The sequence below is a fragment of the Rhinichthys klamathensis genome, unplaced genomic scaffold (assembly GCF_029890125.1).
Source record: "Rhinichthys klamathensis goyatoka isolate OS25496 unplaced genomic scaffold, OSU_Roscu_1.1 h1tg000004l_1, whole genome shotgun sequence".
NCBI classification, from domain to species: domain Eukaryota; kingdom Metazoa; phylum Chordata; class Actinopteri; order Cypriniformes; family Leuciscidae; genus Rhinichthys; species Rhinichthys klamathensis.
Window position 1 is genome coordinate 1,653,683 of NW_026606557.1, and position 141,318 is coordinate 1,795,000.

The window sequence follows — 141,318 nt, forward strand, 5'->3', positions numbered from 1 at the left end:
CAATGGACTTGTGCACCTTTCTCTCTTTGGGCACCAGACGTTTCTTCCTCACCCGAAACAAAGGACTTATTCGATTAGCTTGCGTTGATATAAGGACTGGTCTTCCTTCTCTGCTGTAAAACAAGAAAGTCTCTACTTACTCTATGTGCAATTACTATTGTTCTTGAAACATAAATTAAGAGAGTTATAATTAAGTTAATTTACCATACGATTCAGTTGAGCATTTGATGAGTAAATATTAGGGGTGGAACGGTACACAGAAGCGTCACAATCCCGGGCTCAGCAACTCCTCTCTCTGGCCAGCAGAGGTCGCCCTCGCCCGAATATTGATTCTCTCTTACACTACATTTCCCATAAGCCTCTCTAATGACTCAATCACTGTGCTCTGCTGCAGCCTATCTACCAGGCTATTTATCTCCACTTCGCACAGCTCCCAGTGCGAAGTTTTGTCTTGCTACTTGTGAACACTCCTGAGCATTATACCTATTGACTGCCTAACCGTTTCTCGACCCTTTTCGTCTAGACCTTCCTTGCCTGCTGCCTGCCTACGTTACCTCTGCCTGGTTATCGGACTCTGCTTGTTCTCTGCCTGCCCTGACCATTCAGCCTGGTAATCGACCTTGAGTTTGCCTCGTCTTCAGTGCTGTGTTTGCTGTCATCGAACCTTGCCTGTCTTACTATTCTGTCAATAAACTTTTATGCTGCGAATGGATCTCTCTGAGACTGGTGATTCACAACAGAAAACTTCGCCACACCCAGATCCAGCAGCTATGTCAAGTTTGTCTGCTGCTTATTCAGCCCAGGCTGATCTGATCGCCGCTCATCATCATCAGCTGAACCACCTCACTGATGGACGAGCTGGTTAAAGCCGTTCGAGGTCTCCAAGCTTCGGCATCGGATCAGGCACCTCCACAACCCGCCGCCGCAGCTGCCAGTCCCGCACCGGCCCCGCCCCCCGCGACGCCTCATCTCGCGCTCCCGGAGAAGTTTGACAGGGATCCCGATAAATGTAAGGGCTTTATTCTGCAATGCTCTCTATACATCGATCAACAACCGTCTTTGTATTCTACTGACACGGGGAAGATAGCCTTTGTGAGTTCATAGCTCACGGGGAGAGCATTGGAGTGGTTTACAGCTGTATGGAGAGTCGATGGTTCAGCATTCCCGTCCTTCCTAGTTTTCCTCCAACGCTTCAGAGAGGTCTTCGAGCATTCTAGGGAGGGAAAGAGTGCGGGCGATCGCTTGTTGGAGCTCACTCAGGGAAGGTCTATTGCTGCTGAGTATGCTCTCACGCATCGCACCCTAGCCGCACAGACTTCTTGGAATGACGACACGCTCAAGGTAATTTTCCGAAGAGGCCTGAACCATGATCTACAGTCGGAACTAGCCTGTCGTGACGAGGGCAGGGACCTCGGCCAGTTCATCAACCTCACGATCCAGATAGATAACCTCATGAGATCACGCCGAGTCTGTCACCGTGCCATTCCTGCTCCTCGCGTGTCCCAGGTTACTCGAGCCTCAACCCCTGTTCGTGCTGAAGAACCCGAACCCATGCAAATTAATGCCTACCATCTGCCCACGGAGGAGAGAGATCGACGAATCCGGCTTCACCTCTGTCTATACTGCGGCGAGGCAGGCCACCTTCGTTCCTCCTGCCCATCCAGACCCCGTTCAACCACCTCTCGTCCGGTGAGCACAGACCTTGAAGCACTACACCACACTTCGTCTGTGTTCGTGCCTGTCGTGTTAACGACAAATGGCAAGCGGGTTCCCACCAGAGCACTGATTGACTCTGGTGCAGCAGGGAACTTTATCTCGGCAGACTTTGCCCGTCAACACAACATTTCACTAACCCGCTGCCCTTCTTCCCTTGCAGTCGAGGCCATCGATGGAAGACCATTAGGCTCCGGTCGCATCTCTCACCTCACTCAAGAACTCCAGCTGCTGACAGGGGCGCTCCACTCTGAAGTAATCCAGTTCTATGTCTTCCACGCTCCACGCACCCCTGTGATCCTAGGCTTACCATGGCTCCGTAAACACAATCCCCAGATTCACTGGAGAACCAACCAGATTACCCGCTGGGGTGCCTCCTGTCATTCCAAGTGCCTCTCACCTGTTGCTCCATCTACCATTCAAGTAATCTCCGTGCCCGTGGCGAGGGCCAACCTGAACGACCTCCCTACCGAATACCATGATCTGGTAGAGGCCTTCAGCAAAGTTGGCGCTTCTCAGCTCCCGCCTCATCGCGACAGCGACTGTGCCATCGATTTGTTGCCCGGTTCGGTGCCTCCCAAGGGTCGTATATTCCCTCTCTCTCAACCAGAGTCCGAAGCTATGAGGAAATATATAGAGGAGGAATTGGCAAAGGGTTTCATTCGGCCCTCCACGTCTCCTGCGTCCGCCGGATTCTTCTTCGTCCAGAAGAAGGATGGGGGCCTCCGACCCTGCATTGATTACCGTGCTCTGAACGACATCACAGTAAAGTTCCGTTATCCGCTCCCGTTGGTTCCAGCCGCCTTGGAATTACTTCGTACTGCCCAGTATTACACTAAGCTCGATCTTCGCTGTGCATACAATCTTATCCGCATCAGGAGGGGGGACGAGTGGAAGACAGCATTTTCCACCAACACGGGGCACTATGAGTACTTGGTTATGCCGTTCGGCCTGGCGAACAGTCCGTCTGTCTTCCAGTCGTTTATCAATGACGTCTTCAGAGACATGCTCCATCGTACAGTCATAGTGTACATCGACGACATCCTGATTTACTCTGACACCTTCACAGACCATGTGCAGCATGTGCGAACCGTCCTCCAGAGACTCATTCACCACCATCTGTATGCCAAACTGGAAAAGTGTGAGTTCCATCAAACCTCCATTTCGTTCTTGGGTTACGTCATCAGCCCGGAGGGAGTTGCTATGGACGAGGGAAAGGTCAAAGCAGTCCGTGATTGGCCATGTCCTACAACCCTGAAAGAGCTACAACGCTTCCTCGGGTTTGCTAACTTTTACCGACGATTCATAAGAAACTTCAGTGCCGTGGTCAACCCACTCACCTCTCTAGTGAAGAAGGGCACACATCGTCTTCAGTGGAAGGAGTCTGCCACCCAGGCTTTTAATATGCTCAAACAACGCTTTACCACAGCTCCTATACTGCACCATCCTGATCCCAGTCTTCCATTCATAGTCGAAGTAGATGCCTCGAACACCGCCTTGGGGGCCATCCTCTCACAACGCCAGGGCTCGCCGCCCAAGTTGTATCCCTGTGCATTCTACTCCCGTAAGTTGAATGCCACCGAAAGAAACTATGATGTGGGTGATCGGGAGTTGCTGGCCATGAAGGCCGCCTTTGAAGAGTGGCGGCATTGGCTCGAGGGCTCTCTCCATCCTTTCATCGTTCTTACTGACCATAAGAACCTAGAATATCTTCGCACCGCTAAGAGGCTAAACCCCAGGCAGGCACGTTGGTCACTCTTCTTTGCCCGGTTCCTCTTCACTGTCACTTATCGCCCTGGTTCCAAGAATGTCAAGGCAGACACCCTCTCACGCCAAACCGATCTCGAACTCACACCACAGGACCCCAAGACGGTGCTGGCTCCCAACCTCATTGTCGCTCCCATCCAGTGGGACATCGACACGGAAATCGAGCAGCTCAACTCTCGCGCTGAAGTCCCACCCGGCTGTCCGCCCAACCGAATCTTTGTCCCTGAGACCTCTCGGCATCAGGTCCTGGAACTCGTTCATGCACATCCCAGCTCGGGGCATCCAGGGATCACAGCCACTATCCAACTGCTCCAAAACCGTTATTGGTGGCCCTCTTTAGCCTCTGATGCCACAACCCACGTACAACACTGCCGTATCTGTAACACTCAGAAGTCATCCCACCAATTACCTGCGGGCCTGTTACAACCTCTCCCCATTCCGCAACGTCCTTGGTCACACATTGCCATCGACTTCATCACCGATCTTCCTGCTTCTGAAGGTCACACCACCATCCTCACCGTGATCGATCGTTTTTCCAAGGCCTGTCGTCTTATTCCTCTTGCAAAGCTCCCCACGGCATTACAAACCGCTGAACACCTCTGCAATCAGGTGTTCCGTTTCTATGGCCTACCTGAAGACATAGTGTCCGACCGAGGACCCCAGTTTACCTCTCAAGTATGGTCGGCCTTCTTCAAGACCCTACAGGTCAATATCAGTCTAACGTCGGGGTACCACCCACAATCCAACGGGCAGGCCGAACGCTTAAATCAAGAGATAATCCGTTTCCTGCGCTCCTACTGCCATCAGCACCAGCAGGATTGGAGTCGTTTCCTAATCTGGGCCGAGTACGCCCAGAATTCCATCCGGAAGCACTCCACCGGCCTAACCCCCTTTCAGTGTGTCCTAGGTTTTCAACCGTCTCTTTTCCCGTGGTCAGGAGAACCCACAAATGTACCTGCCGTGAACGACTGGCTCCAACGCAGCGAGGAGACCTGGAACTAGAGCCCGACCGATATATCGGCGAGCCGATATTATCGGCCGATATTAGGCATTTTCCAAACTATCGGTATCGGCCTTTATAATGGCCGATAAATGAATATTTTTAAAAATGCGGTGCGGTGATTCATGTAAGGGTGGCGCTGCCAATAAAGCACCTAAAAGGTGTCACAAAGAACTGGCAAAAGTAATGATTATGAATACAACAAATATAGCAAGGAGACATTTTAATTGTTTATTAATAAACAAGTGTTTTCAGTCAGTGTCAGCCAAAGATGAAGTTGACGATGCTGACTCGCGATCTTCAGTGAACGCGCGCCAGAGAGAAATGCACATTTCATTCGATTACATAAGTCTGTCTGTCTTTCGTTTTGAATTGTTCTGTTTAAAAGTAGACATTTCAATATAGATATATTTCAATTCTCAGGTCTATACGCTGAGTTTCGGTTCATGAGACGAGCTCCAGTTCACCCGCAGGCGCCTCCGTGTCGAGATTATCTATTGTCTGCTATATTTACTTCTTAAATTCAGGCAATTGGTTGATGAAACATTGATTAAAATTAAGATACAATTAATACAAAACGAAATTCACTTTGAAACGAAAGGTTTTGTGCTTTCTGTTTGATGTCTATGTGAAAGTTTCAAAGCATATTTTAGTGCCGCTTTCAGAGCGCTCACGTCCGTAGTGCTGAACTGTCACGTCTGTAACATTGTTTTTTCCTCATAAATGCGAACACGAAAAATAAAATAAAATAAAATGAATATTTTATGTAGCCTGTGGAGACTGAGAGCCAACCCTTCTTCATCCGGTGGGTAGTAGCCTACTTGTGATTTGCGCAGTGTCATTCACAGAATTGATTTCTCTTCTACTAGCCTCTGTCACGTATTGCGTGAGCTTGTTGTGACTATTGCAAGCGCGCAGCTGAGAAGTCCTGATTATATTGTCTGCTATATTTACTTCTTATTTATTAAAATCCAGGCAATTGGTTGATGAAACATTGATTAAAGGAGTCATAATGTAGTATTAACTTTGATACCCACGCTCTATTATAGTCATTTCATGCCCTTCTAAAAAAGAAAAATTGGAAAAAAATAAACACAGAGCTCGTTTGACCCTTATTTCTGAATGCATTATTGTCTCGCGAGATCTGATGCGAGGTTTTGGCTGTCGTGGACGGTCATTTTAATAATGCAAATGAGGGGCGCGTTGATTGGTGGCAGGAAGGAGGGGGCTTGACACCGCAGGTAACTTCAGCATATCATTCCAAAAAGAGATCATGGCGCAAGTTGTGAATGAACCCGACCCGGCCGCGACCTACGGGATTCAACCGTATATGTTTGAGCCAGACTCTGAACCAGAGCTGGAAACGGAAGAGGAACAACAGTCAATTGAAGGACGTCTACATCAACATGTCTCTGAATGGTAAAGACAATTTTTTTGACTGAGACATACATTAACATCAGTAACGAGCTAAAACGTTTTTTTGCTATTTTCTCCCACATAAGTTTAGCTTTAATTTAATGTAGATTACATTAACGGAGATGTAGTCTACTTTATTTTCAGTTTACAGTGGTCATAGAGATTAACGTTTGCTATAATGTGTTGTTTTTGCCTTTTTTGACGTTGTGGTTTTTTAGATATTTAATAATTTTGATCTGCAGACATGTAACGTTATGTTTTTCTTTATGTTTATTAATTCTTGACTGTTTTTTAAATGTATCTATCCTTATCTATTATATAAAAAAATCAATACAATGATATGTTGTCATTGTTATATTGTATACGATTATATTAAATAATAGCTGTATCATTTTCTAGTCTGTTTAAAGTGGAAAGATGTGGCTAGCATTCGTAGAGTCCATTCCCCGTTTTTACATCACATACACTAACGCATTAGTAGTTAGCTGCTATTTACACAAAATATAGTAATAAAAACAGTCTTACCGTTTCAAATTCAGGCAAGTCCCTGATTGTTGGAATGGCACCTTTTTCCAAACGTAGCTTCGATGCCAACTTCGCCTGATATTGCCCCAAATTTGTAAAAGATTCTTTTGTGAAATGTTTAGCGCAGACACCTAACGTTGAGCAAGTTGAGATGGTTGTTGGAACAGCGTCATTAAAAATAAATTTCATCCACTTGTCCCTTGTAGTTTGGTCAGTTTTGGGTAAAGAAAAAAGATTAGAATGTGGATTATGACAGTCAACACAGAGCAACTCACGTGTGCACTACGTTTCTGCATCTTTCTTGACTGAATATGATGGGGAGAGGGGCAGGGCGGGCCTCCTCTGCGGTGTCCATATATGGTATATCCGGCCCCGTCTTGACGTCATGTCGGGGGAGAAATTGAAATCTCGTATTTGAGTGCGCGTGCACGTTGGCTAGTTTAAGAACCCTGGGGTAAACAAACGCTTCACTTTTGAATATCGGCATCCCGGCCAATGTATAATCGTTAGTCAATCATAACATACATTGATTCTCATGGAAAAGTGAAAATTGCACATTATGACTCCTTTAAAATGCGTGGCGCGAGCGACAAATCTCCGACAGTAAACTGATTCTGCTTTGTCTCGGGCGCTTTCTCGCATCTATGGTAAACAGCTGTTGCGACGCGAGCAGTAACGGCCGCGTCCGGTGTAGACACAGTGTTAAAGCTCATTCTGCCTATAACGCTATGTTACAACATCAAGCAATATTCCAATAATTTATATAATTATAACACTTTATATAGGGCTATTTTGCATTAAGAGTAGCCTAGTTTCACGTTTAGTACATTTTGCTTACTAATTATTTAAAATAGTATAAAAGTACTGTACATATGTAATTAAAAACGTTTTCATTATGATATTATTAATTTTACTTTAGTAAAAAGATCTGAGTTCTTCCTCCACTGGTAGAGATTAGAGGAATTAAGACTAAAAATAGAAGATAATAAGGTTTTGTCAGTGACACTTTTTATATACAGTATTCATTGATACAAGTTATGACTAAATTAAAAGACAAAGTCGTTAGTGAAGATTATGCAACAGTATTTAGAATATAATATAATATAATATAATATAATATAACATGCAATGCAAACTAGTTTGGTTACAGCTCAACTGTATAATTCTCATTCTATCATTCCCCCTGCCTCCATTACATATCTGTGTCACACAAGAGTTTGATCACCACATTTGAGTGATCATTGCAAAACGTGTTTATAAAATATATTTATTCTGTTTATACTGTGTAAAGTACCCATCAAAAGTTTGTACACACCAATAGGAAAGTGTCCAAACTTTTGACTGGTATACTGTACTATAATACACATAAATAATATTGCTACTGTATTATAATATACACATAAATGTAAGGCTGGCTAATTTGATCCAATGCCGGCATTCAAATTAGCGGTGAAGGTCACATGCGCGTTCCGTCTCTTCCAATGGCAAAGGGATATTTAATTAAATGCAATACTTTTTATCTAATGTATTAACTCGTTTCATCTGACTCCATAAATGAAAGTGTTTTTCAATATCTGTGCATCATGAGATATACGTTAATGTTTGACTATTCCTTTTAACTCCAATGAAAATAAAGTCAAAGTCTGTTAGAATAATCAAATATAACAATTTATTATGTCAGGTAAATGTATTTTAACAATTCCATAATCAATTGAAAGATAATCAATGCAAATCATCAAATGTTTTAGGATTAGAGAAATAGATGCGAACCCAACATGAACTACATGAGCTACCTCACGGGCTATCTGAAATACAGAAAAAGCCACGATCCCTTGCTGCCTTCCATTAAATAGCCAGAACTTCTTTTCAATGGTAATTTGCATTCAGGTTACACCTTATTTGGGGGGTAGGGGAGAAAAGCCATTTGTCCACCTTATTTGTGTGCCTGTTTCTCTAAACTTCTAAAAAACCTTATTACCTTTTGTTTTACTTATTTGGAATGAGACATTTGTACCACTCATTCCTGAGACATTTCAAATGATACCAAACATAATACTCAATGATAATCATTCACATCAAACCATACATATATTCTTATGTGTGTTTTAGGTGATCTGTATGAAGGGGAAGGAGTGGGGGATGAGGGGAAGAAATGTAGATTAGGATGATTCAGAGGTGAGACCTTTGTCTCTGGGGAAGAGGGGGGAAGCCAAATGTTAATTTGCCAAGGTCCTTTGTCTCAATAGACCATGTGGTCAGATATTTTCTCTTCAACAAGTTTTACGGTCTTACAGTTCCCTCCTTGATCCCGTGGGTCACATTCAGACACTTAAGGGGTCATAGTAAGACGTTTGTCGTAATCCTTGAAACTCAAAAATTGTCTTTGCAATGTCAGCATCTGTAGAAGCTCAGAGGGCTGTGTTCACCTGCAGAACACCTGTTCTCACCAGGTGTATGTAGCATGAGTCCAGCAGGTGGATGAGGCGTTCAGGCTTTCTGCCAGTGATCCTGTGATGTGAGCAAAGTTCATATAGTCAATCTGGACCTTTTGACTTGTTCAGTTGATGTGTCATTCCTTCATGGAGAAACTTCCGCTTCCCTGGCACCTTCCCCATAACGATAATCTGTCCCTTCTTGACCAATCCTGTCACCTCCCAACGGTGCGGCTGTCTGGACAGACCTCAGTGGATGAAGGTGTTCTCCTTGGCTTCACACTGCCTTGTGTGAGACACCTGAAAAGCATCTTAAATGTCCGCTTCACGATTGAACACATATGAACCTGAACTCGCGAAGAAATCCATAGAAACGCATAATGCAACAAAACAAAATCATGTCATGTTCAATGTCAAATACCATGTTCTTGTCAGCAGGTGTGAATGGTACATTTGTCTCATATTAAATGTCCAATTCTTAAATATATATATATTTTTTGGTCTGAATTATTCAAAGGAAATGCAGCAAGAGGTCAGTGTAATCAAAGCAATCAAATAAATGGTATGCATCAATACGTCTTGTAATAACAATAATAATATTCAAAAATAAAAAAAATATGAAGAATCAGTGTTTGTTCAGGAATCTTCCAATGTAAGCCACTTATGCAATCTAAGAAGTGACTTGGAACATGAATGGAGATTGTTCATTCCTTGTAACAGGTTTGAGATTGTGTGTTTGTGTGAGGGTGTGTGTGTGTGTGTGTGTGTGTGTGTGTGCGTCTGTGTGTGAGTGTGATAGTTTGTGTGAGAGAAAGAGAGGGAGAGAGAGTGTGTGTGTGTGTGTGTGTGTGTGTGTGTGTTGTTGTTGGCTAAGTCACAGTCAATGACAGGGTTGAATTGTAAATTCTGTAATTGTTTGAAGCGCTCACACTTCAGATCTATTTAGTTATGATGTTGCTGTTATTAGTGGTTGTTGAGAAATCAGGGGCCCTCTGACCTTCCAACCACCCTAATAACAATTAGAAAGTTTAAACATTCTTAAATTTAATAGCAGGTCTGCCTCTGCTTTAATTTTGTTTTTGCATCATTGATTTGTGACTGTAGCCATTCATATGTATTTACAGTGTTTTTCCATGAGTTGGCAGAGTGTTGTGAATAGCGTATGCTATGTGTGCCTCGGTCATCATGGGATCAGCATCTGGATCTGTTAGTGTGAAGATGCACAATAGATCTTTAGTGAAGTGACACTTTTGGACTCTATGTCATCTTTATCTTCTCATGATGTGTAGTGTTCAGTCTGAATAGACTTGATCTATTCCAGGTGATGATGCTGTGAGGGTGTAGTGATGGAGGAGTGTGTTCAGTGTTCATGTCTAGGAGATGGGTGGAATCTACTGGATATCAATTGTGTTGCAAATTTTAGTTCCAGTTCTAAACTGGGAGGCCATGCTAATTTAGTGATGTGCTATTGTGAGATGTAAATGGCCTTTGAAGTGTCTTTTCACCCATCTCCCGAATCTCAGGTTATGTTCTAACAATCGTGAGGTCCGGCCGTCCTGGCATCCGTCCCCTGAGGAATTGCAGAAGTAGCTAAACCTGACAGAAACAAGTGCAGAGAGAACCACAGTTAATTCTGATGTTTTCAACAGTTTCAAATTCAGACATGTGGAATTCTTTTGCTTGCTCCATTATCATGTCCATTGCAATTTTAATTCCAGCTGTCACATGAAACCGAGTTTCATTGACCAGGTCTGAATTATTGCTGTTGTTTCAGTGCAGTGTGCGACACCTTAAAGCTGCTCTTGTAGTCGAGCCTTCACAGTCTGCTGTGTCACAGCATTAAGGTCCCAGTTCTGCTGGGGACATTCTCTGGCTTTACCTCAAGTTGCTTTCATTACAGTCAGATCTGTGGTCATGGTGTCGTTCACACATTTGGTTAGTGCAGGTCTCTAGTTACCTTTAAAAGGCTGTGGTCTGTCTGATGTTTAGTTCACACCCTCCTTCTAAATTTGCTTCCTTGATCAGTTGGCTATTACCTGTGCCACACTTCTGGGAGTGTTTTTTAAAGGCAAAAAATTAAAACACACCTCCGCCCTTTTGGCACTGGATAGCAGGTCAACGAAATCGAACTGTAAGGATTAATGTCACACTTCTCCAATTAATGCCTGCTTGGCGATTACAATATAATGTATATTAGAATTTAAGAATATAAATGAAATTATGTAAGGATTAATGTCACACTTCTCCAATTAATGCCTGCTTGGCGATTACAATATAATGTATATTAGAATTTAAGAATATAAATGAAATTATATTGTTTCTGGTCTCTGACGAGTCTCTGCTTGTTCTCGTCTCAATACCTTTGAGGGAAAAATGTGACAGATTCAATGAATTTTGATGTTAAACTATTGAGCCATTTGCTATTGGGCTGCTACCCGACTAGCAAATGACGCTAATAGCTGAAGGCCTTGAGTGACCAAAGTTGTTAGCTCAGTGAGGGTTTTAGGTGCATTTGAGCTTTGGTCACTTGCAGAGCGCTGGTTTGTGTCATCAGAGTGTGGCTGTCTGCGTTTTTTGAAATAGGGTGGAGGTCTGCCTCTGCTCAATGACCAGCACTTCTCCTCTGTATGGCCTGTTTTGTGACAGGAATTACAGAGTCTGCTCAGTTTTTCACCGTGTGGCTTTCTGAATTCTCCTGCAAATGGAGGATTTTCATGACATTCTAACACAGCTACCTCACCATGCATCTGTTTTCGTGACTCAATTCTTGTTGCCCAGCTAACAATACCTTCGAATGTATTTTTTGCTGGAGAAGCACCATACATGAGCGATTGTTGTACACGCGGTCCTGTATTTGTAAGTAGTAAGTGAAGGAGAGTTACATTGTTGTGGTTAACACCTTCAATTCCAGAATACTCCTCAAACAGTTCAAACATTTTTTCTGCATATGTCTCGAACGATTCTTCAGTATTCTGTTTCCGATTGAAAATCAATTCCCATCCAACAGGACTACAACCGCGCAGATCGCGAAGACATCGTTTTAGTCTATTAAAGATTTCACCCTCAGGCTCATCTTGATACACTGACTGCACAATGTTGCCTGTCATCAACGCCTGTGGTATCTTATAGTTCAGAACCTCTGGAATTGAGCTGATAACAATTTGCCAAATATCTTTTGGTTCAAGCTGAAATGCATGTTTTAGACTAACAATGCGTCTCCACCATGGTTCGAATGGCTCTTTCAAGGGCAATGGTCCGATCTCTGCTTTAAACAAGCTACATTCAGTTACCGTTAGAGGACGCCGAATGGTTGACTCTGTGCCATTTGGGTGCCGTATCACCTTAAAGGCTGAAACAGGCACTCTGTTCAAAACTCTATCACATGCTTCACCTGTCTGAAAAGATACAGGATTGTTAGGGCAGGCGGGCTCATTTAAGAAGTGCACATTTTTAGTCCCATCGCTGTTGAGCTTTTTGGGAGACATGGACTTTTTAGCATTTAGTTTAGTCTTAAGATCTGCAATGGTGTATTTGTGATTTTTACACTTTTCAGTCAGGGCTAACTGCTCAGCTAGTAATTTATCTAGCTGTGTTTGGAGATCTTGAATCTTTGCCTCAGACATTTTTGCCTCTGCATTTTTAGAACGCACTTCTTCACATTTAACATCCATAAGCGAAGATAGAAATGTGGTTGACTTATCTAGCCGTTTATAACTCATGAAGTTTAAAGCCTCAATTATTTCACCATGTTTTGATTTCTTCTGTTTACTACCCACGGTTTTCCACCAAGTGACAATTTCATTGTTAATAGCGTCCGTGTTAAGACCCTTTTTACTGAGTTTGTACAGTGTAGGCTCGACCTTTTCGGCCCACAATGTAAACAGGGCAGGATCATTATACATGTTCCAATTTATATTTGGGGAAATTTCGTTCCCTGAAGCTTTGAATATTTATCTTTTCTGTTTGCTAGGTTTTGAATACCTTTTCTTCTCATTTAGTCTTTTTAAATGGCCATTTTAACGTTTGATTATTCTTTTGAACTCTTAATTTTAGTTTTATCCGATTAAATGGTAATGGTAAATGGACTGCATTTATATAGCGCTTTCACAGACCCAATGGCCACCAAAGCGCTTTACATTTGCCTCACATTCACCCATTCACACACTCATTCATACACCGACGGGCGACGGCAGCCATGCAAGGCGCCATCCAGCTCGTCGGGAGCAGCTGGGGTTAGGTGTCTTGCTCATGGACACCTCGACACTTGGTCAGGTGGAACCGAGGATTGAACCACCAACCTTCCGGTTTGTAGACAACCCACATGAACCACTGAGCCACTGCCACCCTCTAGAATCAGCTAATGCTGTTTGATCTAGATCTAGATGCTGATTAGATCAGGGAATCTATATCGCTCAGCGTTCCTTCTCCCAAGGTCGCACGGCACACTCCCGTCAGTTCCAATAACCAATTCAGAGGTAATTTTGGCTAAATATCTGGGATCTGCCATCCAGCTCGTCGGGAGCAGCTGGGGTTAGGTGTCTTGCTCATGGACACCTCGACACTTGGTCAGGTGGAACCGAGGATTGAACCACCAACCTTCCGGTTTGTAGACAACCCACATGAACCACTGAGCCACTGCCGCCCTCTAGAATCAGCTAATGCTGTTTGATCTTGATCTAGATGCTGATTAGATCAGGGAATCTATATCGCTCAGCGTTCCTTCTCCCAAGGTCGCACGGCACACTCCCGTCAGTTCCAATAACCAATTCAGAGGTAATTTTGGCTAAATATCTGGGATCTGCCGTAATTCACACGTACACAATCGAAGACATCTACATAGCCCCCTTGAATGCCACCTCAGGAACTTAATTCAATAATTTACTTTAGTAGCGTGCACTTATCTAAAGTAACATTAAATTAGAACAGAGGTATTTAGACGTACCCAAATCTAGATCAAACAGCATTAGCTGATTCTAGACGGAAACTACCCGTCTCCTCATTCAAGTACACTTAAAATGGTATCGGATATTAGCCGTCGCTAATCTGACGCGAAAGATTTGGAAATATACGAATCCAATAATCTATGGAAAAAACAGTCTTTCAGAGTCATTCAGAATTAATTCAAACGTAACCATTTACAAATTTGGTATGCGAAACAGCTCCCATAGAGTGGAGAGGTAAAGTCTACGTTCTCTAAAGCTTTGAATATGAAAAGGTTATTTGTTTCAGGATTAATGAGATGCGCGTTCGTGGTTTCTGACTTTCAAATTCATTGTGAATCACATTATAACCACATTCAGCATAGAGACACACGCGTTTAATTCAGTTCACACAGGATACGCGGCCTAGAATACAACATCAACAGCCTTTACCTAAGTGTTCCAAATACACAAACAGTAAAGCAATCCTGTGTTTAAAGAATAAACTTACAATTAGCCTATGTGCACATATGGTGGCACAAACAACTATGAAGTGTGTTCTAGGAGTGCATTACAATGTTTAAAGCACAACTCCAAATTTGAAAATACAAATTATTGCATTATTGCTTTTTAATCCCATCTGTGTTAAAGTGGAAGCTTTCAAATGCAATATAGAGTTTGTCAAGATTAGTTTAGGTTTAGTGTAGAATATTATTCAATGTGGCTTTTGTGCCCACCGGTGGGCTGGTCACACAAAGAGTTAAGCGTTTTTTTAATGCAGCATGGCTTTAGCATTTAGCATTAGCTTAGTTTTTAAGTAGCATGGGCAATACTAGCATTTAGCCTAGCCTCGTTTTGGAGGCAGCATGGCTTTATCATTTAGCATTAGCTTCGTTTTTTAAGTAGCATGGGCAATACTAGCATTTAGCCTAGCCTCGTTTTGGAAGCAGCATGGCTTTAGCATTTAGCATTAGCTTCGTTTTTTAAGTAGCATGGGCAATACTAGCATTTAGCCTAGCTTCGTTTTGGAAGCAGCATGGACAATAACATTTAGCTTAGCCTTGAGATCCGATTTTAGCCTGTTAATAATACCATCCTGTTTTCCAAATTTAGCTTTTTATAAACAATGCATCGATCTGCCTTTTTATTTATAAAATCACGTGTTCTCCGATTTTCTCCATTTACAAACTTAGATTTTTCTTTCTGTTGTTTTCCGATTCTCTTCATGTGTTGCTAGTTCGTTTCAACAAAGCCAATACCACAATGGCGACAAACATGCGGCTGATTTGAAAACTTTTAGGCTGTTTTACAGCTCCTCATCAAGTAACGTTACACGAAAAACATTTGGAAGATGTTATTCCGATTTTAGGTTTCGTTTTTTGTTGCTTAGGCAAACAATGATATCTTTAATCTATTAACAAGGGTTTTCATTCTTCATCTGCGCTGTCGCTTATCACGTCCTCACGTATTTCAGTTCTGGACTAAACAAAGGGATTTCCTATAGCTACCCATAACAATACCAAACAACATTTTCTCAACACTTCACAAGAGGAAAGAAAAAAAAAATGACTTACCACAGCGGCAGAAGAAAGTGAAGATGTTCAAACCTCATGCTGATTTTAAAATCCCCATACTTTGCTGGAAAAGACGTTGCTCGCGAATTCATCTGTTGCGATCACGTCGGGGTCACCAATTTGTAAGGCCTGCTAATTTGATCCAATGCCGGCATTCAAATTAGCGGTGAAGGTCTCAACGCGCGTTCCGTCTCTTCCAATGGCAGAGGGATTTATAATTAAATGTAATACTTTTTATCTAATGTATTAACTCGTTTCATCTGACTCCATAGAATGAAAGTGTTTCAATGATATCTGTGCATCATTAAATATACGTTAATGTTCGACTATTCCTTTTAACTCCAATGAAAATAAAGTCAAAGTCTGTTAGAATAATCAAATATAACAATTTATTATGTCAGGTAAATGTATTATAATAATTCCATAATCAATTGAAAGATAATCAATGCAAATCATCAAATGTTCTAGAATAAAGAGGAAAATCTTTTACCCGACATGAAATACATGAATGCTGAGTCTCGGCGACTCAGCATTCACGGGCTATCTGAGATACAGAAAGAGCCACGACTCCTTGCTGCATTCCATTAAATAGCCAGAACTTCTTTTCAATGGTAATTTGCATTCAGGTTACACCTTATTTGGGGGGTAGGGGAGAAAGGCCATTTGTTCACCTTCTTTGTGCCAGTTTCTCTAAACTTCTAAAAAACCTTATTACCTTTTGTTTTACTTATTTGGAATGAGACATTTGTACCACTCATTCCTGAGACATTTCAAATGATACCAAACATAATACTCAATGATAATCATTCACATCAAACCATACATATATTCTTATGTGTGTTTTAGGTGATCTGTATGAAGGGGAAGGAGTGGGGGATGAGGGGAAGAAATGTAGATTAGGATGATTCAGAGGTGAGACCTTTGTCTCCGGGGAAGAGGGGGGAAGCCAAATGTTAATTTGCCAAGGTCCTTTGTCTCAATAGACCATGTGGTCAGATATTTTCTCTTCAACAAGTTTTACGGTCTTACATGTCGAAACATAAGATGTTTTGTGGATCAGTTTCTTTTGAAGAACTCATAAAAGTTCATTTTTCCCTGCCAGCTGCAAAAAGTTCTGATATAGAGATCTCATATAGCATTTACAGCTCATGAACAATAAGTTCAGGGAGCAAATATGCCAACATCCAAATCACATTGGGATGAATAATGGGAATGTGCATGGATAACTAACTAATAAATTACCCCTCATTATTAGATGTTGGGTAAATATGTACCAGAAAGAGCAGATGTGCTTTCCATTGCTGCCACTGAAACTGTCTGGTTTCCTTTAGCCATCAGAAAATTCACAAAAATAGTCTCCAGAACACTGATGCCCATGACAGCGAAGATGACAACACAATAAATCCCTGAAAAACATTTTTTTTTTTTTTATAATTATAATACAAATACAAAGTTGAATTTTTTTTAAAGCAGTAGCAGTTCACCACACTAAAAAGCAGTAATATTGTGAAATATTACAATTTAAAAGAACTGTTTTCAATTTTATTCTGAAATAGATAGTCTACAGTGTCACATGATCCTTCAGAAATAATCAGAATATGCTGATTTGCTACACATACAGTAGATAAGAGTAAAGTAACTCACCAATCAGTGGGATGCAACTGGCAGTGGAGGGCAGCATGTCTTTAAGAAGCAGCAGTAACACAGAAATAGACAGAAGCAAAGTTACTTTAAACCCAAGCTTCTCTCCTCCACTTGAATCGATGAAGAAGGAGGCCACATCCAGCACAAGGAAGCAAAATACTGGCATCAGGAAAATAATGACATACAGTAAAGGTCTTCTCCTTATGGTGATCTGCAAGAACAGAAACTTCTTTAAATGCTTTATCAGAGCAGCTTTACATTAACATTGGAGACTGGAGACAGTTGTTACAAGGTCTGTATCTTTTCTGTCAAAAGTTCTGTTACTAAAAAACTTGTTTTCTCTAGCAGTGGTTTTCGTATTTTGCAATAGCTGTTAAATGAATGCTATGAAGTTACACTGAGATCTGAAAGGTGAAAAAGTATACTTTAGCACACTTTTAAAGATCGAAATAATATACTTTGAAAGAATATACTTAAGTGTGATCTGAATGTAATGATTTTGGAAACCTAACTGCGTGTTATTTACCAGTTAAATGACAATGTTGTCAGGGAATATACCAGACTCAAAGGCAGTTATCAGGAGAAAAGACAACACAGGTTTATTGAGCATCAGCGCTGTACAAGCCGGTGTACAAGTGTCATCGTGTCCAAGTGTCTTTATCATGTCTTTAATAACTTTTGGGCCGGCCAGTTTCGATCCCTTAAGAAGCCTATGGAGGAGTGATCCAGCTCTCAGATTTAATCTAAAATATCTTAATTTGTGTTCCGAAGATGAATGAAAGTCTTACGGGGTTGGAACAACATGAGGGAGAGTAATTACTGACAGAATCTTCATTTTGGGGTGAACTAACCCTTTAAAGAAGGAAGACCAGGAAAAGGCCCTTCTTAAACTTGATCAGGTGGAAATGAAGGATGATCTAGAAAGGCGCCTCGGGATTAACTCCATGTGTATGGAGTTTTGATTTATTTGTCATTTGAGAATTATTGTTTTATGTGTGCCTGCATAACTTTTATAAAATTTATTTTCTTTGGTTTGATTTTGTTTTATATAATTTATTTATTTTATTTCGATTTTTGTATTTTTATTTAATTACTATTATTTATTTGGAGCAGGTACAGATAGTGTGTGATGCTTTTGCGATTTCAGAGGGAAAAACACATTTGATTTAAATTAATCATTTTTGTTTTTTTTCAGTCCATCATAGAATTATGTTGTGTTTGGTCTATGAAAAAAAACTGTTAGCTGTGCAATGGTTGAGTATTACAAATGCTTTTCAATTGAATCAAATGTTCAAACGCTCAAGCTTTGTTTTCATTGTATTATTTTTTTTTGTTTTAAGCTTTGTTCAATTTATATTGTTAATCATTTCACACAACAAAACAAATGGTATAATTTTAACTTTTAAAAAACTATTAACATGCATTTATAGTAGTATATTGTCTTTTGTTAGGACAAAACATAATTCTTATCTTTTATAATATTTGATATATATATATATATAGGTGTAAATCGGACAGTTAATCACAATATTATACGATATCGATTTTTTCAGCCAGCGATACGATATTTGCCAATACCTCAAAACATTTGACGATACAATTACGATTGAATTCAATTCAGGGCTATATCGATCGATTAATCAATATTTAGATTTTATGTGCCAAGTGTACACAACCAGTTACGTTTATTAACTCACAATACATCCAAATATATAACTGTGGAGTAATGGGTTTTATTATGAAAGGGGGTTTTATTATGAAGCGTCTAAGAGGAAGTACCAGAACTACTAGGTGCTCGGGGGTTCATGTGGGGAATGTGAGTTTGGAATGATGCATGAATAAATGCTGTTCAGTTGCTCTACAATGTGTCGCTTGAATCTATGCCCAATAATACGACATGGTGTCAGAAGTCGGGCGGCAGTAAGAGCTTAATCGCCGGGGAGTGAAAGTAAGCTGTTCTGGGAGTGAAAAAGACTTTATCTGGAGAAAAAGATGTCGGATACAGAGGAAGTGGGAGCTAGCGCACCGCATACGCAGCCTCGCATGCTACAGCCCCAGCTACAAGTAAACAGCGGCAATAATGCTAACGCTAATCCAACCCCGAACGCCACATTCACCATTCAGCCTCCCGAAGCGTTTGATTTTTCTAAGCCTCAGCAATGGGAGAAGTGGATACGGAGATTTGAAAGATTCCGTCTAGCCAGCAATCTGCAACTTAGCTCTGAGGCTAACCAGGTAAACACGCTCATCTACTGTATGGGGGATGAAGCGGACGACATTCTTCGAGGTCAAGCTTTATCGGACCCCAGCCAGCACAGCCATGTGGGGCCCACATGGGTTTGACGTGGGCTATCTAACTGGGACCCAGACAGTTTTGCTCCCGGTTTCCATGTAGGCCCCACATGGGTTTGCCCAGATAAAATGAACACTGCTCAGTGTGCACACTACAGGCTGTTAAATGTAACACTGATCAGTGTTGGAGTTAATGAGATAATTAAGTGATTGAATATGATTGAGCATTATTGAACACACCTAAAGCAGAATCACTGAAGGAGAAAATTGTTAGCCACCGTTATGGCGATCATTGTTTGCTTTAGTTGGGCTCTTGACCCTTATATTATTAACTTTAGATTTTGTTTGGCTGTTGTTTCTGACTTATAACTGCCAGATGAACAAAAAAAAAAGTCATGTAATGGTGTTGGTTATATTATGACAGTCATGGTTTGAACATAATCATGCTGTGATCTGAAAAATGAAACTTATTGAGATGATCTGGTTTAACTTGTTAGCAACAGCTTTGTGATTATACAGCAAATGATTATCAGTATTTTTTTTATCCAAAATATTTCATTCAACATTGTTCTGATCAAAACACTTTCAAATAAAATTATTTAGAAACACATCAATAATCAGTCTGTGAATCTCAACAATGGTAACAATAATAATGCATGTTGCAGTGGCTGCCACCAATCACAACTCATTAATGGCTCCCATCATGCATTGCGGTATGAATAAATTATGATCTGAATTGTCTATGTAATTTACTTTTCCTAGTTGAATATTCTGCTCGTCACCATTGTTGAGATGCATTGACTGAATCTTGACGTCTGTGTGTGCCTAAAAGAAAGATTTTTTTAAAAATAACTTTTAAGAAATCCTTTATATTATATCTAAAATTCTGGAAATTTATGCAGAATCACAGTTACGCTATAACCAACAGCATAAATCACTAAACATAAGGTTCAAACGATGACTGTCATAATATAACCAACACCATTACATCACTTTTTTTTTTTTTTTTTTTCATCTGGCAGTTATAAGTCAGAAACAACAGCCAAACAAAATCTAAAGTTAATAATATAAGGGTCAAGAGCCCAACTAAAGCAAACAATGATCGCCATAACGGTGGCTTACAATTTTCTCCTTCAGTGATTCTGCTTTAGGTGTGTTCAATAATGCTCAATCATATTCAATCACTTAATGATCTCATTAACTCCAACACTGATCAGTGTTACATTTAACAGCCTGTAGTGTGCACACTGAGCAGTGTTCATTTCATCTGGGCAAACCCATGTGGGGCCTACATGGAAACCGGGAGCAAAACTGGCTGGGTCCCAGTTAGATAGCCCACGTCAAACCCATGTGGGCCCCACATGGCTGTGCTGGCTGGGACGTGCAGAGACAACAGTACCAAGCGGTAAGAGACACTTTGGACATATATTTCGTGCCCAGGAAAAACATTATCTACGAAAGAGCCCGGTTTAATCAAAGAGCGCAGCTAGCTAATGAGATTGTTGACTCGTTTGCTTTATGCTTTGGCGGAAAACTGCAACTACGGGGCACTGCACGATGAGTTAATAAGAGATTGCCTCGTCGTGGGACTCAGAGACACTAGCTTAGCTGAGAGATTACAAATGGACAAGGATTTGACGCTGGAGAAGGCAGTAAATCAAGCCCGGCAGTCAGAAGTCATAAAAAGGCAACAAAATGACATCAGCGGTGAAAGCAACACGGAAATAGATGCTGTGTCAGTGAAATATAGAAAACAACAGCATCCAAAACAACAGTATCCAAAATACAAGTCTCCAAGTCAACCAAAATACTCAACAAAGTCCAAAACACCAAATGAGAGATCCTGCTACAGATGTGGTAAAACACCTGCACATGCTAAAGTTCAATGTCCAGCAAAAGATGAGACCTGTCACACTTGTGGTAAAAGAGGACATTACAGTAAGGTGTGTAAGCCTGTTAAATCCATGCATGTGATAGAAACAGAGGAATATAATGACACACCCATGTTCCTTGGTTCTGTGGACGCAGGTTCAGATCCTTGGTATGCAGATCTTACCATCAGAAACCACAAAGTCAGATTTAAGATAGACACTGGAGCGGATGTTTCAGTTATCCCAGCCCAGATGTACTACAGTATAAATCACAATGTGGCAGAGTTATGCAAACCAAACAGACCATTGTTTGGACCTGGGCGCACTCCTCTCAATGTATTGGGTATGTGCAGAGAAACATTGTGCAAAGGTGCGTATATGCACCTTTGCGTATATGTATATGTATATGTATAAAACGTATGTATAAAACGTATATGTATATGTTATCAAAGATTTGCACATAGCGCTGTTGAGCAGGCCAGCAAGTGTCAAGCTAAACCTTGTGTCTAGAGCAGATAGCATAGACATGAAAGTGTTAAATGAGAAATACCCAAAGCTGTGTCAGGGTTTGGGGTTAATGCAGCAACCTTATACTATTAAGCTAAAACCTGACGCTGTTCCCTTTTCCCTGGCCACACCAAGACGTGTCCCCATTCCTTTGTTGGGAAAAGTGAAACAGGAACTGGAAAAAATGGAGTCCATGGGAGTAATCAGTAGAGTTGAAGAGCCAACTAAATGGTGCTCAGGTATGGTCCCAGTGCCAACCAAAAATGACTCAGTGCGCATTTGTGTGGACCTCACTCAGGTCCATTTGCAACGTTTATTAAAGGAGAGTAGTCAAATAGGAAAAGGGGTCAGGCACTGGCAAGATCAACAACAGAACAGGCTCACACTTGTCAAATCCAGGCGGAGGGTCAGGGCTGGCAGCGAGAAGAAGTAAATCCAGGGATGAAGCAGAGGGTCGAGAGGCAGGCAGCAGAAAATGGGAGAATCAAGTCAGGGGAGGTCAAACACAGGCAGTCAGAATACAGGAATAACGCTCAGAATGTTCACAGAGGAAACGAGACTTCGCACTGTTTGTGATGTGAGTGAGGCTTATATGATGGTAGGTAACAAGGGCCGTTTCTCAATATGCGTTCTTGTCTGTACTTGTGTTCTTATGGACTTGTGAAACGTCATCAGTCACTGCCCAAGTACTGTTCCAATTCAAAGTTCACATCTAGCCAAGTCCAGTTCAAATCCCCGGATGTGTTCTTGATCCGCCCCGTTTACCGAGGATGCATCGAGAGGTGACTTGTGCGGACTTGAGACCATCGACATAATAAATACATAGACGCCCTATTGGCCGCTGGAGCGTACGTCATCGGCGCCGCCATATTGGGGATGGCAACTTTCCCATACCTCTCATACCGGGAATTGAGAAAAATGCATGTTTTGTGCGCTGCTTAGGGCTGTTCACATCGCCACACAATTGAAAACAGCTTTCGAGGAATTACCTTTCACAAGCAAGACTGAACGTTTGTTTTTGGTTGTATTTGGTCATGATTTAATTAGTAATAGTAACGTTCAGAGGTTAAATTTAAAAATACTACTGTTATTGTGTCACGAAATGTAGTTTAAATAGTTTTTCAGTCGACAATGTAGTTGTTTAAAGCTCAAATATGTGGTTTGTTTATAAAGATAGCGCCTATTTAAAAATTTGATCTGACGTTTTCGGAGTTGTAAGATACTATCACCAGGGCTCAGCGCTCGTCTACCCCGCCTGGAACAGCCGTACCTCGGCCAGTGCTTCCGACGTTTGCCGCTGGCTCTGATGTCTCTAGTCTAGTGGTTAAACATGAGATATAATTCGTCTTGTGTATATCTAACGGCCGATTTTTGGTCTCATTGATCTATAAATGGTTCCCTGGTAAATCGTTTTGGCTGAGGGCAAAGTGAAGTTTCATAACTTTATATTTAGGCTATTTTAATGTTGTATCCTGCTGTATGTTTGACTGAAGCTACTTCTGTTATAATGGCTATTACTGATCAATAAAACTGAAATTTAACAAAAAGAGTTAAATATTAAAGTCACTATTTAACTTATTTTTTATTGTGTATATTCTGTAATTGATATTTCTTATTCTATTGCTATATTTATAGTATTATTAATAAACTATGCTATTATCAATATTTTTATGATTGTATTATTGTACTTATGATATTATATAATTATACTAATCATTACTATTTTATTTGCTGTATAATATTTGTTTATTTTATTGACTAAACTATTTACTATTACTTCTCACTTTATGTTATATTTACTATTTGCATTGCACTGTAGTTGTACCATAACGTATTATCATAAAGGATCCATCAGTTATCTTTGTTATTGCTAAAATCTGGTCAATCACAGAAAATGCTTTTTCCACAATAAGAAAACTTAAATTATATCTCAGTATTGTCACGGATTCACCCAACGACACACCCCAGCCAGCTTCAACCCAACACACCTGGTCCCGATCGCAATCACCAGAGTTCTGATTTACCACACCTGCACCTTCATCACTTCACTTACCACGCCAGCTCTGCATATAAACCCCAGTCAGTTTACAGCTCACTGTCAGGTCTCGTCTTTTGAAACCAGTGACTCTCCGGTTCCTAACTCTTCAGTCTGGTTCCAGAAAATGACACGTCTGTACCATTTGCTTCACAGGACATATGCTTTCAACCACATACTGTTTATTTACCAGTGTGTTCTAACATGTAACTATGCCATGGTTGGTCTCATCTGACAGCTTATACACTGAAATGAATGGTGGTGAACTTAATAGAGATATTAAAGTATCCTAATGTACAGTCTAGGTACTATTGGTTAAACATGCATTGAGGAGAATATGTTAATGTTCTTCTCCCCCTCTTGATTCTTGATCTCCACCCATTCGCCTCATCTTTTGGTTTTCTGTTGGTCGGTTACAATGTTGGTATCCCACTCATGTTTAACAATGCTTTGCTCAGGGTATAAGAAGGAAATGTAACTGTTGATAATGGAGAAAGGCTTTAAAATTACAAAATTATGGACCAGTGGCATACAGCGGATCATCACAATATTAAGCATTTCCCAAGTTCACACTAATTAGATAGAGTAAAGGATATGTGTATGTGGCATGCTGTCCGAGGGGAGGCTCCGAGCTCGGGATTCGGCCCAGAGTACCCCCCCATCCCAGGTTTGGGATAGGACTATAAGTGAGGAGATGGGGTGGTGGAGGGATGCTGGAAAACTGCCATAGAACAGCGGTAAACACTGCTGAATATATTCCTCTTGATGTTAATTGAGTTGACTGGATGAGCTCCTCCCATAACGATTACATTAATTATCTGAACGGGCTTCTCCCGAACTTTGTTAATAAAACATCATGTCATTCAGTTGTTATGGGTACAAGTAACACCGTCTCTGCCATATATGGCAGCCTATAATAGCAGACAGAGCACAGTACTTTGCTAGCAGTTTAGCCCTCTTTGGGCACACATGCAAACATACATACATTACATACTACATAAAGTAGAAACACATTTTATGCACTTTTGTGACCCAAATTCATATATTTTTTATTCACATTTATTATATTTTTTGTTATAAAGTTCGAATTAAAAAAGAAAAGAAAAAGGAAATGTAAATATAAAATCATAGTACAATAAAACTCACTTACTTTTGATTACCTCTGATAAAAATTACCTTTTTATTTAGTTCAATTACAGACAAGTGCAATGCAACAAATGCAACAAAAAACAAGACAAATACAAGGTACAAGGTATTATAAATACAGTTCAGAATGTATAAAATGTGGAATTTACGGTATTGATTTATTCATGTGCTCAGAACTCGTCATTACGATGTGTTTGACTCTAGGACACATAAACACAGCAGTAAAGTGACTCTCCTTCACCAGGAATGAGGAAGCTGCTTTACACACACTCCTGTTTTACACACGTCACTCAAACACACAAGCAGGAAACCATTTCAACTCCTCAGTTCAAGGAAACAGAAACTCAAGTTTTGTTGAGCTGTTGTGTGTTTGTGTCTCTGTATTCATGCGGTAAAATGGCAGAAGCCAGATTTTCTCAGGATGAGTTCATGTGTTCAGTGTGTCTGGATCTCCTGAAGGATCCAGTTGCCATTGCCTGTGGACACAGTTACTGTAAGATCTGTATTACAGACTGCTGGGATCAGGAGGATGAGAAGAGCGTCTACAGCTGCCCTCAGTGCAGACAGACCTTCAGTCCAAGACCTGCTTTAGCTAAAAACACCATTCTGGCTGAACTGGTGGAGAAACTGAAGAAGACTAAACTTCCTGCTGACTGTTACGCTGGAGCTGGAGACGTGGAGTGTGACGTCTGTACTGGAAGAAAACACAAAGCCGTCAAGTCCTGTCTGGTGTGTCAGGAGTCTTACTGTCAAACTCATTTTGACCGTCATGAGGAATATCACTCTCGTAAGCCACACAAAGTGATTGAAGCCACTGGACGACTGCAGGACATGATCTGCCGTAAACATGATAAAGAGCTAGAAATGTTCTGTATTACTGATCAACAGTGCATCTGTGTGTGGTGTAAAGAGTATGAACATAAAAACCACAACACTGTATCAACTGCAGCACAGAGGACAGAGAAACAGGTATGAGCTGAGAGAGATTGATCACGCAGAAATGAAAGTGTCTTTATTTACTCACCGGTTTGACTGAGTTTCTTCTGTGGAATGTAAAAGATGATATTTTGAAGATTGTCTATTGTCTATATATTTTAGTTTATACATTGAAAGTCAATGGAAAAATTAAAGTTTCAAGCTCCAAAAATAGAAAAAGCATAAAAGTAATCTAAACAATTAGTGGTTAAAAAAGAAGTACGCTTAAGTGTAGTGTACTTCAAATTAAAATATGTTTAAAAAAAGTGTACTTGCAGATAATAAAATATTAATGAAATGAAAGGCCACTTAAGTGCATTTAAAGAGAATCAACTTTCATGACTGTTTCATAAGTACACTTTATAAAGTACACTTTTTATAATGTAAAATTAAAAGTTTCACTTCAAAGTATATTTTAATCATGTTTAAAATTTCTCAATAGAATTATGAAATTACATTATATACTTAAATCCCACTTAAGTATCAAAAAGTCACTCTTAAGTTCAGCTAATTGCTTTAAATTTACATTTAAACTATACTATATTTTCATTTAATAGCAATTAACATGCAAATACGTGTTTGAAAACATTACGTTCAGTTCACACTTACTTCACAATTATATTCTTCATAAAAGAGCCAAATTTTTATTCACAAATCAAATCACATTGAATCATTTATAAACTCATGTATGTGGAGCCCAAATCAAATATGATGACATCAAAAACATATTTTTTTCCAGAATTATACATATACAGATACAAATGTTATTCTGTTAAACATAGTTATATAATATTCTAAATGATTCCAAAGCATCATAAGATGTGAGGAACATTAAAGGTAACATTCATATCAAAGATATTAAAGATCATTCGATTCACACATTAAGAAATAAAAAACAAACATAAAATAACATAACGGAATACGTGTATAATTAAAATACATCAGAAACGTCTCAGGTTACGAATGTAACCTTTGTTCCCTGAGAACAGGGAACGAGACAATACGTCATCGACGTTATGGGGAACGCCTCAGCCGTGACAGGTGTCTGAAATCACTATCAAATCACGTCAATCACATTGACCGGCGACAGCCCGTGAATCATTAACGTGAATGATTAACGTGCGACCTGGAAGTATATAAGGGCGCCTTGCAAACATGACAAATCACCTTATCGTCTGAAGGGACTGTACGGCAGGCAAGCCCCGAGGCATGGCAGGGAGACGTATTGTCTCGTTCCCTGTTCTCAGGGAACAAAGGTTACATTCGTAACCTGAGACGTTCCCTTTCGAAGGGAACTCAACAATACGTCATCGACGTTATGGGGAACGAAATACCCACTCCGCCATGCTGAGGGGAGTGCATGCCCTCAGGCAGTGCACTCTAAAAAATGCAGGGTTAAAAAATAACCCAACCTTAACCACGCCGCTGGGTCACTATAGGACAGAACACGCGCTGGGTTGGTTTGACCCAAGTGCTGGGTTTGTCCATTTAACCCATATTGTTGGGTCATTCATTTGACCCAACCAGTGGGTGAAATTGACCATCTTGCTGGGTTAAGTCTTACTCACGTGCTGGGTTATTTCCTGTATCATTGCCTTATTAAAATTAGTAACAAATATTTTTTTATATTACCGTACTAATGTAAAATAATGATTGTCTCTATAATACAATAAACCAGAGAGGCCACTGTATATGTGATTTCAATTTTATTACAATTATACAATGTATACTCATTCTAAGGTAAAAAAAACATAACGGTTCATTAAGTAAGGTCTTTATACACCACTGAAAACATAGTTATGTATGATATTGCATTTCTGTTAACAGATCCTCCTAAATACAGTATTACACAATGCACCTTTAAAAGTCAATAAGAAACTAATTTGAACTCTTATACGATTATGATTTCATTTATTAAGATGTGTTGATTTATTAAGAATAGCTACAAACATTTACAATGCGACTAAATATCACAGGGTTTTCCTCACATTTGACAGAGGACGATTCTTTTCCATTAATTTGATTCACTGCTTCGTGTATTTAACATGAAAAACAAAATAAAACTTTGAAACAAAGATCACCAGCCTCCAGCAAAGACTCGGTCTCGATGACGTGGCCTGGAACAATGGCAACGGTCTGACGTGTCCCCCTCATCACATCCCTGATGCTCCAGTCATTTTGTAAATATTCATCCATGTTGGTCCCCAACTGTTGATTACACACAATCACTTAGAGTGTTGCAATATAACTGACATGCACGTTTTTTGTGAAAGTATTTATATTTTTTTTATTGCAAACATTACCAAATATGGCCAAATGTGAAAAACAAACAAAATGTATATTTACACATCTAAATAGACAATTAGCAGTCTAAAATAGTCTGGGATTCAGGATAAGACAAAAACACGATTTGGAAAATGGATTCATGATGTACTCGCTCATTATAAACATTTTGTAAATTTTGAACACAAAAAAAGTTATGGACTGCAGCTTTAAAAATTAACAAAAATCTATTTAAAAAAAAATGCAATTTTATGTTGCAAACAGAGATTGCACCTTTAAATATTCTAAACCTAAATTAATTTCATAGTTATCAAGCATATCAAACTTACAGGTTGCATGTCAAGGACCTCTGAGCCTCTGTGGTGGGTCTGAAGCCCTTTCCTCCTCTCCTGTAACGTTAGATGGATGGGGGAAGCAGAGTTTGCAGGACCTTCAAAGCCAGCAGCTAAACAATATGAGCATAATACATAAAGTTGCATTATTATTTAAATAGTATGCTGTATATAACAATTCATATTTCTAAAGTAGCATTTCTGACTTTTCTGCCCTGGTGTTTAAAATGGCGCTGTTGTGACAATAGCAAAAACTATTTATTGGCCTCAAACATCGCGCACACTTGATCCATGACCACTGTCTTAGTAGTAACGTTACTAAACTATTCTTAGTAGGCCTACCTCAGGTCCTAACAACTTATAATGGGTTCAGGGCGAGAACATGCTTAATATGAAATCGATTTATTTCTCATTGCCTCAGTCGCCGTTTGTAAAGATTGCACGTCAGACGTCATACAGTTATTATTTGATTTTTTTGGGTAAAAACGATCCTGGTTCCGACATAGACATTACAGAAGAAACACGCAGACTGTGCTGGAACTTACCCCCGTCGCTTCTTCTGACGAGAATTTCTTAAATGTGCCAGCAGACTTTCCACACAGACTAGACTTTTTTCCCGCAGTTTTTACGTACGAGCCCTATAGGGACATAAACATACTGCGCGTGCACGGGTTCATTCAAAACGCTTTCCTCACTTTTAATTACTAAACGTCCACAATAAATACGATATTTACGTGATGAAATTACAATTTAAACTACATATTTCATTAAGGCTGCTGATATAGCTGGTTTACAACGTGGCATTTTGTCAAAAAATCTAACCGGCTAGCTGTTACTAATGTTTTACAGAATAAATACGTTATAGCCTACCCCTCGCACTTCCATATCAAAGACTGTATGCTGAACAGTGAAATTATTAATGTTAAAAATAACTTACCATAAAACACTGCCTGCTCCGACCTCCGAGTGAAGTCCTCCTCGAGTCAGAAGTGAAGAATCCAGAAAGTTCCGCAAAGAATAAACCGGTTGCTGGGTCAAAATAACCCAACCAGCTGTTTATTTGTGAATTACCCCCTTACAACTCATTTTACCCAGCATGAGCAACCCAATAATGTGTTTACAGTGCCCCAAACAACCCAGCATTTTGACCCAGCACAATCAACCCAACAATTTGTTTACAGAAACAACCAAGCATTTTTTTGAGTGTGACAACTGTCAGAACCAGCAATTTCAAATGAAACGCTAGAACCACTCACCGTCAGGTTATACTGGGCTGTCAGTGACAGCATTCCCTACGGTCATAGCCTAAGCTATAAGCCACACAGGAAAACCTCCATAAACATAGTTAAATGAAAGGCCTACCTGGGCCTGCTCAAAGGCCTAGGACCACAACTTCAATTAGAAGGGGTCCCTTCTAGGGAATGTGGCTAGGGAACCCGAAGGAACCCCAGCCAGTCACTATTCAGGGGAACGTGCTCACCCCGAAGTGCCACCAGGAAGGCCTGACCTGACGTCAGAGCATAGACTCTTAGTCTGGCCACTTCCTGTCCGTCCGAAGACAGAGCCTCTGGACACATGCCTTTAGGTAAGGCATCCAACCCGAGGGACTGCGAAGCTGGCAGTGAACCACTCGGCCCGGATCTTAGAGACGGGATATCCCGGAGAGTATGACTCAGCATAGTGCTTTCCAACCCTTGCTAGCGAGGGGAGTTTCTCTACACGATCCACGGATCAACCCAGTGTCTGTGTTTCAAAACACTGAGGAGGCCTGTGAAGGCCTAAGGACTGATCTAACTGGGAGGCCTCACGAGAGGCCTACGACCGTCTGACCAGACTCAGGAGTCCGCGTGCTCACAGTGACCCTCAATGAGGGGAGCATATGGTCCCCCTGGTAGGCAAAACCAGGCTGTAGGCAGGAAAGAGGTTCCGAGAGGGAACCAGCAGCAGAGAATGAACACTTCAGTCGAGCCAGGGCGCAGGCTCGCCTTCAGCAGCTGCCTGATAAGGCCAGCTGAAATGATAGCAAGAGGCCACTAGCTTCCTGAACCCAGCACCGCTAGGGAACCACTCACAAGGAGGCCTGGTGAGGCCTACTACCTGATAGCAACAGTATGTGGTCACCTACAGGGAGGCCTAGAGAGACCTACTACCCGATAACGATAGTACGTGGGGAACTCACCCTCAGGGAGGCCTGGTGAGGCCTACTACCTGATAATCACAGCATGTGGGAACTCGTCTTCAGGGAGGCCTGGTGAGGCCTACTACCTGACAGCCATAATATCTGGGAGCTTTTTCTGCTACCCGATAGAAAGTCTGGCTAGCTGTCCAGTTGTCTGTCCTTGGGCTTGTCTCCAGGGAGGCCTGGTGAGGCCTACTACCTGATAACCATCTTAAATGGGAATTCACCTTCAGGGAGGCCTGAGGGGCCTACCACCTGATAGCAACTGGTAGCTGAGTCCGGGTGACAGTTCCAAGGCGGCCTGCTAAGGCCAGCCAGCTGGGGACTCGCCTATCAGGGAGGCCTGGTTGGGCCTACTAGCTGATAGCAAGTCAATTCTGCTACAAAGGAACACTGTTGGGAACCATACTACACCAACGTAACTATTGGGCCCACCCACAGGAGGCCTAGTACGGCTAGCTACCTGCAGTAGCTATAAAGTATGTCCCACAACGTTGGGACTCACCTCCGAGGAGGCCTGTTTAAGGCCTACTACCCACCGGTGAGTCAACTGCCCGAACCACCAAGGCCAACCATTTCTCTCGAGAAGTGGCCTATAGCGCCCTCATGGGGGCTGCTCATACAAGGAGGCCTGCTGAGGCCTACTAGCTAATGGCGCAGCCTTCGTTGGCAGATAAGCTGTTTACACAGCGCCTACAGCATCCTGGTGCCTAATCACATTGCCCATGGCAGTGTACTCAGCATAGAGAGCTAATACCCTTAGAACAAGGGGAGTACAACATACGCCACTCTGCCTCAGTGGAGGCCCCAGTTAGTCAGGGGCCTACCATCTATGCATGGGCGTCAGCACAGGGCAATGCTCTGGCTTCAGGGGAGCGAACTTTGACCAAAGAAGAAGTGAAGGCTTACTTCATACTCGACCCGAGCCATAGTAGTGCGAGGTAGGATAAAAACAGAACTGGGAGTGAAATGCTCAGACCTACCCTGAATCACAGGGGAATACTCACACCTCACCCTGAGTTTACTAGGGTGCGGGCCTGCCAGCGGCTCTAGGGGTAACAGAAAAACATCTGTGCCCAACCTAGGGGAGTGGGGCTTGAATGAAAGCCAACCACCTACTACCCACAGCCTGAGCAGTAGCTCAGCAAGGTATTATTGAAGCCTACACTGGCGGCCTAAATCCGTAGGCCAGTTCTGCACGGCAGGGTCGGGCAGGAAACCCAGTCTACTTCGTGAAGCGAAAGACGGCCTAACCCTGCTCAAAAGGATTTATATACCACGGAGGCCTAACTGAGGCCTACCATGTCCTTATAATTCATCCTCTGCACCACGCTGCATTACTCTAGTCACCCCAGAATGCAGAGAAGGGGGCGGGCCTTGGCCTAACGACTCCCATGGGAGGAGGCTGATTATACAGGGATGCCAAAACCCTACATTCACAAAGTGAAGGGTCAGAGGAAGAAATGCTAATTTTAGCAGAACGCCTCTAATATCCCTGGCACAGCCTAGGCCAGCTACAGAGGCGGCCCTGGTGAGGGCCAGCCTGCAAGCATAGATCTATCTGAGGGCTCGGAGGAACCACAGCCTAATAAGGAATAAAGTCTGTTTTATTCGATACAAGAGGCTGCAGAATCGCTCAGCCTAATGAAAACCCAACAGAGCTCAAGGGGCGAAATACTCAGGAAAGTCAAACGGTCCCGTGGGCCGGACTTAAGATCTATCTGAAGCTCTAGCGTCAGTCAATACTCTAAGTAAAAATTTCTAAGAGAGAGACCAACTACTCTACCCTGAGGTGGCTAACAGCCCGAAGGCTAACGTAGTTATCGTTCTGGCCACCCAACGGGGAACTTCAGGGCCCTAATAATCCAATAAAGTTCTCTTACCTTATTACCTTGACATGACCCCATAACTCTTTATACAGGGAACGAAGTCTGTAAAGAGAAATATGTTATTTTTTTATCACAAAAAATATACTCTTTGAAAAGACCAGCAGCTCACCTGCGGCGTGCAAAGTGAAGACTCGCCAGAAGTTCTTTATGAGCCTGGGAACCGCCACTCTACACGCCTGAAAGGGGCGTTTCCACCAACCAGGCCCAGGTGGGCCATCAGAACATAGTTCTCATCATAGGCCCATCCCCAGGCCTGATGTAATGAACGCCTGGGGGTCAGAAGAGAGAGGGCAGATCTTGACCCTCCGGGGAGGTTATCCATCACCGACGCTGTGAGCGTTTGTTCTGGATAACCTCCCCCAAATCTCTTCTGTTGCGGGAGTCACGCCTCCTCTGCGACCTGCTCCTTGAGGGAGGGGGCGCACGAGAGGCGACACTGGCTCGCTGGCCCTGCCTACGGTCCTCAGACTGTGAAGGGCCAGGCTCTCCTGCCTGCCTGGGTGCGGACGCGGATCTCAGCGGTATACATGTCTTAAATGCTGCTGAGCGCGCCTTCGCCTCCCTGAACTTCCCCACCACCGCTTCTACAGAGGTGCCAAAGAGTTCGGAAGGCGAAACTGGCGAATCGAGGAGAAAGGTTTTTTCTTTCTCCCCAATGCCAGCTAGATTTAGCCACAGATGCCTCTCCGTGGCCACCATCGCCGCCATCGACCGACCGATCGCGGCAGCGGTTTGCTTGGTAGCCCGGAGAGCCAGATCTGTGGTGCGGCGCAGCTCAGCCACCGCCTCAGGGGACAACCCTGCCCCCTGGTCGAGATCCCTCAGCAGGTCGGCCTGGTACGCCTGTAACACCGCCATGGTATGAAGTGCAGCCCCGGCCTGACCTGCTGCCGTGTATGCTCTGCCATTCAAACGAGCCGTTGTTTTCAGCGGTTTGGATGGCAGGGTTGGAGCTTTTAGTGTCGCTGCCCGCCCAGACACGAGATAGTTCGCGAACGTCAATGGGCGGCATTGACACATACCCATGCTCTCCGATCCCCTCAACATCAGCGAAACTGGCCCGCTGATGTTGGTGAATACGGGCAGAGTATGGGTTCTTCCATGCCTTCTCGATCTCCATGTGCAGATCAGGAAGGAATGGAAGGCTCACCCGAGCTGGTGGTGTATGGCCGGGGAGAAACTGATCATCGAGCCTTCCGCGAGCGGCCCCTCCTCTAGCGCGCTGCCAAGGCAACTGCAGCCTGTCAGCAGCGCGCTCCATAACATCCATTAGCTCAGCATACATGGGGCAGAGTGGCTGAGGAGGTTCAAGATCTTCCTGATCATAAACCTCCCCAAGCATCTCCTGCGCGTCCGGAAGAGCCGCAACTGCAGGTACAGTCGGTGAGTAATCTTCCCCATCATCGACCTGCAGTTCGCTCTCGTCAGCCGTCGAATCATCTGAGAGGTTTACAGACCTCTCAAGGCGATCGACGAGCTCCATCTGAGAACCCCATGATGAAAGTCGCCGCTCTGCCTCACGAGCGGGACCTGCACCACGAGGAACAGATGCTGAGCCCCCTTCACTCGAGAAGAGGGCCAGACGAGAGCGGAGCATTTTAAGAGGTTCCCTCGAGAACCTCCCGTGCGTGCTCTTCTCCCAAACAAAAAACGCACAGCTCATGTGTGTCAGCCGGTGTCAGAAACCTCGGACACGGGTCGGCACACTTACGAAAACAATCCGCCTTTGCTGTGCGTTTCATTTCTCTTACCTTTTTCTGACGTAAGTTTGAATAGCGTTTCATACAAACAGTCCCTGAAGACGATGAGATGATTTGTCATGTTTGCAAGGCGCCCTTATATACTTCCAGGTCGCACGTTAATCATTCACGTTAATGATTCACGGGCTGTCGCCGGTCAATGTGATTGACGTGATTTGATAGTGATTTCAGACACCTGTCACGCCTGAGGCGTTCCCCATAACGTCGATGACTTATTGTTGAGTTCCCTTCGAAAGGGAACATTAAACTTCACTGGTGTTTGTGTCATGACATCATGGTGTTTAGTCATGTGACTGTGACGTGAAAGAACCAATGAGGTTTGATGTTATTGACGTGTCACCATATTTTATTAAGCGTACTCCTTTCTTTAACCACTAGTTGTTTAGATTACTTTTATGATTTTTCTCTTTTTTGGAGCTTGAAACTTTTTTGTTCCATTGACTTTCAATATATAAACTAAAATATATGAGACATTCTTCTGAATATCTTCTGTTGTGTCTCACAATAGAGAGAAAGTCATACAAGTTTGGAGCGACTTGAGGAAGAGTAAATGATGATACTAATGATATAAAACTAGTTACTGATGAAATACTGCTGACATTCATTTCAGGAAACCATGAATCTGTGGTTTGAACCAGACAGTAAAAACTTACCATGCAAGATCTTTAACCTCCACCAATTCTGGATTCATGTAACTTTAATGTTTGTATGACAGTAGTTTTATGTGTCATTTGCTGTCATTGGTTTGTCCTCCAGAAACAGCTGAAGGAGACGCAGATGAAGATCCGTCAGAGAATCCAGCAGAGACAGAAAGATCTTCAGCATCTGAGAGAGGCTGTGAAGTCTCATAAGGTGAGTCTGGAGAAGAAGAGAAGTGTGAGACGTCTCAGTTTGGACTCTGTCAGTCCTGCTGAAGCCACTGTGTGATTGTGATGTGTGTGTAACAGCGCTCTGCACAGACAGCAGTGGAGGACAGTGAGAGGATCTTCACTGAGATCATCCGCTCCATTGAGAGAAGCCGCTCTGAGGTCACACAGCGGATCAGAGATCAGGAAAAGACTGCAGTGAGTCGAGCTGAAGGACGACTGGAGCGACTGGAGCAGGAGATCAATGATCTGAGGAGGAGAGACGCTGAGCTGGAGCAGCTTTCACACACACAAGATCACATCCAGTTCCTGCAGGTAACAGAGATCTAGGAGAACAGGATCATAGTGGACTTGAGCAAGATCCTGCTATGACAGAGAAACATTTCATGAGAGCAGAATGAGCCGTTGACTGAGATGTTGTCAGGAATTCAGTCAGATTCAGTCGAGTGTTGTGTTGTGTCATATAATCATCAGTCAGACGCTCATCTGATCATCTTCTGTTTAAAGAGACGCACTTACAAAGCCCTGGGAAATTGACCATTAAATATTAACTAATGCTTCTTGATGAAATCAGTGAACTTGACGGTATCAATATCCAGACAGGAAGTAAGGCTGTATATTAGCAATGCTTATAAAAGCCAAACAAAACCTGACCTTGAGATCCTTAAGAGTCCTTGTGAAGTTTCAGTGTCACTAACCAGTCAAAAGTTACATATGATAGAAAATAAAATCTTTAAAAAACAGTCAATGACTGTCAGCTAAGGCCAAACAAAAACCGTAAAAATAAAGTAAAATATCCTAATTTAAATAAAGTGCAAAAAACTTTGCCAGAGATTTTCCTTAAATGTTTTACAGAAAAACACTGTTATTTTACAGATATTTTCTGAATTATTATGATAAAAAAAACCCATAAAAAACAGTCAAAGGACTGTCAGCAATGGCTGCCGTACAAAAACCATAAAATGAATGTAAAATATCCTAATTTAAATAAGTGCATACGATTTTTTGCAGATATCTTCATTAAACTTTTTAACAGAAACAGTTATTTCACATATATTTCCTGAATTCTTCTAAAAAACACATTAACTGTAAAAAGTGAATCTCTTGCAGTTACTGTAACTACATGCATGATTTAGTGTGACTATACGTCACTACATCTGCAACTACACAGTTACTGTCAGTTAAATAAAGCAATATCAGCATAACATCAGTGTTTCTCTGCTCATCCTGGCCCGACTCTTCAGCTCAATAGTGACCCACAAAACACACAAACACTAACAGATCTCTCAAGATCTCAGCATCTTCACGTATTACAATCTCATACTAACATTGAGAATTAACAGAGGTTTAGAAGTTGATGTTTTATTGAAAATAATCAAGTTTGATGTCACCATTATGGTGATCAGTGTTTAGTTGGGCTCTTGACCCTTCAATTTCTCTCGCGCTGCTTTAACTGTGTGTCTCTGATACATATTTGTAAATGTAGGAAGAGAAACTCAGATCAGATGATCTTGGTCACTTTCACTGATGATACAATGACTACATCATAGTGTCCTGATTTATTGATACCACCTGAAGTCTAATATCTGATAATATATAATATCAGTGCTGTGATACTCAGATAGATTTTATGAAGTCAGATACTGGAAATGTTTTGACAGGATCACATAGACTCACTCAGACATCAAGAATCAGCGTATGAATCGCAACAATGGTGACAATGAAACAAAATCTGATCAACTCTGAACTCGTCACAAAACAAACTAATAAAGTCACAAAAAAGCTTTGTTGATTGTCACAATTGTTGAGATTCATATTTTGATTCTTGATGTCTCTGTATTCCTAAAAAAACATATCAAAATATTTTCTGTATAACTTATATATTTCAGAATATCAGATTGTTATAATACTGATGCCACAATATTACACGGGTCATATGAAAAAATATGACAATAATCATACACTTTGCATAAAACTAAAATCTCTATAAATTATGTAACCTCAGCTAATATATTCAGAGATTTGACTCAAAGTTATATCAGTGAATCAGGACATCATATGATGACTAGAACATCACCAACACGTGACCAACATCATCTGATGAGATTTTCTTCTGCATTTATTATCATAACAAATGTGTATCATAAACACATTTAAAGCAGCCAGGGAAAAAAACTAATGTTAAAAACTCAAGAGTAAAGAGCCCAACTAAAGCAAACACTGATCTCAATCATGGTGACATCAAATTTCTGTTAAAGTTTTTTGCACTTTATTTAAATTAGCATATTTTACTTTCATTTTATGGTTTTTGTTTTGCCAGTCATTTGAACATTTAAAAAATAAAAAAAATGTTTTTTTTTACAATGAAGGAATATGATCGTGATAATTCAGGCAGTATCTGTAAAATAACAGTGTTTTTCAGTTTATTTAATTTAGGATGATTTACTTTAATGTAACAGGTTTTTTGGGGGCTCTCAGTCATTTGACCGTTTTATCATTTAACTGTTTTGTTACTGTTTCATTACAGATTATATTTGTAATTTTACATACATTTTTATGTAATTTAAGAAAACAGAGAAAAATACTGAATAAAAAATACAGTAAATTTTCTGTATAAAAAATGTTAAATACTAAATACTTAAATAATTAATGGAATTAGTCTTTAATGTCACAATACCTAAAATAACTAAAGAAATACCTAAAGAAAATGATCGTCAAAAAATCACAGGTATTTCTGTAAAATTTGGATTTGTTTTACAGTGCAGGTGAAACAAAGAGGGAACTAATGAGTAACTATAGTAACAAACAAGAGGATAATGAGTAACTATGTTAACAAACAAGAGGATAATGAGTAACTATAGTAACAAACAAGAGGATAATGAGTAACTATAGTAACAAACAAGAGGATAATGAGTAACTATGGTAACAAACAAGAGGATAATGAGTAACTATAGTAACAAACAAGAGGATAATGAGTAACTATAGTAACAAACAAGAGGATAATGAGTAACTATGGTAACACACAAGAGGATAATGAGTAACTATAGTAACAAACAAGAGGATAATGAGTAACTATAGTAACAAACAAGAGGATAATGAGTAACTAGTAACAAACAAGAGGATGATGAGTAACTATGGTAACAAACAAGAGGATAATGAGTAACCTAGAAGACAAATGAGAACAAAACAAGTGAAAACGAAATTAAAATTAACTAAAGAGTGTTCATGTGACAACTCTTTTCTTAATACACTTTAAGTAGACTTTTTAAAAATTGCACTTTGTAACAATGTCATTATTTTTTAATAATCTTTTGTCATGCTTTAAAGAAGTGCACTTATTTTGATGTGTTAACTACTAAAGCACATGTAAAGTACTTGATTATATTTAAAACTCTAGTGTGTTATTCAATATTATATTTAAAATTAAACAAACAATTTTCAATAGAAATTACATTGAGTATATTTTAGTTTATCATAATTGTGTTTCAGTTCATTCAGCAATAACTAACCATATTTCAAAGTCAATAGAAGTAATTATGAAAATACATGTACAGATACTTAAATACTTAAGTTGGTCAAAAAGCTCTCTAAATATTAGCTAATTGCATTTAATATAAATTTAGACTATACAACATTAATTTAATTAAAATAATTATTTTAATTATAATTTTAAAAATAATTGAAAAATAATTAAGTGTCTGAAAGCATTGCATTCGATCTGCTCATATATTTCAATTATATAATTACTAAGTGTCAAATACTAGAGTTTGTAGCATTAAATGATGAATATGAGAAGAAAGTGCTGGATTGAAGCGAGTCACTGAAGAGAGGTCAAGTCTACAAGAGCCGCACAGATCTGATATAGTGCAGGTTATTGGCTGAAGTGTGGAGATGATGAGTTTTGATTTCTGTTTTCTGTAGAGTTTCCAGTCTCTCTCAGCACCTCCTGAATCTACAGACGAACCCGACGTTCCCTTCGGTTCTCTCTCCTCTTTTGATGGCATGAGAGAATCTGTCCGTCAGCTGAGAGACAAACTGGAGGATTTCTGCAAAGAGGAGATCAAGAAGATCTCAGACGGAGGTAAAGTCCTGCGCTCGTTTATACAGACGTGTGAGAAACATCCCAAATCTGAACAATCGGATGAACGGATCAATCCGATGTGTGTGTTTTATAAATGAAGCCCCTGGAGATTATTCATCAGCTCTCAGAAATGAGTCCATCATCTAATATCATACAGCATTATATTAGAAATGTCTCAGAAATGAATGTATTTTATCTTGTCATTTCTCTTCACACTGTTCATGTCTGTTTATTTCCACAGTCACTTTCACCAACATGAATCCCAAGACCAGGAACGACTTCCTACAATGTGAGTCACTAGAAAACAAGCAGAAAAACTCACTGAATGTGTTCATGTTCTTCCTGTAGAAGGAGAAATAAATCATGATAGAAGAGTTTTATAATTGATCATGTAAATGATGATTTGCTCAGGATATTTGGTCATCTGTACTGAGACACTGATGATACACTGAACATTGATTCATGAAGAGTTCAGAGACATTAAAAGATCAGACAGATTCATAATTCCTGTTTCTGATGTGTTTTCTCTCCATCAGATTCCCATCAGCTCACTCTGGATCTGAACACAGTGAATAAACTCCTCCGTCTGTCTGAGAGGAACAGAGTTATTACTTACACTGGCACAGAGCAGCCGTATCCTGATCATCCAGACAGATTTGAGTGTTGGTCTCAGGTGTTGTGTAGAGAGAGTGTGTGTGGACGCTGTTACTGGGAGATTGAGTGGACTGGAGATGATGGTGTGTTTATATCAGTGTCATATAAGAGCATCAGCAGGAAGGGATCGGGTGATGAGTGTTTGTTTGGAGGTAATGATCAGTCCTGGAGTTTGGACTGCTCTTCCTCCAGTTACACATTCTGGCACAATAAGAAACGCACTCCTCTCCCTGTAAAGTCCATCAGCAGAAGAATAGGAGTGTGTGTGGATCACAGTGCAGGAACTCTGTCCTTCTACAGCGTCTCTGACACAATGAGCCTCATCCACACAGTCCAGACCACATTCACTCAGCCGCTCTATCCTGGGTTTAGGGTTTATTCTGGATCAGTGAAACTGTGTTGATGTTTCAGAACAGATATAGAGAGATTTTACCCATAATACTTTGAGCCGCACGATAAATCAGTGACAGTGAGATGTTATAGAGACTCTTATTTCCTCTTCATTACATTAATACTGATGAACTTCACTGAAATAAAACAGAATAAATGTGTGTATCAAATCCTCACAGAGACAGTAAGATCAGTGTGTGTGTGTGTGTGTGTGTGTGTGCTTTTCTCAAACTGTTTTGATGAAAATCTCATTCATTTTTATTGATGTAAATAAATTGAAATAAATGTTCAATATCTTCAAGTGATGTGTTACAAAAAGTACATTTATCATAAATATGAATATTATTTCTACTAATGGCTGCATTTACAGGAAAACAAAAAAATAATTTTGTACATTACTTCTTTTAAATAATTAGAAGTAACATATTTATAGGGTAATGTCCAAATGCTGTGCCAAGATATACAATAAGGTTTAAGCCATTTTGATTTACATGGAGGACTGGATCCGACATACAGAATTTCTTATAAAATTGTTATTAAAACCTTTATCAAATAAGAAGAGATCATTTACAACAAGTTGAGATTTTGCAAGGTTGTATTATTAATATCTACGTCTGGGAATTTGGTTAAGATTATTATGCCATTAGATAGCCTTCATTACGTTGTTAAATTATTTTTTTATTTACAAATAAACCATATTTTGAAATAAAATGTGGTTATGTGTAAAATTGCTTATTCTTGTCAATAAGCTGGTTTACAATTAAAATATTGTGCCGAACCCAATTCTCCATGTACAATGACTTCTTATTATGAATTATATACCATTGCTCCATATAAAACATTGTGTTTGTACAAAAGTGACCAGAACAGTAATGTGTGTTTGTGATAATTGACCAAAGCAATTGGAAGTTTATCAGTTATATAAGGACACTGTGTAATTCCCCAAGTCTTTTTTAATATACTTGTATGATTTTTTTTTATCCTTCGGGGAACGAAGTGAAGAGAAAAGGTTTACGCTGCTCTCGAAAGACCTTCTGCCACTCAATAGAGTTCTCCCTCGAATAGAAAGATCTCTTGTTAACCATGAGTTATATTTCTTTTGTGTTTTTTCAATATCAGGCCTGAAATTAGAGTTGACCATTATATCAGTGGTTAGAGATTTTAATTCCCAAATAGGCCACCATACTTTTAACAGGAATGTTACACACAGTGGATAGGCTGTTGTTTTTAAGTTGTAAGATCTCACATTTAGACAAATTTAAAATCAATCCAGAGAATTTTGAGAAATTATTAATCATATTCAGAGCCAAAGGTCCCTCAGATCTGTCACCAAGAGAGATTGTCGTGTCATCAGCAAGTTGCGATATTTTAATTTGTCTTTCATGAATTTCAGTTCCTTTAAAGCGGTGTTGGTCTATCATATTACTCAACACTTGAGCTAAACTAAAAAAAGGAATGCAGAAATTGGACGGCCTTGTCGGACGCCTCGGTTTATTTCAAATCTGGAGATGTTCCGTTAGCAAGTTTAATAGAGCTATTATTACCATAGTACATATAGTTTTTACACTTTTTATGAAATATTGCCCGAAACCAAACCAAAGAGTTTTGAGGAATCAAATATAGACTTATGGCTTACTGTATCAAAAGCTTTTTTTAAATCTAGAAAAAGTCAAATAAAAGTTTTAAGAAGAATTTAATTAAAGTAACAATGTCATTTATTTTTAACGTTCTAATAGGCACATTTCTGCATTACTTTTCTCGAGAGTAAACAAGTACTTTCACCTTCTTCCAGACATTTTCTTCTAGATCTTACAAAAGCACCTTTGGCTTTTTCTTGATAAATATTGTCTAATTCTTTCTGCTAATTTTCTAAAACATCATTATTGGATCGGTGGGTAGATGTTTGAGTTAAATTTGAAATCTCTCTAATTATGTCTTGAATACCTGTTCTTTTTTCCATAGCCAATTTTTTTCCAAATTGAATGCTACATTTTTTTACTTCAAACTTTCAAGCCGACATTCAGCTGTTAATTATTTGACTGTAAATTTACAGTAAATTGCAGGTTACCAGTTGCATGACTTTCATAGTAAGATACTGTATTATTTTTACAGTAAATAGAAATGACAGCTGTATACTGTTTGTACCAAGGTAACTTCTCCTTCAAGCAAAGGGGATCAAAAACTGAATACAATGTACTCACAAAAAAGAAAAAAAAGAAAGAAAAACTCACATCTCACAAAAATACGAGTTATTGACAAATAAACCAATATAACAATAATATATAGTCAAATAAAATACATTGTAGAACAAGAATTCCTTCCCTCTCCAATGATGTTAATACCCCTCTATAAACTCCAATACAATCCCAACTTCGTCACACAGAGCAATTTAAAATAAAGCAAAAGAGTAAATTACACAAATAACCCCAAAATCATATTACATAAAAGTATAACAAACTCAAATATACTCCAAACCAAAAATGAATTCCGCTGCAAACTTAAGTCTCATGCAAATCAAGTCCATGTGTTCTAAAGCATCAATAATATATTGACTCTTTTGACAAAGCGTCTATATCCAACGCACATGGCACCTTTTAGCGTCATATGAGACGCAGATATATGGCGCCTCCTAGTGGTCTAACCCTAACACTACCCCAGACCTAAACCTACCCAAAACCGAAGCGTGTTACATTGACGCTAAAGGGTGCCATGTCCGTTGGATATAGACGCTTTGTCAAAAGAGTCAATATATTACGCTTTGGGATGAGAATGCGTTGGCTGGCAACACGAGGCTGGGAAGAAGTGATGTACACAAAAAAACAAAACAAAAAATCAAAACTCCCCGCTAGCCAGTCTGATTCACAACATCCAGAACTCCTTGCGCTGTGTTGGCTGGAGGCATGCAGGGACTGGCTAGCTGGGGAATCAAACTAAAGAAAATACATGGGAACAGCGATCAACTAAACCTAATACAAAAAAAAATACAAAAATACAATTTACAATACACAAAATTAACCACAAAACGTATTTTGTTTACTTTAATCTCATTAGAAAAATAAAATCAAGACACTTCAAAGCACTGTATAAAAACCTCACATTAGCTGCGACACAGCCACAAACCCTGGACTAACTTCCAAGATAGGAACGGGCGTGACCAAATGACCTACAAATACACAATGTTTGCGTCTGCATTAAAAACTATTCCCTAATTAGTAAAACAAGGCTTCATAAATAGGAAACAAAACAATCATTATTTATTTAGCCTACCTGCTCATCAGACCGATCATGCACAAACCAACATGGACATGTCACCGGACAGCACGATGTTTGTGTCTGCATTTAAAACATCTAATTCAGTGAAAAAAAGCTTTGTAAACATAAAACAAAACAGCCAATATTCGCTTGGCCTCTCTGCTCAACGGCTGCCTCCGGTGATTCCTTACAGATAGGCATTAGCATACAGACACACATGTATATATTTAAGAAAAATGTGTTATTCATATATAAAATATTTATATATAATCTAAAGTATGTATAAATATACAGTATATGCAAATTTTTCTTAAATATATACATGCATATGTGCATATTTATATATACAAAATAATTATACACAGTACACACACGTAAACACAAACTTTTATTTTGGATGTGATTAACTGTTGCCAGCCCTAAAAAAAAAAATGCTACAAATATTTTAAGAAGTTGTTTTTGTGAAACTTGGTAATAAAGAATGGAATATTTTCATCCTTTTTCAATTTATGTAAAAATAGTATAATTATCTTGTTTAAATGTTTTGTGACATCAAAAAAGGCACTTGGTAAAAAGAAATCTAAATAAAAGTCAGATAAATTTACCGAAAATGTGAAATCAAAGATATTATATTACTATTATTTTTGTCATGTACATAAAATTTGCATTTAGCAATAGATTGCAATATATTTAATACGTTTTATTTGAATTTTTCTTTTCACAAATTGCATATCACAGTCTTACACTCTTGCACATCACAGTCTTACACTCTTGCACATGTGGTTCCATGAAGAACCTTTAACATCTTTCCATTCCAGGTTCTTTATAGCAGAAAATGGTTCTTCAGATTATTAAAATGATCTTCACAATAAGAAAATGGCATTGCTGCAAAAAATCCCCTTTTGGAGGCTTTATTCTCAAGAGTGTATTCAGTATAATGTACAGTACAGTAACTAAAAAGGAAAACTATTGGCTTATCTATATTTTAATATTTCTAATGAAACATGCAGAAGTTATGAAAGCCTGATCATCTCATGTACAGGCCTATATATACTCATGGGAACCAAGACTTGAACAGTGATATCAGAAACACAATAACAGTGGTTACGTACAGCAAAAAGAAGATCACATCTATTATTGTGGCCACTCTGGTCCAGCACAGGGGTTTCCTCTCTTGTTGGTTTTGATGAGCAACAGCCTGAAACTCCACGAGGATCTGCTTCAGGACGGTAAGAGTGTACGGCCGCTCTTCAATGCTGTCGGCAACTGAGTCTGAAGGGCCCTTTGTGTCCTTTACGGTATCTGTGAGAGGAATTAGACATGTTTATGTCGTAACATAAGATGTTTTGTGGATCAGTTTCTTTTGAAGAACTCATAAAAGTACATTTTTCCCTGCCAGCTGCAAAAAGTTCTGATATAGAGATCTCATATAGCATTTAAAGCTCATGAACAATAAGTTCAGGGAGCAAATATGCCAACATCCAAATCACATTGGGATGAATAATGGGAATGTGCATGGATAACTAACTAATAAATTACCCCTCATTATTAGATGTTGGGTAAATATGTACCAGAAAGAGCAGATGTGCTTTCCATTGCTGCCACTGAAACTGTCTGATTTCCTTTAGCCATCAGAAAATTCACAAAAATAGTCTCCAGAACACTGATGCCCATGACAGCGAAGATGACAACACAATAAATCCCTGAAAAACATTTTTTTTTTTTTTATAATTATAATACAAATACAAAGTTGAATATTTTTTTTAAAGCAGTAGCAGTTCACCACACTAAAAAGCAGTAATATTGTGAAATATTACAATTTAAAAGAACTGTTTTCAATTTTATTCTGAAATAGATAGGCTACAGTGTCACATGATCCTTCAGAAATAATCAGAATATGCTGATTTGCTACACATACAGTAGATAAGAGTAAAGTAACCCACCAATCAGTGGGATGCAACTGGCAGTGGAGGGCAGCATGTCTTTAAGAAGCAGCAGTAACACAGAAATAGACAGAAGCAAAGTTACTTTAAACCCAAGCTTCTCTCCTCCACTTGAATCGATGAAGAAGGAGGCCACATCCAGCACAAGGAAGCAAAATACTGGCATCAGAAAAATAATGACATACAGTAAAGGTCTCCTCCTTATGGTGATCTGCAAGAACAGAAACTTCTTTAAATGCTTTATCAGAGCAGCTTTACATTAACATTGGAGACTGGAGCCAGTTCTTACAAGGTCTGTATCTTTTCTGTCAAAAGTTCTGTTACTAAAAAACTTGTTTTCTCTAGCAGTGGTTTTCGTATTTTGCAATAGCTGTTAAATGAATGCTATGAAGTTATACTGAGATCTGAAAGGTGAAAAAGTATACTTTAGCTAACTTTTAAAGATCGAAATAATATACGTTGAAAGAATATACTTAAGTGTGATCTGAATGTAATGATTTTGGAAACCTAACTGCGTGTTATTTACCAGTTAAATGACAATGTTGTCAGGGAATATACCAGACTCAAAGGCAGTTATCAGGAGAAAAGACAACACAGGTTTGTTGAGCATCAGCGCTGTACAAGCCGGTGTACAAGTGTCATTGTGTCCAAGTGTCTTTATCATGTCTTTAATAACTTTTGGGCCGGCCAGTTTCGATCCCTTAAGAAGCCTATGGAGGAGTGATCCAGCTCTCAGATTTAATCTAAAATATCTTAATTTGTGTTCCGAAGATGAATGAAAGTCTTACGGGGTTGGAACAACATGAGGGAGAGTAATTACTGACAGAATCTTCATTTTGGGGTGAACTAACCCTTTAAAGAAGGAAGACCAGGAAAAGGCCCTTCTTAAACTTGATCAGGTGGAAATGAAGGATGATCTAGAAAGGCGCCTCGGGATTAACTCCATGTGTATGGAGTTTTGATTTATTTGTCATTTGAGAATTATTGTTTTATGTGTGCCTGCATAACTTTTATAAAATTTATTTTCTTTGGTTTGATTTTGTTTTATATAATTTATTTATTTTATTTCGATTTTTGTATTTTTATTTAATTACTATTATTTATTTGGAGCAGGTACAGATAGTGTGTGATGCTTTTGCGATTTCAGAGGGAAAAACACATTTGATTTAAATTAATCATTTTTGTTTTTTTTCAGTCCATCATAGAATTATGTTGTGTTTGGTCTATGAAAAAAAACTGTTAGCTGTGCAATGGTTGAGTATTACAAATGCTTTTCAATTGAATCAAATGTTCAAACGCTCAAGCTTTGTTTTCATTGTATTATTTTTTTTTGTTTTAAGCTTTGTTCAATTTATATTGTTAATCATTTCACACAACAAAACAAATGGTATAATTTTAACTTTTAAAAAACTATTAACATGCATTTATAGTAGTATATTGTCTTTTGTTAGGACAAAACATAATTCTTATCTTTTATAATATTTGATATATATATATATATAGGTGTAAATCGGACAGTTAATCACAATATTATACGATATCGATTTTTTCAGCCAGCGATACGATATTTGCCAATACCTCAAAACATTTGACGATACAATTACGATTGAATTCAATTCAGGGCTATATCGATCGATTAATCAATATTTAGATTTTATGTGCCAAGTGTACACAACCAGTTACGTTTATTAACTCACAATACATCCAAATATATAACTGTGGAGTAATGGGTTTTATTATGAAAGGGGGTTTTATTATGAAGCGTCTAAGAGGAAGTACCAGAACTACTAGGTGCTCGGGGGTTCATGTGGGGAATGTGAGTTTGGAATGATGCATGAATAAATGCTGTTCAGTTGCTCTACAATGTGTCGCTTGAATCTATGCCCAATAATACGACATGGTGTCAGAAGTCGGGCGGCAGTAAGAGCTTAATCGCCGGGGAGTGAAAGTAAGCTGTTCTGGGAGTGAAAAAGACTTTATCTGGAGAAAAAGATGTCGGATACAGAGGAAGCGGGAGCTAGCGCACCGCATACGCAGCCTCGCATGCTACAGCCCCAGCTACAAGTAAACAGCGGCAATAATGCTAACGCTAATCCAACCCCGAACGCCACATTCACCATTCAGCCTCCCGAAGCGTTTGATTTTTCTAAGCCTCAGCAATGGGAGAAGTGGATACGGAGATTTGAAAGATTCCGTCTAGCCAGCAATCTGCAACTTAGCTCTGAGGCTAACCAGGTAAACACGCTCATCTACTGTATGGGGGATGAAGCGGACGACATTCTTCGAGGTCAAGCTTTATCGGACCCCAGCCAGCACAGCCATGTGGGGCCCACATGGGTTTGACGTGGGCTATCTAACTGGGACCCAGACAGTTTTGCTCCCGGTTTCCATGTAGGCCCCACATGGGTTTGCCCAGATAAAATGAACACTGCTCAGTGTGCACACTACAGGCTGTTAAATGTAACACTGATCAGTGTTGGAGTTAATGAGATAATTAAGTGATTGAATATGATTGAGCATTATTGAACACACCTAAAGCAGAATCACTGAAGGAGAAAATTGTTAGCCACCGTTATGGCGATCATTGTTTGCTTTAGTTGGGCTCTTGACCCTTATATTATTAACTTTAGATTTTGTTTGGCTGTTGTTTCTGACTTATAACTGCCAGATGAACAAAAAAAAAAGTCATGTAATGGTGTTGGTTATATTATGACAGTCATGGTTTGAACATAATCATGCTGTGATCTGAAAAATGAAACTTATTGAGATGATCTGGTTTAACTTGTTAGCAACAGCTTTGTGATTATACAGCAAATGATTATCAGTATTTTTTTTATCCAAAATATTTCATTCAACATTGTTCTGATCAAAACACTTTCAAATAAAATTATTTAGAAACACATCAATAATCAGTCTGTGAATCTCAACAATGGTAACAATAATAATGCATGTTGCAGTGGCTGCCACCAATCACAACTCATTAATGGCTCCCATCATGCATTGCGGTATGAATAAATTATGATCTGAATTGTCTATGTAATTTACTTTTCCTAGTTGAATATTCTGCTCGTCACCATTGTTGAGATGCATTGACTGAATCTTGACGTCTGTGTGTGCCTAAAAGAAAGATTTTTTTTAAAATAACTTTTAAGAAATCCTTTATATTATATCTAAAATTCTGGAAATTTATGCAGAATCACAGTTACGCTATAAGCAACAGCATAAATCACTAAACATAAGGTTCAAACGATGACTGTCATAATATAACCAACACCATTACATCACTTTTTTTTTTTTTTTTTTTATCTGGCAGTTATAAGTCAGAAACAACAGCCAAACAAAATCTAAAGTTAATAATATAAGGGTCAAGAGCCCAACTAAAGCAAACAATGATCGCCATAACGGTGGCTTACAATTTTCTCCTTCAGTGATTCTGCTTTAGGTGTGTTCAATAATGCTCAATCATATTCAATCACTTAATGATCTCATTAACTCCAACACTGATCAGTGTTACATTTAACAGCCTGTAGTGTGCACACTGAGCAGTGTTCATTTCATCTGGGCAAACCCATGTGGGGCCTACATGGAAACCGGGAGCAAAACTGGCTGGGTCCCAGTTAGATAGCCCACGTCAAACCCATGTGGGCCCCACATGGCTGTGCTGGCTGGGACGTGCAGAGACAACAGTACCAAGCGGTAAGAGACACTTTGGACATATATTTCGTGCCCAGGAAAAACATTATCTACGAAAGAGCCCGGTTTAATCAAAGAGCGCAGCTAGCTAATGAGATTGTTGACTCGTTTGCTTTATGCTTTGGCGGAAAACTGCAACTACAGGGCACTGCACGATGAGTTAATAAGAGATTGCCTCGTCGTGGGACTCAGAGACACTAGCTTAGCTGAGAGATTACAAATGGACAAGGATTTGACGCTGGAGAAGGCAGTAAATCAAGCCCGGCAGTCAGAAGTCATAAAAAGGCAACAAAATGACATCAGCGGTGAAAGCAACACGGAAATAGATGCTGTGTCAGTGAAATATAGAAAACAACAGCATCCAAAACAACAGTATCCAAAATACAAGTCTCCAAGTCAACCAAAATACTCAACAAAGTCCAAAACACCAAATGAGAGATCCTGCTACAGATGTGGTAAAACACCTGCACATGCTAAAGTTCAATGTCCAGCAAAAGATGAGACCTGTCACACTTGTGGTAAAAGAGGACATTACAGTAAGGTGTGTAAGCCTGTTAAATCCATGCATGTGATAGAAACAGAGGAATATAATGACACACCCATGTTCCTTGGTTCTGTGGACGCAGGTTCAGATCCTTGGTATGCAGATCTTACCATCAGAAACCACAAAGTCAGATTTAAGATAGACACTGGAGCGGATGTTTCAGTTATCCCAGCCCAGATGTACTACAGTATAAATCACAATGTGGCAGAGTTATGCAAACCAAACAGACCATTGTTTGGACCTGGGCGCACTCCTCTCAATGTATTGGGTATGTGCAGAGAAACATTGTGCAAAGGTGCGTATATGCACCTTTGCGTATATGTATATGTATATGTATAAAACGTATGTATAAAACGTATATGTATATGTTATCAAAGATTTGCACATAGCGCTGTTGAGCAGGCCAGCAAGTGTCAAGCTAAACCTTGTGTCTAGAGCAGATAGCATAGACATGAAAGTGTTAAATGAGAAATACCCAAAGCTGTGTCAGGGTTTGGGGTTAATGCAGCAACCTTATACTATTAAGCTAAAACCTGACGCTGTTCCCTTTTCCCTGGCCACACCAAGACGTGTCCCCATTCCTTTGTTGGGAAAAGTGAAACAGGAACTGGAAAAAATGGAGTCCATGGGAGTAATCAGTAGAGTTGAAGAGCCAACTAAATGGTGCTCAGGTATGGTCCCAGTGCCAACCAAAAATGACTCAGTGCGCATTTGTGTGGACCTCACTCAGGTCCATTTGCAACGTTTATTAAAGGAGAGTAGTCAAATAGGAAAAGGGGTCAGGCACTGGCAAGATCAACAACAGAACAGGCTCACACTTGTCAAATCCAGGCGGAGGGTCAGGGCTGGCAGCGAGAAGAAGTAAATCCAGGGATGAAGCAGAGGGTCGAGAGGCAGGCAGCAGAAAATGGGAGGATCAAGTCAGGGGAGGTCAAACACAGGCAGTCAGAATACAGGAATAACGCTCAGAATGTTCACAGAGGAAACGAGACTTCGCACTGTTTGTGATGTGAGTGAGGCTTATATGATGGTAGGTAACAAGGGCCGTTTCTCAATATGCGTTCTTGTCTGTACTTGTGTTCTTATGGACTTGTGAAACGTCATCAGTCACTGCCCAAGTACTGTTCCAATTCAAAGTTCACATCTAGCCAAGTCCAGTTCAAATCCCCGGATGTGTTCTTGATCCGCCCCGTTTACCGAGGATGCATCGAGAGGTGACTTGTGCGGACTTGAGACCATCGACATAATAAATACATAGACGCCCTATTGGCCGCTGGAGCGTACGTCATCGGCGCCGCCATATTGGGGATGGCAACTTTCCCATACCTCTCATACCGGGAATTGAGAAAAATGCATGTTTTGTGCGCTGCTTAGGGCTGTTCACATCGCCACACAATTGAAAACAGCTTTCGAGGAATTACCTTTCACAAGCAAGACTGAACGTTTGTTTTTGGTTGTATTTGGTCATGATTTAATTAGTAATAGTAACGTTCAGAGGTTAAATTTAAAAATACTACTGTTATTGTGTCACGAAATGTAGTTTAAATAGTTTTTCAGTCGACAATGTAGTTGTTTAAAGCTCAAATATGTGGTTTGTTTATAAAGATAGCGCCTATTTAAAAATTTGATCTGACGTTTTCGGAGTTGTAAGATACTATCACCAGGGCTCAGCGCTCGTCTACCCCGCCTGGAACAGCCGTACCTCGGCCAGTGCTTCCGACGTTTGCCGCTGGCTCTGATGTCTCTAGTCTAGTGGTTAAACATGAGATATAATTCGTCTTGTGTATATCTAACGGCCGATTTTTGGTCTCATTGATCTATAAATGGTTCCCTGGTAAATCGTTTTGGCTGAGGGCAAAGTGAAGTTTCATAACTTTATATTTAGGCTATTTTAATGTTGTATCCTGCTGTATGTTTGACTGAAGCTACTTCTGTTATAATGGCTATTACTGATCAATAAAACTGAAATTTAACAAAAAGAGTTAAATATTAAAGTCACTATTTAACTTATTTTTTATTGTGTATATTCTGTAATTGATATTTCTTATTCTATTGCTATATTTATAGTATTATTAATAAACTATGCTATTATCAATATTTTTATGATTGTATTATTGTACTTATGATATTATATAATTATACTAATCATTACTATTTTATTTGCTGTATAATATTTGTTTATTTTATTGACTAAACTATTTACTATTACTTCTCACTTTATGTTATATTTACTATTTGCATTGCACTGTAGTTGTACCATAACGTATTATCATAAAGGATCCATCAGTTATCTTTGTTATTGCTAAAATCTGGTCAATCACAGAAAATGCTTTTTCCACAATAAGAAAACTTAAATTATATCTCAGTATTGTCACGGATTCACCCAACGACACACCCCAGCCAGCTTCAACCCAACACACCTGGTCCCGATCGCAATCACCAGAGTTCTGATTTACCACACCTGCACCTTCATCACTTCACTTACCACGCCAGCTCTGCATATAAACCCCAGTCAGTTTACAGCTCACTGTCAGGTCTCGTCCTTTGAAACCAGTGACTCTCCGGTTCCTAACTCTTCAGTCTGGTTCCAGAAAATGACACGTCTGTACCATTTGCTTCACAGGACATATGCTTTCAACCACATACTGTTTATTTACCAGTGTGTTCTAACATGTAACTATGCCATGGTTGGTCTCATCTGACAGCTTATACACTGAAATGAATGGTGGTGAACTTAATAGAGATATTAAAGTATCCTAATGTACAGTCTAGGTACTATTGGTTAAACATGCATTGAGGAGAATATGTTAATGTTCTTCTCCCCCTCTTGATTCTTGATCTCCACCCATTCGCCTCATCTTTTGGTTTTCTGTTGGTCGGTTACAATGTTGGTATCCCACTCATGTTTAACAATGCTTTGCTCAGGGTATAAGAAGGAAATGTAACTGTTGATAATGGAGAAAGGCTTTAAAATTACAAAATTATGGACCAGTGGCATACAGCGGATCATCACAATATTAAGCATTTCCCAAGTTCACACTAATTAGATAGAGTAAAGGATATGTGTATGTGGCATGCTGTCCGAGGGGAGGCTCCGAGCTCGGGATTCGGCCCAGAGTACCCCCCCCATCCCAGGTTTGGGATAGGACTATAAGTGAGGAGATGGGGTGGTGGAGGGATGCTGGAAAACTGCCATAGAACAGCGGTAAACACTGCTGAATATATTCCTCTTGATGTTAATTGAGTTGACTGGATGAGCTCCTCCCATAACGATTACATTAATTATCTGAACGGGCTTCTCCCGAACTTTGTTAATAAAACATCATGTCATTCAGTTGTTATGGGTACAAGTAACACCGTCTCTGCCATATATGGCAGCCTATAATAGCAGACAGAGCACAGTACTTTGCTAGCAGTTTAGCCCTCTTTGGGCACACATGCAAACATACATACATTACATACTACATAAAGTAGAAACACATTTTATGCACTTTTGTGACCCAAATTCATATATTTTTTATTCACATTTATTATATTTTTTGTTATAAAGTTCGAATTAAAAAAGAAAAGAAAAAGGAAATGTAAATATAAAATCATAGTACAATAAAACTCACTTACTTTTGATTACCTCTGATAAAAATTACCTTTTTATTTAGTTCAATTACAGACAAGTGCAATGCAACAAATGCAACAAAAAACAAGACAAATACAAGGTACAAGGTATTATAAATACAGTTCAGAATGTATAAAATGTGGAATTTACGGTATTGATTTATTCATGTGCTCAGAACTCGTCATTACGATGTGTTTGACTCTAGGACACATAAACACAGCAGTAAAGGGACTCTCCTTCACCAGGAATGAGGAAGCTGCTTTACACACACTCCTGTTTTACACACGTCACTCAAACACACAAGCAGGAAACCATTTCAACTCCTCAGTTCAAGGAAACAGAAACTCAAGTTTTGTTGAGCTGTTGTGTGTTTGTGTCTCTGTATTCATGCGGTAAAATGGCAGAAGCCAGATTTTCTCAGGATGAGTTCATGTGTTCAGTGTGTCTGGATCTCCTGAAGGATCCAGTTGCCATTGCCTGTGGACACAGTTACTGTAAGATCTGTATTACAGACTGCTGGGATCAGGAGGATGAGAAGAGCGTCTACAGCTGCCCTCAGTGCAGACAGACCTTCAGTCCAAGACCTGCTTTAGCTAAAAACACCATTCTGGCTGAACTGGTGGAGAAACTAAAGAAGACTAAACTTCCTGCTGACTGTTACGCTGGAGCTGGAGACGTGGAGTGTGACGTCTGTACTGGAAGAAAACACAAAGCTGTCAAGTCCTGTCTGGTGTGTCAGGAGTCTTACTGTCAAACTCATTTTGACCGTCATGAGGAATATCACTCTCGTAAGCCACACAAAGTGATTGAAGCCACTGGACGACTGCAGGACATGATCTGCCGTAAACATGATAAAGAGCTAGAAATGTACTGTATTACTGATCAACAGTGCATCTGTGTGTGGTGTAAAGAGTATGAACATAAAAACCACAACACTGTATCAACTGCAGCACAGAGGACAGAGAAACAGGTATGAGCTGAGAGAGATTGATCACGCAGAAATGAAAGTGTCTTTATTTACTCACTCATTTACTCATGTTGGTCCAAACCGGTTTGACTGAGTTTCTTCTGTGGAATGTAAAAGATGATAATTTGAAGATTGTCTATTGTCTATATATTTTAGTTTATACATTGAAAGTCAATGGAAAAATTAAAGTTTCAAGCTCCAAAAATAGAAAAAGCATAAAAGTAATCTAAACAATTAGTGGTTAAAAAAGAAGTACGCTTAAGTGTAGTGTACTTCAAATTAAAATATGTTTAAAAAAAGTGTACTTGCAGATAATAAAATATTAATGAAATGAAAGGCCACTTAAGTGCATTTAAAGAGAATCAACTTTCATGACTGTTTCATAAGTACACTTTATAAAGTACACTTTTTATAATGTAAAATTAAAAGTTTCACTTCAAAGTATATTTTAATCATGTTTAAAATTTCTCAATAGAATTATGAAATTACATTATATACTTAAATCCCACTTAAGTATCAAAAAGTCACTCTTAAGTTCAGCTAATTGCTTTAAATTTACATTTAAACTATACTATATTTTCATTTAATAGCAATTAACATGCAAATACGTGTTTGAAAACATTACGTTCAGTTCACACTTACTTCACAATTATATTCTTCATAAAAGAGCCAAATTTTTATTCACAAATCAAATCACATTGAATCATTTATAAACTCATGTATGTGGAGCCCAAATCAAATATGATGACATCAAAAACATATTTTTTTCCAGAATTATACATATACAGATAAAAATGTTATTCTGTTAAACATAGTTATATAATATTCTAAATGATTCCAAAGCATCATAAGATGTGAGGAACATTAAAGGTAACATTCATATCAAAGATATTAAAGATCATTCGATTCACACATTAAGAAATAAAAAACAAACATAAAATAACATAACGGAATACGTGTATAATTAAAATACATCAGAAACGTCTCAGGTTACGAATGTAACCTTTGTTCCCTGAGAACAGGGAACGAGACAATACGTCATCGACGTTATGGGGAACGCCTCAGCCGTGACAGGTGTCTGAAATCACTATCAAATCACGTCAATCACATTGACCGGCGACAGCCCGTGAATCATTAACGTGAATGATTAACGTGCGACCTGGAAGTATATAAGGGCGCCTTGCAAACATGACAAATCACCTTATCGTCTGAAGGGACTGTACGGCAGGCAAGCCCCGAGGCATGGCAGGGAGACGTATTGTCTCGTTCCCTGTTCTCAGGGAACAAAGGTTACATTCGTAACCTGAGACGTTCCCTTTCGAAGGGAACTCAACAATACGTCATCGACGTTATGGGGAACGAAATACCCACTCCGCCATGCTGAGGGGAGTGCATGCCCTCAGGCAGTGCACTCTAAAAAATGCAGGGTTAAAAAATAACCCAACCTTAACCACGCCGCTGGGTCACTATAGGACAGAACACGCGCTGGGTTGGTTTGACCCAAGTGCTGGGTTTGTCCATTTAACCCATATTGTTGGGTCATTCATTTGACCCAACCAGTGGGTGAAATTGACCATCTTGCTGGGTTAAGTCTTACTCACGTGCTGGGTTATTTCCTGTATCATTGCCTTATTAAAATTAGTAACAAATATTTTTTTATATTACCGTACTAATGTAAAATAATGATTGTCTCTATAATACAATAAACCAGAGAGGCCACACTGTAAAAAAAAATCCTAATTTTACAGAAAATAACTGTGATTTTTTGACGATCATTTTCTTTCATTTTAAATTGTACTCAAAACACTGTAAAATTACAAATAATATCTGTAAAATAAAAATTCAGCTGTTATTTTAGGTATTGTGACATTAATGACAAATTGCAGTAATTCACATTTTTTATACAGGAAATTGATTGTATTTTTCATACAGTATTTTTTCTGTTTTCTTAAATTACATAAAAATGTATGTAAAATTACAAATATAATCTGTAATTAAACAGTAACAAAACAGTTAAATGATAAAACGGTCAAATGACTGGCAGCCCCCAAAAAACTGTAACATTAAAGTAAAAAGTCCTAAATTAAATATACTGAAAAACACTGTGATAATTCAGGATATACCTGTAAAATAACAATCATATACCTTCAGTGGAAAAAAAAATCGTAAAAAAAGGGTCAAATGACTGGCAGCTACGGCTGCCAAACAAAAACCATAAAATTAAAGTAAAATCTTCTAATTCAAATAAAACAAAAAAACACTGTTATTTCACAGGTATTTCCTGCATTATTATGATCATATACCTTCATTGTAAAAAAATCGTAAAAAAAGGGTCAAATGACTGGCAGCTACGGCTGCCAAACAAAAACCATAAAATTAAAGTAAAATCTTCTAATTCAAATAAAACAAAAAACACTGTTATTTCACAGGTATTTCCTGCATTATTATGATCATATACCTTCATTGTAAAAAAATCGTAAAAAAAGGGTCAAATGACTGGCAGCTACGGCTGCCAAACAAAAACCATATAATTAAAGTAAAATATCCTAATTTAAATAAAGTGTAAAAAACTTTAATCGAAATGTGATGTCACCATGATTGAGATCAGTGTTTGCTTTAGTTGGGCTCATGACTCTTGAGTTTCAACATTACTTTTTCTCTGGTTGCTTTAATTGTGTTTTGATGCACATTTATTATGGCAATAATTGCAAGAGAAAATATAAGATGATCTTGGTCATTTATTGATGCTTTTATAGTCATCATATGATGATCTGATTCATTGATATGACAGTCAAATCTCTTTTGGCTGTGAATACATTATATATAGATGAACTTTAGTGTTATACTAAGTTATACTTTTTTTCACATGATTTGTTGAAATATTGTGGGATTAGTATTAATACAATCTCAAATTAAAAAAATGATATATTCTACATAATTTTTTTTGAGTTGGCTTATTTTGTTAGGAGTATGGAGACATCAAGAATCAACATATGAATCTCAACAATGGTGACAATCAACAAAGCCTTTTTGTGACTTTATAATAGGTCAGAATTTTTTTTCATTGTCACCATTGTTGAGATTCATACGCTAATTCTTGATGCCTGAGTGAGTCTGTATGATCCTGTCAAAACATTTTTTGCATAATGACTTCATAAAATCTTATATCAAAGCATTGTAGGATCTTCTATAGCAATACTGGCATTCTAAATTAACAATTAACATTTTACAACTTCTTCAGTCATTAAAAAGTCATACCAATCAGGTGGTATCAATACAGCAGACAACTGCTTGATGAATATTATCACTATTAAGTGACCAACATCATCTGATCTGAGTTTCTCTTGATTTCCTACAATAACAAATATGCATCAAAGACATGCACAGTTAAGTGAAAAACTAATGTTAATATATGAAGGGTCAAGAGCCCAACTAAAGCAAACACTGACCTCTATCATGGTGACATCAAACTTTATTATTTTCAATAAAATATCAACTTCTAAACCTCTGTTATTTCTCAATAGGAATGTTAGTATGAAAGAAGTCTGGATTGTAATAAGTGAAGATGCTGAGATCTTGAGAGATCTGTTAGTGTTTAATGTTCTGTTGGGATGTAAAGTGTTTCTGTATGGTGTGTTTTGTGTGTCACCATTGTGTTGAAGAGTAGAGCCTGAGCTTCAGTCCAGGATGAGCAGAGAAACACTGATGAAATGTTGTGTGTTGCTTTATTTAACAGACAGTAACTGTGTAGTTGCTGATGACATATACTCAGTAAATCATGTGTGTAGTTTATAGCAAGATATTTACTTTTTACAGTGAATATGTTTTTTAGTAAAAATTCAGTAAATATATATATATATATATATATATGTGAAAGAACAGTGTTTCTGTTCAAAAGCTTAATGAAGATTTCTGCATTAGTATTTATTATTTAAATTAGGATATTTTACATTCATTTTATGGTTTTTGTATGGCAGCCATTGCTGACAGTCATTTTACCTTTTTTTCACAGTGAAGGTATTTGTTCATAATAATCCAGGAAATAACTGTAAAATAACAGTGTTTTTCTGTAAAACATTTAAGGACAAAGTTTGGAAAAGTTTTTTGCTCTCAATTTAAATTAGGATATTTTACTTTATTTTTACGGTTTTTGTTTGGCAGCCGTAGCTGCCAGTCATTGACCGTTTTTTTACGATTTTATTTTTTACAGTGCACTGTATATGTGATTTCAATTTTATTACAATTATACAATGTATACTCATTCTAAGGTAAAAAAAACATAACGGTTCATTAAGTAAGGTCTTTATACACCACTGAAAACATAGTTATGTATGATATTGCATTTCTGTTAACAGATCCTCCTAAATACAGTATTACACAATGCACCTTTAAAAGTCAATAAGAAACTAATTTGAACTCTTATACGATTATGATTTCATTTATTAAGATGTGTTGATTTATTAAGAATAGCTACAAACATTTACAATGCGACTAAATATCACAGGGTTTTCCTCACATTTGACAGAGGACGATTCTTTTCCATTAATTTGATTCACTGCTTCGTGTATTTAACATGAAAAACAAAATAAAACTTTGAAACAAAGATCACCAGCCTCCAGCAAAGACTCGGTCTCGATGACGTGGCCTGGAACAATGGCAACGGTCTGACGTGTCCCCCTCATCACATCCCTGATGCTCCAGTCATTTTGTAAATATTCATCCATGTTGGTCCCCAACTGTTGATTACACACAATCACTTAGAGTGTTGCAATATAACTGACATGCACGTTTTTTGTGAAAGTATTTATATTTTTTTTATTGCAAACATTACCAAATATGGCCAAATGTGAAAAACAAACAAAATGTATATTTACACATCTAAATAGACAATTAGCAGTCTAAAATAGTCTGGGATTCAGGATAAGACAAAAACACGATTTGGAAAATGGATTCATGATGTACTCGCTCATTATAAACATTTTGTAAATTTTGAACACAAAAAAAGTTATGGACTGCAGCTTTAAAAATTAACAAAAATCTATTTAAAAAAAAATGCAATTTTATGTTGCAAACAGAGATTGCACCTTTAAATATTCTAAACCTAAATTAATTTCATAGTTATCAAGCATATCAAACTTACAGGTTGCATGTCAAGGACCTCTGAGCCTCTGTGGTGGGTCTGAAGCCCTTTCCTCCTCTCCTGTAACGTTAGATGGATGGGGGAAGCAGAGTTTGCAGGACCTTCAAAGCCAGCAGCTAAACAATATGAGCATAATACATAAAGTTGCATTATTATTTAAATAGTATGCTGTATATAACAATTCATATTTCTAAAGTAGCATTTCTGACTTTTCTGCCCTGGTGTTTAAAATGGCGCTGTTGTGACAATAGCAAAAACTATTTATTGGCCTCAAACATCGCGCACACTTGATCCATGACCACTGTCTTAGTAGTAACGTTACTAAACTATTCTTAGTAGGCCTACCTCAGGTCCTAACAACTTATAATGGGTTCAGGGCGAGAACATGCTTAATATGAAATCGATTTATTTCTCATTGCCTCAGTCGCCGTTTGTAAAGATTGCACGTCAGACGTCATACAGTTATTATTTGATTTTTTTGGGTAAAAACGATCCTGGTTCCGACATAGACATTACAGAAGAAACACGCAGACTGTGCTGGAACTTACCCCCGTCGCTTCTTCTGACGAGAATTTCTTAAATGTGCCAGCAGACTTTCCACACAGACTAGACTTTTTTCCCGCAGTTTTTACGTACGAGCCCTATAGGGACATAAACATACTGCGCGTGCACGGGTTCATTCAAAACGCTTTCCTCACTTTTAATTACTAAACGTCCACAATAAATACGATATTTACGTGATGAAATTACAATTTAAACTACATATTTCATTAAGGCTGCTGATATAGCTGGTTTACAACGTGGCATTTTGTCAAAAAATCTAACCGGCTAGCTGTTACTAATGTTTTACAGAATAAATACGTTATAGCCTACCCCTCGCACTTCCATATCAAAGACTGTATGCTGAACAGTGAAATTATTAATGTTAAAAATAACTTACCATAAAACACTGCCTGCTCCGACCTCCGAGTGAAGTCCTCCTCGAGTCAGAAGTGAAGAATCCAGAAAGTTCCGCAAAGAATAAACCGGTTGCTGGGTCAAAATAACCCAACCAGCTGTTTATTTGTGAATTACCCCCTTACAACTCATTTTACCCAGCATGAGCAACCCAATAATGTGTTTACAGTGCCCCAAACAACCCAGCATTTTGACCCAGCACAATCAACCCAACAATTTGTTTACAGAAACAACCAAGCATTTTTTTGAGTGTGACAACTGTCAGAACCAGCAATTTCAAATGAAACGCTAGAACCACTCACCGTCAGGTTATACTGGGCTGTCAGTGACAGCATTCCCTACGGTCATAGCCTAAGCTATAAGCCACACAGGAAAACCTCCATAAACATAGTTAAATGAAAGGCCTACCTGGGCCTGCTCAAAGGCCTAGGACCACAACTTCAATTAGAAGGGGTCCCTTCTAGGGAATGTGGCTAGGGAACCCGAAGGAACCCCAGCCAGTCACTATTCAGGGGAACGTGCTCACCCCGAAGTGCCACCAGGAAGGCCTGACCTGACGTCAGAGCATAGACTCTTAGTCTGGCCACTTCCTGTCCGTCCGAAGACAGAGCCTCTGGACACATGCCTTTAGGTAAGGCATCCAACCCGAGGGACTGCGAAGCTGGCAGTGAACCACTCGGCCCGGATCTTAGAGACGGGATATCCCGGAGAGTATGACTCAGCATAGTGCTTTCCAACCCTTGCTAGCGAGGGGAGTTTCTCTACACGATCCACGGATCAACCCAGTGTCTGTGTTTCAAAACACTGAGGAGGCCTGTGAAGGCCTAAGGACTGATCTAACTGGGAGGCCTCACGAGAGGCCTACGACCGTCTGACCAGACTCAGGAGTCCGCGTGCTCACAGTGACCCTCAATGAGGGGAGCATATGGTCCCCCTGGTAGGCAAAACCAGGCTGTAGGCAGGAAAGAGGTTCCGAGAGGGAACCAGCAGCAGAGAATGAACACTTCAGTCGAGCCAGGGCGCAGGCTCGCCTTCAGCAGCTGCCTGATAAGGCCAGCTGAAATGATAGCAAGAGGCCACTAGCTTCCTGAACCCAGCACCGCTAGGGAACCACTCACAAGGAGGCCTGGTGAGGCCTACTACCTGATAGCAACAGTATGTGGTCACCTACAGGGAGGCCTAGAGAGACCTACTACCCGATAACGATAGTACGTGGGGAACTCACCCTCAGGGAGGCCTGGTGAGGCCTACTACCTGATAATCACAGCATGTGGGAACTCGTCTTCAGGGAGGCCTGGTGAGGCCTACTACCTGACAGCCATAATATCTGGGAGCTTTTTCTGCTACCCGATAGAAAGTCTGGCTAGCTGTCCAGTTGTCTGTCCTTGGGCTTGTCTCCAGGGAGGCCTGGTGAGGCCTACTACCTGATAACCATCTTAAATGGGAATTCACCTTCAGGGAGGCCTGAGGGGCCTACCACCTGATAGCAACTGGTAGCTGAGTCCGGGTGACAGTTCCAAGGCGGCCTGCTAAGGCCAGCCAGCTGGGGACTCGCCTATCAGGGAGGCCTGGTTGGGCCTACTAGCTGATAGCAAGTCAATTCTGCTACAAAGGAACACTGTTGGGAACCATACTACACCAACGTAACTATTGGGCCCACCCACAGGAGGCCTAGTACGGCTAGCTACCTGCAGTAGCTATAAAGTATGTCCCACAACGTTGGGACTCACCTCCGAGGAGGCCTGTTTAAGGCCTACTACCCACCGGTGAGTCAACTGCCCGAACCACCAAGGCCAACCATTTCTCTCGAGAAGTGGCCTATAGCGCCCTCATGGGGGCTGCTCATACAAGGAGGCCTGCTGAGGCCTACTACCTAATGGCGCAGCCTTCGTTGGCAGATAAGCTGTTTACACAGCGCCTACAGCATCCTGGTGCCTAATCACATTGCCCATGGCAGTGTACTCAGCATAGAGAGCTAATACCCTTAGAACAAGGGGAGTACAACATACGCCACTCTGCCTCAGTGGAGGCCCCAGTTAGTCAGGGGCCTACCATCTATGCATGGGCGTCAGCACAGGGCAATGCTCTGGCTTCAGGGGAGCGAACTTTGACCAAAGAAGAAGTGAAGGCTTACTTCATACTCGACCCGAGCCATAGTAGTGCGAGGTAGGATAAAAACAGAACTGGGAGTGAAATGCTCAGACCTACCCTGAATCACAGGGGAATACTCACACCTCACCCTGAGTTTACTAGGGTGCGGGCCTGCCAGCGGCTCTAGGGGTAACAGAAAAACATCTGTGCCCAACCTAGGGGAGTGGGGCTTGAATGAAAGCCAACCACCTACTACCCACAGCCTGAGCAGTAGCTCAGCAAGGTATTATTGAAGCCTACACTGGCGGCCTAAATCCGTAGGCCAGTTCTGCACGGCAGGGTCGGGCAGGAAACCCAGTCTACTTCGTGAAGCGAAAGACGGCCTAACCCTGCTCAAAAGGATTTATATACCACGGAGGCCTAACTGAGGCCTACCATGTCCTTATAATTCATCCTCTGCACCACGCTGCATTACTCTAGTCACCCCAGAATGCAGAGAAGGGGGCGGGCCTTGGCCTAACGACTCCCATGGGAGGAGGCTGATTATACAGGGATGCCAAAACCCTACATTCACAAAGTGAAGGGTCAGAGGAAGAAATGCTAATTTTAGCAGAACGCCTCTAATATCCCTGGCACAGCCTAGGCCAGCTACAGAGGCGGCCCTGGTGAGGGCCAGCCTGCAAGCATAGATCTATCTGAGGGCTCGGAGGAACCACAGCCTAATAAGGAATAAAGTCTGTTTTATTCGATACAAGAGGCTGCAGAATCGCTCAGCCTAATGAAAACCCAACAGAGCTCAAGGGGCGAAATACTCAGGAAAGTCAAACGGTCCCGTGGGCCGGACTTAAGATCTATCTGAAGCTCTAGCGTCAGTCAATACTCTAAGTAAAAATTTCTAAGAGAGAGACCAACTACTCTACCCTGAGGTGGCTAACAGCCCGAAGGCTAACGTAGTTATCGTTCTGGCCACCCAACGGGGAACTTCAGGGCCCTAATAATCCAATAAAGTTCTCTTACCTTATTACCTTGACATGACCCCATAACTCTTTATACAGGGAACGAAGTCTGTAAAGAGAAATATGTTATTTTTTTATCACAAAAAATATACTCTTTGAAAAGACCAGCAGCTCACCTGCGGCGTGCAAAGTGAAGACTCGCCAGAAGTTCTTTATGAGCCTGGGAACCGCCACTCTACACGCCTGAAAGGGGCGTTTCCACCAACCAGGCCCAGGTGGGCCATCAGAACATAGTTCTCATCATAGGCCCATCCCCAGGCCTGATGTAATGAACGCCTGGGGGTCAGAAGAGAGAGGGCAGATCTTGACCCTCCGGGGAGGTTATCCATCACCGACGCTGTGAGCGTTTGTTCTGGATAACCTCCCCCAAATCTCTTCTGTTGCGGGAGTCACGCCTCCTCTGCGACCTGCTCCTTGAGGGAGGGGGCGCACGAGAGGCGACACTGGCTCGCTGGCCCTGCCTACGGTCCTCAGACTGTGAAGGGCCAGGCTCTCCTGCCTGCCTGGGTGCGGACGCGGATCTCAGCGGTATACATGTCTTAAATGCTGCTGAGCGCGCCTTCGCCTCCCTGAACTTCCCCACCACCGCTTCTACAGAGGTGCCAAAGAGTTCGGAAGGCGAAACTGGCGAATCGAGGAGAAAGGTTTTTTCTTTCTCCCCAATGCCAGCTAGATTTAGCCACAGATGCCTCTCCGTGGCCACCATCGCCGCCATCGACCGACCGATCGCGGCAGCGGTTTGCTTGGTAGCCCGGAGAGCCAGATCTGTGGTGCGGCGCAGCTCAGCCACCGCCTCAGGGGACAACCCTGCCCCCTGGTCGAGATCCCTCAGCAGGTCGGCCTGGTACGCCTGTAACACCGCCATGGTATGAAGTGCAGCCCCGGCCTGACCTGCTGCCGTGTATGCTCTGCCATTCAAACGAGCCGTTGTTTTCAGCGGTTTGGATGGCAGGGTTGGAGCTTTTAGTGTCGCTGCCCGCCCAGACACGAGATAGTTCGCGAACGTCAATGGGCGGCATTGACACATACCCATGCTCTCCGATCCCCTCAACATCAGCGAAACTGGCCCGCTGATGTTGGTGAATACGGGCAGAGTATGGGTTCTTCCATGCCTTCTCGATCTCCATGTGCAGATCAGGAAGGAATGGAAGGCTCACCCGAGCTGGTGGTGTATGGCCGGGGAGAAACTGATCATCGAGCCTTCCGCGAGCGGCCCCTCCTCTAGCGCGCTGCCAAGGCAACTGCAGCCTGTCAGCAGCGCGCTCCATAACATCCATTAGCTCAGCATACATGGGGCAGAGTGGCTGAGGAGGTTCAAGATCTTCCTGATCATAAACCTCCCCAAGCATCTCCTGCGCGTCCGGAAGAGCCGCAACTGCAGGTACAGTCGGTGAGTAATCTTCCCCATCATCGACCTGCAGTTCGCTCTCGTCAGCCGTCGAATCATCTGAGAGGTTTACAGACCTCTCAAGGCGATCGACGAGCTCCATCTGAGAACCCCATGATGAAAGTCGCCGCTCTGCCTCACGAGCGGGACCTGCACCACGAGGAACAGATGCTGAGCCCCCTTCACTCGAGAAGAGGGCCAGACGAGAGCGGAGCATTTTAAGAGGTTCCCTCGAGAACCTCCCGTGCGTGCTCTTCTCCCAAACAAAAAACGCACAGCTCATGTGTGTCAGCCGGTGTCAGAAACCTCGGACACGGGTCGGCACACTTACGAAAACAATCCGCCTTTGCTGTGCGTTTCATTTCTCTTACCTTTTTCTGACGTAAGTTTGAATAGCGTTTCATACAAACAGTCCCTGAAGACGATGAGATGATTTGTCATGTTTGCAAGGCGCCCTTATATACTTCCAGGTCGCACGTTAATCATTCACGTTAATGATTCACGGGCTGTCGCCGGTCAATGTGATTGACGTGATTTGATAGTGATTTCAGACACCTGTCACGCCTGAGGCGTTCCCCATAACGTCGATGACTTATTGTTGAGTTCCCTTCGAAAGGGAACATTAAACTTCACTGGTGTTTGTGTCATGACATCATGGTGTTTAGTCATGTGACTGTGACGTGAAAGAACCAATGAGGTTTGATGTTATTGACGTGTCACCATATTTTATTAAGCGTACTCCTTTCTTTAACCACTAGTTGTTTAGATTACTTTTATGATTTTTCTCTTTTTTGGAGCTTGAAACTTTTTTGTTCCATTGACTTTCAATATATAAACTAAAATATATGAGACATTCTTCTGAATATCTTCTGTTGTGTCTCACAATAGAGAGAAAGTCATACAAGTTTGGAGCGACTTGAGGAAGAGTAAATGATGATACTAATGATATAAAACTAGTTACTGATGAAATACTGCTGACATTCATTTCAGGAAACCATGAATCTGTGGTTTGAACCAGACAGTAAAAACTTACCATGCAAGATCTTTAACCTCCACCAATTCTGGATTCATGTAACTTTAATGTTTGTATGACAGTAGTTTTATGTGTCATTTGCTGTCATTGGTTTGTCCTCCAGAAACAGCTGAAGGAGACGCAGATGAAGATCCGTCAGAGAATCCAGCAGAGACAGAAAGATCTTCAGCATCTGAGAGAGGCTGTGAAGTCTCATAAGGTGAGTCTGGAGAAGAAGAGAAGTGTGAGACGTCTCAGTTTGGACTCTGTCAGTCCTGCTGAAGCCACTGTGTGATTGTGATGTGTGTGTAACAGCGCTCTGCACAGACAGCAGTGGAGGACAGTGAGAGGATCTTCACTGAGATCATCCGCTCCATTGAGAGAAGCCGCTCTGAGGTCACACAGCGGATCAGAGATCAGGAAAAGACTGCAGTGAGTCGAGCTGAAGGACGACTGGAGCGACTGGAGCAGGAGATCAATGATCTGAGGAGGAGAGACGCTGAGCTGGAGCAGCTTTCACACACACAAGATCACATCCAGTTCCTGCAGGTAACAGAGATCTAGGAGAACAGGATCATAGTGGACTTGAGCAAGATCCTGCTATGACAGAGAAACATTTCATGAGAGCAGAATGAGCCGTTGACTGAGATGTTGTCAGGAATTCAGTCAGATTCAGTCGAGTGTTGTGTTGTGTCATATAATCATCAGTCAGACGCTCATCTGATCATCTTCTGTTTAAAGAGACGCACTTACAAAGCCCTGGGAAATTGACCATTAAATATTAACTAATGCTTCTTGATGAAATCAGTGAACTTGACGGTATCAATATCCAGACAGGAAGTAAGGCTGTATATTAGCAATGCTTATAAAAGCCAAACAAAACCTGACCTTGAGATCCTTAAGAGTCCTTGTGAAGTTTCAGTGTCACTAACCAGTCAAAAGTTACATATGATAGAAAATAAAATCTTTAAAAAACAGTCAATGACTGTCAGCTAAGGCCAAACAAAAACCGTAAAAATAAAGTAAAATATCCTAATTTAAATAAAGTGCAAAAAACTTTGCCAGAGATTTTCCTTAAATGTTTTACAGAAAAACACTGTTATTTTACAGATATTTTCTGAATTATTATGATAAAAAAAACCCATAAAAAACAGTCAAAGGACTGTCAGCAATGGCTGCCGTACAAAAACCATAAAATGAATGTAAAATATCCTAATTTAAATAAGTGCATACGATTTTTTGCAGATATCTTCATTAAACTTTTTAACAGAAACAGTTATTTCACATATATTTCCTGAATTCTTCTAAAAAACACATTAACTGTAAAAAGTGAATCTCTTGCAGTTACTGTAACTACATGCATGATTTAGTGTGACTATACGTCACTACATCTGCAACTACACAGTTACTGTCAGTTAAATAAAGCAATATCAGCATAACATCAGTGTTTCTCTGCTCATCCTGGCCCGACTCTTCAGCTCAATAGTGACCCACAAAACACACAAACACTAACAGATCTCTCAAGATCTCAGCATCTTCACGTATTACAATCTCATACTAACATTGAGAATTAACAGAGGTTTAGAAGTTGATGTTTTATTGAAAATAATCAAGTTTGATGTCACCATTATGGTGATCAGTGTTTAGTTGGGCTCTTGACCCTTCAATTTCTCTCGCGCTGCTTTAACTGTGTGTCTCTGATACATATTTGTAAATGTAGGAAGAGAAACTCAGATCAGATGATCTTGGTCACTTTCACTGATGATACAATGACTACATCATAGTGTCCTGATTTATTGATACCACCTGAAGTCTAATATCTGATAATATATAATATCAGTGCTGTGATACTCAGATAGATTTTATGAAGTCAGATACTGGAAATGTTTTGACAGGATCACATAGACTCACTCAGACATCAAGAATCAGCGTATGAATCGCAACAATGGTGACAATGAAACAAAATCTGATCAACTCTGAACTCGTCACAAAACAAACTAATAAAGTCACAAAAAAGCTTTGTTGATTGTCACAATTGTTGAGATTCATATTTTGATTCTTGATGTCTCTGTATTCCTAAAAAAACATATCAAAATATTTTCTGTATAACTTATATATTTCAGAATATCAGATTGTTATAATACTGATGCCACAATATTACACGGGTCATATGAAAAAATATGACAATAATCATACACTTTGCATAAAACTAAAATCTCTATAAATTATGTAACCTCAGCTAATATATTCAGAGATTTGACTCAAAGTTATATCAGTGAATCAGGACATCATATGATGACTAGAACATCACCAACACGTGACCAACATCATCTGATGAGATTTTCTTCTGCATTTATTATCATAACAAATGTGTATCATAAACACATTTAAAGCAGCCAGGGAAAAAAACTAATGTTAAAAACTCAAGAGTAAAGAGCCCAACTAAAGCAAACACTGATCTCAATCATGGTGACATCAAATTTCTGTTAAAGTTTTTTGCACTTTATTTAAATTAGCATATTTTACTTTCATTTTATGGTTTTTGTTTTGCCAGTCATTTGAACATTTAAAAAATAAAAAAAATGTTTTTTTTTACAATGAAGGAATATGATCGTGATAATTCAGGCAGTATCTGTAAAATAACAGTGTTTTTCAGTTTATTTAATTTAGGATGATTTACTTTAATGTAACAGGTTTTTTGGGGGCTCTCAGTCATTTGACCGTTTTATCATTTAACTGTTTTGTTACTGTTTCATTACAGATTATATTTGTAATTTTACATACATTTTTATGTAATTTAAGAAAACAGAGAAAAATACTGAATAAAAAATACAGTAAATTTTCTGTATAAAAAATGTTAAATACTAAATACTTAAATAATTAATGGAATTAGTCTTTAATGTCACAATACCTAAAATAACTAAAGAAATACCTAAAGAAAATGATCGTCAAAAAATCACAGGTATTTTCTGTAAAATTTGGATTTGTTTTACAGTGCAGGTGAAACAAAGAGGGAACTAATGAGTAACTATAGTAACAAACAAGAGGATAATGAGTAACTATGTTAACAAACAAGAGGATAATGAGTAACTATAGTAACAAACAAGAGGATAATGAGTAACTATAGTAACAAACAAGAGGATAATGAGTAACTATGGTAACAAACAAGAGGATAATGAGTAACTATAGTAACAAACAAGAGGATAATGAGTAACTATAGTAACAAACAAGAGGATAATGAGTAACTATGGTAACACACAAGAGGATAATGAGTAACTATAGTAACAAACAAGAGGATAATGAGTAACTATAGTAACAAACAAGAGGATAATGAGTAACTAGTAACAAACAAGAGGATGATGAGTAACTATGGTAACAAACAAGAGGATAATGAGTAACCTAGAAGACAAATGAGAACAAAACAAGTGAAAACGAAATTAAAATTAACTAAAGAGTGTTCATGTGACAACTCTTTTCTTAATACACTTTAAGTAGACTTTTTAAAAATTGCACTTTGTAACAATGTCATTATTTTTTAATAATCTTTTGTCATGCTTTAAAGAAGTGCACTTATTTTGATGTGTTAACTACTAAAGCACATGTAAAGTACTTGATTATATTTAAAACTCTAGTGTGTTATTCAATATTATATTTAAAATTAAACAAACAATTTTCAATAGAAATTACATTGAGTATATTTTAGTTTATCATAATTGTGTTTCAGTTCATTCAGCAATAACTAACCATATTTCAAAGTCAATAGAAGTAATTATGAAAATACATGTACAGATACTTAAATACTTAAGTTGGTCAAAAAGCTCTCTAAATATTAGCTAATTGCATTTAATATAAATTTAGACTATACAACATTAATTTAATTAAAATAATTATTTTAATTATAATTTTAAAAATAATTGAAAAATAATTAAGTGTCTGAAAGCATTGCATTCGATCTGCTCATATATTTCAATTATATAATTACTAAGTGTCAAATACTAGAGTTTGTAGCATTAAATGATGAATATGAGAAGAAAGTGCTGGATTGAAGCGAGTCACTGAAGAGAAGTCAAGTCTACAAGAGCCGCACAGATCTGATATAGTGCAGGTTATTGGCTGAAGTGTGGAGATGATGAGTTTTGATTTCTGTTTTCTGTAGAGTTTCCAGTCTCTCTCAGCACCTCCTGAATCTACAGACGAACCCGACGTTCCCTTCGGTTCTCTCTCCTCTTTTGATGGCATGAGAGAATCTGTCCGTCAGCTGAGAGACAAACTGGAGGATTTCTGCAAAGAGGAGATCAAGAAGATCTCAGACGGAGGTAAAGTCCTGCGCCTCGTTTATACAGACGTGTGAGAAACATCCCAAATCTGAACAATCGGATGAACGGATCAATCCGATGTGTGTGTTTTATAAATGAAGCCCCTGGAGATTATTCATCAGCTCTCAGAAATGAGTCCATCATCTAATATCATACAGCATTATATTAGAAATGTCTCAGAAATGAATGTATTTTATCTTGTCATTTCTCTTCACACTGTTCATGTCTGTTTATTTCCACAGTCACTTTCACCAACATGAATCCCAAGACCAGGAACGACTTCCTACAATGTGAGTCACTAGAAAACAAGCAGAAAAACTCACTGAATGTGTTCATGTTCTTCCTGTAGAAGGAGAAATAAATCATGATAGAAGAGTTTTATAATTGATCATGTAAATGATGATTTGCTCAGGATATTTGGTCATCTGTACTGAGACACTGATGATACACTGAACATTGATTCATGAAGAGTTCAGAGACATTAAAAGATCAGACAGATTCATAATTCCTGTTTCTGATGTGTTTTCTCTCCATCAGATTCCCATCAGCTCACTCTGGATCTGAACACAGTGAATAAACTCCTCAGTCTGTCTAAGAGGAACAGAGTTATTACTTACACTGGCACAGAGCAGCCGTATCCTGATCATCCAGACAGATTTGAGTGTTGGTCTCAGGTGTTGTGTAGAGAGAGTGTGTGTGGACGCTGTTACTGGGAGATTGAGTGGACTGGAGATGATGGTGTGTTTATATCAGTGTCATATAAGAGCATCAGCAGGAAGGGATCGGGTGATGAGTGTTTGTTTGGAGGTAATGATCAGTCCTGGAGTTTGGACTGCTCTTCCTCCAGTTACACATTCTGGCACAATAAGAAACGCACTCCTCTCCCTGTAAAGTCCATCAGCAGAAGAATAGGAGTGTGTGTGGATCACAGTGCAGGAACTCTGTCCTTCTACAGCGTCTCTGACACAATGAGCCTCATCCACACAGTCCAGACCACATTCACTCAGCCGCTCTATCCTGGGTTTAGGGTTTATTCTGGATCAGTGAAACTGTGTTGATGTTTCAGAACAGATATAGAGAGATTTTACCCATAATACTTTGAGCCGCACGATAAATCAGTGACAGTGAGATGTTATAGAGACTCTTATTTCCTCTTCATTACATTAATACTGATGAACTTCACTGAAATAAAACAGAATAAATGTGTGTATCAAATCCTCACAGAGACAGTAAGATCAGTGTGTGTGTGTGTGTGTGTGTGTGTGCTTTTCTCAAACTGTTTTGATGAAAATCTCATTCATTTTTATTGATGTAAATAAATTGAAATAAATGTTCAATATCTTCAAGTGATGTGTTACAAAAAGTACATTTATCATAAATATGAATATTATTTCTACTAATGGCTGCATTTACAGGAAAACAAAAAAATAATTTTGTACATTACTTCTTTTAAATAATTAGAAGTAACATATTTATAGGGTAATGTCCAAATGCTGTGCCAAGATATACAATAAGGTTTAAGCCATTTTGATTTACATGGAGGACTGGATCCGACATACAGAATTTCTTATAAAATTGTTATTAAAACCTTTATCAAATAAGAAGAGATCATTTACAACAAGTTGAGATTTTGCAAGGTTGTATTATTAATATCTACGTCTGGGAATTTGGTTAAGATTATTATGCCATTAGATAGCCTTCATTACGTTGTTAAATTATTTTTTTATTTACAAATAAACCATATTTTGAAATAAAATGTGGTTATGTGTAAAATTGCTTATTCTTGTCAATAAGCTGGTTTACAATTAAAATATTGTGCCGAACCCAATTCTCCATGTACAATGACTTCTTATTATGAATTATATACCATTGCTCCATATAAAACATTGTGTTTGTACAACAGTGACCAGAACAGTAATGTGTGTTTGTGATAATTGACCAAAGCAATTGGAAGTTTATCAGTTATATAAGGACACTGTGTAATTCCCCAAGTCTTTTTTAATATACTTGTATGATTTTTTTTTATCCTTCGGGGAACGAAGTGAAGAGAAAAGGTATACGCTGCTCTCGAAAGACCTTCTGCCACTCAATAGAGTTCTCCCTCGAATAGAAAGATCTCTTGTTAACCATGAGTTATATTTCTTTTGTGTTTTTTCAATAACAGGTCTGAAATTAGAGTTGACCATTATATCAGTGGTTAGAGATTTTAATTCCCAAATAGGCCACCATACTTTTAACAGGAATGTTACACACAGTGGATAGGCTGTTGTTTTTAAGTTGTAAGATCTCACATTTAGACAAATTTAAAATCAATCCAGAGAATTTTGAGAAATTATTAATCATATTCAGAGCCAAAGGTCCCTCAGAACTATCACCAAGAGAGATTGTCGTGTCATCAGCAAGTTGCGATATTTTAATTTGTCTTTCATGAATTTCAATTCCTTTAAAGCGGTGTTGGTCTATCATATTACTCAACACTTGAGCTAAACTAAAAAAAGGAATGCAGAAATTGGGCGGCCTTGTCGACGCCTCGGTTTATTTCAGATCTGGAGATGTTCCGTTAGCAAGTTTAATAGAGCTATTATTACCATAGTACATATAGTTTTTACACTTTTTATGAAATATTGCCCGAAACCAAACCAAAGAGTTTTGAGGAATCAAATATAGACTTATGGCTTACTGTATCAAAAGCTTTTTTTAAATCTAGAAAAAGTCAAATAAAAGTTTTAAGAAGAATTTAATTAAAGTAACAATGTCATTTATTTTTAACGTTCTAATTAGGCACATTTCTGCATTACTTTTCTCGAGAGTAAACAAGTACTTTCACCTTCTTCCAGACATTTTCTTCTAGATCTTACAAAAGCACCTTTGGCTTTTTCTTGTTAAATATTGTCTAATTCTTTCTGCTAATTTTCTAAAACATCATTATTGGATCGGTGGGTAGATGTTTGAGTTAAATTTGAAATCTCTCTAATTATGTCTTGAATACCTGTTCTTTTTTCCATAGCCAATTTTTTTCCAAATTGAATGCTACATTTTTTTACTTCAAACTTTCAAGCCGACATTCAGCTGTTAATTATTTGACTGTAAATTTACAGTAAATTGCAGGTTACCAGTTGCATGACTTTCATAGTAAGATACTGTATTATTTTTACAGTAAATAGAAATGACAGCTGTATACTGTTTGTACCAAGGTAACTTCTCCTTCAAGCAAAGGGGATCAAAAACTGAATACAATGTACTCACAAAAAAGAAAAAAAAGAAAGAAAAACTCACATCTCACAAAAATACGATTTATTGACAAATAAACCAATATAACAATAATATATAGTCAAATAAAATACATTGTAGAACAAGAATTCCTTCCCTCTCCAATGATGTTAATACCCCTCTATAAACTCCAATACAATCCCAACTTCGTCACACAGAGCAATTTAAAATAAAGCAAAAGAGTAAATTACACAAATAACCCCAAAATCATATTACATAAAAGTATAACAAACTCAAATATACTCCAAACCAAAAATGAATTCCGCTGCAAACTTAAGTCTCATGCAAATCAAGTCCATGTGTTCTAAAGCATCAATAATATATTGACTCTTTTGACAAAGCGTCTATATCCAACGCACATGGCACCCTTTAGCGTCATATGAGACGCAGATATATGGCGCCTCCTAGTGGTCTAACCCTAACACTACCCCAGACCTAAACCTACCCAAAACCGAAGCGTGTTATATTGACGCTAAAGGGTGCCATGTGCGTTGGATATAGACGCTTTGTCAAAAGAGTCAATATATTACGCTTTGGGATGAGAATGCGTTGGCTGGCAACACGAGGCTGGGAAGAAGTGATGTACACAAAAAAACAAAACAAAAAATCAAAACTCCCCGCTAGCCAGTCTGATTCACAACATCCAGAACTCCTTGCGCTGTGTTGGCTGGAGGCATGCAGGGACTGGCTAGCTGGGGAATCAAACTAAAGAAAATACATGGGAACAGCGATCAACTAAACCTAATACAAAAAAAAAATACAAAAATACAATTTACAATACACAAAATTAACCACAAAACGTATTTTGTTTACTTTAATCTCATTAGAAAAATAAAATCAAGACACTTCAAAGCACTGTATAAAAACGTCTCCGGTTACTATCGTAACCTCGGTTCCCTGAGAGGCGGGAACGAGACATTACGTCATACTGACGTATATGGGAACTCCTCCCCTTCTCCATTTTCACTGAAATCTTATAGATTAACGCCAGCTGGAGACAGCTGGCCAATTGACGCAAAACATGCAAATGCTGACCGGTCCGCGGGCAGTATAAAAAGCATGGGCGCGACAATTACGTCAGAATCAAGACTGAACGCTAGCACAGCTGATCAAACGGCGAGCACGGCGGTTGACGTAATGTCTCGTTCCCGCCTCTCAGGGAACCGAGGTTACGATAGTAACCGGAGACGTTCCCTTTCAAGGCGGTCACTTCGACATTACGTCATACTGACGTATATGGGAACTGTATAGAATTCCGCCGTGAGCGCAGTGAAGATAAGCCCTGAACGGGGTCAAGCTACACTCCCACAGGAACAACAGTTCTAAGCCAGCAGCGCCGCTAGGAGCACTCAAAACTGATAGGCGAAATTAGACCAACGTCTGCTCCGGCTTACCAAGTTGCGCATCCACTGCAATGAGGCGAAGGCTGCACTGGACAGGGCAGCACAACACCATAAGCACTCGAGCACAAGAGCTAACACAGTGTCGACGGCATAGCGGTGACAGCTGCATAACCTTAAGCCACACACAGAGTTAACAGTACGTTGGAACTACTGCGTAATGTGGAAACAGCTATGTAACCTTATAGTCATAACCCAGAGTTAGCAGCAATGGTAACTCTGCAACACAGACTACTGCACAGCTGGTGGTAAGTTTCATGAGTACATTGATAAAAACTCACCGAACCCACGACGCTAAGGTGGTGCATCAAACTTGGAACCCTGGCGAATGTGTTCTGAGAAGACAGCCAGCATACCAAGTCTCTGTATAAAACAGCACGTCCCTAGTACCATCCACCAAGCACACAAACAGCTGGTAGACTGCTGCCTAGTGATCCACGTACATCGTAAGTCTCCAAGTGCTTCGCTGGGGCGAGAGCCGGTGGTAAGGCCATCTCAAGGAGAGCTCGTCTCAGCACTCGTCAGTGTGAAGTGTCTTGCTCAACTAAGGACCCAGCAGCGGACACACAAGAAGGTTCCACAGCTTGGGGCTGGGGTGCCACCTTGTAGAACATAGCCGATGTTCTATAGCCAACGTACAGAAGTGCAATCAACACATAACTGAATGTACATAAACACAGTGTCAGTGGCCGTAGCGACGACAACTGTGAATATACGCAATTAGAAAATAGCCCCATAATAGCATAGCACCTCAGTAAGCAAACAAACACAGTCATAACTGTAGCTACAACTGTGAAAATATGAGTTTGCACAGAATAACTAGTTGCCCTGATAGGAACGGGGCAATATAACAGCGTAGCACATGCACGTACAGCATAGGTCGCTGTAGCGCCAACTTAATACACGCAGTTAGCTCCGTATTAGGCTGAAGGGCAACACCGCTGCATGAACACACCCATTTGTAAATAAATGCAGCGCATGTCGCCGTATCGACGGAGACTGTGAATATGCACAGTCTGACTGGGATAGCTAGTTGCACTGAAATACAGGGCAACATGGCAGCATAACACAAGTGAGTAAGGAATAGCGCATCCTTGCATGTACATAACGCAGCGTAAGTCGCTGTAGCAACAGAAACTGTGTAGAGACAGAAACTAAGATGCATAGTTAGATTAGGATGGCTAGCAGCACTGAAGGAAACAGGGCAGCATTACAGCATAACACATCCGATTACGTACATACATCCAGAACTGTGAATATGCACGGTTAGATTAGGATAGCTAGTTTTGCACTGAAGGAAACAGGGCAACAAAATAGCAAAAACACGTCCTTGTACGTGCCGTGTAGTCGCCATAGCGACAGAACTGAATATGCAGTTAGATAGGATAGCTGGATGTTGCACTGAGGATAGAGGGCAACATAACAGCATTACCCATCAGTGTGCACATATCAAGCATCTGAGTGTATAATGCGGTGCAAGTCGACGAAGCGACCGAGACTGCATGAATATGCACAGTTCACATAATGGTCAGTTACGTTAGCAACATAACTGCGTAACGCTTCAGTGTGGACACAGATGCAGCGCAAGTCGCCGTAGCGACAAACTGTGACTATGCACAGTTAGATAGGATAGCTAGGTGCACTGAAGGATACAGGGCAACGCGTTAGCATAGTCACATTAGTGTGTACAAAAACACAGCGTCAGAGGCATCGCGACATCGACTGTGAATACATAGTAAGTCAGAATAGCCGGTTGCACTGATGATACAGGGCAATATTTAGCGGCGTAAACATAGCACATCAGTGCGTAGCGTGTACACAGCGTCAGTTGCCCCGCACAACAACTGTGTACGTAATCAGAATAGCCATTTGCACTGAAGGATACAGGGCAATGTACGACGGCATAAATCATAACACATACAGTGTGTAGAGTGTACATAGACACGGCGTCAGTTGCATCACACGACAACTGTGAATATGCACTGCGTAGTAATCAGAATAGCCATTTGCACTGAAGGACACAGGGCAATATACAATGGCATAAATCATTACACATAACAGTGGGTTGTATGTACGTAACACAGTGTCAGTTGCATCGCACCACACTGTGAATACGTAGTAATCAGAATAGTTATTTGCACTGAAGGACACAGGGCAAAATACAAAGGCAAAACTCATAACACATAGTGTGTAGTGTGTACATAACACAGCGTCAGTTGCATCGCACGACAACTGTGAATACGTACTGCATAGTAATCAGAATAGCCATTTGCACTGAAAATTACAGGGCAATATATAATGGCATAAATCCCAACACGTAACGCTGTGTAGTGTGTACGTAACACAGCGTCAGTCGCTTGCACAACAACTGTGAATACGTAGTAATCAGAATAGCCATTTGCACTGAAGGATACAGGGCAACAACGGTAAAATTCATAACGCAGTGTACAGTGTGTACGTAACACAGCGTCAGTTGCATCGCAAGACTGTGAATACGTAGTAATCGGAATAGCCATTTGCACTGAAGGATAAGGAACAGGGCAATATGTAATGGCATAAATCATACACATAACAGTGCGTAGTGTGTACGTAACACAGCGTCCGTTGCAACGCAACAACTGTGAATACGTAGTAATCAGAATAGCCAGTTGCACTGAAGGGTACAGGGCAATATCGTGGCATAAGCATAACACACACATATCAGTGTACATAAACACAGCGTCAGTGGCATCGCACAACTGTGAATCAGAATAGCCATTTGCACTGAAGGATACAGGGCAATTTATAGCGGCATGAATCATGAACACATATCAGTGTGTAGAGTGCACGTAAACGCAGCGTCATTTTATCGCACAACAACTGTGAATACGTGGTAATCAGAATAGCCATTTGCACTGAAGAAACAGGGCAGCATATAACGGCGCAAATCTTAGCACATATAGTGTGCAGTGTGAACATAAACACAGCGTCAGTGGCTTAGCGACAACACTGTGAAAACGTGGTTAAATCAGAATGGCCAGTTGCACTTAGGGATACAGGGCAATATATAAGGGCATAACAGTTAAATCATAGCACAAATCAGTGTGCAGTGTGTACATAAACACAGCGTCAGTGGCGTAGCGACAACAACTGCGATTATGTGGTTAAATCAGAATGGCCAGATGCACTGAGGGATACAGGGCAATATATAAGGGCATAACAGTTAAATCATAGCACAAATCAGTGTGCAGTGTGTACATAAACACAGCGTCAGTGGCAAAGCGACAACAACTGCGATTATGTGGTTAAATCAGAATGGCCAGATGCACTGAGGGATACAGGGCAATATATAAGGGCATAACAGTTAAATCATAGCACATATCAATGTGCAGTGTGTACATAAACACAGCGTCAGTGGCAAAGCGACAACAACTGTGGATACGTGGTAATCAGAATAGCCATTCGCACTGAGAGAAACAGGGCAATATATGACGGCACAAATCATATCACATACCAGTGTGTAGTCTGAACATAAACACAGCGTCAGTGGCGTAGCGACAACAACTGTGGATACGTGGTTAAATCAGAATGGCCAGTTGCACTGAAGGATACAGGGCAGCCTGACGACATAAGCTGTAAGCTGTGCACCTCCATTACCAGAGCGGGGCGTCCTGACGCGGCGCTCTCCGTGGCCTGTGTCGCCACATTCCCGGTCCCGCCCTCTGCCAACGGTGAAGATCCGGTTCGTTTCGGGTTCGAACCGTTTTGGCGGCTGTAGCCGAATTAGGCGGGACGAGGTGCCGACGAAGAGAGACATCGAGGAAGGCTGGACCGTATAGAGATCAAAAGTTTCGGTTTAATGTCTGGCCGCGGCGAGACTAAATTTCATGCTGTGAGAGCTGGGATCGAACACGGGTCTCCCGTGCGACGGCTTTGGGTTTCGCCACTGAACCACAGGGGGAAATGACCACTTTCGCGCCTTTAGACACAGAGCCATCGCCTTGCCTCGTCTCTCTGGATGCGTCTTCGCATGACTTACCATAGGACGTCGTGAAGACGGAATCTTTTTGAAGTAGCCTGGCTGATAGATACCGAGCTAAGTAAAATAATAAAAGTATCCTTTCCGACGAAGCCTATCGCGTCGAGTCCTTCTAGCGAGCCCGCGAAAAGGACCGGAGAGGCGACGGGCAGGTTAAAATGCATCTGCTGCGAGAGCCGGGATCGAACACGGGTCTCTCGCGCGAAGGCTTCGGGTTCCGCCACTGGGCCACAGGGGGGAACGACTGTTAACTCTTCTTTGGGCGTGAGAGGGCCCACCAGCAGCCGCTGGCGGCAGTGGGCCTCATCCCTGCTGATGCCCGGGTTTATGAGGGCGCGTACCGGTAGACCAGCACGTATGCCTGTCGTCCGTGAGTGCGGCCTCGGTAGATCCTTGTTTGGGTAGAGCGAGTCGATACCGCACATATCTGGCATGTAGCAGCCATCGGATGCGGGGAGGAAACGTGGTGAGTAACCTCCATTGCAACTTCCACGATGACTTCAGATAAGACTTCTAGCGTGAAGAAAGAGATTCTGACGTAATTGTCGCGCCCATGCTTTTTATACTGCCCGCGGACCGGTCAGCATTTGCATGTTTTGCGTCAATTGGCCAGCTGTCTCCAGCTGGCGTTAATCTATAAGATTTCAGTGAAAATGGAGAAGGGGAGGAGTTCCCATATACGTCAGTATGACGTAATGTCGAAGTGACCGCCTTGAAAGGGAACCTCACATTAGCTGCGACACAGCCACAAACCCTGGACTAACTTCCAAGATAGGAACGGGCGTGACCAAATGACCTACAAATACACAATGTTTGCGTCTGCATTAAAAACTATTCCCTAATTAGTAAAACAAGGCTTCATAAATAGGAAACAAAACAATCATTATTTATTTAGCCTACCTGCTCATCAGACCGATCATGCACAAACCAACATGGACATGTCACCGGACAGCACGATGTTTGTGTCTGCATTTAAAACATCTAATTCAGTGAACAAAAAGCTTTGTAAACATAAAACAAAACAGCCAATATTCGCTTGGCCTCTCTGCTCAACGGCTGCCTCCGGTGATTCCTTACAGATAGGCATTAGCATACAGACACACATGTATATATTTAAGAAAAATGTGTTATTCATATATAAAATATTTATATATAATCTAAAGTATGTATAAATATACAGTATATATGCAAATATTTCTTAAATATATACATGCATATGTGCATATTTATATATACAAAATAATTATACACAGTACACACACGTAAACACAAACTTTTATTTTGGATGTGATTAACTGTTGCCAGCCCTAAAAAAAAAAATGCTACAAATATTTTAAGAAGTTGTTTTTGTGAAACTTGGTAATAAAGAATGGAATATTTTCATCCTTTTTCAATTTATGTAAAAATAGTATAATTATCTTGTTTAAATGTTTTGTGACATCAAAAAAGGCACTTGGTAAAAAGAAATCTAAATAAAAGTCAGATAAATTTACCGAAAATGTGAAATCAAAGATATTATATTACTATTATTTTTGTCATGTACATAAAATTTGCATTTAGCAATAGATTGCAATATATTTAATACGTTTTATTTGAATTTTTCTTTTCACAAATTGCATATCACAGTCTTACACTCTTGCACATCACAGTCTTACACTCTTGCACATGTGGTTCCATGAAGAACCTTTAACATCTTTCCATTCCAGGTTCTTTATAGCAGAAAATGGTTCTTCAGATTATTAAAATGATCTTCACAATAAGAAAATGGCATTGCTGCAAAAAATCCCCTTTTGGAGGCTTTATTCTCAAGAGTGTATTCAGTATAATGTACAGTACAGTAACTAAAAAGGAAAACTATTGGCTTATCTATATTTTAATATTTCTAATGAAACATGCAGAAGTTATGAAAGCCTGATCATCTCATGTACAGGCCTATATATACTCATGGGAACCAAGACTTGAACAGTGATATCAGAAACACAATAACAGTGGTTACGTACAGCAAAAAGAAGATCACATCTATTATTGTGGCCACTCTGGTCCAGCACAGGGGTTTCCTCTCTTGTTGGTTTTGATGAGCAACAGCCTGAAACTCCACGAGGATCTGCTTCAGGACGGTAAGAGTGTACGGCCGCTCTTCAATGCTGTCGGCAACTGAGTCTGAAGGGCCCTTTGTGTCCTTTACGGTATCTGTGAGAGGAATTATACATGTTTATGTCGAAACATAAGATGTTTTGTGGATCAGTTTCTTTTGAAGAACTCATAAAAGTTCATTTTTCCCTGCCAGCTGCAAAAAGTTCTGATATAGAGATCTCATATAGCATTTAAAGCTCATGAACAATAAGTTCAGGGAGCAAATATGCCAACATCCAAATCACATTGGGATGAATAATGGGAATGTGCATGGATAACTAACTAATAAATTACCCCTCATTATTAGATGTTGGGTAAATATGTACCAGAAAGAGCAGATGTGCTTTCCATTGCTGCCACTGAAACTGTCTGGTTTCCTTTAGCCATCAGAAAATTCACAAAAATAGTCTCCAGAACACTGATGCCCATGACAGCGAAGATGACAACACAATAAATCCCTGAAAAACATTTTTTTTTTTTAATAATTATAATACAAATACAAAGTTGAATTTTTTTTAAAGCAGTAGCAGTTCACCACACTAAAAAGCAGTAATATTGTGAAATATTACAATTTAAAAGAACTGTTTTCAATTTTATTCTGAAATAGATAGTCTACAGTGTCACATGATCCTTCAGAAATAATCAGAATCTGCTGATTTGCTACACATACAGTAGATAAGAGTAAAGTAACCCACCAATCAGTGGGATGCAACTGGCAGTGGAGGGCAGCATGTCTTTAAGAAGCAGCAGTAACACAGAAATAGACAGAAGCAAAGTTACTTTAAACCCAAGCTTCTCTCCTCCACTTGAATCGATGAAGAAGGAGGCCACATCCAGCACAAGGAAGTAAAATACTGGCATCAGAAAAATAATGACATACAGTAAAGGTCTCCTCCTTATGGTGATCTGCAAGAACAGAAACTTCTTTAAATGCTTTATCAGAGCAGCTTTACATTAACATTGGAGACTGGAGCCAGTTGTTACAAGGTCTGTATCTTTTCTGTCAAAAGTTCTGATACTGAAAAACTTGTTTTCTCTAGCAGTGGTTTTCGTATTTTGCCATAGCTGTTAAATGAATGCTATGAAGTTACAGTGAGATCTGAAAGGTGAAAAAGTATACTTTAGCACACTTTTAAAGATGGAAATAATATACTTTGAAAGAATATACTTAAGTGTGATCTGAATGTAATGATTTTGGAAACTTAACTGCGTGTTATTTACCAGTTAAATGACAATGTTGTCAGGGAATATACCAGACTCAAAGGCAGTTATCGGGAGAAAAGACAACACAGGTTTATTGAGCATCAGTACAAGCCGGTGTACAAGTGTCATTGTGTCCAAGCCTAATCGTCAGTGACATAATCGTTTTACTGTTGAGCTTGACCTGAAACGCCTATAGGCTGTTTAATGACAGGGTTGGCTGTGACAACTTGCCCCATATACAGTATTGTGACAGCATGAGTCTCATTCTTACTGAAGTGCACCATTCACATTAAAAATAATCTATTTAAATGTGATTCTTATCGTTCTGCTCTGTACCGTATATATCAGCTGATCCTGTTTTTGTCCTAGAGGATTAGCTTGGCCTTTAGAGATATTTATACTGAGGAGTTCCCACTCTCCCTGAGTCTGAAAGGCCTTCTTGGAGCTGAGGGTCAGGAATGATGCATCAGAGAAAGGGTAAATCAGGAGCTCCTTGCCTGAGAGAAAATCAACAACAGACATTACAATGACTTTCATTTCAAATAAATATGCATAGGAAGGGATTTTTTTGTTTGTCTCACTACCACATGAATGCATATAGGGGGTCAAACTGGCCCGTATTCACCAGATGACCTTCTATTTCTGCCAAGATTCTGAAGGTCACATACAATGGACACTTTACTACCCATAGACCATGGGAGAGGAGTGGCGAAAGGCATGGACATGACAAAACTCACTCTATAGCTCATATGACAATGCTAACATGGTGGCGGGTGTACTCAGACTGCATTCATACCACACACATTCATGCTTGATAATATTCATACTATACACATGTATATTTTGTAACAGTCATGAAGGTCTTCATCAAATGTAGAACCTGCTCAGACAGTGTATGACTAGAGAAAGGCTACAGAAAAGGGACAGCAAGCAAAGGAATTGGTGCAAACTCTTCCCAAAAGTTTGCTTAGAAATTAGCACATTTTATTTAAAATGTTCTCTCTTTCTGAAAAGATCATTTTCACGTGGTCTATGGGAAATGTGGGGAGTAAAGTTTAAATGTTAGTAAAGTTCAATCTAAATGAGTTTAGAGTTTAAGAAAAAGTACAACTGCATTTTTTAAAGAATCAATTTTCGCTTTTGTAATGCATATATAGCCTACGAGGAAAGTGGACAAATAAATATGTTTAATATATATAAAAACATTTGTGTATCTTCAATTATTTCATTAATAGGACACCTATTTTCAAAGAAAACCATTAATCCGAATGCAGGTCATTTTGACCCCGTTTATGCATTTGTGTTAGTTTTTGTTCCCTTTCGTCCTGGGAACTCCGACGTGTCGTCGGGGAGTTCCCTGACGAATTGGGATCACCCTAGGGAGCCTATTGCCTTCGAGAGAATTAAAAACGAGCCAATGGAATTGGCATGCAAGATTTGCATTTGCGACCTACCCACCAGCGCGGGTATAAAGGGCGGAAGTAAACATTGCATAATGCTTTTTTCTTCGGAGCCTCTCAGTAGTGTTCAGTGTAAAGCTGCTGTTCTTGCCGGTTTGAAGAGAAGACGAGCTGAAAGAAGAGGAGTCTCTGACGGCTGCTGGTGTGACGGCGCTTCAAGTGATCGACGCGACTGAGTGCAGCACGAGGGCTTGCAGTTTCTCCCGAGTGTCTGCCGCGGTGGTCCCTCGGTGCCTCGGCGCTTCAGAACATCTCCTTCTTCTTCTTTCTTTTTCTTTTTTTTTCTTTTATTTTCAAACTAAAAGAGCAACACGGTGTGTTCGCGTCCTTTTCAGGATGTCGTCACACCCGTGCGTTTCTGGATGCGGTCGACTTCTCCCTCAGGCTGATGGCCACAAACACTGCCTCACGTGTCTGGGCTTAGCGCACGCTGAGGCAGCGTTGGTGGACGAGTCATGTTCTCATTGCGGGAATATGACTCTGGCGATGCTACGTTCGAGACTGAGAACCCTGAAACACTGGGGAGTCCCTTCAGATAATCCTCGATCTAGTTCGTCTGCCGGTTCAGTTCGGCAGGCAGCTACTTCGGTAAATCCTGTTGGTGAGCGAATGAGGATCACCGTGAGGAACGCTCCGACTGGTGAAAGAGACTGTCGGGCGCCTCACGCCTCAAGTTGCACGTTGCCATCGGCGCTTCCGGTGGGCGGCCGGAGCCCCCTCGGGCGGTTCCGGTTGTTTCCTTCGGGGCGCCACCTGAGGATCAGATGTCGATCATGGCATCGGAGGAAGAGCGGTCATCTTCTGGTGATGACTCGGCGGGACTGCCCCCTTCGGGTGTGGTGGTTCAGGCTGAGCCAGATCCGGAAATGTCCGCTATGCTCGAACGGGCGGCAGCGAATGTCGGGCTCGCGTGGAACCCTCCGCCGGGTCCCGAACATTCGCGGTTGGATGATTGGTGTCTTTGAGCGGGCCGTGCTGTTGCTCCACGACCCGCTCCGGTCCCTTTCTTCCCGGAAGTGCATGAGGAGTTGAGGAAGTCTTGGTCGGCGCCTCTGGTGTACAGGCGGAGACAACCTCGCTTCTCCGTCCTTACCACTCTGGACAGCGGGGCGGCGCACGGGGTACGAGGGAATCCCCCCAGTGGAGCGGTCTATCGCGATGCAGCTGTGTCCGAAGACCGCTTCCTCCTGGCGGGGTGCCCCTTCACTCCCCTCCCGCGCCTGTAGGTTTTCCTCTGGTCTGACCGGGGATGCCTACATGGCGTGTGGAGATGCCACCTCCGCCCTGCATGCCATGGCGTTGCTCCAGGTCCATCAGGCTAAAGCACTCCATGACTTGCAGGTGGGTGGTCCCGACCGATGTCCACTTTGGTGGTCCAGGAGCGCCACCTGTGGCTGAGAAGAACAAAATTCTCAACTTCCCCGTATCCCAGGGTGGCCTCTTCGGCGACGCGGTGGAGAACTTGGCCCAGGAGTTCTCCACCGCCCAGAAGCAGTCGGAGGCTATACGGGATGTCCTGCATAGGAGGCGGCCTGCTGCAGGTCCGTCTCCTGTGGCTGTACAAGACCCGGCTGCTTCCCGTCGCCGAGGTCGCCCTCAAGCGCCAGCTCCTCCTCCAGCGCAGCCTACCACCTCTGGAGTGAGGAAGTCTGGTCGCAAGAGGGCGGCCCACCCCGCTCAGACGCCCCCGGCCCCTTCCTGTAAAAGGAAGGGAGGGAAGCGCTCCTGAGATGGGCGACCTGGTGGAGGATTCCGGAGCTGCTTAGGAGGGTGCCTCTGCACACTTCCTTCCCCCGGGGGAGGGCCGGCGGGAGAATATTTTGTTCCGTTCTGTTTTTGTTCAGGAGGAAGGAAGAGGAGGAGGAAGAGGAAACTGCTCTTTTATTGAAACTTTGGGTACCGCTGACCACCCGGAGACCACCAGGGTCAGCGGTACCCAAAGTTTCAATAAAAGAGCAGTTTCCTCTTCCTCCTCCAGGTCATCCTCGGTCTCCTCCACCCAAGAGGGTCCGAACGACGTTGGATGCTGTCTACGAGCAGCATCGCTCTCGTTCCCCTCTTCCCAGTCTGCAGATAGCAGCGACGCTACCCCGGTTGCGTCGCTCCAGTCGGCGGCTGGGCCCAGAGGGGCAGAGACCAGTTCACGAGGAGGCAGGGCCTCGTGCCTCGTCTCTTCCCCTCCCCTCGCCACGGGGCAGCCCGCAGCAGAAAGCCTACGAGCTCTCTCTGCCGTCTGCCCCACGGTGGACCACCCAGACCCAGCATCCAGTGGCTACATTGCCACTGGAGCCGGGTCCCGGCCTTCCACCTCACTGCCCCTCCGCGGGTACGCCGGTGGTTCGGGTGGGCTTATTGGGTCGGTACCTGGAAGCCTGGCTAGCGCTTCCTGGTCCGTCCCAATGGCTCATCCGCACCATTCGGTTCGGCTATGCAATTCAGTTTGCACGCCGGCCTCCCAGGTTCAGGGGCGTCCACTTCATCTGTGTGCGGTCAGTGGATGCCCCTGTCCTGCGGAAAGAGATCGATGTCCTGCTGGCGAAGGACACGATCGAGCCGGTCCCTCCTGCCGAGATGAGGTCCGGGTTTTACAGTCCCTACTTCATTGTACCCAAGAAAGGCGGTGGGTTACGGCCAATCCTGGATCTACGAGTTTTGAATCGGGCCCTGCACAAACTCCCGTTCAAAATGCTCATGCAGAAGTGCATTTTCGAGTGCATCCATCCCCAGGATTGGTTTGCAGCGATCGACCTAAAGGACGCGTACTTTCACGTCTCGATTCTTCCTCATCACAGACCGTTTCTACAGTTTGCTTTCGAGGGTCGAGCGTATCAGTACAAGGTCCGACCCTTCGGGCTGGCCCTGTAGCCCCATGTCTTCACGAAAGTCGCGGAGGCGGCCATTGTTCCCATGAGAGAACAAGGCGTTCGCATTCTCAACTATCTCGACGACTGGCTCATTCTAGCTCACTCGCGGGAGGTGTTGTGCGATCACAGGGACATGGTGCTCCGGCACCTCAGCCGGTTGGGGCTTCAGGTCAACTGGGACAAGAGCAAACTCTGCCCCGTGCAGAGGATCTCTTATCTCGGTATGGAGTAGGACTCGGTCGCCCAGACCGCGCGCCTCACAGAGGAGCGCGTCCAGTCAGTGCTCACCTGCCTCAGGTCTTTTCGAGGCAGGACAGTGGTTCCACTGAAACAATTTCAGAGGCTCCTGGGGCATATGGCAGCCGCAGTTACGCCGCTCGGCCTGTTACATATGAGACCGCTTCAGCACTGGCTTCACGATCGAGTCCCGAGGTGGGCGTGGCAGATCGGCACGTTCCGGCTCAAAGTAACCCCACACTGTCGCCAAACCTTCTCCCCGTGGCCGGATCCTGCGTTTCTACGGGCCGGAGTGCCCCTAGTCCAGGTTTTCAGGCATGCTGTGGTTTTCACAGATGCCTCTGCCATGGGGTGGGGGGCCACGTACAAAGGGCATGCAGTCTCGGGTCTGTGGACGGGGCCCCAGCTGCATTGACATATCAACTGCCTAGAGTTACAAGCAGTATGCTCGGCTTTGTGCCGCCTCAAGGGGCTTCTCAAAGACAAGCACGTACTGGTCCGTACGGACAGCACTGCGACCGTTGCGTACATCAACCGACAAGGTGGTCTACGCTCCCGCAGCATGTCGCGACTCGCCTCCCCCTCCTCCTATGGAGTCAGAAGCATCTGAGGTTGCTTCGCACCACTCATGTTCCAGGGGAGCTCAACCGTGTGGCAGACGAGCTTTCACGGTTACCTCCCCTGCCAGGAGAATGGCGACTCCATCCCCAGGCGGTTCAGCTGATCTGGAGTGTTTTTGGAGTCCCACAGGTGGACCTGTTTGCTTCTCCGGACACGACCCATTGCCAGTGGTTTTACTCCCTGTCCGAGGGGACCCTCGGCACGGACGCCCTGGCTCACAGCTGGCCGCGGGGCCTGCGCAAGTATGCGTTTCCCCCAGTGAGCCTTCTTGCACAGACACTGTGCAAGGTCAGGGAGGACGAGGAGCAGGTCCTGTTAGTGGCGCCGTATTGGCCCACCAGGACTTGGTTCACGGAACTCATGCTCCTCGCGACAGCCCCTCCTTGGCCGATTCCTCTGAGGAAGGACCTCCTTTCTCAGAGACGAGGCACTCTATGGCACCCGCGTCCAGACCTCTGGAAACTCCATGTCTGGTCCCTGGATGGGACGCGGAGGTTCTAGGTGATCTACCACAGGCTGTGGTAAACACCATTGCTTCTGCTAGAGCCCCCTCTACGAGGCGCCTCTATGCCTTGAAGTGAACCTATTCGTCGAGTGGTGTTCCTCCCGTCAGGAGGACCCCCGAACTTGCCCGATCAGAGTCGTGCTTTCCTTCCTACAAGATAGGTTGGCGCGAAGGCTGTCTCCCTCCACCCTCAAAGTGTATGTTGCCGCAATAGCCGCACATCACGATGTAGTAGAAGGTAAGTCCATAGGGAAGCACGACCTGATCATCAGATTCCTTAAGGGTGCTAGGAGGTTAAATCCACCTCGTGTTTGCACTCTGTACCCTCTTGGGACCTAGCTCTGGTACTGAGAGCTCTTCAAAGTCTTCCCTTTGAGCCTTTGCTGACAGTGGAGCTGAATATCCTGTCCATTAAGACAGCGCTCCTGTTGGCATTGGCCTCTTTTAAGAGGGTCGGGATCTGCAGGCTTTTTCGGTCGACGAATCGTGCCTAGAGTTCGGGCCGTGTTTTTCTCACGTGATATTGAGACCCCAGCTCAGATATGTGCCCAAGGTTCCTACCACTCCCTTCGTGGATCAGATAGTGAACCTGCAAGCGCTGCCCCAGGAGGAGGCAGACCCAGCCCTAGCTTTTCTCTGTCCAGTCCGCGCCCTGCGGGTTTACATTGACAGAACGCAAAGCTTCAGGACCTCTTTGTCTGTTACGGAGGCCAGCAGAAGGGGAAGGCCGTCTCCAAGCAGAGGTTAGCTCACTGGTTAGTGGATGCTATCACCCAAGCGTATGAAGCTACGGGTGAGACTTGTCCTCCCAGGTTGCGTGCTCACTCTACGAGAGGTGTTGCTGCCTCCTGGGCGTTGGCTCAAGGCGCCTCGCTGACAGACATTTGTAGAGCTGCGGGCTGGGCGACACCGAACACGTTCGCTAGATTCTATAGCCTACGTGTGGAACCTGTTTCCTCCCGAGTACTCGCTACGGCCAGTGGTGCGAGGGAATAGGTTGTGTCAGCTTGCTACGCCACTCCGTGCCTCAGCCGGATACGTGCGTCTTCGCTCCGTTGGCGCTCTACGTTGGTTAGCCTCGTGAGTTCCTCCATCACCCCTCCGGTGCCAGGCGTGGCGGGCCACCGGCGCCAGGTCTACTACCTCTAAGGGAGTTGTTGTGTAGACTGGGTGTTATGTCCAGTGGTCTCTTTGGTGACCCATTATGCCACGTGCAGTCCAGCCGTGTCTTCCCCTTGACAGACTCGTTCTGTCGTCCCTGTTGAGTACGCTCCCACTCCCCGATGTGACTACCTCAGAGACTGCCATATGTTTCACTATCCTCCTGGGCTAGTACATATGTGTATTCCAGGCCTTCTTCAGGCATCTGGCTTCCGCAGCGTTCCCTTCCCCTTTTTACGGGTTGGGTACGCTTTCCCAGTGTTATCCAATCCACTGTGTGGGTCTTGCGGAACAGCAGTGTGACTCCCTTGCTAGCTCCCGTAAATTGTGAAACTGCTTTGGGTAGCTTAGCTGGGCGCTGGAAGGGGCCAGCAATAGTGTTGTCAAAAAACTCGGTACTTCGGTACCAAGTCGGTACTGAAAAAAATGAACGGTTACGGTACCAGCTTTTCTAGGTACCGAGTACCGGGTTAATCCGGTTCTTGATGCGCTGTCCGAAAGGTGCAGAGTTGCGTCCTCTTCATAAAAACACTGAGACATGGCGACCGGCGGCGCTGCTAATGCGTTGGCTCTGAATCCACTTGTTGACAAGAAAGGAGGAAAGAGCCACATATGGAAATATGTTGAATTAGGCTAATGTCACGTTGCCATAAAGGGCCGTTCACACGTTAACTTAGCACGTTTTTTGCGCGTGCAAATTTCAAATGTAGGCGCGCTCATATTATAATAGAAGCGACGTGCGAGCTTGTTTTTCCAGGCGCGTCACTGTTTGCATAGCGGAGACACGCGAGAGCGAGCGCTTGTGGAGAAAAGGAGAAAGCGGTGCAAACTGCGCTCTCCGTGATGACGAGGAAGTATCAGCAAAGAATTAATTGATTTCTAGCCCTTGCATTAGAAATCAGCTACAGGGTTCTCAAGTTTTGAAGACAGGCAAGAGTGACATTTTTGGCAGTTTTGGATTAAATAAAAGTAGGCTACAGTTCAGTCAAATAAAACATGTTTTATCTCCTGTATAGTTTGGTAACACTACAATAAGATACCATTCATTAACATTACTTAATGTGTTAACATCAACACATTGAGTGAACAATATATTTTTACAACATTAATTAATGTTTGTGAATGTTATTTAATACAAACACTTGATTGTTCATGTTTGTTCACTTCATTCATTGTGCATTAAATAATGTTAACAGATAAAACTTTTGATTTTAAAAATGTATTAGTATATTTTTAAATTAACCCCAAGGAGAATAATTGCTACAGTATATAACTGGTTTATTGTTAGATCATTTTATCTAATGTTATCTAACAAATAGAATCTTATTGTAAAGTGTTTTTAATACTACAGTTTCCATCTTTGTAACTGTGATATACACTTTAATATATGTAAATTTTATCTAAATTAAGCTTTGGTACCGAAATTGGTACCGAGAACCGTGGATTTTCACTGGTATTGGTACCGAATACTGACATTTTGGTACCGTGACAACACTAGCCAGCACCATGGCGTTTTGTTAGGGATCCCAATTTGTCAGGGAACCCCCCGACGACACGTCGGAGTTCCCAGGACAAAAGGGAACGTCTCGGTTACATATGTAACCCTCGTTCCCTGAGTACAGGGAACGGAGATGTGTCGTCCCCTCGCCATGTTGTTGTACCTTCGCGGAGGTCTGAACACTGTTCGGCTCCTCAGCGAAAAGCATTACGCAATGTTTACTTCCGCCCTTTATACACGCGCTGGTGGGCGGGTCGCGGAATGCAAATCTTGCATGCCAATTCCATTGGCTCGTTTTTAATTCTCTCGAAGGCAATAGGCTCCCTAGCGTGATCCCAATTCGTCAGGGAACTCCCCGACGACACGTCTCCGTTCCCTGTACTCAGGGAACGAGGGTTACATATGTAACAGAGACGTTCATGCATTCTAGGGTTAAAAATGTTTTGACATTAAAAATGTCAAACATGAATGATGTTTTTGATTGTTTAATTCTCCTGAATTGTAATTTTGTATATTTCTCTTCCTGTCATTTCAATTCAAATGCCAATTCAACATCCTGTGTGTGGGGCCAATTATTTCTCGTTCATTAACTGAACTCTTCATTTTTGCATTTTGCCCAACCCTGATCATCATTGATTTCCGAGTTTCAGATGTACTTGAATGTATTGGAGACTGAAGGGTAATATTGCAGCTTTGGACGTCAAAGGGAAACCGGTGAAGGTCCATCTTGCAGGCCGATGTCAGAGCTAAAGTGTTAGATGTGAGAACAATGCCCACATTAAGCAACTGCACATGTTGATTCTCTATTGTTGCAAACTCTGTCTTGATGCTAAATAGAAAGAAAAAGAAGAAAAGTAGTTCAGTAAAATCAAATGCAAACTTTAAAAGGTATAGATCAACCAAAAAATTAAAATGCTGGCATCCATTACTCAACCTCATGTTGTTCCCAAGACATTCATTCATCTTCAAAACATAAATGAAGAATCTTTTTTTATAAAATTTGAGAGATTTCTGTCAATTAAAAGTCTACCAAAATGTTCAAGCTTCATTAAGTTCATAAAGTCAATCAATTTGATTTGAGTGGTTTAAGCTAAGTCTTCTGAAGGAATATAGCAACTTTAAATAATAAGCAGGTTTAATTTAGGCTTTTATTCACTGCTTGCTTGCTTGCAAGAGTAGGGGTGTAACCCCGGTGTCCTGGCCACATTCCCTCCAATGCCCACTGAATTGGCTCTATCACTCTCTCTCCTCTCCACCTGTAGCTGGTGTGTGTGTGTGATCACACTGGCGCCGTTGTACTGTGGCTGCCGTCGCATCTTCCAAGTGGATGCTCACACTGGTGGTGTTTAAGGAGAGATTCCCTGATATGATTGTAAAGTGCTTTGGGTGTACAGTAGTACATATGAAAAGTGCTATATAAATGTCTCATTCATTACTTCCTTCCTTAGCAAACCATTCTAAACTACACAAAATCTTCCATACCTTTCAATTATGTTGATGTCTGGAATCCAAACCATATCTTTTTTAATTGAAGTGACATTGATCCCACAAAAGTCATGAGGATTCCATACGGTGAACTCACTGAACCAACCCTGCAAAGTTATATGGGTATAAAGTTAATTATAACTAGTGGTCAAGCGATTTGGTTCAATGTAACAAGTTTTTTATAAGTAGCTTTGAAAAAAAAAAATGTAAGTGTAACTTTGTTTTTATTTTTTAGTATCTAAATATATAATATGTGACTTCAAATAAATTAAACCTTTCAATGTCTTGCTTTGGTTCATCAGTCAAATAGTCACTGGGCGACGCCAAAAATTATGTTCAGTTGGCTTGTTAATTATAGCTTGACAGTGTATCGACAAATATTATAATTTCTTTTTTTCCAGATAAAACATCTGATTACACATGTCATGGTTTTATAAGTTAAGTAAAACTGTGTGTGAAAAGGGTTCTGAAAACACTTACAATTATAACTGTGATTTGTGTTGAGATGCTCTGGGCTTTTTCATCCTGTAGAAAGAAAGAAATGTTGAGTGATGATAATAACATTGTGATATCCTGTGTCATTGACATTCAAGTAAATCACGCAGGATTTATACCACTTCTGTGATGGAGGTCACAAGCAGGTTCATCAAAACAGTGGTAGGAGTTGTCCAGTTATGCACGGGCCGTAGAGACGTCATCTGACCGTCACTGTTGTCCAAGCCGAGATGCTCGATAAGTGCCTTATAACTGCAGTTTTCAGCAGCAGACACACACCCTGCACAGATGACACTTCATGTCCTTCATTTACACCTTTTTCTCTGTTCAACATTCATCCTTCCATAGATATACTTCCAATAATAACAATGCTAAAAGGAAGATATAAAATGCAACTATGCTTATGACCTGTTCGGTGAACGTGGTTTCACCAAGTAAAACATGTTCCTGCGTCAACATCTTAGTTGATTCTGGAACAACAGTCCAATCAACCAATCAGATTACAATCAGTTTACAGTTTGTCAAGTTAGGCTTACAACTCGGGTTAGGTGCTTTTAAATCAGTGTTTTTCACCATAATTTCCCTCTGGTTTTAGGGATAAGTTATGGGCAGAGTTAGGTTTAGGGGTGGGGATGGGTTATGAGTACATTTTTACAAACTGAATGTAATTTTTTTCGGAAACTTAAATGCATGCTAACTGAAATTAAATGAAAATGTGTTATACTTTAAAGTCCCCATGAATTCAAAATTGACCATACTTACTTTGTTTGCCTAAATTGATCGTTTTGTGGTGAACAATTCATCCATGCAAGTCAATCCACACAAAACATTTTTTGGCTTCGTAATCTTTAATCAAAATCTGAAATTTCCCCTCCCCTCTGCGTTGGAGGACCTTGCCTGATGACGTAGGTTTCACGGTTTGGGCATCTTCTTAACATCCGTAATCACGCCCCTCCAACTGACAATAGACAGGCTGAATGAAAACACCTACTTTTCTAGATCCAATCAGGTGCTAGTTGGGAAAAAGCCACGCCCACCATTTTGCCTCATTTAGTATTCCGTTTCTCTCGGAAATACGTCACAACACTGGAGAAAAGTCGTTTGCAACTTCCGGTTCACGGGGACTTTAAGCAGTTAGCAGAATTTAAGAGTGTTTTGACCCACTTAAGAAGGACTTAAGTACATCTTTATATGTAATTGCATAATTACTTCTGCTGTCTTTGAAATATGAGTAAAGTCACTGCTGAATGTACTGACATGCATTTATGATAAACTAAAATAATGTAATTTTTTATGTAATGTATTTAAATATATTTGTACTTACACATTTGTAATGATGAAGTTGCAATTTAGTACACTTAAAATATGAACTTAACACTTAAAACATAACGATTTTAAATGTACTTTAAAGTAAACCTTAATTTGAAATAATTACAAAGTGCACTTTTTAAAAGTCTACTTAAATGTGTTAAGAACCATGAAAGTCTCTCTTTAAGTGCACTTAAGTGACCTTTTATTTTATTAATATTATATTATCTGCAAGTAGTTTTTAAAATATACTTTTAAGATCTGACATACACTACAAGTGAATGCAATTAAAGGAGAACTCCGGCGCAAAATGAACCTTTGGTCGAATAAAACATTGGTACCTAGTGAACCGTTCTCTGAGATTTGTTTTCATGATAATCGAATGTAAAGAGTTTTATCTCTAAAAACTGTTTAGCGTATAACGCTAGTAATGGGGGCATCTATTAAGTAAAAATAAATCGCTAGTTTATACCACTAACAAGACTCAAAATAGCCCCACACGAACACAGTAACATAATGAGGGTCCCTACATGCAAAACGAAGCATTGAGAACTTTGTAAGTGTACAGACCGTTTAATAAGAAGATATTTTATAAAGACAGTCCACTTCGTGTATACAGACAGGAGCCATCTTTGGAAAACAGTCTCGACTGATCAAACCACGAACGACGTGCTAAGTGAGCTGAACTGTATGAAGTTCAGTGAACTTCTGAACTGTATGAATGGCGTTCGTGGTTTGATTAGTCGAGACTGTTTTCCAAAGATGGCTCCTGTCTGTATACACGAAGTGGACTGTCTTCATAAAATATCTTCTTATTAAACGGTCTGTACACTTACAAAGCGCCGGAGTTCTCCTTTAAGCTCACTTCTTTTTCATAAGTGTGGATAAGAAAATAAATAGACACATCAAATCAAAAGACTGTGTAACAAACCAAACAGTATTTTTGAGTAAACTCATCTGTCATGTGACTACATGACATACACTCAAACACCAGGGCCAAAACTGCACAACACAACAACAGAAACAGTTAGACATTTAAGAACCGACTTACCGACTGAGGCGAGATAAAATATTAGCCACCGTAGATCCATGGCAAATAGTCTAATAGAGATGCAGTATTGAACAGATGACTGTCATTTGGTCACATTTATATGTATGCATGTCCAACCTCCTCTCCTCTCATCTCCAAAAAAAAAAAAAAAAACCTATTCAAACTGCTGATGTCATACCTATATGTCATTCATATACATGCTTTGTCTGATGTGCGGTTTGACATTTTGTTTTTTACACAGTATAAAGTGTATATGTCCTCATGGGCTGATAAAACTTTGAGTGTTATTTGCTTTAAAAATGAAATGACTACTACTACTAATCAGATTGTGGTGACTGCATGACTTTATGATCATAATGATTTATGTTCTCAGATTATTCATTCATAAATGTATCATGACATGGATACGTTTTCTGTTACGAATCCATTAATTATAAACACCTTCCTAAACACTTCATGTTGGGGATTGTAGATTTATAAGGAATCTTTATTATAAACAGAGACATATTGTCACCATTGTAGCATTCTTTTCCAGACCATTATTATTTAGTCTGCTTGAACAGAACTTAATCAGATTTAAATAAAGTTAATTGTCTGCCATGATTTATACGCTATATGACTATCCTGTGCATGTAACATCAATCAGACGGATAAGAGATGCCACAAAACCCACTGGTGCAAATGCAAACAAACCTTATGCAGTGAGTGAGTCAACACCTTTGTTCAACACTTCGTTCAAAGGACAGAGCCCTTGTACCGTACAGTGTTATTTACATTTATTCATTTAGCAGATGCTTTTATCCAAAAACGACTTACAATTGAGGAATACCACAAGAGATTTATTACACGTTAGTCAGCCGAGTCACTGAGCTTACAGAGACTGTTCGCCGGATGCAGACTGAACCGAACGTTCTACTGTCACCCCTGAACCGCACATCAACAATCCTCCTATTTATTCCGGTGAGCCTACAGTGTGTTGTGCATTCATTATTCAGTGTGAGGTGATTTTCTCTCTTCAACCCCTCACTTACACCTCAGACTCAGCAAGAGTGGCGTTTGTCATCTCCCTTCTCGCCGCTCGGGAATGGGCCACTTCTGTTCGGGCTGCAGAGGCAGCATGTTGTAAGGATTTTTCCAGCTTTAAAGCAGAGTTCATCAAGATATACGGCCGCTCAGCACTTGGTACGGAGGCATCGTAGTTGTTGGCAGCGCTGCATCAGGAGAAACGTTCGGTGGCGGATTTCGCCATCGAGTTTCGCACTCTTGCTGCATCAAGTAAATGGAATGATGCAGCACTGGTGGCCAGGTTCGCGGAGGGGCTGGAGGATGTGATAAAGGATGAGATGTATGCTCATGAACTTCCTGAACACCTGGATGAACTTGTCAAGCTGGCTATTCGTTTGGATAACCGCCGGGATCTTCGTCAGAGAGATCGGTCTTCTACATCCTTGTCTTTTGTCGATCCTGTGTCTGCCTTTTCGGTTTCTGATGCTCCAGTCCACTCACCTGCTCCGGAACCTATGCAGTTGGGCAGGTGCCTTTTATCTGCAGAGGAGAAACAGAAACGTCTGTCCAAAGGATTATGTCTCTACTGTGGTCGATCTGGACATTTTGCTTCTTCCTGTCCGGCAAAAGCCAGCGCTCGCTAGTAAGCAAGGGGGTACTGGCGAGCGCTACTTCCACCACCCCATCTACTGGTCCCCGCTCTATGCTCCCAGTCTCAGTCACATATAAAGGTGTTGTCCATCAACTCTCTGCCCTCATTGATTCGGGAGCAGAAGGGAATTTTATTGATTTTTCTTGGGCTTTGAAAAAAGGCATTTCTTTTCAGTCTCTCTCTCCTGTCCTTACCGCTCACGCTTTAGATGGCAGAGAACTTACCACCATTTCTCAGACCACAGTTCCTTTATAACTAATTACCTAGTAATCATAGAGAAGAAATAGTATTCTTTGTTTGTCACTCACCCCTCACTCCTGTGGTCTTAGGTCATCCCTGGTTAACCACTCACAATCCATACATTAACTGGTCTGAAAGCACTATCTTATCATGAAGTCCCTGTTGTCATGCCCATTGTCTTGTGTCTGCCTTGTCTTCTGTCTCTTCTCTCCCTGTGTTGCAGGAGGAGCCGATTGATCTCTACGGGGTCTCCGAGGTCTACCATGATTTGCGGGCGGTCTTCAGTCACTCCCGGGCCACATCTCTACCTCCACACCATCCCTATGATTGTGCCATCAATCTTCTCCCTGGCACTTCTCCGCCCAAGGGACCATTGTTCTCCTTGTCCGCTCCCGAACGGGCGGCCATGGAGAAGTATTTGTCGGAGTTTCTGGCGGCCGGTGTTATTCGTCCTTCTTCCTCTCCGGCGGGGTTCTTCTTTGTGAAGATAAAGGATGGTTCCTTGCGCCCCTGCATTGATTATCGGGGGCTGAATGACATCACCATTAAAAACAGGTATCCCCTGCCGTTGATGTCATCAGCCTTCGAGATCCTGCAGGGGGCAAGGTACTTCACAAAGTTGGACCTCCGGAATGCATATCATCTGGTTCGGATCAGGGAGGGGGGCGAATGGAAGACGGCTTTTAATACGCCCATGGGGCATTTTGAGTACAGGGTCCTTCCCTTCGGTTTGACTAATGCCCCAGCCGTCTTCCAGGCGCTCGTCAATGACGTGCTGAGAGACATAATCAACAAATTTGTCTTTGTGTATCTGGATGACATCCTGATTTTTTTTTTCGTTCACTCCAGGTACACATTCAGCACGTCAGACGAGTGCTGCAGCGGGTTGCTAGAGAACCAACTGTTTGCTAAGGCGGAGAAGTGTTCCTTCCACAACCAGTCAGTTCCGTTCTTGGGACACATTGTCTCGGTGGAGGGTATCCGCATGGATCCTGCGAAGGTCTCCGACTGGCCCACACCTGGCAACCGAAAGTCACTGCAAAATTTTATTGGATTTGCTAATTTCTACAGGCGGTTTATCCGTAATTTTGGCCAGGTGGCGGCTCCTCTGACAGCATTAACCTCCACAAAGAAACCGTTTAGCTGGTCCTCAGCCGCTCAGGCAGCCTTTGATTAACTTAAGAGGTGGTTTTCATCTGCACCTATTTTAATAACTCCAGATCCTACCCGGTTTGTTGTGGAGGTTGATGCGTCAGAGGTAGGTGTCGTAGCGGTTCTGTCTCAACGATCCCCTCTTGACAACAAATTGCATCCTTGTGCATATTTCTCTCACAGATTGTCTCCCACAGAACGGAACTACGACATCGGCAATCGTGAGTTGTTGGCAGTGTGGTTGGCTTTGGGGGAGTGGCGCCACTGGCTGGAGGGTTCGGCGGAGCCGTTTCTGGTCTAGACCGACCACCGGAACTTGGAATATATCCAAACAGACAAACGACTGAATTCCAGGCAGGCTTGCTGGGCAATTTTCTTCGGCCGCTTTAATTTTACCCTGTCTTACCTGCCGGGCTCCAAAAACATTAAGCCTGACGCGCTCTCACGTCAGTTTCCTGCTCCAGAGGACGCAACTCCGCCAGACACGGCCTTCACCTGGTTGTGTGGTGGGGTCCGTCACCTGGGGCATCGGGGAACGTGTCAGGCAGGCTCAGTCGGGGGCAGAGGTACGGGAGGGGTGCCCGGCGGGTCAGCTGTTTGTCCCGGAGTCGGGTCACTCGTCCAGGCTGGTCTGTCACCCAGGAGTTAGGAGAACGCTGGCTGCCATCCGCCAACGTTTCTGGTGGCCAGGCATGGAGGGGGACGTTCGTGGTTTTGTGGTCGCCTGCTCGGTCTGTGCTCAAAACAAATCCTCTAATTCTGTACCCGCTGGTTTGCTCCAACCCCTTCCCGTTCCATCCAGTCCCTGGTCCCATATTGCGCTGGACTTTGTGTCGGGATTACCAGAGTCCAGTGGCAATACGGTTGTTCTCACTGTAGTGGATCGCTTTTCCAAGCCGCTTTTACACTTCATTCCTCTCCCTAAACTTCCCTCAGCCAGGGAGACTGCCCGGGACCACGTCTTTCGGATCCACGGACTTCCGGAGGACGTGGTCTCGGACAGGGGTCCCCAGTTTGTCTTCCATTTCTGGAGGGAGTTCTGTCGACAGATTGGCGATACTACTAGTCTGTCGTCAGGATTCCATCCACAAACCAACGGCCAGACCAAGCGTGCGAACCAGGACCTAGGGAGGACCCTTCGCTGTCTGGCTTCTCACAATCCCTCATCCTGGTGCCAGCAGCTTACGTGGGTTGAGTATGCTCACAATACATTGCCGGTGTCATCTACTGGATTATCTCCTTTTTCTTGCTGTCTTGGATATCAACCCCCTCTGTTTCCTTCACAGGGTTCTGAAGCTGCGGTTCCCTCAGTTCAGGCATTTATCAATCGATGCCGGCAGACCTGAGGAGGGCCAGGAAAGCACTTCTGAGAACCAGGGAACGCACCAAGAGATTGGCGGACCGTCGTCGGGCTGAGGCACCCAGGTACATCTGTGGACAAAAGGTATGGCTCTCCACCAAGGACCTGCCTCTTAAGGTGCCATCCAAAAAGTTGGCACCGCGGTTCATTGGGCCATACCCCATTGTTAAGGTGATCAGCCCGGTGGCGGTTCGGCTTCGGCTCCCGCATCCCCTTCGTCGAGTGTTTCATGTATCCGGTGTTTCATGTATCTTGTATCAAGCCTTTTATTCGTTCTCTCCATCTCCTTCTATTCCCTCTAACCCCCTCCCTCCTCCCCTCCTTTTTGTTTGTTAGTAAATCTAGCTTGTGTTCCATTTTGGAACTTGAAGCAGCAGGACGGAGCATTTGTTTGCTTGTGGATTCTTATAATTTGTGTTAATTACCTTTTTTCTTTGTTGTTCATAGGGAGTTGGGGAGTAGATTTAGAGCTACCCCGGGGTATACATCACCCGTAGGTATACTTCTCTGTCTAGAAACACCAGCTAGACCTGTGCGGACCACCAGCTGTAAGTTTGGTTAGGGCGCCTTGATCGTGTGCCAGATAGGGGTTGTATTTATTTATTTATTTTTATATTTTTATTGGGGGGTTAGGGGTGGGGACTTATTTCTTTGCTTTGGTTCGTCCAGCCCTCCCCTTTTCCCAGAAAATTATTATTGTTTATTATTTACACTATTACCGTGGCTAAATAAAAGCTTAATTTTTTTATGGTATTTGGTGTTTGTGTCCTTTCCTCGCACCACGACACCATACCTCCTTTGCTGGCCAAGTGGTGGGTTGTCAGGCTCCCCTCCCTTTGGGGGCTAGAACGTAACAGTCCGTTTCACTACTGTCCTAAAAAAGTCTTGTTCTAGTCGTGCAAAGCTTACATGCCTTGTCTGTTTATTATCTTATTTTTTCCCTCTGATTTGCCTATTCCTTGTACTCAATCCTGTTTCGGCTTGCTCACCCGGTTTTGATCTTCTGCTATTGTTTTGGACTATTGCCTTGGCTCTACCCCCGGGGTAGTGAATCTGCCTCTGGTTTTGACCCCTGCCTGCCCCTTGGATTTCGCCTCTGGACTGGCTCCTGTATACATTTCTGATTTATTATCCACTCACAATCCTGGAAGGACTCTTAGGTCATCCAACCAGAGACTGTTAAATGTTCCTCGGGTCAGACTGAAAACAAGAGGAGATCGAGCTTTTGCCGTTGCTGCACCTACCTGGTTTTATTAGAACTGTCACTACATTGCATGAGTTTAAAGCAAAACTGAAAACCTATCATTTTTCTTTGGCTTATAATTGTAGCTGATTTGTGCTGTGTATGATCTGTTCTGTGTTCTGTCCTGTAATTTATGTTGTACAGGTGTTAAATGCTGATGTTGATGATGTCCGACATAGTGTACAGCACCTTGGTCAACAATTGTTGTTTTCGTGGTGCTATATAAATAAAGTTGAGTCCCGCCCTTTGCTTGGTGGCTCGACTACCATTTTATATTTTTGTTTTTTATTTTATTTTTGGACAATAAATTGAGTGATCTTCTAATCTGCTCTTGGGTCCCTTTTTATCCCAGCACCTGTAACAACAGCCCTGTCGCGCCTTACAATTCTACGTTGTTACAATTGGCGCTTTTCCATTACCAGTACCAGCTCGACTCGCCTTGGCTCGCCTCGACTCGGCTCGCTTTTCGCTCCGTTTTCCATTGCAGAAAGTACCGCCACAAATAGTACCCGGTCGTCATAGCGACGCCTTTCGTTCCTCGTTGCCCCATCAAGCTCTCGCTGGATCCTCTCTTCGGCAACCAAACAAAGGAATGTCTGCACCTCCTCGTTTGACCACGACGTATTATTCCGAGTTGCCATAATAATAGTAGTAAGTTTAGTAACTATCTCTGGCCAAACTATTTAAAAATGGCGGGGTTATTCTGGATAGTATTCCATCTGGCGCGTGCAATGATGACGCAGTGAATAGTGACGATTCTCTCTGACCAATCAGCAGTCGGCATTGTTTTCACGTCACATTTTAGTATCGCCTTAGCTCGCTTAGAACCTCGCCGGAGGTGGTACGAAAAAAAGTACCCGAAAGCAGGTACAGGTACAACTTTTACACAGTGGAAAACCAAACAAAGGCGAGTCGAGTCGAGTCGAGCCGAGCCGAGCCGAGGCGAGCTGGTACTGTGTAGTGGAAAAGCGCCAAATGTTGCTAACACATAGAGTGACGTTGCCATAGTAGAAATGCAACGTGCCACAGACGTTGCCAAAAGGTAAATGTGTTTGCTGGGAAAGGGGGTGAGGCCATGGTTGCTGACAGGCTGACCTAAGGCAAAAATTGAACACTTTTCCTAAACATAACCTCACTGTTTGTCTGTGCGCTGCACGTTTTACGGAGAAAAGCTTCCAGAAGAGAGTACAATGCAGGCTATATACACAAAAGCTTCTCCTGAAAGACGTAGCCATTTCCTATTTTGTCGGGACAATCTGTTTTTTATGGATCACAACTTGTATGTCTTATTATTTGTAGTTGTGTTGTCTATTAACAGTTCCAATTATAAGTTGTATGTAGTTGCTATGATGATGTAAACAAAGAGCAAAGCTTTGCCTCTGCTAGCCTGTTAACTAACATTACAGTATTGATGCAGAGTTTACTTTAGCTTTTGTAAGACGGTTCACCACCCCTTAGGAAAATTATCCATGATTTTGTGATCGATTACTGTTTATATCACCATAGTTTTCAGACAAATATCATTAAATGTTGGATAACATCGTATCTATGAGAAAATTACAAAAAAACATACCACTCTGAAACATCCTGTGAAATCCGTGCTTGCAAAGGCCATGCTTGAAATCTGTTCTGCACGATCCTCTTGTTCGTTAACATTGTCAGGGTCTGAATCAGGCTCAAAAAGGTTTGAAATTGACGGCATCATTAATATTTACATCTTGGTAGAGCTTGCGGTTATGAAGGGGCGTGACATTTCCCAAACACACGCTAAGCGCTGCCAATCTCAACACACTGTTCCAGCTGACCAATCACAGCACATTTCGTATGTCGGAAGGAGGAGCTTCATCAAAAATGGCGTGTTCACCCAGACTGGGGAGAGAGGAGCTGTAATAATGTAAAACATGTGAAAAATAATATGTTTTTTTGAACAATTAAGCATGAAAACATATTCTAGTACATCCCGAAAACAAAATCAAGACTTCGTAGAAGGGTAAAATAGGACCCCTTTAAAAAGGCGAAATTACCACTATACTGAGGATTAGAAGCCAAATATACCATTGGCCTTACATAATACCTTCACCAATCAGTATAGGTTGTGAAAAGGTTAACCCAACCCACAAGTCCAGAAAAGTTGATTTGTTAATTCTCTTGAACTATTTTGTAAATATAAACAAGTTTTGATTTTAATGCCTTCTACACAGTCCAAAAAAGTTGGGACAGAGGCATGTTTGCCACTGTGTCTCATCACCTTTCCTTAATGACACTTTTTAATCATTTGGGAGTTGAAGATACTAATTGTTGAAGTATTGCAAGTGGAATATTTGCCCAATCTTGTCTGATACAAGACTTCTGCTCAACAGTCTGTGGTCATCGCTGTCCGTTTCTGTTCATGATGGGTCATACATTTTCAATAAGAGACAGATATTGACTGGAGGCAGGCATCAGGCACATCTCTTTTATTGTGCAGAGTGTCTAGAAACCACTGAGTTTTAGCATGTGCAGAATGAGGCCTGGCATTGTCTTGCTTCCCAGGAAAGATGTCATCTTGATGGCAGTTTATGTCTCTGTACAATCCAAATTAATGCCTCCATGTCGATGGTACCTTCACACAAATGCAAGTTACCCATGCCATTTGCACTGATACACCCCAATCCCATGACATATGTTTGCTTTTGCACCTGTCGCTGATGAAAGTCTGGATGGTCCCTTTCGTCTTTGGGACTGAGAACTCAATGTCTGTTTTTCCCCAAAACAAGCTGAAACATGGACTCATCTGACCAAAGCACACATTTCCACTGTGTTTTAGACCTTCTGAGATGACCTTGGACTCAGAGAACTCGCCGGCATCTCCACATAGAACTGATGTATAGCTTTCTCCTTGCGTAACAGAGATTCAAGTGGCATTTCTTGATGCAGCGTCAGACTGTGTTAAAGGAACACTCCGACTTTTTGGGACTTTAGCTTATTCACTGTATCCCCCAGAGTTAGATAAGTCCATACATACATTTTTCATCTCCGTGCGTGCTGTAACTCTATCTGACGCACCCACCGCTAGCCTAGCTTAGCACAAAGACTGGAAGTAAATGGCTCCAGCTAGCATACTAATCCCAATAAGTGACAAAATAACACCAACATTTTCCTATTTACATGTTGTGATTTGTATAGTCACAGAGTGTACAAATAACAAGGTCATATGAGACATAGCCATCTTTTAACCGTATAAATACTGGGAACTATATTCTCAGAAGGCGAAGCACTGCTACTTGGGCGGAGTGATTACCGCAGCACCTGAGACGCACGGAGATGAAAAAGGTGTGAATGGACTTATCTAACTCTGGGGGATACAGTGAATAAGCTAAAGTCCCAAAAAGTCGAAGTGTTCCTTTAAGTGAAAATGTTTTTCCAAAGTACTCCTGAGCACATGTGGCTGTATTTAACAGAGTAGCATGATGGTTTTTAATGCAATGCCATCTGATGGGTCAAATGTAATGCACATTCAACAGAGGTCTCCTGCCTTGCCCTTCACAGAATGAGATTTCTCTAGATTCCCTGAATCTTGTGACAATATTATGTATGGAAGATGGTGAAAGACATAAATTCTTTGCAATCTTGCATTGAGAAATGTGATTTTTGAATTGTTTGACAATTCTCTCATGATATTTGGCATAAAGTGATGAGCCATGACCCATCTTTGCTTACAAAGACTGATAAGCTCTTTTACACCCAAACACGACACGTAGCTCGGAACTACCCTTGGGCATCATAAGTGGTCTGGTGGACCATCGGCACTGTAAACCCTAGCATAGCAGCCAGAGCTGCCGTCGTCTCACAGGCGCTGGACAGGTCTTGCGGACGATTCCTCCAGGTGGCAGCACTTTGCAAGCATAAATGCACCGCAATCACACACTCCACCTGGGGAATCCCTACGAATCCCCTTACCGGCCCACCATTGAGGGTAGTGAGAGAGGAAGAACTTTTTGAAGCAGATTTTGGCAATGTCGTTTGGCAAAGAAAGGCGGCGGCCCGGGGCAAGCATGGCTATCAACTCTGAATCTGATTCAGCATGAGCAAACAGCGCTGAAGCAAGAAGCTAAGCATCATCTTCCTCTCCAGAGAACAATAGCCCTCTATCTGATGCAGCTATCGACATCTGATCCTCATCCAGAGCACCGAGTGGGTCATCGGGATGGGAACCCACGCTGTCATCTGGCAGCTCGACGGCACATGACACGCCACAGAGGAGTGGGAGGTAATACAAATGCTGTTGATCAAGTTTAACTTGAATGGAACCTCTGAATATTCCTTTAACTATCAACAGAGTAATTATCCTTAACTAAAAACTCTGAAACAGCAGTTCATTACACTGACAGATGAATGTGAAATGAGAAGTCTGCTTACTGATAACTTAATTATCAGTGAAAGCCATGAATATAAAATTATGATGTAGTATCTACCGTGATTCATAACCACCTGTATAACTCTGTCCATGCAGTGACATCAAGTTGAATGTACACAACTGTAATTGAATTATATCTTATATCAGCACTTCAGCTGTTGATATAGTGGGTAATGCTTTATTGACTCAGTATAGCTTTCCAAAGGCATACAGACAGAGCAAATAACTAGAAGTGTCAGATGAGAAAGACAGATGAGGTGTGTGCAGTTTCACTGGGGCTTCAACACTAATCTAATTAGCGCTTTACTATGTCAGTTTAAACTATTATGAGCTTATATGTGGGTAATTTAATTAAACAACATTTAACGAAATTAAATTGATTATCGTTTTTGGTCCCAATTTGTATCAGGTGTCTTTAACTAACTATGGACTTACATAATAATAATTGTTGGGTAATGTACTTATAGTGTTGATGTTGTATTGTGAAACACTATTGAGGTGGATACGAGTAAGGTTAAGGATGGGTCTGGTGGTATGGGTAGGTTTAAGTGTGGGTTAAGGTGTAGCGAAGGTTAACAGTGTAATTATAGATGTGATTACAGAAATTAATTACAGCTGTAATTACATGCAGGAATTTTTTAAACATAAAACTATAAAAAGATAAATACATTTCTAGTGCTGTCAATTCAATAATTCATGATCAATTGCATCTAACATAAAAATTGTAAAAAAAAATAATAATAATATACAGTATGCATATATATATATACACACAAATTATTTATAGATATTTACAAACTTTTATGTTATGCGATTAATCGATTTGACAGCACTAGTATGTACACAATAAGTGCATTGTGTCAAATGAGTAGTTTAGTACATAGTACGTAGTTTAAGACACTTAATATAAAGTGGGTCCCAATTTTTTATTGATTGACAGCTCTAGCTAAATACAGATCAAACTCAAAATGCAATTTTAACTTGGAAACTCATCCAAGAATGTAGATGCAGAGATGTGGGTGTGTGGATTCATAAACATGGCAGCACCCAGATATGTACGGTTATTGATAAACATCAGATAAAACAGATTGTTCTAATGAGTTATTCGTTTAATTCCTATGCCAAACTTTGACCATTTGAAATGCTTATCTATCTTTACCATTCTTAACAGAGTATTTGTATTGTGGCGGCCTTTCCACTGAAGCACAGTAATGAATAAGCAGAGAATGATGAAGAACCAATCACCAATATATGTGAACCAAGATATCCAAATATTATTTCCAATATGTAGTACACAAACAAATCCAAAAACAAAACTTAAACATGATACCCTGAAAGCTTTTTTAATTAAATGTTTCTTCAATAATTTTTTTTTAAAAATGAAATCCAACCAGTAGAGATGGTCCTGAAGACGATACATAATTAACGGACCAAAGTAGGCTTTAATGTTTTCTGTCCAAACAATAGACATTTTTGATGACATAAATGCTGGTGTAGTGTTTTGGCATAACTTGCACATGACAAATTCTTAACATTTTTCTATTAAAATGTAATTAAAGGGTTAGTGCACCCAAAAATGTAAATTCTGCCACCATTTACTCAGCCTCATGTCGTTCAAACCTGTATGACTTTCTTTCTTCTGTGAGACACAAAATAAGATATTTTGAAAGATGTTGTTAATCAAACAGTTTTGGTTCCCATGGACTTCCATTGTCCAATGGAAGTCCAAAAATACAATGGAAGTCAATGGGAACCATTTGATTACCGACATTCTTGGAATGACATGAGGATGAGCAAAAGATGACAGAACTTTCATTTTGGGGTGAACTAACACTAATACCCTGAGATACACTTTTTTTTTTTCCATGCAGTTTTAGAAATGCTCCTTTAATACACATCGGTTGGAAGTTTGAAATCCTTGAAGCAGTAAAAAGAGATGTCACCATGATCCACCACTGCAAACGTTACTGGGACATCTCCACTTTGGAAGGACAGCTGCTTCATGGCATGCAGATCAGGCACGGGACCGTCAAAACTGTCAATGAACGAAGACATAAATCAGTTAGCATGCTCAGATCAGGATCTTTTTAGACTATACACATTTCTTGTCACTTGATAATAATAATAAATATAGCTGAAAGCAGCTATTACGAGGCCAAGCACTTAATAAGCCCATTATTGACATTGATGGACATAGACTTTATTTAGGGAACTTTATGAATCTTGCAAAATTCACAAGGCTTAACACTTGCCATCGACTGGATTTGATCAAACAGTCTTTAAACCGCTAACCTGTTGCTTTACACAGCACGCCACTCATACACCGTGGTTTGCTTAATTTAAAAGTAGTGCATTTTTTACATGAAAAAGTGATATTATACTTGGTTCTTGTCGCTTATCACTGGGCGACACAAGGAAGACATGCTTTCAACCAGCTGTCAAGGGTCAGAAAACTAAATTTAGACAATGTTTTCAAAGGTTAAGCGTTTTTGCAAAAATCCTTATATCTCTGGAACACTAGGTGGCGCTGTGATCAAACTCCTCAGGTACCTTTAAGGAGATGCTGTCAATGATCTCTACCTAATTTGTTGCCGATAATGTCAAATCGTTTAAAAGATATTGCAATTTATGTAAAATTTCAAAATGGTGGACAGGCAATTTGTCTGATCTTGGCAAAATTGGTATCGAGGGATTCGAATTTGCAGACACCAAGATCTTGACTTTCTGATACATTTTCGTAATGTGCTAGTTTTCCCAACTTACGCGTATACCTTCAGATCTGGGTGCTGACAAAGTGTACCAAGTTTCGTTTCGATTGATCAAAGTTTGGCCAGGATATAGCATCTAATCGGATTTTGGGTCAACGTCGTTAACTTTTTTTGAAGAAGAAGAAAAAGGTACATCAAAATTCTGATATTTTGGTAAGAATTGGACCAAATTTAAAGGTGGAGTAGTGAAAAAACTGCATACAGTACATTTCAGAATGGCCACTGTATCGGGTAAAGTCTTAATGTAAGATATTGAATGTGATCAGCAAATTACGTGTACTAAGAATGTTGTTTCTATGACAAAGGTTTCAGAAGTTATAGCCATTTAAAAAGTGTATTTTTGCTATAGAGTTGGCTTTAGAGACCCCGAAGTTGGTCAAATTACTATTCAGGACCACCGCTATAATATTTAAGAGGATTTAACAGCAAAATTGTGAAGCTAATAATTAGCATTTACATTATTTCCTTAAATGTTTTAAAATAGCTTGAGGTAGTTTGTGACGTCAGAAACACCAGCGATTTAAAGTACAGTGAGAAAATACTCAGCAATGGTGTCGACTTTACACATTTAATTTACTTTAATTTACACATGGTTTGTCTTAAAGGTCCCTTGACATGGGGTTATTTTTTTATTTTATAATGTTTCCTGGGTTGCCCTTATAATGTTGGTATGTTTTTTAGATCAAAAATAGTCATAATTTAGAAATAAAAGGCATTTTTCCTAGCCTGCTTTTAGCCTCTGATTTGAACACTCTGTTTGAAGGGGCGTGTCTCTGTGGGATTCAGTGTAACCGCGGCCACTGCTGTGATTGGCTGACATGCTTGCATATGAAATAGCTACATATTACATGTGAAACTCTCTTGAATACTTTTACTACAGCTATTATACGTTTTTACTATTACAGCTATCGAGATTAACGAATTGTGAGAAGTTTTTTAAGTATTTAGATCTATTCCCATCACATAAAATGTTGCCGTGATGAGCATTGAGCAGATGACAGTGTGTTGATCGCGAGCATGAAGATCTTATCATTGCAAAGCAGTTTCTGCACTCTCTCTAATGCTTTCCCCAATGCAAACACGATGATGTACATACAGTAAGAGCTTCGTTGTGCAGTGTAACGTGCGTCATTGATTTCATAACGAGTTGTCCAGATAAACTCGCGCTGTGTGTGGAAAGATGTTCTTTGATCGCTTTCTGTATAATTTGTTCAGAATTTAAATAAGATTATTTTCATCCTACTAAAAGAAACGATGTGAAGTTGATATTTTAGTCACTGGCTTGACTTACTGATGCATAAACAGTATTGAACGATTTTGAGAGAAAGATTAACTTACCTGTCTGAACTTGAACAATTACGCTACACATCAGAAATTGTTGCTTGGTAGCTCGATCGATTTATTTTCAGACGTTCATCGAGTTGAGGAAACAGTCGTCGGTGAAATGTTTGGACCATACAAAACTTAGGGAAGTTGTGTCGGCGCATTTCCAGAGAAAATAAAATTAACCCATTGTTTCTTCAGAGGCTCGGATGAAGGAACTAAAAAATACTTTTGTGTTCATTTGTACATCCGAACACTGATCAACTGCCATGCTTCGCTCGTTTGCAAGCCATGATATCTCTCGAGGAAAAACTCAAATCTCAAAGCTTTCTCTAGGAAAAACTAAAATCGCGCCGGCGCGTTCGTACTTCCTGATCCTAGCTCGTTTTCTCATGGGCGAGCCAAATTCTCCGGGCGGGCAAAGCAGAGAAAGGGGAGGTAACCTTTCCTCGTTATGACGTCATACGGGGGAGATTCAAGATCAGCGCGTCTGAGCTGCAGAGAAGAGAAAAATAGCCAAAGCTCGGTTTACACCGATTGAAAATTCTAGACACGAGGGGACCAAATACAGGCTAGGGGAACTAATATTAATGTTAAAAAACCTCAGAAAGTGAAAATTTCATGTCAGGGCACCTTTAAAGCATATTAAAAACACCACGTAGACATATAAACAACATTAAAAGCTTGATTTTTGCCACAAGGGGACTTTTGTATTTATTTGAGCTGTAAAAAAAATTATTTTCAGTATCTCCAGTTATTACTAAATTTGTTATGTCTAATCCTAAAAAAAAATTAAAGGGTAAAAACATCACAGACGGGTCATATTATGAGGCCAAATAGCATATTTCAAACATTTTGCTTATTCCATGTCATTGCTAAGTACCGCAAAATCATAAAACCAATTTTCCAGCATGAATCAGCAGTCTGTGTGATCCAGACACTGTATAACTAAGGCAAAATAACAAAACCAACACAGCAGGAAAAAGACGATCATAAAAGCATGTAATGAATGACTGGACTAATTTCAGTGTATTGTGTCAGTGTGTTTACCTGCAGACACACATGCGGCTGTAAGGCTTTCCAGGATGGCTCTTTTTAAACTCCGCCACCGTGTCCGGTTGGTAAACATCAAAACTAATCTTCCACTGGTCTGACGGGGACAACCTGACAAAAAAGATCGTTTAAAACAGCAGTTCAATCATCTCAAAGGCTTATTTGACTTCTCTGTCAATTTCGGGAGAAAGCTACCAGGTTTACTCTGACAGCGTTTGATTTCATCCCTCAATATGATAAAGAACAGGACAGTAAAGGTGGGCTTATACACCTGGAAACCCCCTCAGACCAGCTGGAAGACTTGACAATGCTGATCTGGTCCAGCAGTTCACCTGCACCATGATAATACAAAAAAGATGAATGTCACATGAGAGTGAGGCAATAACAGGCATCTTTCACAAACATTACATTTTCTAAGCACAAAAAACCAAGATCATATATCAGACAAACCTAATCGTCTAGTTTTTATCAGTTTGACACTGAAACCTCACTGTAGAATAATTAAAAACCATTACAAACCTATTTTAACTACTAATTGTTAATACTAATACTACATTATATTATCACTGTTATTATATTATATTTTCTTCATTTAACAATTTATTACTTGTTTGTTTGGTTGCTGTTGTTGTTGTTATCTAAAACTACCACTATTAAAAATAAAATAAAATAAAAATGTTTTTTTTTAAACATAAATCGAAGATAAGAATAATTTCCTTTGCAATTAACTGAAAAAAAGAAGTACAAAAATGACTAAAACTGAAACAAATAAAAATAAATTAAGGATATATAGAAATGGCTAAAAAACTAAGCCTATCATTAAAATACTGATATTAAACAAATTAATATAAAAATGAAATAAAAGCTAATTCAAAGTATTATTAAATACTATGATCGTGTATAAACAATACAAAAAATAACTGTTAATTCCAATTTATTTTATTAATTTATTGCTAAATGTATTTACATTTCTTTCTTTTCTTTCATTTAGAAAAATATTATATTTATTATTAAACTAGATTAATAAATACTATAAACAATTATTGTTTACTGAAATCATGATAATCACTAACTAATATTAACAAATTGAAAAAAATGTTTTTGATAGTCATGTAATAAATCTTATTAGAAAGAATAACTAGCATTTAATCACATTAAACTGAACACATTAAAGTGACGTGTATTTTCTAAACCAAGTAGTGCTGTGAAACGATTAATCGCAATTCATCGCATCCAAAATAAAAGTTTGTGTTTACATATGTGCGTGTGTACTGTGTATAATTATTTTGTATATATAAATACACACACATGCATGAATATATTTAATATTTGCATGTATACTAATATATATATATATATATATATATATATATATACACACACACACACACATACATATATATATAATATTTATATTATATCATATCAATATTTTATAAATAAATAACACATTTTTCTTAAATATACAAAATAATTATACACAGTACACACACATATATTATGTAAACACAAACTTTTATTTTGGATGCGATTAATCGTTTCACAGCCCTACCAAGACTAGGGACCTAGTCATTGAAAGTCTACGAGTGTTTTCTTACGGTGCGAGGCGCATTGGCCGGGCTGAGTAAGCGGCGTCACCTCCCTCTCCCACAGATGCGCGGGTCTGTCTTTCCGCCACCGTCTCCTCCTGTCCTCCATCAGCTGGGAATACTCCGCCCAGTTCCTGCAGCGCCGCACCTCTCGGTCGCTGTTAACATCCCTGCGGTAGCGATCGCTCTCTCCCTGGCGCTCCCTGTCCCGGCGCGACAGCTTCTCCTGCTTCATGTTGAGTCTGCTGAGCCACGGAGCCACGTCACAGTCGCCCACCTCCAGAGCGCCGGGTAAGAGGCTACGGTCTGGGGACGCCAGGCACACGGAGCGGCTCCTACGGGAGCCCAGGTCTGGGAAAGAGATGCTGCTGAAGTCCCAGCGAGGAGCTGCGCTTTGGGCTTGAGGAGGTGGAGGCTGGACATCCCTCTCCATCCACCACGTCCTGTCAGAGGCATCGGCGGACGGCAGGGGCGATTCGCTGCTCTTAACTAGCTCGTCACTTCGGTCTTCGGCTGTCGTCTTCTCCACTGGTGACGTGTTCTGCTTGTCACTGAGGCCGATCAAGACAGAGATCAGAATATTGAGCAAGAACCAAGCGGCAACCTCTCTTTTGAAACCAACACGGAAGAGACTTAAACTGCAATTCATCGACTGGCCACTAGAGACAGGCTCCAAAAGAGATTCAATTCCATAGGCCCCCATGTTAAAATGCCCAACTTTACAGCAGAAAAACATATGTTTACAGCCTGGTACAAAAGGTGGTTTTGGTCTATATAGATAATTTTGCCCTTCATGACAACTGTGAGGGCGGTGAATTCTTTAATAACTCATCCGTTTAAATTATATTATGCCTTAAAGTTGTGCATAATTCAGGGCGTGGCCACTTGAGTGACAGATGGATTGCCACTGCTGTCATTAGCCGTTTGTCTGCCGTCTGTTAGCCATCACGTCACCTCAGATAATCCGCCTCTTTGCCCATTTTGGTTTAACCGGGAGTGATGTGTGGTGACGTGCTGCCAAGATGGCGACGGCCGGCTCCGCCCACTTTGGGCTTCAAAAATGCTCTTCAGAAACCTACAGGTGACATCAAGGACACTACGTCCATGTTGGTTTTACAGTCTATGGTTAGAACTTAATGCTCTTCGGTCACTTCTTATCAAAAAAAAAATTACGTATCGTGTTTATTTTTTACTTTATCGGAAAGATACGAAACTTGGTAAAGGTTTTGGTTTCGTGAACACAAAAAATCATGGATAACAAAAGTTAAATGGTCCTGAAAAAAATAGTCACACTTGTGCTCCTTGTGATCAAAATTACAGCATTGGAAATGAAAGGGAGACGAATTTCATCTAGTGGAAACGTTTGGTTCTGCGGCCAAACAAAATCTGACTTGATTTTCTTGCAGTTTTAGAGTAAAATGTGTTTTGGAAAATATACATTTCATATCAAATTATTATATCATATTCAATAAAATTTTTGTGCATTTTTGTAATTTTCAGGTCTATGCTCAAAAAGTGAATAAATGGATTATAAATACATCATAAATATAATTTAAAACTATAAAATCCCCTAATAATAAAAAATATAAAAAACATTATCAAACTAAAATATAGTACATACATTTCATTGAAATAAAAAACATTCTGTAATTTTTTACCGACATGTGAAGCGCACAAGAAGGTTAAGTAGAGCAGGCGGAAAATGAACAGGGGCTTGGGGCAAAAATACCACCAAAATAAACAAAAATGCCCGTCAAATTAAAAAAAAGCTCCTGCACAATTAAACAGAATCTCTAACGACCGTCACGATTAAAGCAAAATGTGAACATGAATGAAAAGTGTTGATTGCGGCCAGCAATTGAAAAGTCCCAGCCAGCACAGCCATGTGGGGCCCACATGGGTTTGACGTGGGCTATCTAACTGGGACCCAGACAGTTTTGCTCCCGGTTTCCATGTAGGCCCCACATGGGTTTGCCCAGATAAAATGAACACTGCTCAGTGTGCACACTACAGGCTGTTAAATGTAACACTGATCAGTGTTGGAGTTAATGAGATAATTAAGTGATTGAATATGATTGAGCATTATTGAAGACACCTAAAGCAGAATCACTGAAGGAGAAAATTGTAAGCCACCGTTATGGCGATCATTGTTTGCTTTAGTTGGGCTCTTGACCCTTATATTATTAACTTTAGATTTTGTTTGGCTGTTGTTTCTGACTTATAACTGCCAGATGAACAAAAAAAAAAGTCATGTAATGGTGTTGGTTATATTATGACAGTCATGGTTTGAACATACCCACTAAACACAATGATGTCCAAAAGACATCTTTTCAACATCTTTGTCACAAAAGTCGGACGTTGAAAAGACGTCCACTGAAGAGCCAGAATGAAAGTTTTTATGACGTCTTTTTTTGACGTGTTCTGCACGTCCGATATAGACGTTCATGGACCCTCTTCGTACAAGGTTAAAAACTAGTTCAAATGTGGCCATTGTGGACATATTTTTTACATAATTTATGGTCTCATTTAGACATAATTACTTTGACTATTGCTGTCAGATGATCTTAGTGAGAATTAGCAGAGGTTTAGATGTTGATATTTGTTTCATTTGAAGTGTCACCATTGTGGTGATCAGTGTTTGCTTTAGTTGGGCTCTTGGTCCCCTTTATTTTTACTTTAGCTTTTCTTTGGCTGCTGTAACTGTGTGTTTGTATGACACACATGTTGTGGCAGAGAAAGCCAAGAAAAAGTAAGATCAGGTGTTTTCAGCTCAATGTTGATGATGACATAATCATCACAAAACAAGCATCAAATGTTGAGTTTGAAATTGTGTTTATATTTTGGGATTCTCAACCACCAACCTTGTGGAACTGCAATATTGGTGCCAATAGAATACAAAATATTTTTAAAGTATAAAAAGTATGTGCACATGTTTTGAGCAAATGCATCATGTAGTCACACACAGACATTAAGATTTTGGCTATGAATCACAACAACGGTGACAATCAAAACAAAAAAGCTTGGGAATCAATGATGAGTTTTGAACTATGAAGGCTACCCATCATGCATTGCAGCATGATGATTTTTTTTGTCACCATTGTTGTGAATCATATGCAAAATCTTGATGTCTGTGTGTTACAACATGATATGTTTGCTCTAAACATCGTATGCACATAATTTTTATCCACCTATAAATAAGTGATATTATAAATGCTATTGGTGCCAATATTGCAGTTCTACAAGGTAGGCGGCTAGAAATGCCAAAGTATCTGACAACATTATATGCTTGTTTTGTGATGATTTCATCATCATCAACATGAAGCTGATAGCACCTGATGTTACTTATTCTTGGCTTTCTTTGCAACATCAGTTGCAAATAACAGTGTGTTTAACAAACACACAGTTACAGCAGCCAAAGAAAAGCTAAAGTAAAGATAAAGGGGACCAAGAGCCCAACTAAAGCAAACACTGATCACCACAATGGTGACACTTCAAATGAAACAAATATCAACATCTAAACCTCTGCTAATTCTCACTAATATCATCTGACAGCAATAGTCAAAGTAATTATGTCTAAATGAGACCATAAATTATGTAAAATTATGTCCACAATGGCCACATTTGAACAAGTTTTTAACCTTGTAGGAAGAGGGTCCATGAACGTCTATATCGGACGTGCAGAAACCGTCAAAAAAAGACGTCATAAAAACTTTCATTCTGGCTCCTCAGTGGACGTCTTTTCAACGTCCGACTTTTGTGACAAAGACGTTGAAAAGACGTCTTTTGGACATCATTGTGTTTAGTGGGTAATCATGCTGTGATCTGAAAAATGAAACTTATTGAGATTATCTGGTTTAACTTGTTAGCAACAGCTTTGTGATTCTACAGCAAATGATTATCAGTATTTTTTTTATCCAAAATATTTCATAAACATTGTTCTGATCATAACACTTTCAAATAAAATTATTTAGAAAGACATCAATAATCAGTCTGTGAATCTCAACAATGGTGACAATAATAATGCATGTTGCAGTGGCTGCCACCAATCACAACTCATTAATGGCTCCCATCATGCATTGCGGTATGAATAAATTATGATCTGAATTGTCTATGTAATTTACTTTTCCTAGTTGAATATTCTGCTCGTCACCATTGTTGAGATGCATTGACTGAATCTTGACGTCTGTGTGTGCCTAAAAGAAAGATTTTTTTTAAATAACTTTTAAGAAATCCTTTATATTATATCTAAAATTCTGGAAATGTATGCAGAATCACAGTTACGCTATAACCAACAGCATAAATCACTAAACATAAGGTTCAAACGATGACTGTCATAATATAACCAACACCATTACATCACTTTTTTTTTTTTTTTTTTATCTGGCAGTTATAAGTCAGAAACAACAGCCAAACAAAATCTAAAGTTAATAATATAAGGGTCAAGAGCCCAACTAAAGCAAACAATGATCGCCATAACGGTGGCTTACAATTTTCTCCTTCAGTGATTCTGCTTTAGGTGTCTTCAATAATGCTCAATCATATTCAATCACTTAATTATCTCATTAACTCCAACACTGATCAGTGTTACATTTAACAGCCTGTAGTGTGCACACTGAGCAGTGTTCATTTCATCTGGGCAAACCCATGTGGGGCCTACATGGAAACCGGGAGCAAAACTGGCTGGGTCCCAGTTAGATAGCCCACGTCAAACCCATGTGGGCCCCACATGGCTGTGCTGGCTGGGGTGTTGATTGATTTTTTCCCCGCGGGTTAAACGTCACAATAAAATGCGAATTTAAGTCTCAGAGCCACACCCACCTATCACATCATGTTGGCAAGCTGTTTCAAACTCCCGAAATGAACACTAAACAAACTTTGTTTTGGCCTGATTTTGTTCTAAATGACGTCACACCAATTCGTTCGATTTGGCTTTAAAGGGCACATAACACACAGTTTCTGCCAATCTCATGTTAGTCTTGAGTACTTATATAGAGTATGTAAAGTATTACCGCTTCTACTATACACACCTAAAAATAAAAATCATAAGCCAAAATTTTAAAGGGTAACTAAACCCCTGGTCAGAGCCTGACTCCACCCACTGGCAATATTTGAAAAATGCTGGGAAAGTGGGTGGAGCCCAGCGGAGATAGAGGGGATGAACGGATACTCTATCCTGATCGTTTTCAATACTCGCAATTCCAACTCCTGACTCGCTACAGTGGTTTTGACTAAACAATATGGTTTTTATACTGCCATGGACGTGGTAGCTCGTACCAAGGGCGTGGTGAGCTGGAACCTGCTTACGTCAGCTCTCACCGCTACGTCACGAACTACCGCAAACATCCAATAGGAAAATTCAACTGCAGTAGCCACCGTTCAACCTGAAGAGGGCAGCACTCAGACGTTTTTACACCATATATTGTAGAATTAAAACACTTTATACCCAAATGTCAAAAAGTTACTCGAATCAATGAACAGCACTAATAAAGCCCCAGTCTTACAGATCATTAACTAAAAAAAGTTGGTTTAGTGTTTAGTTACCCTTTAATTATGTAATTGTTCATCAACATGAGAGCTGAAGAAGACGTGACGTGTACCTGGACACAGGACTTTGAGAGCGTTTCCTCTTCAGCTGTTTTCTCTGCTTGTCCCATGATGATGCCGGCAGATTCAGCTGTCTCTCATATGTGGATGGGACTAAACTGTGTGAAAGACGACTTTTATTGGACACTGATGTGAAATATCTTATTAATTTCGGTACACGTCAGCGCAATTGATTGTACTGAAGTACATGATTTTTACCTGGGGTCAAATCTGTTCACAACATACCCAAGCCTTTTCAAATGTCCAAAAACCTAAATGAAGGAAGACAAATTACACTTATGAATCAGTATATGTTTACTGTATGTTTCGCTCTTCTTTGTTCCAGTGACAGTGACTATATACATTATTTAAAACATTTGTCAAAAGTGCTAAATATTTTTAACAGCAAAAAAATACTGAGTGCACCTTTAAGAAGAGTGTTTTCTTATCAGGTGACACTGGAGACAAACCTGATACTGATGAAGAGTCACAGTCTCACTAGAGAGAAAGCGCTCATATCCCTCCTGAATGGACAACGGAAGGTCCCGGTAAAACACCTGCACATTACCCTGGATTAGGAAGAAAAAATGGCAAAGATACAGTTTACACAAACAGACTAAGCCGTTTTCAACATTGATGATAATCAGGAATGTTTCGTGAGCAGCAAATTAGCATATTAGAATGATTTCGGAAGGATCATGTGACACTGAAGACTGCCTCACTGCATAAATACACAGTTCCCGTAATAAAAGATTATAGCGTGATATAAATATGATATTGGAAATGTCCACTCACACATTCCATGAGGTAGAGAGCCTCTTCAGGACGCAGGCACTGCTTGCCTCTCTCTGAAAAACCCATCGTCTGCCAAAATTTCCCCTGCAAAAGGACATGATCATTTCTAATGCCCTGTTTACAGCTGGTATTAAGATGCGTTTTGGTGGATCGGATCACAAGTGGACGAGGGAAACACATTCCTGTTTACACCTGGTGTTTTAATCCGTCCGCTTCACCCCTGATGTCTTCAAGGGGAGGGTCTATGGGCGGGTAAATGTATGTTCAGATCTTTCGATCTAATGGACAAAATAAGCTTACGCAATTTACAGTTGTAATCGAAATGATACAACTCCCATTGCAAATCAGGTTTATTGGCAAAATTTGCAATGTTTGCAATAAACAAATCAAACTAAGGTAATTGAAGTAGCTCAACTCCACAAATGTTTCAAGTGAAACTTTTAATGACTTCTGCAGTCTAAAAATAATTCAACCCCATGAATATAATCCCGCACAACAGCACAAATCTGGAAAACAGGTGTAGTCTCAAGCACAGCTGATGCAGGTAATCAAGGGCTTCATTAGTTCCACCAGGTGTGCTTGAGCTAGAACACATGAAATATCTCCCCGTAATGTTCACGCATTAGGTCAGTAGGCGGAGAGAAGGCGGTCTTTTGTGGCTGTTTGAACACATTCGACAACATGAGCGTTTACACTAGGAAAGCAATCCTGTCGAATGATTTTTCAACTACCTCTGGAAGTGGTCGAAAGTGGACAAGCTCAAAACGTTTTAGACCCCGTTTATGCATTTAGCGTCAAACCAAAACGCATCTCAATCCCAGGTGTAAACAGGGCCTGACAGTTGACAATGGACAGATGAAGATGATGCTTCATTTAATGTTTGACATGGACTCACTGCTGGAGACTGCAATTCCACTAGTCTTTCCTCAGGAGTCCAGGCAGCTTTCACTAGATTCCCTCTGTGCGGAAACACAAACGGGTCAGTTAGCTTTAGCTTAGCTGTGCAGTAAGTGAGCGTGTGTTTTTATGGCATCACTCACAGTCTCTCCACTCTCTCCTCGGCCAGGAGCGTCCAGTGCTCGTCCAGACTTTGCTGCAGACGGGCCGTCTGCTTCTCGGACCCATCGGGCAGGAAGTCTTTCTGACCCTTCACTGGTATCTTATGGCTCCGGGACCTCGCCTCAAACAGCTCTGATGGACTGCATTCAAAGCCAACACAAATATAAAGAAATGCAAAAAATATAAATATGCAAATATAACAAATGCATGTGTAACAGAACATAAATCCAGACTTAACAATCGGAACCCTGTAAACCTGACATATAGTCTGAAAAAACATTATTTGAAATGAAACGATTTATTGAAACTTTAGACAAAATATAAAAGAAATAAATGCAGAAGTGTTTTATGTTTTATATAATATGACACATCAGGCTTTTATGGCTCATATAGTATGATATAGGGAGAATTTGAAGCTCACACTAGAGGAAGAACAAAACACCTTTATTCAGAGGCTGAGCAAAAATATGCAGTTTGAGCAAAAGCCTGAGGGAACATATTTGATACTCATATCTGAACATGATTTTTTCACCAAATGTTTTACGGATAGTCAAGTAAAGCTACGTTTTTTCAGGTACAGCAAGTGTTCATATTTGAATATCACTAACATCTTTTGTTTACTTTATAAAAAAAACAGTAAAGACTGAAACTGAAACAATAAAAAGACTTCAATAGTGATTGCATAAAAATTATGACTGTCCATGTCTGTCATTTCCACCAGAACATGATTAAAATGAAATATGAGATGAGAAATGGAAAAAAATATGAGACAAATAAGGTTAATATTTCAGATCAGATTCAGAATATTTGTATTGTGCATCATTTTCAATCAAGCAGTAATTGAAGGTGAAAATATTAGTTGTGTGCATTTAAGATATGCACCTATTATAGCAATGCAATTAGCCTTAACAAGACTACAGAGTGATAACTTTTATTATCTTCATTCTAAATGTTAGCAATGTCATTTCCACCACAAAATATTATTGCATGAAATGCATAATCTGAGGCGTTAGGGAAAGGACATTTGTTCATTGTGGTTCAGAAGAAAGACATAATTCTACTGTAATATATTCACTATTGGAAATTATTGAAATAATAAGGTGTATAATGTGTGTTAGTGCTTATAGCTGAAAAACACCCATGAAAATGGGCAACACATAGCATATCAGTGATCGGACGAAAACAAATGTGAGTTAAAATTCTGCAAACAAAGAAATTTCTCTAAACTGAGAACATCTGTCATACACATGGTACATGATTTCATATAATAATCAATGGTTGTGATTAATTTTGATTCGCTGTTTCGAAGCGCCACACGCTGGTCGTTTCGAACAGTTTCGTTTCTCCCAAAACATTTCTAAAAAGATTAAATAAATAATAAATAAATAATAATTATAATAATTTCCAATGCCTGCTGCTGGTCAGAACAGTGTAAATGCAAGGAAAACCCAGGCCAAACATGCATAAAAACACATTTAAAAACTAATTGCATATGTTTTATAGAAGTTGTTCTATTAAATACAATGAATGATCAAATCATCATGAAATACCATTAATTATAAAGGCATTATAATATAGGCCTATGTGTCATTTTATGAAATTGTAGGGCTTGTTTTGTTTGTTTTATGGAGAGCCAATTGAACCACTGAAACTTTGAAACATTTCGAAACTGCAGTGATGAAAGGAAGCCTCGTTTACTGAAATCACGTGACTTAGGTGCTACTGAATCACAAATCAGAAGCACTGATAAATGAATCGCAATGTTTTTGAAGCTTCACGAAGTGTGTGTTTTGGTGTTTGCTGCTGTCTAGCGCATGTTGTGTGTTTCGCTTTCAGCACATTGACACGAGGGTAATCATCACGTGTGTTACTGCAGATCACGAACAAATAAATTAACTTTATCGGCACAAACAATAAACAACGGTTTTTACAATGAATAAACGATGACAGTTACCTGAGCAGCTCCTGATAAACATTGAGTTTGTGAGCATCTATGGATGTGTCTCTGTCTGCCATATTTACTGCTGCCTGTGTTGTTGTTGTTTCGGGGTCCTAGTGCGCAAAGAATACCATGTAGATTATACATGCGACTGTGCGCCTTTACCAATAGATGGCAGCACAGCACATAGCTAGACTACCACATCTTTTTTCGTGGTGTTTTGTTTTGTTAAGGAATCAGATGAAAGTTACAAACAGAAACAGACGGTTAAAGTACAGTATTAACATATTAAATGGCATATTAGAGTGATGCAGGGATGCGGCTGTGCTATTATTTAGTCCAAATTAAACCTGCAAACGAGTTGCAATTAGCACTTCCGGTTCCTTGTGTGTGTGTTTTTTTTTTTTTGTTTTTTTTTGTTAAATGCCTGAATTAAGGTCTGTGGTGAACACAAGCCCAAGTTATGTAAATGTTTTATTTTACTACATAAAATACATCAGTAATGCCCTCTTGTGATTTGTTAAGCCTCTACTTGTCTTGAAAATGGCTACGTTGTCAGAGACATAATGTCATCACCAGGTTGAACAGGTAAACTCATCTACTCACTATTCGCTTTCACAGCCTCATTGTGATTATAGTAAAACTATTTTTTTTTAATAGACTAAAATGTGAAATAGTTGTCTGACATTGAAGTCGTGTGACCATGTAGTTTATTTATAGCCTGTTTTATATTTATAGCCTAAGTTGTGTTCATTTGTGAAGATTATGGTGAACAAAACATGTCAGAATCAGAAAAGTTTTACAAAGCCAATGGAAAAAAATCTTATTGGGTTTAAGTTTATCATAAATGCTTGTCAATACATTCGGCAATACACTTTCACCATATTTCAACAGACAATAGAAGTAATTATGAAATTACATATAAAGAAGTAGGCTACTGAAGTCCTACTTAAGTGGGTCAAAAACCCAGCAAAAAAAAATAAAAAAAATCTAAGTACGTTTTGCTAACGTTCACATTAAGTTATAAAAACGCTTCAAAGACTCGACACGATCCCAGCTGAGGAATAAGGGTCTTATCTAGTGAAACGATCGGCCATTTTCTAAAAAAAAAACTAAAAAACATGTATATACTTTTTAACCACAAATTTAATTTATATGACTGATCGTTTCACTAAGACCCTTATTCCTCAGCTGGGATCGTGTCGAGTCTTTGAAGCTGCATTGAAACTGCAATTTTGGACCTTCAACCCATTGGACCCCATTGAAGTCCACTATATGGAGAACAATCCTGGAATGTTTTCCTCAAAAACCTTAATTTCTTTTCGACTGAAGAAAGATAGACATGAACATCTTGGATGACGTGGGGGTGAGCAAATGATCAGGAAAGTTTAATCCTGAAGTGGACTTATCCTTTACCAGATAAACTCTTGTGGGAAAAGAGCTGTAAAAGTTATCTTTGTATGGCCCACAACAATGATGCAACATGAGGGTGAACTATTTTTTAGACGAACTACTTCATCACTTGACTTCTGTTGGCCTGTTGTAGTGCCTGCCTCTTTGATGAAGCGCACTGGCTGGTCTCTGAAGTGCTGTCAGGGGTATCAGGTGAAAGGTGTGAAGGGTGACGTGTGTGTTTGTCCGTATCACACGTCCAGCTGTCTTTTGTTTGACCTGAATGGCACACACAGCTCAGGCACCTGAGACAGACACCTCACAAACCAAAACACCACCACAGCTCCTCCACCCCCTTCCTGAAAGTCAACAATAAACCACGCTTCCAGTAAGCCAGATAGCTTCCCAAGTCCTCCCCCTCGCCATGGAAACAAACGCCTTAAGCTGACAGTGGTGTCTCTCTTGACCAAACCAGGCCACCCATGCAGAGAAACGCACGGCTCAGCGTGACACTCTCTGTACGTATATATCTACATGAGAGTTTCTGATGCATCACATTCTGTTCTTGTGCGTTCATTTTCATTTATCACCATTTTGAGCATGAACAACTCCTTTAGATAAAGAATATTTAAGTTGCTTCTTCATTTTTCCTGGTCTCCTCTTGTGAAAAAGAAGCATTTAATGTGCACTCGTCGTGTATTTTAAATCTTAAACGTATATTTTTTAAACATCTTGCAGTTTATATAATAGGCTGTTAATGAAATAAAAGGAGTGCACTTAAAGAGAGAGACACTTTCTTAACACACTTTTAAATTATGTCACATTAAATGTTTCACAGTACATTTTAAATCATTATGTTTTAATAATCTTTTGGTGTGTTTTAGTAAAGAAGTGCACTTATTTTGTCTTGGCTAACACACAATAAAGCACATGTATAATTTTAATGGCAGTGTGTTATTTGCACTTTAAAGTTAATATATTTTAAACGTACTAAATTGTCATAGAGTTACATGACTTACAGGCTTCAACAGAAAGTGCATTAAAGTATATTTTAGTTTACCATAAATGCTTGTCATTCAGCAGTAACTTATATTTCAAAGACAAGTAATTATGAAAACACATGTAATGATGTACTTAAGTGGGTCAAATAAGCACTCTTAAGTTCAACTAATTGACTTATAAATGTGAATCTATAACCCATTTTCATTTATTGGCAATTTACATGCAGTTATTTGTGTCTGAAAACATTACATTCAGTTCACACTTAAGTGTATTCTTTTAAAGTATAATGTTTCCGTAATAAAGTGCGCTTAAGTGTCTGTTTGAAATGTCTATCTCGGTTTTGTTTAAAATAATCAGTTTTCCACTTTAGTCTTTTCCCCTTTCTTAATGACATCATCTTCCAGTAAGTTACATTAAGTTTGGAAAACATCAGTACGCATTAACGCTGCATTTGATGAATTATGTGATGTTTTGGTGTATTGATTGGTTTGCGTTACTTTAAAACAGTGTTAATGCGCAAGAATAGTTTTTACCCTCTTTTGCTCTCCGTCAAAAATGATCCATATCTTTTTTTTATTTCAATGAAATAAATGTACTTTATTATAGTTTGATAATGTTTTTTATTTCATATTTTGTATTTTTTTAGGGGATTTTATGGTACTAAATTATATTTACGCTGTATTTATAATCCATTTATAATTCTATATTTATAATCCATCTATTCACTTTTTGAGCGTAGACGACCTGAAAATAAAATTTCGTAAACAGTTTAAGTTGGACGCTTAACAGATTATTGCTAAAGTGAAAAAAGTAAAATAAAAAAAAGTTACAGAATTTTAGGTTTATTGTTTATTTATTTTATTATGAAATATATATTTTCAAAAAATAAATTTACTCTAAAACTGCAGGAAAATCAAAGTCATAAATTTAAACAAGTTGTGTTTCAAATTTGAGGTTGATATCTCAAAAAATTAGCTTTTTGTTAGGCCGCAGTACCACACGTCTCCACTAGATTATATTCGTCTCCCATTAATTTCCAATGCCGTCATTTTTGATTAGGAGGAGCACAAGTGTGACGACTCATGTCCATGTGTGTGTGTGTGTTCACATAGCAAGTGCCAAAATCTTTACCAAGTTTCGTACCACTCTGATGAAGTAAAAAATTTGGGGGGAAAAACAAAACGTAAAATTTTCCGGTCAAAAGTGACCGAAGAGCCCCAGAGTTAATGTCGAGTCAAAGCATACCCTATGATATCCAATCATTTACAGCTACATGACAGTCTTGAATGGGAATTGAAAAGATTTTATATGGTTCATTATACAGTTCTTTACAGATTTGTGGTCAGTTACGCCAAACAACGCCTGCGCCGATCCAAAAGTGACGCTGAAGCTTTGTGTGTGATTCTCTTCATCCCATTCAGGAACGCTTAACTGCGGGGTCCTGGGATGTGTGAAGGTCTTTCACAGTGTGTGACTCTCTAATCCGCTGGTTAATGCACTGAATTGGGTCTGTCTCATCTAAAATCAGCAGAGCTGTTGGGTTTTTTCCACTTTTTGTGTAGACCGTTGATGTGCAAAACACTGTGGTGAAACAGATTGCCAGAGAGGTCATATTAAAAGGTCAACTCGATTATCAACTCTAGTCTTATTAAGAAAAGAGGAGTTTTGGTGAATTTGTGTTTCTCAGACTTACTTTGTTGTTTTAAATCCTTGCCAATTCAAGCACATTGTGTTATTTTTCTTCACTCTAAAAATTTTTTTTTTTTTTTTTTTTTTTTTTTTTTGCCCAAATCATGGGTTGAGCCTTTTGGGTCATTTTCTTTGGGATATTTTTCAGTATTTGGGTAGTTTTGGTGTTACCCAGATCCTGGGTCAGACCAGACGTAACAACCCAGGGATTGAGTTATTTATCGTGGGCTTTTTGCCACCTCTTCAGGAGAGAGCAGTGCAGCTCCGTCAAACTGTCTTCGGTAAAATACAGGTTTGTGTACATTTTATTTCATATAAATTCGTTGTTGTGCTGTATATCGTTTAATTTTATACAGACCAACATACAGGGGCGCGATGTGAGTCACCTAAACGAGTGTCGCGTCGATCTTTTCGTGTGATGGAAACGCCTGATGCCTTGCATTAATGATTTTATTCAAAAAGATACAGAATATAAATACGTGTGATGTTAAAATTTGTTCTCAGAACTGTACACTGATTGTTTATGGACAGCTTATGGAGCCAGTCGCCGCGTGTTTCGGCTACGAGTGAAACGCATGGTTAGAAATTCCCCCGCTGAACACGACACAAGCTCCGGCACGACTCGCACGAGATCCAGCGCCGTTACGGTGGAAACGGGACGACAGAGACTGGGCAATTACACTTCAATTAGCCTTAGGCAACGCAAGGCAAGTTTATTTATATAGCACATTTCATACAATGGTAATTCAAAGTGCTTTACATAGAAGAAATTAAAAAATCAAAAGAAATAACAATAATTAAAACAGTTTAGAATAAAGAAATTAAAATAATCAAAAGAAATAAGAATAATTAAAACAGTTTAGAATAAAAAATACTTATAAATGTTTTATTTGTACTTCTAATATTTGTTAAACGAGCTTAAATGTTGGCAATAGCCTATGTATTAAAAATGATTTAAAATATACTATACTGTAAAATATGATTGTAAATAAAGTCAAGTGGTTGTATCAAGTATTTAAAAAAAGTTTAGAGGATTTAAGTGAATCCGTAGACATTAATTCATGTATGAAGTAAAAAAAAAAAAAAAAAAAAATTAATCAACTAGGCTTGGTTAAATCAACCCATTATGCTGGGTTAAATAAGCAACCCAATTTGCTGGGTAAAATTAACCCAACATGTGTTCTGTCCTACACTCTAAAAAATGCTTGGTTGTTTTAACCCAATGTGGGGTCAAATATGGTCAAACCCAAATGTTGGGTTAAAAATGTAATTTAAAAATTTAACCCAATGGCTGAGTTTGTCCATATTTGACCCAAAGTTGGGTTGAAACAGCCCAGCATTTTTTAGATATATTTATGCAGCCCTTGGGTTGAAAACAACCCAAATTGGGTTGTTTTTAACCCAGTGTTTTTTAGTGTTGCCTGATCTCAGTAAAAATTATAGATCAAATTGCTACATTTTTGGGGGGTGCTCAAACATCCACTTCATTATGGATTTGCCCTTTTTTTGCAAGCTCTCTGGGTACAAAAACAAACAGTTGGTGGTTCACGTACTGCTGCCATCTGATAGGATCAATTCCAGTTTATTTCAGTGAGTTTCAACGCAAAGGAAACCTCTTAGTATTCTGACAATCAAAGAGCCCTCAGTCCCTTTAAAGGGTCGATCCTGTGCAAACAGGTCTGCGGTGCAGAAGCTGACACCGTTGAAACTATTAGCAAACAAAGCCACGCTAAGGACAAATCATTTACCTTCATAGCATCACAGACTCATCCGGTAGTTTTGCTTCCTTCAGCACTAATCTGTTAATCGGCCCGCTCTGTTTACACTCCCGCACGTTCAGTCAGTGATGTGACTCGACGTAACACTGCCACATGTAGCCTGTAGTCCTAGACGTCTCCAGAGCCTATGCTGTATGCTAATGCAATAATGTTTCAGCTGATCAAGCCTAAACAAAGGCAGACTTGCTCGATAAAGACTCATTTAGAAGGTTTAAAGTTTGACGGCCTTGTAACTCTATTAGTTTGAACAATTGGACAGAGTTTTGGAGGTTATTAGCTTTGTGATGTTTTGAGGTTACTTGTGCGGTGGTGTCCAGACTGGCTGCTTGAGCATTTGGACATTTTGAGACAGACTAAACATTTTATCAATTGAGTCAACTGTGAAAAAGAGGACTAAAATCACCCCGCGCAAACACACAGCCCTTCACACACCTCGTTACAGTGTAATTATACATGCGTACTACATGCACTTACTGTAGGGTTAGGGTTAGGATTAAGGTTTGGTTTAGGGTTAGTTGCATGCAATTCATAGTTATTACTACAGTTAATACATTTGTAACAAGTACACAAAAATAAAGGGGTCCACTTTGGAGACTCTACTTACTATAAGGAACTTTGCAAACACATATGTCAACTAAGGCCATGTTTACACGGAAACGATCTGAAGAGAAAACGCAAAAGTGGCGTTTCGTTTTCACTTTTTATTCTGCGTTTAGACGAGCGTTATGGGGGGGAAATCTGCGTGCATATGGAGACGCAAAAGTGTTAGAAATGCGATGTAGTATGCACTCCAGGCGGCTAGGTGGCAATGTGAAGCACTGCCACACAACAACAACAAGTCCGTGCGCCTGCGTACAACCTTCCTTCTACTTCTCTCCCTAGTAGCGCGAAATTGAAAAGACTCTTGGACGTTTATCAGAGCTGCTAGGGCAACTTGAAGGTCCGACGTATGGAAATAATCCGACATGTTGGTTGTTATTTTCCTGTACTGGCGCATGCCTGTGACGTAAATGCGTACGCGACGAGAGCCGCCATGAGCAGATTTGCGTTTTTACCCGTTTAGACGGAAACGCGACGGTGGAGCGTTTTTTAAGATTTCCACTTTGGAGGGTGGTTTCACTTTTTTTGCGTTTTTAAGCCCCAAAAACGCTGTCGCCGTGTAAACGAAAGGCACATCCGATAAAATATTATTACGTTTTCACCCGGAATCGTTTTCGTGTAAACAGGGCCTAACTCTCATTAGAGTATCAGTACGCTGTAGTAGAAGTTTGGGTTAGTAGAATAAGTTGACATGTAGTTGTGAAGTTACTTAGGGTACGTTTACACGACAACGATACGCTTACAACGGAGAAGTTTTTCCTTCGAGTTTTCCGCGTACAGACGACACCGTTGTCAAAACGATCCCCATTCACACGGATCCGCGAAAACGACTAAAACGCTGTATTCTGCTGCCAGGCCATTAGATGGCGATGAAACACTATAGACTGAACACGTAATACGCATGTGCGTGACGTCATCGTCTTCACAGATTCGCGTTTTGTTGTTTACACAGAGACCGTTTTCAAAAGTTTGCGGTTTTTTAGGCACCCAAAACGCAGATGTCATGTAAACGAACGCCAAAATGCATACATTTTTTTACGTTTTTAGTTGAAAACGGTGTCGTGTAAACAGCCCCTTAGTGTAGCCTACAGTAGAATGTGTGTTGTATCAAAATAAAGTGTTAGCAGATATTAAGCACTGCAGTCAGTCTACTAATACTCTAATGCAGACTGATCTCATGAAATGGCGTATGTATGACACGCCAATTCGTATTTCCATTTTTGGCCAATTCACGGTTCGGTTCGATACGATACACTTGTGTCACGGTTCGGTTCGGTACGATTCGGTACGTTTCCGATACAGCAAAAAGAAAGAAATGCCAGAGAAATTTCCTTGATTTAATCTTTTTAATTATATTTTTATTAAAACTAACATCATAAAGTATGATATTTTTTAACTTTAAGCAATGATGGAGCTATACTTGACTTTTCTTAGGAGCTTATAAAACAAAACAGCTCCTTGGACAAAATTAAATGTAATATTGTAGTAGTTATAAACAAAGGTTTATTTTAGTTCAGATTAACATTTGAGGGCAGCAATTGTATTCATAATGTCAAAATAAAACCGACGTGATGTTACTTGAAAGCATTATAGCCTACTATTCCTGCCAAACTTCCATGGTTACAGTTAGTAGTGTTACTACAGTAAACCCATGGTGAATGTGCTGATCTGTGGACACTGGATAGTTCATTCATGGCACAATGTTTCTTCCTGGTTTCCACGTCAGCGCTGTTTGATCCGTTAATAACGGAGAAATGCGAATGTTTCTCACTAGATCTTGCAGCGATGTTATTACTTCAGTGGCGAATTCAAATGCTTTCTTTACTGGATTTGGCTGTGTAGTAACAGTGCTGATGATTAAGATCGGCTCGCGCTGTATTTGTCCAAACTGATAAACGGTCCTTCAACCACACAATAACGAGTGATTTCGTTCCGCTTACATTACATTTGCCATTTGATGTTGGGCAATGTTGTGGTCACGCACATTATGAGCGCGCTTGCCACGCGTGACGCGCCTTCATTTGAAATAACGAAATTTTGGTCGGCAGGAAAAATGGTCCAACGAACCGTTCGGTTCAAAAATGCGTACCGAAAACCGAACCGAAAGCCTCGTACCGAACGGTTCAATACGAATACGTGTATCGTTACACCCCTAATAAATATATGACCTACCCCAACCCCGTCCCTAAACCTACCCGTCACTGGGGTTAATACCATTTATGAGTCTTCCCCTACCATCCTAGGAAAAACAATATCGCTCTCCAGATGTAGATCTACATTTTGCTTCGTTTCGCTCGGACATTTAACGGCGTGTACATACACGCGGAATCACTCGGACATTTAACGGCGTAGACATACACGCAAAAGATGACGGTTCGTTTCAGCGTCCATACGTGAACGGCGCGGATAGCTCAAAATGCGTATAGATAACACGCCACTTGACTTGAAAGTGGCGTGTATGTTTACGCAAAGTCATGATGTCATGTTGTCTAATGACTGCTAGTTGACATGTAGTTGCAAAGATACTTATAGTTAGTAATGTCTAAAGTGGACCATCGAAATAAAGTGTTGCCATTTACTTTTTCACACAATAAAATGTCTGTCATTTTTGAGATTCTGGATTGGATTGTTATGGGAGAGTCCAGTCAGAAACAATACATCCTAAGTCGAACCATCTGAAGAACTGTGTTTGGTGGATGTAGCTTGAAAGAACCAAGCGTCCGTCAAATTACAGTTAAGATGTGTGATGGAAGTAAATTAATAAGTGTAAATATGTGATCATCCATTACAGGAAAACCATCAATTGGTTGATAAAACTTGAACGCTCTAGCAGGAGTTGGAGTCAGAAAGTCAAGTCTGTGCAACAACATTATGAAGGCTTTGTCAAGGCAGAACAATTATGGTTGTATTCAGTGTTCATAAACCTCCAGTGAGTCCAGATATGAGCTGATTAATGTGTGTGTATGGCACACGGGCAGCTTACTTTCCTCCTCAAGGTCACAGTGTCCTAGTCTACTCACCCTCGGGGAGATTCCACGCTTCTAGAATGTTCTGGCTGATTCCCTGCATGGCTAATTTTGTTGTGTGTGTGTGTGTGTGTGTGTGGATGGGGGTAGATTCTTCCCCTCTCTCTCTCTCCGGTGTGTTTGCATTCCTCTCAGTTAATAAGTGTTTGTCTGATCCCAGAGCAGGGGCTAAAGATCACCCCACGCAAACACACGGCCCCTCCCACGCCTCGCTGTGAAAGAGCCAGCGAGAGGGACGCTAAGCTAATGAGTGTCATAAATTTCATGGGCCTTCAGCTCATCCATTAACCATGATAATATCCGGGGGACCAGCACAGATCAGATCTACCGCAGTGGGTCACGTGACCTGTCTGCATGCCAGCACACACATACGTTCACTTTGACGGTACGTTTAGCTTTCAACCCTGGTCAAAAGGCCAGCTTTACTGTATATGTTGTGTTTTGGTTTCTTAACTTGCGTAGAAAGACTTTGCCTCCTAGACCAGCACCAAACAAGCATAAAGCACAAAAAGAATGACTCATTGTTGTGACTACATTTGTCACATGACCTCATCATTTGCATGTTTAATTCATTCATTTGGCATCCATGAAGTTGTACAGGTTTGGAGAGAGAATACATGATAGCAGACCTTTTTATGGACTAGGCCTTTAACGTTTGACATCCCGGATCTTCATTCGTTTCACAGATACTTACATAATCCTTACATGTTATAAACTGCACATTTTGCTAAAAAGAACCAGTGTATTTACAGAACATTTGCATGCTATAGTGTATGCATTACAATTAACGTGCGTTATGTAATCAAATTACCTTTTTTTTTTTAAGTAACTAGTAAAGTAATGCATTCCTTTTAAATTTACAACGAAATATCTGAGTTACTTTTTCAAGTAAGTACCGCAAGTTACTTTTCCCCCTATTTATTGATTGGATCCTATTCTTCTGCAATCCCGAACAGCAGCACAGCTAAACGGTTTGTTTGAGCGGCGCCCTCTACTGTACAGACTTGAATTTGCATTCAGCCTGAGGCTTATTCGTTTCACTTTTGGTGCAAAAGAGCCCTTTCATTTGCCAAAAGTGTAACTTTTTTGTTATTAAAAAATAAACAAGCAAGCCCAGCCCAGGTGAGAAAAAGTAACACAAAAGTAACATAACCAGGGCTTCACATTAACTTTTTTGCTCAGCAGCCTCTGTGGATAGTGGTTTTCCAAAGTTACGAGCCACTCAGCATTTTCACTGGCCACAATTTTGACATTAATAACATGGTGAAAAACTGCCATATAGATATTTTTTATACTATCTCATAATTTGGCAGCAGGTTTATTAAGCTCCTGTCACTTTAATAGCCGACGCACTGATCCATTATTCTGTTACTATGCGTTTTCCTTCTCAACGGTTTACGTTCACATAAAACATAACTGACCGTGTTGACGTGAATACTCGCCAAGACCGGCGTTTTGCCATTATTTTGTGTGTATTTGACAGTTTAAGGTCAATAAGCAGTGAAAAATAACTCGGTTTAGTGCTGAGAGGCGTTTTTATGTGCCGCACTTTGAGTCTGAGCACAAAACTTGCGGGAATGAGTCAAATTATGTGCAATACGCAAAATTCAAGCCTAGTAACAGCAACAATAATCATCCGGATCAAATGAAACGAGTGAGTGAGGAGAGGCGGGTGTGTGTGTCACTCGCTGTCGGAGAGATGAGAGAGAGAGAGAAAGCACAGCTGGTATCGTGTTTCTATTCTGAGGTAAATGAGTATTGGAAGCCTTTCAGAAATTTCAGTATCGATATGTATTGAAAAAATCTATATTTTTGACAACACTACATTGCACTTAGTAATGACCTAAGTGCAATGTAGTGTTGTCAAAAATATAGATTTTTTCACAGAATAATGAATTCCGATGTTTTTTTGAAAGACTAGAATTGAAAAAAATATATATTAAAATTTAACCTGCCAAATCGGCAAGTAGGAGTGACTGCGTTACACTGCTGAAATACACACGCAGTTGGCGGGTTAGTGGGTGTTGATGTAACCCATTACCTTCCATTAAAAGTAACTAAGCACTTTTTAAGGGAGTAACGCAATATAGCATTTTTTTTCAAAAGTAACTTTTCCAACACGGATATACACAGTAAACACACTATATATTGCCGAAATAGTGAGCTATTCTAAGCACGTCCCAGTGTTGTTATGTCTGACCCAGTCTGGCTACTCAAACAAACAGACGCAATCCCGTTTAGCGCCGCTAGTGGCAAAGGAATTACACACTTGGCCTTTCACAAACAGTATCAGTGTTGATTGGACAGGGAAGGGGCTGTGGGAAATAGCTTGAGAAGTCTGTGTTTCACTTCATCCTCCATCTGTTCCGATCAACTCATTTAATGGGAGAAGCCGCCACTAACGGCGGGTCCTATTGCTGGCGGTGGAAAACTGAGAGTGGCATTGGAGAATGCCTTGGCCCGAGCCAGTCTATGAGGGGGTCCCAATTTGGATCCAGCATCGGGGCTTTTGTCAGGTTTTTGTCACCACGGCAGCTCACCTATTGAAGGCTGCGCCTCAGATATGTAAAGCAGCATCATTTTAAAGTCTTTGCTCCAATGGGAAACAAACAAAGAAATAAAGAAATCAAATCAAGGTTTATTCCAGGGGGGAGGGGGGAAAGAGTATCTTCCATGAGTAGCCATAGTTAAAGGCCCTGGCAATGAGGAGGCGGCAGAGAAATAAATAAGTAAATGCAAGAAATGGAGTAGGGTGAAAGAGTTTACTATGCTCTTGTTTGCTTAAAGTAGGCTTTTTTTTCTTTTCATTGAGCGTAGCCAAGTCCCGCAGTCGGCTTGGTGCGTCTCCCACCCAGCATTCAAAGGCAGGTCCGGACTTGCCAGTTCAAGGTCGAGCCGCGTCCGCCAGTCTTCCCCTGGCTACCGTGGGCCGTGTTTATGTTTGTTTTTTTCTCGCTGTCACTGTAATTCCCTCTCTCAGGGACAGTCTTCAGGTCTCTCTTGAGATCAGGTGTCAGGTGAGCTCTTCCCTTCCTGCTTTTGTATGTGATAAACGTGTCCCGTTTAGCGGCTGTATTGTTTCATGGTCGCCACAACAGAAGCTTCATCCTTGACACCTTTGAGATTGAATAACCTATAGCCGTCGAACCTGTACATGAAGGAGCCATTCGGATCACGAACTGCCATGAACTGTTCCTGAAGATATAGGCTACGTGCGTCAGGTCTGATTGGGGCTATTGTCATGATCTCGCAATGGAAGGTTAGGCTATAATGCCAAATGAATGAGATGCATAGTTCTCTTGAAGAAAATGAAAGCATTGTGACTACGGTAGACGCACAGCACAGGCTAGAAATGTTCTTAGAAAACAATACCCTACAGGCTAATTTAGCTTTTGATTACTTCATAATCCCTGTGAATTTTTCATGGGAGGAGCTCCTAGTTTAAAAATAATAATTCAAGAAACTTCCTTAATATGAACGGTATAAATATATACCATAGGCTATAACGTATGCCATCTCAGCACCAACCTACTTGACCAATTTTTCTGTAAATAATAAGACATAATTCACGTTTACTGTCCAAATAAACATACATGACATTAAAATCAAGCAATTAATATTAACATTTCAGTGAACGGTTCTTTTTTTTTTTTCTTAGTGGGAGAACATTTTAATTGAAATAACATTTTTCCACTATAAAAAAACTTTTGTGGAATGGAAAGATTACATGGGTGTTAAAGGTTCTTCATGAGACCATCAATGCTAATAAAGAGAAATAATCCTTTATTTCAAAATGTTATTTTTAGTATACACAACTTTAAACACACACACACACACACACACACACACACACAAATACTAAAATCCAAACAATAGTGGTTTATGCAGAAATGCCTCTTTCCCCATAATTTGTTATGCTATTCATATTTATAAAATCATGTTTATTTGCTTTTTACAAATATTAGTCAGTTACTCTACTAGCAACGGCCAAGTGTTTAATTATTGATCAATTCCAGTCCAATTATCCCTATTATCTAGTTGCTTATTAGCATGCATATTACTAGGATATTGGCTGTTTATTACCACTCATAAAGCACATTATTCTGCATCCCTTAAACCTACCTAACTTAACACCTTATTAACTATTACAGTTTTTCTCAATTGCTATATTACACTATAACAATGCTTTTGAACTACAATTTTTAAAACCATAAAGCTGTTTATCAAAAAGCACACCCATTTCCCTAAACTATAAACACTATTGCCCTGTTTTGACACATGAGGCAGATTTGTTGAACTGTCACTGCAAAACTCTACACACATATCTCTTCATTTCTCATTGCCTACATGTTGTCATTTAGAAAGCACTATAGCATTCAATAATGTTCACTCGAGTCAGCACAGCTTCAGCTCAGTTAGCACACAATTACCCACTAAGAGTCAAAATTGATCACACACCAATCAGAGCCTTCAATAGATAAAAGTTCATTCAGTTTTGGATCAATGGATCGAGAAAGTCATGAAGGAAGAGGTAGAGGAAGCTGGAGAGGAGGAGGAGGAGGAGGAGGAAGAGTAGGGGAGAGCGGGGCACAACCTAATGCTTTTTGACTTTCTCAGTTTGTGTACATCTACTTAGGGTCCAGAGTATTTAATTTCACACATGTCTAGTGCAATTATGTGTTTTTGTTTTATTAATACAGTGCCTATACTTTTTTCTTGATATACCCTGAAAGAATGGAAGTGAGATGTGACAACATGCCCCATAGTGCATTGTAACATGACCATATGACAGCTTAAAATGCTATCCGATCTAATAAAAAAAATATACAAGACAAACCAAAATATTTTCTCAATAAAATACAATTATTAACTTTTTCATATAAAATAGTGGTATTTTTGAGTTTGACAATGAACACACCGGAAAACACAGCTATACAACATAGTTCAAAACATGATAATAATTTCTGAACATTGACTCTCAGTCTTTATTCACCCTTTTCCTCATGGTTTCTCAATAGAATTCATAAAAGAATAGAATAGAATAGAATAGAATAGAATAGAATAGAATAGAATAGAATAGAATTCATAAAATAATAGAATAGAATAGAATAGAATAGAATAGAATAGAATAGAATTCATAAAATAATAGAATAGAATAGAATAGAATAGAATAGAATAGAATAGTTCTAAGTTCTATACTATTGTAACGCAGTGACACAACTTGCCCCACCTGCACAACTGGGATTTAAACGTCTGCTGGTTAGATCAGCATTAAAGAACTATCTCTAAATAACATATTGGAGATTCAAATAATTTGTCTAATTTAAAATAAATTAGGTCTATTTATTTTAGGGGTTTGTCTAATTTAAAATAAACACCAAAAATAGAGATGAAAAATTAACATAAGTAAGAAATTTACTTTTGCTATGGTTAAATAAATGTTCAGTGATATCTTCCAAAGATTTCTGAATTTTGGCACAATGTTTTCTCTATATTGTGTTTTTATGGCAAATAGTAAATACACTAAGTTTCGTCATGCTAGTGTGTGGAGGTATTTAAAACAAGGGTGTAACAACTAACCCCGCGTTAGGTTGTGCCCCGCTCTGCCCTAGTACGGAGTGGAGGAAGAGGAGGAGGAAGAGGAGGAGTATGAGGAAGAGGAGGAATATGATGAAGAGGAGGAGTATGAGGAAGAGGAGGAAGAGTATGAGGAAGAGGAGGAATATGAGGAAGAGGAGTAAGAGGAGGAAGAGGAGTATGAGGAAGAGGAGGAGTATGAGGAAGAGGAGGAAGAGTATGAGGAAGAGGATGAGTATGAGGAAGAGGAGGAGTATGAGGAAGAGGAGGAAGAGGATGAGGAAGAGGATGAGTATGAGGAAGAGGAGGAGTATGTGGAAGAGGAGGAATATGAGGAAGAGGAGTATGAGGAAGAGGAGGAAGAGTATGAGGAAGAGGATGAGTATGAAGAAGAGGAGGAAGAGTATGAGGAAGAGGATGAGTAGGAAGAGGAGGAAGAGAAGTATGAGGAAGAGGAGGAGTATGAGGAAGAGGAGGAGTATGAGGAAGAGGAGGAGGAGTATGAGGAAGAGGATGAGTATGAAGAAGAGGAAGGGCAAGGAGACAAGCAGTCTTGTGTGAAATGCGTGCCACTCTTGACCATGTCCTTGTCTATGGTATGACTGAGGGAGGCTAACTTCATTGATAAAAACTGTAATATGCAGTAATTAGGCAAAAGTCATAGTTAATAGTGAGAATTAGACCCTAAACCAAATTTTACAGTCATATTCTACAGTTCTATAGTAATAACTGCTTAATAACTAGATACTAAGCCTAACCCAAAACTTAACCCATGGCAAGCCCATGATGTTACTTTATATTATGCAGAACATTCTCGGATAAGTTTGCTGTAACTAAACATGCTGTCAGATATAATAACTGTCAGGCTCTGTTTCATTGTGTTTGCTCCTGTCTTGACCAAGTTCAGTTTCATTCAGTTCACCTGTTGTTGGTTAATTACCTCATTAGTTCTGGTGTAAGTGCTCCCGGTTTCATTCAGTTCTTTGTCCTGTCTCGTCAGTATTAAGAGGTTGTTTCCAGCGTTTCATTGTTGGATTAAAGATTATATTCTCCTCCGTCGCAACAGCCACCCGTGACAATAGCTTCTGGAACATTTAATTCAGTATCGCTTCAATAGATTGTGCCAAAATCCTGAGATTGTTTTATGATTTTTATTGTTGGAAACATTGAAATGAATGAAGTTTGTGAAGAAATGGAGAAACTTTTAACCATAGCTGTTTATTTATTTATGCTTATATAAAAACAAACCTAGTCATGTTTAGAAATGGAAAATGGAAATGTCTAATTGTCAGTCATTTCAAAAACCTTTGGAGTAAGTGTAAACTACACTTTAGTTCGTAATGTGTCCAATGATCCACGCAATGTTTCTACTTTTTGCTTCTGTTCTTTATAGATTGTTATGAATTAAAACAGAAATAGAAAACTTAAATTAAACTGGGTTTACCGACACACTGTACAAAATTATCGGGATTTTAACGGTAAAAGACTACGACAAGACAAAAAATGCTACGGTGTAAAACTGCTAATCGGTTAACGGAAAGTTTAATATTTTCTAGAAAGCAATATTACAGTAAAATACCATTTAATTTACAGTTTCTGGACGTGATTTACATAATTGAAAAACATAAATTGACATTCCCACAATTCCCTGCGTGACACCTCACATTTGATGTTTTTTTGTTGAAATAACTGCTTCTTCATATAGTTTTTCTTTTTTTTTTCTAATCAGATAAGTACATTAGGGTTTTATGTTACATTTAATGTTGTTAAAGTAAGGTTTATTGCATTTTAAAAATTGCACGTGTGTTACCATCATGGTGTTTAGTGTTTGTGTGAAGGACGCCGTGCAGCTTCTATAGATTAGTATTAACTTTCTTGTGTTAAAGCTTTATGTGATGAGCTATGATTGATCATGTGACTCTCATCACCACTGTGATTGCTGGATGTCAGTGTATTACAATGGTTCAAAACAGATTTTAGTACTTTAATAGGTCAGTAAATTAACATTAAATGAGATAATGACATACGTTTTCTTACTATAAATTTAAGTTAAGCCCTAAAATGCTGCTACCGTATTTTTTACGGTAAATTTCTGGCAAGCCATTTTTGTTACCGTAAATTGAACAGAATTTTTACACACAGATTAGTGTCACTTTGGAAATCCTTCATTTGAAACGCATCTCATGAGCAACATGTTAAACAGTGTTATTAGAGCTGATTACAATGAGCCGTCCAAACAGCAGGAAATGGCTTTGTCATGGGGCTCTTTTGCAGGATCACCGCCACCCCCAAACACCTACAAAAGAGCATCACAGTCCCGCGCGACCAACAAAGAGCCTCCCACCGTTTCACTACGTATTGTTTTCCCTATGCTCGCTCACTGTGTGTATTGCTCTCTAAGCTGGTGATGGATGTCGGATTACTCAGCCACTAGTGTCTCACTAACAAAGAGACGCTGGCTCTGAGAACACACACACACACACACACACACACACACACACACACACACACACACACACACCACCTACAGCCCAGCATGTCACGGCCCACTGCTTCCCTGACCTCCACGTCTCTGATATCAGCGCTCATGTGCTAATCATGTGGGCTGCACTTTCATTGTGTGGACTTGTTGATTTTTGTCGAATAACTGCAATAACCTCTGTCTCTGCTGTGCAACAGTACATTATCTAAATTAATAAAACCGATTGATTGATTGGCCGTAACATTACTAATTATTAGTAGAAACAACCTGTCACATGCCTCTATTTCCAGGTACTGTAAATCAAAGCAAAGTCGACAAAATCACAACCCATTTATTTACATAATCTCATATATTTTTCAATTATATATATATATATCATATCTGGCAAAAAGGAAAATCATTTCAGTGGCAGAGCTAGTTATTGCTTTATTTTTTAAATTAAGGAGAAAAATATTTTGTTTTATTTTGAATGATTTATCAGTGCACAATATGGTCATAGATTTAATAGGGTTAATCCTTGTGGAAAAAAAAGAAGTGTGCTAAACTACAGTATATTGAATGTGTCATCTTAAAAGTACTGTATGACTTAAAAATACTGGACTTGCAGATAATATAACAAAATAAAAGGCACACTTGCTTGATTGTTTCTTTACACACTCAAGTACACATTTAAAAAGTAGGCCTACACGTTTTTCATTACAGTACATTTAAATCATTATGTTTTAATCATCTTTGGTCGTGCTTTAAAAAAAGTAAACTTATTTTGATGTGTTGACTAACATACCAAAGTTCTTGATTATAATAAACTGTAGTCTGTTATTCAATGTTACATTTAAAGTTAATACTGTATTTAATAAATTTGTACTAAATTGCAGCTTCATCATTACAAGCAAACATGCACTTGCAAAATGTACCTTTCTGAGTATGCTAGTTTACAAGCACACATCCTGATTTTGCCGAGTTAGATCCAAGATTCCTGTCCGAAAATGTATTCATAACCCTAACCCATAAGTTATCCCTAAAATCAGAGGGAAATGATGGTGAATAACACTAAACCTGTCTTTACGCCTAAGCTTGACGTAGACTGTAACCTTGTTCCTCATATCTGATTGGTTGATTGAATTGTTGTTCCTGGATCAACAAAGATGATTAATGGCCAAATGATTCGGAAGAATAAGCATTTACAGTATTTCCATTCTGAATTGATTAGGGGTTTATGTCCATAGTAGTATCCCAGACTCCAACTCACCTTAAGACTGTAGTCAGTCATTTTATCCCTTAAAACTCAACTTTGATCACCAAAATAACATATTTAAAAAAAAATTCCTTTAAATTTGCCTTAAAATTTGAATGTAACTCTACACCCTTGCCTCATTTAGTATACGCGGTTCTATGAATATGCAAATGAGCCCCGCCTCCACTCACTCACACCAGCTCAGAGATCCACTGGTCACACTACCAGCTCAGAGATCACATTGGTTACATAGAGATCACATTGGTTACACTACCTTGTAACCAATCAGGTTACAAGGTAGTTTGTGACGTCAGAAACACCAGCGATTTCAAACCGTGTTTTTGAGACTGTCATTGGTTCACTGCAGTTTTAAGGAGAAAATACTCAGCAATGCTGTCGACGTATGCATTTACACATGGTTTGTCATAAAGCATATTAAAAACACCACATAGACATATAAACAACATTTAAAAGCTTGATTTTTACCACAGGGGGACTTTAAGATGCTCACGTTAAGGCCCTGATGTACAACCAGCTAAATTGAAGAACGAACTGGTGTGACGTGATTTCGAACAAAATCAGGCCAAAACGAAGTTTGTTTGGTGTTCGTTTTTGGAGTTCAAAACTTTTCCAGAAAAGCTCACTCTGGCTGGTAAAAACCTTCGGATTACCATTGATCCGTGACGATGACATAATAGGTGGGTGTGGCTCTGAGGCTCCGCCTTCTTTCACATAGAAATCTTCTCCGGTTCATTTCTTGTCCAGTCCGTCGAGGTCAGACGCAAGTAAAAACGCGAACACACTGAGCCGGTTTTATAGTCGAAACTGAAGTTGTAATTCTAATCGAACGCGACACTGACAATTATCCATGTTTAATAGTGTAAAGCTGCTTGCTTTAAAGCAATTTATTGTATAAAGCGCTATATAAATTAATTCAATTTGATTGGACGGACCGAATTGCAGATGATGCACACATCCACATCTCTATGATCCGATGCTTTCTTAACTGCTGTTTTCTCGTTTTTTGTTGTGTGTTTATTTTGTTGTTAAAGCGCACAGCACATTTTTACATACAGGTGCAACTCGAAAAATTTGAATATCATGTATTTCAGTAATTCAAATTAAAAGGTGAAACTAATATGTTTCGTATATATAACTATATACATATGCATGATTATAATTTTCAGAGGGCTGACATTTCTGTATTTAAAATCTTTTTTTTTTTATTGATTTCATGTAATATTCAAATTTTCTGAGATTTTGAATTCGGGCTTTTCATAAGCTGTAAGACATAATCATCAAAATGATAACTTTCGCACGATATTCAAATTTTTCGAGTTTCACCTGTATTCATCTAAACGTCGCTTTTCGTGGATGGCATCGGGATTTTCACTAATAGTATATCTATTTCCGACTCCTTTTTACCCCTAAACGAAGACCAAAAAACTTGTTACCGTTAGTATATCGGGGCCTTAAACCCCTGAAGAGAAG

General features: G+C 40.3%; 5 protein-coding genes across 6 annotated transcripts; 2 read left to right on the forward strand and 3 right to left on the reverse strand.

The window, feature by feature from the left end:
• Positions 1 to 25,115: 25,115 nt before the first annotated feature.
• Positions 25,116 to 40,426, forward strand: LOC130085169 (tripartite motif-containing protein 16-like protein). 2 transcript variants are annotated; one of them, XM_056250775.1, is made up of 6 exons: positions 25,130 to 25,810; positions 35,016 to 35,111; positions 35,207 to 35,440; positions 39,047 to 39,206; positions 39,448 to 39,495; positions 39,743 to 40,426. In XM_056250775.1, exons 1-6 carry the CDS (start codon positions 25,238 to 25,240, stop codon positions 40,261 to 40,263), a joined length of 1,632 nt encoding a protein of 543 aa, XP_056106750.1. In that variant the 5' UTR covers positions 25,130 to 25,237; the 3' UTR covers positions 40,264 to 40,426. The 2 variants fall into 2 exon arrangements, with proteins under 2 accessions (XP_056106758.1, XP_056106750.1); XM_056250783.1 differs by lacking the exon at positions 39,448 to 39,495 and having other exon boundaries at positions 25,116 to 25,810.
• A 3,850-nt stretch (positions 40,427 to 44,276) lies between these two features.
• LOC130087376 (5-hydroxytryptamine receptor 3A-like) lies at positions 44,277 to 46,109 on the reverse strand. Its single transcript, XM_056253664.1, has 4 exons — positions 46,004 to 46,109; positions 45,446 to 45,604; positions 45,074 to 45,205; positions 44,277 to 44,804 (listed from the first exon to the last, which is right to left on the reverse strand). Exons 1-4 carry the CDS (start codon positions 46,107 to 46,109, stop codon positions 44,557 to 44,559), a joined length of 645 nt encoding a protein of 214 aa, XP_056109639.1. The 3' UTR covers positions 44,277 to 44,556.
• A 7,471-nt stretch (positions 46,110 to 53,580) lies between these two features.
• Positions 53,581 to 71,402, forward strand: LOC130085184 (tripartite motif-containing protein 16-like protein). The gene is made up of 6 exons (XM_056250797.1): positions 53,581 to 54,265; positions 65,990 to 66,085; positions 66,181 to 66,414; positions 70,022 to 70,181; positions 70,424 to 70,471; positions 70,719 to 71,402. Exons 1-6 carry the CDS (start codon positions 53,693 to 53,695, stop codon positions 71,237 to 71,239), a joined length of 1,632 nt encoding a protein of 543 aa, XP_056106772.1. The 5' UTR covers positions 53,581 to 53,692; the 3' UTR covers positions 71,240 to 71,402.
• A 9,133-nt stretch (positions 71,403 to 80,535) lies between these two features.
• LOC130085216 (5-hydroxytryptamine receptor 3A-like) lies at positions 80,536 to 94,954 on the reverse strand. The gene is made up of 9 exons (XM_056250854.1): positions 94,891 to 94,954; positions 92,651 to 92,811; positions 92,517 to 92,561; positions 92,034 to 92,143; positions 91,208 to 91,380; positions 82,542 to 82,702; positions 81,698 to 81,908; positions 81,329 to 81,460; positions 80,536 to 81,059 (listed from the first exon to the last, which is right to left on the reverse strand). The coding sequence occupies exons 1-9, from the start codon at positions 94,928 to 94,930 to the stop codon at positions 80,812 to 80,814; spliced, it is 1,281 nt and encodes a 426-aa protein (XP_056106829.1). The 5' UTR covers positions 94,931 to 94,954; the 3' UTR covers positions 80,536 to 80,811.
• Positions 94,955 to 106,727: 11,773 nt separating this feature from the next.
• tsen54 (TSEN54 tRNA splicing endonuclease subunit) lies at positions 106,728 to 121,152 on the reverse strand. Its single transcript, XM_056250829.1, has 11 exons — positions 121,063 to 121,152; positions 119,090 to 119,248; positions 118,945 to 119,008; positions 118,050 to 118,133; positions 117,725 to 117,823; positions 117,474 to 117,526; positions 117,269 to 117,373; positions 111,681 to 112,222; positions 110,354 to 110,414; positions 110,080 to 110,193; positions 106,728 to 106,973 (listed from the first exon to the last, which is right to left on the reverse strand). The coding sequence occupies exons 1-11, from the start codon at positions 121,122 to 121,124 to the stop codon at positions 106,826 to 106,828; spliced, it is 1,491 nt and encodes a 496-aa protein (XP_056106804.1). The 5' UTR covers positions 121,125 to 121,152; the 3' UTR covers positions 106,728 to 106,825.
• Between the last annotated feature and the right edge of the window lie 20,166 nt (positions 121,153 to 141,318).

Bases quoted from the DNA above. Each gene is read 5' to 3' on its own strand.
- LOC130085216 (XM_056250854.1), bottom strand. From the start codon at position 94,930: ATGGATCTACGGTGGCTAATATTTTATCTCGCCTCAGTCG. The intron at 81,909-82,541 runs GTACAGAGCAGA...CTGTTCTTGCAG, and splicing joins AGGATCAGCTGATATATACG to ATCACCATAAGGAGGAGACC. The intron at 81,461-81,697 runs GTGGGTTACTTT...AATGTTTTTCAG, and splicing joins CAGTTGCATCCCACTGATTG to GGATTTATTGTGTTGTCATC.
- LOC130087376 (XM_056253664.1), bottom strand. From the start codon at position 46,109: ATGATAAAGACACTTGGACACAATGACACTTGTACACCGGCTTGTACA. The intron at 45,605-46,003 runs GTATATTCCCTG...TTCTGATGCCAG, and splicing joins GATAACTGCCTTTGAGTCTG to TATTTTGCTTCCTTGTGCTG. The intron at 45,206-45,445 runs GTGGGTTACTTT...AATGTTTTTCAG, and splicing joins CAGTTGCATCCCACTGATTG to GGATTTATTGTGTTGTCATC.
- LOC130085184 (XM_056250797.1), top strand. From the start codon at position 53,693: ATGGCAGAAGCCAGATTTTCTCAGGATGAGTTCATGTGTTCAGTGTGT. The intron at 54,266-65,989 runs GTATGAGCTGAG...TTTGTCCTCCAG, and splicing joins CACAGAGGACAGAGAAACAG to AAACAGCTGAAGGAGACGCA. The intron at 66,415-70,021 runs GTAACAGAGATC...TGTTTTCTGTAG, and splicing joins ATCACATCCAGTTCCTGCAG to AGTTTCCAGTCTCTCTCAGC.
- LOC130085169 (XM_056250775.1), top strand. From the start codon at position 25,238: ATGGCAGAAGCCAGATTTTCTCAGGATGAGTTCATGTGTTCAGTGTGT. The intron at 39,207-39,447 runs GTAAAGTCCTGC...TTATTTCCACAG, and splicing joins CAAGAAGATCTCAGACGGAG to TCACTTTCACCAACATGAAT. The intron at 39,496-39,742 runs GTGAGTCACTAG...TCTCTCCATCAG, and splicing joins CAGGAACGACTTCCTACAAT to ATTCCCATCAGCTCACTCTG.
- tsen54 (XM_056250829.1), bottom strand. From the start codon at position 121,124: ATGGCAGACAGAGACACATCCATAGATGCTCACAAACTCAATGTTTAT. The intron at 117,824-118,049 runs GTGAGTGGACAT...TTCCTAATCCAG, and splicing joins CTCTCTACCTCATGGAATGT to GGTAATGTGCAGGTGTTTTA. The intron at 117,374-117,473 runs GTAAAAATCATG...TCTTTCACACAG, and splicing joins GTGAACAGATTTGACCCCAG to TTTAGTCCCATCCACATATG.